This window comes from Gavia stellata, chromosome 1, assembly GCF_030936135.1.
Source record: "Gavia stellata isolate bGavSte3 chromosome 1, bGavSte3.hap2, whole genome shotgun sequence".
NCBI classification, from domain to species: Eukaryota; Metazoa; Chordata; class Aves; order Gaviiformes; family Gaviidae; genus Gavia; species Gavia stellata.
This window is the reverse complement of record NC_082594.1, coordinates 97,883,174-98,001,805: the sequence shown is the minus strand read 5'-3', so window position 1 is coordinate 98,001,805 and position 118,632 is coordinate 97,883,174. Positions and strand designations below refer to the sequence as shown.

General features: G+C 45.4%; 3 protein-coding genes across 6 annotated transcripts; 2 read left to right on the top strand and 1 right to left on the bottom strand.

Moving 5' to 3' along the window:
* The first annotated feature begins 11,851 nt into the window (after nucleotides 1-11,851).
* Nucleotides 11,852-63,680, top strand: PDE9A (phosphodiesterase 9A). 3 transcript variants are annotated; one of them, XM_059817687.1, is made up of 18 exons: nucleotides 11,852-11,920; nucleotides 23,538-23,608; nucleotides 29,434-29,511; nucleotides 29,852-29,895; nucleotides 37,208-37,262; nucleotides 37,981-38,051; nucleotides 42,752-42,836; nucleotides 46,945-47,026; nucleotides 49,382-49,456; nucleotides 52,592-52,678; nucleotides 55,797-55,901; nucleotides 57,047-57,129; nucleotides 57,979-58,135; nucleotides 59,322-59,435; nucleotides 60,061-60,165; nucleotides 61,573-61,701; nucleotides 61,891-61,986; nucleotides 63,630-63,680. In XM_059817687.1, the coding sequence occupies exons 1-18, from the start codon at nucleotides 11,852-11,854 to the stop codon at nucleotides 63,678-63,680; spliced, it is 1,557 nt and encodes a 518-aa protein (XP_059673670.1). The 3 variants fall into 3 exon arrangements, with proteins under 3 accessions (XP_059673670.1, XP_059673678.1, XP_059673687.1); XM_059817695.1 differs by lacking the exon at nucleotides 29,434-29,511; XM_059817704.1 differs by lacking the exons at nucleotides 23,538-23,608; nucleotides 29,434-29,511; nucleotides 37,208-37,262.
* A 22,155-nt stretch (nucleotides 63,681-85,835) lies between these two features.
* Nucleotides 85,836-108,089, bottom strand: WDR4 (WD repeat domain 4). The gene is made up of 11 exons (XM_059820518.1): nucleotides 107,971-108,089; nucleotides 107,240-107,302; nucleotides 106,363-106,509; nucleotides 103,950-104,106; nucleotides 103,233-103,345; nucleotides 100,044-100,104; nucleotides 98,630-98,728; nucleotides 92,809-92,873; nucleotides 91,080-91,263; nucleotides 90,106-90,175; nucleotides 85,836-86,360 (listed from the first exon to the last, which is right to left on the bottom strand). Exons 1-11 carry the CDS (start codon nucleotides 108,087-108,089, stop codon nucleotides 86,182-86,184), a joined length of 1,257 nt encoding a protein of 418 aa, XP_059676501.1. The 3' UTR covers nucleotides 85,836-86,181.
* A 531-nt stretch (nucleotides 108,090-108,620) lies between these two features.
* Nucleotides 108,621-118,138, top strand: NDUFV3 (NADH:ubiquinone oxidoreductase subunit V3). 2 transcript variants are annotated; one of them, XM_059820507.1, is made up of 4 exons: nucleotides 108,621-108,699; nucleotides 109,094-109,187; nucleotides 112,748-113,629; nucleotides 117,841-118,138. In XM_059820507.1, exons 1-4 carry the CDS (start codon nucleotides 108,652-108,654, stop codon nucleotides 118,005-118,007), a joined length of 1,191 nt encoding a protein of 396 aa, XP_059676490.1. In that variant the 5' UTR covers nucleotides 108,621-108,651; the 3' UTR covers nucleotides 118,008-118,138. The 2 variants fall into 2 exon arrangements, with proteins under 2 accessions (XP_059676490.1, XP_059676483.1); XM_059820500.1 differs by having other exon boundaries at nucleotides 112,658-113,629.
* The last annotated feature ends 494 nt before the right edge of the window (nucleotides 118,139-118,632 follow it).

The window sequence follows — 118,632 nt, the reverse complement described above, 5'->3', positions numbered from 1 at the left end:
AAACCTTGGTGAGGTGGTATTGGATAGATGAACTGTGGCAGAGTGGGGCGAGGTAAGTTGCTTAACCTTTCCCAACTGTGAGTACTTTGGCAATTGGACTCACAGGCTGCAGCAAAGATGTCATCCCTTCCAGTCTTTACTCCTAGGAACTGATTTGCCCTTTCGCTCGTGTGGCTCAGGAGCAAGCATTTATTAACTTTTTTAGTTTATCTGGTACCTAAATCATTAACAGGTGGCCTGAATCTCTTAGGTTATTCAGAAACCAGCAGCAGCTCCTTGCATTGAGGTCAGAATTCAAAGCAGCAGCCTGAGTTCCTATGCTAAATCAAGGGATACAGATGCAAGCGTGTGTGTGTGTATATATATATGTTGCAGCACGAATTCGGAATGACCTGAAAGGGCTGGATTTCACTGCCCTGTAGGTACAGGGAGTCTAGCTTAAAAGAGAAGTGACAAAATGAAAAAGAGAACAAAAAGGTCTCACCTTCTCATTTTTGTGATACAACGGGTAGTTGGTATAGGCAGCCCATCACAGCCGCGTGACGTACAGGCAAAACTTCTGGAAGGAGTGGGTTTCTTCTGAATCTTCTGCCAAACACAGTGATGTTATTTCTGCTGCAGAGGACAGAGTATTATATTTGAGTCTGAGTCACCCAATTTCGCCACAGCCCACGTGAGACTTCAGCTTAATAAGTACAGCAGGTTCTGAATCTATTATTAAATTGCTCTGATCATCTGGTAGGAAACAGCTGAATGTTGCGTCGTTTTGTGACAGAATCTGCAGGTTTGGTTTTGTACTGATAGGTATAACAACGGGATTTCATTTAGCCATCCCTGTTAGAAGTCTTTATAAAGCTTCTTCCCCCTTTTCCTCTGGCTGCAGCTTTCCAGTTACATGAAAGGAAGAAAGCACATTAACAAAGAACAAAAGAGGTCACAAAAATGTGTCAAAAGCATATTCTCTCTCCCAAATCGAAAAAGGGGCTGAAACAGCATGCAGGGTCACCTGTGTTGGGGTGACCATCACCCCATCCAAGCATGGGTGTGTTCAGCTCAGCGGGAGCTCTTTACTTTCCTCTTGGCCATGTTAGGGGTTTGAAAGTAAAGTTTGCAGCTTACTTGGCACTGAGGGAAATCCACTACCACAGCTGGTCTGCCTGTGCTTGCAATGCGGTGCAGGTGCTGAAAGTGGAGAGAAAGAAACCTTCTGATTTCCTTGCTCCGATTTTTACACTGGCATTTCTCAAAATAGGGGTCATCATCCCAGAAAGGCAGAACTGGGCTGACTGACAAATCCAGGGTGCAGGCAGAGAAGCCTGAGAATGTGCGTTTTAGGACTGATACCTGTGTTAGAGCTACATTAGACAGACTAAATTCCCATACGTTTTGCTGTCAGGCAAATCATGAGACTCTAAACTTATCCCAGATTGCAGCAAGTAATTTTTTCAGGAGGATGAAAGCCCTCTCCAGCAAAGCACCTAGAACTGGTGAATGGATTAAATCCCCTGAACATCTGCAGTATAACTAACACATCTAGTTCTCAGAACAATTTTTACATCACTGTCATTTAAAATGAGATCTCTTGCTGGAAAGGTTAACAGATGATGTAACAAAGCTCCTGTATTTGCCTGCTTGAAATCCTCTAATAAAATAATGCATCTGTTGAAGCAGCACCTGAATGTCATTACTGTGTGTCATCAGAAAGGAAATGTTATTCCTAAGTGCAGGCTGGTTCCTATACACAGTTTTTTCAGCCTTCCCACGCCCATAAAACCAGTCAAAATTAAGGATTAGCAGCTCCAGTATGTTCACCTTATGCATCCCTGTAAACATCAGGAACTGCCTTCCAAGTTGTTTTTGCAGTCTCTTGTTTTTCAAGCACAGCTGAGATTGTCCATGTAAATGTGCTCTGCTGAGAACAACAGCAAACCACCTCGTGATAAACTGCTAGACTTATTGTTTAGGCCAAGAAGTGGATCTAGCAAGCACTCGGGTGCTGCATGACTTTCCAGCAAGTTTAGTATTCTGTGGCATGAGTCTATTTTCAAGCAAGTTTGTCCAAGCAATTACTTTGTGAATTACAGTTAGATTCACCCAGAATCAAACCCTGGATCATTTCAGAGCATGCAGCCTTTGCTGGGCTCTGCCCGTACAGGCATCCGGGCTCTCTGCGGCAGCTAATGCTCCCTGGGGGATGTGCTGGCTGGGGCAGGCTGGGCCGAGATGCCACGGGCAGGATGCTTTCACAGAGTAATCCGCAGTGATGGATTTTGTGTCTCGGGAGGACTCGGCCAAGCTTAAACCTCCTCACCTTTAGAATGTGAAGCAGAGCTGGTTGCTGAAGCTGGCAGGCTCTCAGGTGATCGTGTCAAAAGAAAGACGGTGCAGATGCACCCAGAGAGCAGTAGCGGCAGCACTGGGGAGAAATTGGACTCCAAAGGCATGAGAAGAGCATGTGGCTCCTCTCAGGTAGTAGTGGGATGTCTTAATCTTGTAGGAGGTTTGGATATCCTCGTGGAGGACTCCGTGGAAATTCCTACAAATAATATTCAGCAATGCAGAAACAGCTAGTAAAGGCGATGTTTTGCATATTGCAATATGATGCTATAGCACACTAGCAGTATGGAAGTCATGGTAGCCACCACACGTCTCACGGGGTGGGTGGGTGTGTGTGTGTGTTCGGGGGGACATGTTAATAATGCATGCCATACCTTAAAGATTTATAGAGACTCACACAGACACATAAGCACACAGACACGTGCACACGAGCCAGGCACACCTCTGAACAGCAGCTATTCAGCAACAGGCACAATTCTTAAAATGAAAATCTGGTCTCAGTCACTCACTCTGGGAACATGGTGTGATTGGGTTGGAGGAGGGGAGAGGGATGTGTAGAAGACAAATAGACCAAAAGCACCACTTTATTTAAAGAGAAACAAAGTGATGTGTTGCCTTTGGCCTTCTCCCTAGCAAGCGCGAGGGTCAAGCACTCATACACTCCAAAGCAAGCAGGGATCAGCGTCTCTGCAGGAATCCTGTTTTGTTGGTGATTCTGGCTCTGTAGCTTTTCTGCTGCTCGTGGGCATCGTTCCTTGGGAAGAGGGAAGGCGGAGAGCTGGTTGCAGTGCTGGCAGGAGAGCTGTATGGCAAACAGCGGGGAGACTGTGCCCCGCAGATGAAATGGGGCAGGGGGAAAAGTGTGGAGCCCTTTCAGCTGTGGTGGGTGAAGACACTGGGGCGGGTAGTGGGGAGCAGAGCAGTGATCAGAGGAGACGATGATGGAAGAGCAGCAGGAGAAAACAAAAAAAAAAGAATAAAAGTGCAGGGAAAAGGTGTGGGCTTGGAGAAAAGAGCTGGGCACAACATTGTGCCCTTTTCAGTGGAGGGCTGCTGGGTTTTTACTTTATTTCTGTGTGGTTACTGTATTTCTATGTGTTCTTGACCTTCTCAGTTTCTCGACTGAAAACTTGTTTGCTGCCTACAGGAAGCTTTTAGACAGTGGCTAAGAGCCAACAGTGCATTTTCATCAAACACCTGGGCAGAGGGAAAGATCCAAGGAGGGGAAAACCTTCGCATCCAGTGTCCAGGTTGTATGGAAGCAGCTGAAGGTGGGAGGATAAGATTTAAAAAAAATCCAGGTGAATCCAGTGAAATCCATTCAAAGAAGAAGGAAAAAGAAGGAAGAAAGGAGGAAGAGGAGGACAAAAGACTAGGAAGGAGATACGGCTTCAGCTGTGTTGGAGTGTGACGGGAAAGGATCCAGCCACTAACAAAGCCCATCTGGAAGAAGCTTCCCACTAAAAGCCAGCATCTGTCACGCTGCGAGCCCTCGGCAATGGCCGTGAGGGTTCTCCCTGGTGAGGGTCCCTGAGCTGCTCTCCTCAGTTTTGAGGCTAAATAGATGCTGTAGAGCTAGCCTCAACGTGGTGACGTTGGGTCCTTCCCTGTGCAGGAGCTAGGAAGGGAAGCACTGGCTTGAGCTTGTTTTCTTTACCTCTTGCAGTATCTTGGACTTTAATGGTCACATCTCAAAACCAAAGTTACAGGTCTCAGGGTTCGCCTGGGGCCACCTCTAAGAAAGGGAGGGGGCAGAAGGGGAGGTATGGGCTGAGACCCAGCACCGTGGTGAAAACTTGGGCTGTGCAGGGCAGAATCAAAGGGAGGCTGGAGAAAGGGTAGTGAAAAATATTTACAAAAGAAATTTAAAATTCAGTTTTTGTGTGAGGCACTCCCTGCCCCCATAGGCTACTTCCATTTCGTTTTCTATAATACTTCAGTGCTGCCCTTTCTCCTGACCATACCATTAATTTATGATATTTACTGTTTTCCTCGGGAAAATGAATCATCTTATTGCATGAAAATCTCAGTTCAATTTTGTTCCTTAGTGAAAGTTTCTGGCTTTCAGAGTTGTAGAGGAAAGCTCACGTACCTGGCCTGGATGAACAGTCAGGTTCAGAAAATAGGAGACAAGTAAAAAGAAGAGCCACAAATATTTTCTTTGAAAGCAGATGCTAATGATTTCTCATCCAATCTTTTGAGTTTCTTTGGTCGTGACCTATGATTTTTAGAAATAGTGATAATGCTAATAGAGCGACGTGTGATGGGTGATTTTCTAGATAATGATCACGGGGAAAAACGTCACTCGACTCAACGTAGTTTTGGAAACTGCAAGACTAGTTAAAAATTTCCCCATTTCATGCAGCCTTCGGTATTCTGGTGGAACAGATCAGACACTTTCAGTGCTACCTGAAGCTTTTGTCAACCTTTTCACGCAGTGTCTGTGGCTCTGTTCTGGCCTCCCACCCTAAAAGCTGAGATTCTTTCATCTCTTTTATTAAGAAAATGTGCTTCTGCCCGTTAATGGAAACAGCACTGAATGATCTGTGCAAACAGAACAAATATGAGAAAATACATACATTACAGAAAAATGTTGTATATTTGAGATATTATCTAGCTATTTATGAAGACCAGTATTTTAAAAATCATGTTAAAATAGAAGGTCTAATTTTTTATATACTGCAAAGAACTGTGCAAAGTTCCTTTATGCTGATCCCCCAGGAATTCACATGGCTAGCTCTGATTTTTATGGGACACAGGTGTGACGCAGCTGAGGTACAATCTCCCACCCAGGGTCCAAACTTTGCCAATGCACTTAGCTTGCTGAAAAGCAACCCCAAGTAGCAAAACATTTCGCAGCCATTCCTGCTGATGTCACGGTGGCTCAGTGGCTCCGTGTCCTAAGGAGGGGGTGATCATCAGCGTGCAGACGAGGAGGCACCCAGGGGCGAGTCACGGATGCAGCAGTGATTGCCTCCTCTTCTGCCCATGTCAGGTCTTTAGCCCAGACACAAAAGTGCACAGACAGCCCGGTCCCCCAGGCCCCGCATCTCATGAACGTGTGAAATGTGTTACACCAGGCTGGCACCGGTATTAGCAACTCTTCATTAATCTTCACGTTGCCAAGACTTTAGGGTGTCTGAGGTCCGCTTGCCAGAAAGATGGAAATAGCTGATTTACAGTGAGTCACGGAGCTGCTCAGATGGCAGACTCCCAAAACAGGCATCTGAAGTAACTTCACTTTCCTGCACCACATAAAATGCCAGGAAGATTTCTTCAAGTGGAGCCATGTATTGCTTCCCTCTCGTTTGGGAGCCAGGGCTGTGGCCCCCACTCAGGCTTTCCTGCCAAGAGCATGAGCCAACCTTGTCCTGCAGAGGGAATTAACTTTTCTACCTCTTGGCTGTCATCCCTCTGAATGATCTAGCGTGTGACTCCAGACACTGTTAATTTAATTTATTTTTTTCTTATCAGCTCTTGAAGGTTCCAGTTGGGTCTGCTAATTTCTTCCATGACCTTATGAAAATACAGCTTTTACAGCTGGGCTTTCCCAGAAGCTCTATACCGGGGATGGATCCAGCATGCTGACTGCATGTGTCGTTAGCAGCTAGTTAGGGTCTGTGTTTATGTATGTATTGCATGCTTCATATCGTATACAGCAGTGCTTAGGGCAAGATTGCAAGGCACTCAGGTACTCTTGGTTCCACATCAATACTTTAAATGAAGGGCTAGGAACAGATAGCTGGATTACAGAGATGGGAAGGGAGTGAGAAATGAAGACGTGGAAAATGGAAAGCAGAGAGGGAAGGGGGCCTGTAAATCAAGCTGCAAGGCTGCAGGATTGCTGCAACAGAAAAGGGTGCAGCCAAGTCTCTCTGTGGGCAGCAGGCAGCACTCAGCACCATGGCATGGGGATGCCCGAGGTCCTGCTTGCTCCTGGCAGGGAGAAAGGAGCCAGGAGAGGGGTCTCCTGGGGAGGTGATGCAAAGCACTCTTAGCAAAATCAGGACATAAGGTTGTCTGAGCCGCAGCGTTGCAGAGCCTGTCTCAAGGACCTGATGCTAGCGCTGCAATGAAAAGAAACGCTTGTGGAGGCTTGAGCTTCATCCATACCCAGCAGGGAGCAGAGAAAGGCAATGGGTTTACACTGCTGGGAGACCTTCAGGAAATCAACCTGGGGAGCTGCCAGGTATGGCAAATGCTTTAGAAAACAGATTACTAAAAAATTGTTTACATAGACCTGGAGAAAGGTTTTTTCCTCAGTGGACAAAAGAGGAAAGTCAAGAAATGCCAGATGCTGTAATGGACACAGGCTGTCATAAAGTGGAAGGATCACCCGTGGCATGAGACTGCTCTTCTCCTTCTCCAAGCCAGTACTGCACACATGGACAAGTACTTGTGAGTTAATGGGGTTTACTATTTTTACCTTCCCAAGATTTGAGCCTATTAACTGGCATGTGTGAGTGTTGAGGCACAAGTGAGAACTACTGTTACCAGAAAGGTAACAATTGTAAACAGAATAAAGGCAGTATTATCACCGAGTTGTTGGATTAAAGAGCAAGGCTGGTTCCCAAGTGAGTAATACTACATCTCCAGCCCACGGGGCTGTATATCTGCACCCTGCTGCCCTGGACCAGCCACGTCAGGATGTGCTTCAGCTCCCTTCCAGCCCACGCTCCTGGGGGTTTGCCATGGAAACTGGGATGCGGGCAATTACAGCTGTACTGCATGGATTGGAGTGGGGCTGGGGTGAGGAACGGACCCAGAAATGGGGCTGGAGGCAAAAGCGAGGTGGAAAGCTGTGGTGAAGGGCCAAATGGGGGCTTTCAGTCATTCTGTAATTAGCATTAAATATGATCATTTCCAGGTCTGGTGCTGTGGAAGCCTGGGAGTGTATAAAAGAAATGTGCAAAGAAGCAAGCTAAAATTTCTGTATACAGCAAGCCATACACTTCCCATAGGTTTATGGAAAGGAGTGAGATGGGACTGAAAAGGTCAGTCATGCTCTGCAACAGGCATGATGGAAGAGCTTACGCTAGCATAGCCATCAGTTTAGCTGTTAAGAGCGTAACCACGATGGAAAGTTAATTCCTGTACAGACTCAACCCTGACTCACAGGTTTGTGGGGGAGAAAAATCTAGAAGAAAGAGTGGCGAAACACCAAAGATGGTGAAGGAGGGAGAGAAGACCAAGCGAAGTAGGGAGGGGAAGAGGAGCTGGGAGAGCAACGGGGAAACCTTCCCAGCTCCAGGGGCAACCAGGCATTCTGGTAGGTTTGAGGAAAACAGCGTGGAGAGGTAAAGCAGTAAGACAAGGCCCTGTGGGAACACAGAGACAGACACGTGCAAGAGGCCTACAGCTGAAGGAGGGGACCTGCAAGAGAAGGGATTAGTGGGCAGAGGAAGCAGCTGAGAGGTTTAGATACAGAGTAGGTCAGCAAAAAAGTTGATTTTTAAAAATTATTATTCTCTGCTTTTTTTTCTAGGCAAACTTTGTTGAAAATATATCACCATCCTTAAAATACTTGGCTTGAGTCATGCTCCAGCTGCCCATCACCTTCTCAGGCCAGGCTGCACCTTCGCAGTCCCAATGGCCCAGGAAGCATTTCCAAATACAACTGTAGACCCTAATCAGTCCCCTCCATAGGCACCAAAGTACTTTCTGTGCTTTGCACAAAACCCAAGGCTTTCCCTCCCCAGCCTCGACCACTGGCAGCCCTCCTTGCCCTTCAGGTGGGGCAAGCTATTTGGCAATGACTCGCGGAAATGCCTTTTTCTGAGGAAAGTGAATGAGAGATCTTCCACTGAAAGGTTTAACTTATCTGGCTTTTTTCCCCCATCTAAATACCTTTGAAGATTACTGCCCTGCACTCCGCCAGTTTGGATGTGCAGCTGCTCACAGCAGGTTGCAAGGGGCACTTAAATTTCTTGAGTCCTGCAGGAAAACTAGGTTTTAGAGAGGCTGGGGGTCATGGTCTGCAGTGGGTGCCACCGTGTGAGCACAGTGACTTCAAAACTGGTGAAGTGAGCCTAGAAACCCCGTCCCCATGGCTGTAAATGGGTGACTGTGACTGATGGGGACACTTCAGAGAAAGGACAGATTTTGGGAGACTATTGCAAAAGGATGTTGCCATCTCAAGAGGTGTCTGACAGGGACAGCTCCGCGGAGGGGCCGCACAGGCTGGCAGATGATGGGGAAGGCGAGCAGAGGCAGCGGGGGTGCTGTCCCTGCCTTGTCCTCGACGGCTCACTGCCTCGGTCCCTTCTGCGTAGTTGCAGCCATGGGCAGGGGGGACAGAGTGGACGGGGATGGTGCCATGCCACCCCATGCCAGCCCTGCGTGGAGAGTGGCTGGGGCAGCCCTCTTCATCCCTAAAGCTTTACACCCACCCTTTGAGAAGGGTTTGCAGCAGGGGGGGATCTCGACCTGTGTAAAGACAGTGTGCGTGTTTTGTGCCTTGACAGCAGTGAGTCCAAGTGCAAACCATGTGTGATCTGAATATCCTACAGTTACACCTTGGAAACCCTAATAAAGCTGCCTCCGAACCACATACGTGGAGCAGATGCCAGGACTGGGAGACAGAGGCACCTTTTTTACTCCTTGGGAGCACCCACTGGGACAAGTGACATCTGGCTGGGGCACCGCCAGATCGTCAGGCCAAAGGCTCAAGCCCCGCAGCCCTCTGAAAGCCACATCTATTTTTAAGGGCGTGTGTACAAAGCGGTGTGTGTTGGCCTCGGTAAACAACTTAGCAGAGAAGGCAAAGCAGAACTGTGCAACACCTGATGTGCCACCTGCGGTCTGGGGGATAATAGCTTTGTGCTGCCTGTAGCTGGTCAAAATGCTCCTTTATGGCAAACAATGGAGAACCATCGTCTGGCACTGTATTGCCAGGATTTGGTCCAGCTGATGAACTGCTGAAAGGTTTGATAAGATAGGATAATTCTTTCAAGTAATTTTTGCCCTGCGTGGCACAGTGTATAATGAAATAAGGAGATTTGGGGGTGTTAAACCAGCTAAAGAAAGGCAGCTATCTCATGGAGCTGCAGATCCTCTTTGATGAGCACCCTCTTTTGTTGCCTTTCAGATATGGGCCTGAGCTCTGCCTTAGATTGCATCAGGCTTTTACCATAATTTCTGAGAGCTCAGCTTTTGTAGATTCACTTCTACATGAAAAGTTCTTGAAAAGTGCAATAGTCAGCAATTTTACAGCAAAGCAATTTTTCCAACAAGTATTAATGTAATTGGGGGGGGGGGGGGGGGATGATGTGTTCTGGAGCTTAAGAAACACAATTTAAATACACATGGACAATAGATATGACAAGGAGGATGGAGAGGCGGGAACAGGATCATCACCTGGATTTCAGATCCTGTATTTTTGGTGGCTGGAGAAACTGGTTGCTTTTTTAAACAGAAATCAAAAGGTGCATGCTCACCGGTGTGAGATTCTGATCATTAGATGTCTCAATGATGTGCGATGAAATCCTGCAATGCACCAGTGACCTCGTCTGACCGCTCTTGGAGTGGGTCATCATGGGGGAGATCTCAGCCTCCTCCTCTACAAGACCAAATGCCCCAAGTGTACCTCCCAGCGTGAGTGCTCTTGCTGCCTTTTTCTAAATGGCTGCATTTTTGTTGTCATGGCCATCTTCCTTAGGTACCTGCTGCTTGTCAAGGTCAATCAAGTCATTCAGGAGTGAACCATAGTAAAACGGGGTTAAGGCAATGCTTGGCAGAGCAGAGTAAGAAATGATCGGTCACAGAAGTCCTGACTGATGTACAGAAGCAGTGGGGTTGATGTGGAAGGGCTGTTGCAGTGGGAGAGGCTGCGCCCACCTCAGAATAGCCGTGGGGATAGCCTACAGGATAGCCTATGGGATTAGCCTCCAGAATAGCTTACAGGATAGACTGTAACATAGCCTAGGGGATAGCCTAAGGGATAGCCCATGGGAGAGCCCTACAGTGGCAAGGTCTCTCTCCTGGAAGACTTCAAGTGGATGCTCCAAGCTGCCAGAGGAAGGATGTGAAACAAAGGCTTGCACCTCCCGAAATTGTCACCTTGCCACTGGCCCTGAGGGCATTAGGAGTACCACTGGCTTTCGTCTGAAAGGCCAGCCTGGCTCTGGCTCCCAGACTGGCTCCGGGACCTGCTCAGCCCCGCCGGCTCTTACGAATCCCCTTCGCAGAGCGAACGAGCCCTGCCTGCGTATTGCAGGGGGCAGCCAAGGCTGCACATTGTGCTGTGCTGTAGCCCGCAGGGCCACGTTGGCCTTTGCAGGTCAGTTGTGCCTCATTCATGTTGCAGCAAGGGCCTGGGGGTGGGCAGGGAAGGCAGCACCCACCCCACTGCCACAAGCCCAACTCTCCCAGATTGCAGCGCCAAAGAGGCCGGGAAATGTTTTTGCAGCTCCTTCATCAGAACATCGAGAACTAACGCTCGCAGGACGAGCTGTTTCCAGCCACTGTGCATGCTTGCAGCCCATCAGACAGCCTCTCCCCTGCGAGGGCGGAGGAGCCACAGTCTCCAAAGCTCTCTCCCCTCCGTGACCGAGCGTCACCCGCCGCCGCCACCACTGATTCAGCTCCCCACAGGCACAGGCACTGCAGCACAGCACAGACACGCAGCAGATGGCATTTGGCATCCGCTCAGAGAATCAACCATCGGATGCTTTGCTCCCTCCTGGTTTTTGGCTGCGCCTTCCCATGGGAGATGCCTTTGCCAGGAGGCTTCATGTTCCCTTAAATAACAAATTCCTTCCCTTTGGGGGTGGCATGGGCTTTATGCTTTCTTCCTGCTTCTGGAGCTTACAGAGAAAAAAAAGTTGCTGCTTTTTCTTTCCGTCCTTGTAATGATAACAGGAGGGATGTGGAAATTAAGCTGCCGAGTTTGGGCTGAGACGGTCCGAGCCCCCGCTGCGGTAGGTGTCTGAAAGGACACTCCCAGAGCAGGGCACAGCTGGGACCCTGTCACACCACCTGCAGGGTGCGGGCAGCTCACCAGAAGGGTCAGCACTAATTAATAATTACGGTCCTGTTTCACCACAAAAACAAATGACATCTCTCACCACCCTGATGAAGGAGGTTTCCCCCCACCCAGCCCCCCCAGGGGATAAGTGCCACTTGGTCTTGTGTGTAACAGGAGGTCAGCAGCCCCAGGGTCAGAGCTACAGTGCGGATGCCCAGCGACTCTCAGCCCTAAAGCCAAGAGGGGTTGTTGCTATGGGAATCAAGAGGGGACTTGCAGACAGCATCTGGAGCCTGTGTCTTTTCCTGTCCAAGGCAGCTGGATTTGGAGGGAAGCAAAACTAAAAGGAGGTGGCAGAGAGAGACAGAGGCACAGCAAAATGCATGCATGTTAGAGGAGGGACCTTCCCAGAATGAGAGTACAGTGGGATACAGAAGAGCGGGGACACCAAACTGACAGGCAGTGGTGGCTCGGCTTGGTAGGATAAACCTTATTTTCTGCTCTGTTTGACACTGGAAAAAGGTCCAGTGAAAGCCCAACTGTAACAAGATGGGATCTGCCTCCTCAACTTACCGGCCCAAGTGTATTTATTTGGATATTGATGGAAGAATTCAAAAGGTACTTTCGCTGTTTTTCACAAAGTAGTGTCTCCGGACGCAGCAGCGGCTGCAGGCTGTGTTTGCTGCACGACCTATTTCTGTAACGCAAGTTAGACGCGTGTTTGCATTCAGCACCGCTGTGGGCTTCAAATCTCTTTTGAGGGGGTGGGGGGAATCTTGAGTGGTTTCTGCTTTGTACACGGATGTTTATTTAAAGGGGAAGGGGAGGCTGGCAGCAGGGGAGGGCTGGACGCTGCCAGCTCTCGCTGCCTTTGTGGGGATCCTTGGTTTAGCAGCCATGCAGGCTTCCTCTCCCAGAGTAGTGTCGCGATGTGTTTACAAAGTTTTGCCTGTGGAGAGGTTTTCACCCAAGCAGTGGGAGCCGGAAAGCATGGCGTGACGAGTTATTTGGAGATTGCCTGCTGGGGGGTTTTAGCGATGGGCATTTTCCTACCACCAAGCTGAATGGCAGGCAGGTGCCTGGCTGTCATGCGATGGGGTATGCCGCTGCATCACGGGGGGGCTGCAGGGTCCCCGCCACCTTTGCCAAGTTGTTCGTAAATGATGATAAGCATTAATTAAAACTTCCACTTCCATTAGCCTGCCTTGTTTGCTTAACCACGGTTCACAGCACAGGGGAAACTGCAGGAGAAACATACTCTGGCTAAAAGGGAGAGCTCACACGCTGTCGAGCTGACAGCCCCCTGCTTTTAAACAGAAACAATGCTGCCGTGTTTTTGTAAGTCGCCTTTTTCTTCTCTTTGTCAGCAATTCTTTGTCCACAAACCAAGTGCCTTTTTTGTAATAAAGTGAAAGCAGCTGCGAGGCTCAAGAGCAAGTAAACTGACTTGCAAAATTCAAATATCTCTCTGTCATCTTCCTGCTCTAAATCTTCACTTCACCCAGCCTCACCTTTTGTTTCTCCTTTAAAAAGGAACAGCAAAGATACCCTTTCCCTTCCCTCCTCTTTGCTGTATGAGTGACCGCAGAAACGAGGTAAAGGGAGAGCTGATACTCACAGTCCCGTCCCACTGCGCACGCCTCCGTTGCCTATGGTCCCCTCTGCCACTGCCCTGGAGACCCACCACGACTGCCAGAGTCCTGTCTTCAGGCACAAGACCTCGGAGAATCCAAATCTGCGCCAGGTCCCCCACAGCAGGCTGCTCCTCTTCATGCATCTCAGGGCTTAGACATGACGGTAGTCCCTCTGCCACTGCAGACTCCTCCGTACCAGCGCGCGGGAGAGTGCTGGCTCTGCTGAGCTGAAGGAGCCACTTCTCTTCCTGGGGCTTAATGAGTTGGTCGCCTGGCAGCCCCCAGAAGCAAGGCTTGTATGGAGCTCCCTGGCACCTTTAATGTTTAGTACAAAAATGTTTCAGTGTTTTGAAAGGGTGGCGAGTGTTTCCATAGATGTTGGTAAAGCACATCATCTGTCGTCTACTCTGGTTTTAAAAAAAAATAGCATTTCTCAGAACCAGTCTCTGGAGAGTAATTTTGACACTAAAAACACAGAAGAGGCACAATTGCATGAGCAAGCAAATGTAAACTCAGGCGGCATTAAGGTTTTTTTGCTCAATAAACATTATCTGTTTCTTTTGTGAGATGTGAAATTCCATCTGTGCAATGTTTGGAAGGATTCCTGCCGTAAAAATGCTGCGTAAATGGGGTTCACCCAGGGGTAAGCAGGGCATATCTCAGATTCCCATGCCTCCTCAGTAACAACATCATTAGAAAGAAAAAAAAAAAGCAACCCTTAATCTCCCAAAGAATGCAGTATTGGAGGCTTCTAAAGGGAACTCATTAAATCAATGCTAAGCTACTCGTCAACCCAGTAATGAGGTATGAGATTCATGATAACAGTGCTTGCTGAGTTTGAAAGGGCTCAGCTCCAACTTGCAACTGGCTTGCGGGACACCACAGAGTCAGGCAATAGAACTGGGCATCCTACAATAGCGCTAACTGATGGCAATGATTCACAGGTAATTCTGTGTTTCCACGGCCTCATTCTGAATTTCCACCGGTGCAGCCACAGGGCGTGCTACTGACTTTGGGAGAAGTTGTTTTGCCTCAGCACTGGGGTAAACGAAGGGACACACCAGGCTCAGAGAGCCACATTCCGCCTCCCCCAGGAACCTGCACATTGCAGATGAGTGCTTGAAAGTGCTTTGCAACACTAGTGCTGCATCAAGCTAAGTAGGTTTGTGTGTCGGCAGGTCCAGAGGGGCACAGCGGGGAGGGCAAAGGGACGCGGTGATTGTTGGAGAGTTTGCTGGCTTTGAACCCTTCTCGGTAGTTGTTGAAATAAAGGAGGCACCATCAGCAGGGGTTTGTTGAACGCAGGATCGCACCCAAGGCCAGCACATCCCAGAGGAAGGGCTGAGGTCCATACCTGCAAGGCCAGCACCATGAACACCCGGGAGTCCAGTAGCCTCCTGTGGGAGGGCAGTGGAAGGCTGAGAGGAGAGGGGAGCCCAGCGCAGTGCTGCTGTGCATCACTCTTACATCACACTGGGGAAGCCTAGCCCTCGCCTCAATAATTTCCTTGGCTCCTGCCCTTTCCTCTCAGCCCCATCCCACCTGCACCCGCCAAGGCTCCTGGTCATTTGTCACAATTTGATAAACTGACCTTTCAGAGGCATGGGCAGGCACAAAATGGTCTTCACCAAAGCTGACCGCAGGGATGGGCTCTCCTCCAGCGGGCAGAGTTGACTGAGCATCTCTCTATGCTGGGGCAGCAAGGGCTCTACTTTGGGAGCAAAGCATGAGATGACCCACCCCGGCCCAGCAGACACCAACCGTGGAACCCCCGGCAGGCACCTGAGCTCAAGATCCCCAAAGGGGTGGCTTTTGTGTCCACCAGGGGAAGGCTTCTGGCGGCTGTAGCTGTGTCCCAGCCAAGGGGCAGGGGATGGGGGTCTCCTGTGGGGCAGCCACCCGCTGAGCTGGTGGAGGTGGAGCCGAAGACAAAGCAGGAGGTGGAGGGAACAGCTGTGCTGGGGCTGCTGGAGAGGGAAGATCAAAGGCTTTGCAGCGTTACAGCCGCACGCCGAACCAGGGCTCTGTGCAAACCGGCTTCAAAGAGGCCACTTGTTCTCAAAGCTGGTTGAAAAATGAAGTTACAGCGTAATGTGCTTCCTATCCAGTGCCTACGTAAAGGGGATGCATGCCTGGGGGAAAGAAGCGCTGCTCGGTTTATTTATTTTCAAAGGATCCTCTCACCCAGAGAGACCCAGCAGTTGGTTACCCACTTGCCTGGACACACACCTCCCTCTGTGCTTCGCACGTGTGCCCGGAGCTTAGCACACCTGTGAAACACATCCGTGTCCCACTCCTGCCACAGCCTGGTCTGCTGCCAGGCAAAGGAGATGGCGGGACGGGGGGAAGCCATGGCCATGTTTCATGTAGGATAAGGTGATCTTGCAGTACCACCGTGGATGGGGATTTCTCGTTGTTCCTGGAGTGCCACTAGATGGGGTCAAGCACCCAAACCCCCAACCTGCCAGAGGAGAAGTGAGGTTTGCTGCGCCAAACTTAGGCCAGACCCGGAGTCTTGTTTTCTTTCATAACGTTATTAACCCCTTTGGCTGCGTTTTTAAGAAAAATTCCTATTGAGTCTGTTTCGAATTAAAAATCCACCAGCAAGAAAATGTTCCCCAGCCCATGCCCAAATTTTATCCATGAAGAAACTACTAGGGAACATTTTCTTTTGACCTTTGAGATTTAAATGGTAGCAGAGCCAAAACAGCCAGTGGCCATATTCCCTGATGGGTGTCTTCACGGCTCTTGTTTTCAAATGTCACAGGTAGTGGCTTTGCTCACAGAGTTGTAAGGAGTTGCTCTGAGAAAAACGCTTAATCCAAGAGGATTTCCATTTCCAGTGTCTTAATCATCATCACATTTGTAAGAAGGATGGAAAGTCAGAGGGGTACACAGAACCTGAGCTAACTGGAAAAAAGAAAAGGACCGCCGCCTTTGTCAAGGATTCAAGGAAATCACTCAGGGTGGTATCTTTTTTCTCTTCAGAAAACAAGTAAAGAATTTTTGAGCCATTTTGCCTGTTGACTGAGTCATTGTGGATGCCAAACAGAGACATGACCTTTTTTTTTCTCAAAGAAATGTATTGAGTTCAACCTTTCTGGGTGTCTACTGTACTGACATGTGGAGCAGGACACTGATCCATCCACAGCCATTGTTCCTCTTGGCCCAAGGTCCACGATGAACAGAAGAAAGCTAAGACTGCGTTTTGGCGCTGTGATTATTGCATTGAAACGTCAGCGCATAGGAATCATTTCTGTCATGTGAGCTTTTCTTTTTAATTAGAGCAACAGCAACTGCGGTATAAATGCCTAGACTCTAGCAAACCCAACAGATTTTTCCAAAGCTCGCTGTGCTATTTTTAACACACCAAACTGGATTCAGATTAAAAAACAAAACACAGCAGAAAAATAATGGCATGATGATCAGTTCAAGGAGATTAAATATTTTTGCATCCCAGTGACTCGCTCAGCACAGCAGGGCAAGCATGCTCTGCAGTGCCCATGGACCCAATTCCCTGTCTGTCTGGACTGGGGATTTAGGGCTATACCCTTTCAGCTGCCGACCATCGGAGGGGTGCACAGACCAGGGGGTTCACGGGCAGTCGGGACATGGACACCTCTGGGGGCCACTCTGCCTGGCTGGTGTTCACAGGTTCCTCATGCACATGGACAAGCTGATGCCAAAACCCTCTTTAGCACGGTGAGGCATAAGTATGTTTTTGTGGGATCAAGGCCATTTTCTTAGTGCTGGCAGGTCTCTGTGGGCAAGGGAAGGTGCAAGGTAGCACATCCTGAGTCTGGCCAGTGGTCGTGGCTCACTTTGGCTCTCTGATTTTAGCTGGCCCCGGGGAATTCAAGGCAGCTACTAGATGTTCTTGTTGTAAAGCAGCAAGAAATGAACAGCAGGTTCCTAAAACTCCATCACATTACAGCACATAAACATTTTAAAGAGTAAAAATGGCTTAAAATCAGGCTTTTAAAAAAGTGAGAGAAAATGTCATACTTGAGGCCTCTCTCTCTCTTACTCCCCCTTCTCTTTCCTCCCCAGCGAGGGCTCCTCAGAGCATTTAGAGAGCCAAACCATAATCTTAGCGCAGCTCTGTAATTCCAGCATAGCTACATAATTCTTCTGTACCCATCACCCATAGCGCTCTTTTCAGGGATGTTATAAGGATGAGAATTGTAACTTGCCATATAGCCACGTGCCTCGGGATCCCGATATGTCAGCTCTGACTGGCAGCCCCTGTTTCTCATTTTAGGGCAATGTATATAATTAGGAAGCTAACGGGATTCACCCATACTTAACCGTTAACTGTAGCCATCTAAAAGTTAATGATGACTGCTCCAAGCTAATCACACAGGTTCCCCCATAGTCACTGGGGAGGCAGGTGGTACCTCCAGAGGATGATTCATTCCATCTTAAGCTGGTTTTTGGAGACGTGTGGGCTGATTTACCCTTTAGAAGTTGTCCTCTTTCTCTACTGGCAAGAGAGGGAGTCTAGCAGAGCAACATGCATGAGATGCCAAACTTGTAGACGTTTGAAGTTACATCAAAAAAATCCCACCCGTACATTTCACGTAGGTGTCGTGTTGAAATGAATGTTGTCAAGCCGCCCAAAGGTAAGTGTGAATCAGCAGGACTGCAGAGCTCTGCATGTTGGAAGTAAAACATCTACCACACTCCTCATCCGCTAGCAGAAGTGGTGTTTGAAGAGCTCAGGGGAACTTTCACTTTTGCTCGGACTCTCAGCTAAGGGCTCTCACGCTTTCTTCCCCACACACACATATGCACACATGCATTTACTCTCTGTTCCTCTGTTAGAGAAGCTCCTACTGCATCAAACAGATGGCAAATTTGGCATACTATTTTTAATCCTGCCTAACATTTGAAGCTCAGATAAATGGAGTGGTTTTCCAAATATCAAGTGTTAATTAGTGCGAGAAATAAAAAATAGGTATTTTGGATATAGCTGGGCTCATGCTATGCCTGTATCTGAATTCAAAGAATGAGAAACTTGGGAGATGTTTAGATGTGGAGTTTTACGTAAGGCTTCTGTTGGATATTGGGAACTATGACTGATAAGATCATTTATCACCATTTTTTGAGGAAGAGCTATTTGCTTACACGTTTAGAAATATGAATCCCTTCCAGTGATTTCTACGGAGTGGTGTCTAAAAGTTCTGGATCCTGCTTCATTTTGATATGGACAACAAAGACCGCTGAGAGACAGGGAAAATCACAATGAAGAATTTCATGTCAGCCTTCTGCCTTAGCAATTCAGAAATCCTCCATGAAAGCTGCTGTTACAGAAGCAGCAACAATTTTCACAGTCCCTGCAAGATACAGAACTGAATTTTACCAGAGTCTTTTCTGACACTCTCCTCCAATCTCATTAGTGAAAGATTATCATTTTAGATTGTTTCAACTCCGCACTTTCAGCCCCAACTCTGAACGTTGCTCACTGAGCTGAATGAAAGACATCACCAAGTACTAAAAGTCTTGAACACAGCAGGTTGAGACCAGCAAAAGGAAGTAGGACTGGAAACTGAGGATAGGCTGGCTTTGAAAATATGTCTGCATTATTCATATAGGAATTATACTAGGGTAAAAAAAAAAAAAAAACAAACATGAGTTAAATTCTTGGAAGAAAACCCAATTACCCACAACAGATCAGAACAGGATAACATTCTGAACAGGGTTTACAGTTTACAGAGAGGATTAGCTGTTCTGAGGATCAAATATAGAACAGAAATTGGATTTGTAAGCTGTGTTTTTACCCATCCTATCTGAAAGCAAAATATAATGTGATTAGTTGTAAGCTGGTAGGTTGCAGAGTATATGCACTATGGTACCTTAGTAATATCTCCATCACAATCCTTAATACTGAACTGCTCCTCTGAGTGGGAAAGCCAGCCACAGTAGCAGGGCTCTTAATCCCTAATCTTTCTGAGAGGGCTTTTAAAATTCTTGTCCTCGACCAGAGGTGGATACTACGGATTAAGAGACAATGGCCCCTCATTTCAGAGGAAGATGTTTCAAAAAATGCACAACTGTCTCCAGGAAAGAAACCAGTCCCACTGAAGCAAGCTCTGGGCCAGGAACCAGGCATCCCCATGAAGTCACAGTGTCCTACTTCACAGTCACACTGCATGCTTCTTCAAAATATTCTTTCCACTCCAAAAAGCCTCAGTTATTACTCATTCTGCTTTCCCCCCCCCTTTGCTTCACATTACTTTCCAAGGCAGGCAGACAGTGTTCCCCACTTAAATCAAATGGCTACTTCTTGGTCTTGATGGAGAATTAGTGAAATGATCAAGCTGAGTATTCAGGGAAGGATAGTTTTCCTGTCATTTTTTTCTACACATGGTAGAAGTTTTGCTAACAGTAACAAGGACAGAAATACGAAATAATGTTAACTCTCAAATGGGGGAAATGAATTGCTTGCAGATGCTGCATCATTTTTGAGGAATACATTCTTTTTTGTCCTGGCACAAGTCCAAGGGACATGCAATTAACAGGGTTTGTATGTGGCTGATTTCTTTGTGGCATTTAGTTATCAATCTGCAGGCTGAAGCCGAGGCGTCTGTTTCCCTTTCCCATGTGGTGTATTGCCTCTGTGACTCTGCTTACATCGTTTTGGCTCTGCTTTTACTTTCAGAAATGACACTGGCAAACGAGTGTCTTTTGTTGTCCAGTCTTGCAGGAGACTCTCATACCACCAAGCAATATTGGATTCCCTGTGTCCACTCTTTCTCCTAGGAGGTGCATCAGGAGCTGCATCCCTGGCTTTTTTGGGCTGTGCGGGCCTGCGTGACTATGTACTTTTTTGACGTGTATTATGGGGACACCTGTCTGTGCTCTATACATGCATGATCTTAGCCCACTACCACAGCTGTAGAAAGTGCTGTGGTCTCCTGCCTTTGGCCTCTGTTATGCTCCATAGCAAGGTCTCAGTCCTGTCCTAAGCAGTGATTTCTTCCATCGCTGGGCATTAATGCAGAGAGTGAGGTGCTGTGAGACATGTTACAGCAGTGGCTTGCCACTCAGGGATAGGAACAGGGACCTAAGCAAGTCAATGACTGTGGGTCAGAGACAGTTAGGACAGGTTTGCAGGGAGATGAAGTCCTTCACTGCTCACTGTGGGTCTGGATCAGACCCACAAACAGTGCCAGAAAAATATCATCATGGAGACGTGGGCTGAAGAGCAATGGCTTCAGGACATCTCCTCAAGTAAGGACATCTTCACAGGACTGGGTAAGATGCTCACTTCTCCACCCAGTGCCAACAGGGCTGCCTATCCTCAAAGCTGCAGGTCAACCATCTTCCCTGGTCATGGGAGAAACCATGAGTCCCATCCGGCTGAGCTATGGCTGCAAGCCAAATGTCACTGTATTGCCTTCATGTTGCTAATGTCCCTGCAATGATAATGGACTTTAGGCAAATAGGATTCCTATACTGTGCTGGAGCCATCAATAGTACGCAGCACTGTCCTCCTGTCTCTCCAAAATACATTCCAATCGTATTCCATCAGCACAACTGACATCGACTTTATTGGGAACATAAACCTGCAGGCAATAATAGGAACAATTGCTTATTGCTGGGAAACGTCTGAGACTGGCTGCTTTGTTTTAGAACAGAAGGAATTTGGTCAGAAAAGCTCAGCAGGCTGTAATAGAAGAAAACTTTAGTAGCATATGCTCTTTGATTAAAAAAAACCCAGCCAGCTGAGGACAACCATCCTGAGATGAGTATCAAAATGTGGTGGGTGATTCACAAATCCACTTTTAGCAAACTTAAGTAAAAATGCCAAGTATGGAAAGATAAAAAGCATGTATGGAGATAGCTCATAATCTAGAAAAAAGTATCTACAGTCTTTGTTTTGCTTCCCACTCTTTCACTATTACATGGAGTAAAGGAAACATTACAATCATCCTCAATGCATTGAAAGCTCCTGCTGCTTTCTGTGAGTCAAGCCAGCTTTCTTACCTTCAATGTTTTTTAATTTTTTTCTTTTTTATCTTTTCCTCTCTTATCTGTCCCAGTCAATAATAATTGATTTCCAGAATAAGAAACCTCAATACCTGAAATAGCACTCCCGGCACATCACAAGCCTTTACCTTCTGTTCAGCCGCAATTAACATCATCTCCTCAGTTACCGCGTGTACCAGTTGTTGTACCCTCCAATACTCTGTCAGCCGATTTTAGCAGCTGTCACTCCAGTACGATGCTGTGTTCTGCTAGGAGTGCGGTTTCAGCCCTATCTGAACTCAATTGGCTATGTTTTATTACCTTGATTGCTGCTGTATTTTAATAACCAACAGTCAATCCCTGGGCAAAGCAGGCTTCTAAAACACACCCGGGCATTAATCCTACCCATTGCCCTGGTAGCAGTTACTAACTACCTCAGCAATCAAGTGCCTTCATGTTTTATAAAGTAAAGATATTGCCTGGTGTAATCTCATCTGCATCGGAAAATGGGGAAGGTGGGTGTGCACACACGTATCAGTCACAGCCACCTCTTGAGGTGACCAATATCGCTCTCTTTTCTACCACAAAACCCCTGACACTTCCCACAAGAATAAGAGGGCTCCTCAACACCAGTGAAAACCGAGGTCTGAAGCCTTGCTTCAGCATCAGCTCGAGTGTCGGTGCGCCACATCCCAGGCACAACAGCCCTCAGCCAAGCTGGCCAGATCTTGCCGTTTTGTCCTGACTCTCCCAATACTTCAGGCTCGCGATGTCCCACGCTGTGAGCAGGCATTAGCAGCTACTTGCTGGCAAAGCATCCCGCAGGCTCTCCCATGGCTTCGCCATTGCCAGCGGCAGAGGTCCAGGTCAGCGCCAAACAACACCTCTGGGTGAGAGATTTCCCCTGGTGTCTGAAAGGCACCTTAGAAAAGGCACGTGGGAACCATGTTATTGCAATGCTATTACAATTTAGGAATTAAAGCACTCAGAGGCCAAGACTGCTGGAGTGAGGCTGCAGACTTAATTAACTCCTGGCACCTACTCCTTTTGAAATAGTCTTTAATTAGATGGTGACACGCTATTTTTCCAGTTTGGTCCTCACCTTGAAGAACACTTGGGGCCTGCTCAACTGACCAGATCCGGGAAGGGCAGCAGCAGCCCCTGGAGCCTGCAGTGCCCACTGCCCACAGCCCCTGCTGCCTCCTGGCAGCATGAGGCAAGGCAGCAAAACCAAACCATCAGAAGGCCATCCCGGGTGACATATTCCTCATCTTCTGGGTCACCAGCCTCGAGGCTGATCTGTGGGTGTGCACATTCCCTGTGGCCGCAATGGATGGCAATGGAAACTGTGCCTGAGAATATGGGATGCTACGGGTGGTCGTGATGGGTGGAAAATAGCATTTCCAGTGAGGCACCCACAAGGAGAGGAGACTTTTGGCCTTGATCTCCCTGTGCCTCAGACCTCATCTGTGAAATATCACTTTCTTGCTCCTCCTGAGTTTTGCCATTAGGTCTCCACAAGTCCCTTTGAGCTGCTGCATCCTGAACCCAGAGGCTCTGTGGCTATTTCTTCTTTGGGGGCGCAAGGGAGCTGAGCTCCAGCGCTGGCCAGGGAAACTGCCCCGCTCCACACCACCGCCTCCCCCTGCTCCCCACAGCAAGCTGCCCCCGTAGCCTGTGGCTGCCTTGTCAATGTCAGCAGCCCCCAGACACATCAGCCCCACTGCTCGCTGTTGTTCCTGTCTTTGAGAAGATGAGCCAGGCCCGACTGCAATGAGTCATTTTATTTCCATGATGGTTTCAAAGCTGCCACTACAGACAAAGGCAGACAGAGAGGCTTTCTGTCCCCCACCCCAGAAGAGCTTCTCAACCAGGGATCACCATCGCCCACGTGCCCTGACAGACATGGGAGTCTCAGGGAAAATCGTGGCATGGGATTGCATCATTGAAGGCCGCATCGCAACAGGGGTCAAGGGGATTTTGCACTCCCAGACCCACCCCTTGAATGGTCTTCTCCACATAGGGGCTGCCTGGCATGTGTGGAAGGGCAGGGGGATGAAGAGATGTTTGGGGGCATGGGAAAGTAACAGTGGCAAATTTTGTAATCCAAGGTCCAAGCTCTGACCTAACAGCAGGAATGATACAGCCTGATAGACTGTAGGAAATTTGGCACAACCGGTGGGGGCAAAAACCTCTGTTCTGTTTAAAACTAGCTTAAGTTGGTGTAGTCCAAAAAGCAGTGCCCTTTTATACCATCCAAGGACCTCCCCAAATCCAGGCTTCCTAAATCTGGGGTCTTACATCCTAAATTTCCAGTTGTTAACATCCTGCAGCAATACTGCATTATGAGGTACCTTTTGCTCTCAATTCACATACATTATTGCTCTACTTCCGAACAGCGCAATTAGGTCTCCAGAGTTTGCTTGCTTTATTGAAAAAAGCACAGGTATTAAACAGGAGTAGAGAAATATTCCAGCTCACAAGTCAAATCAGATAATTGAAGTGGTAGGATGAGCCTTAAAATTAGCCCAGTTCATGCCTGAATAGAGTTCATATCTCACTGGGAACTAACTGTCCTTTCTCTTCTTTGCCTTCGTTTTTTTTCCCCCTGCTGCTGTTCGGTTTGGAAGGTGATCTTCAGTAAATATTGCAACTCCAAAGATATCATGGACCTCTTCTGCATTGCAACAGGGTTACCAAGGTGGGTCTCTCTTTTCATTTGTGACATTCATTTCACTTTTGTTTCTTTACTTCTGGGGACAATTTAAAGACAGGCCCCAAATGATGCATTTAGCTGCTTTTCAGGCTTCTATCTCGTTCCAGTCTATTGGAAGAAGAAATTGGGGCAACCCAGACAGCACCAGCTGGTAAAGTGCATGAAGCTCAGGCAGGCATTGAGCCATCTCAGTGCTGGCTGCGCCTGAGGAACACAGTGGAATAGTGTAGAACAGAAGAGATATAGTTTAAAAAAATAAAAACAAGTGCAGAAGCCCAGCCCTTAGTGCACATGGGTTGCGTGCGCCTACCAGTTATCCCTTAGCACTACATTTTTGCCCATATCAAGTGAAACGCAACCGTATGTTTAGAACTTGATTTTTAGGGAAAAACTTGGGGACAATGAGAAGCATTGCCACTAGGTGATAAGGTTTCTATTCAGAATCACAAAATCATAGAATCATTTAGGCTGGAAAAGACCTTTAAGATCATCAAGTCCAACCATTAACCTAACACTGCCAAGTGCACCACTAAACTATGTCCCTAAGCACCACATCTGCATGTCTTGTAAATACCTTCAGGGATGGTGACTCAACCACTTCCTTGGGAATCCTGTTCCAATGCTTGACAACCCTTTCGGTGAAGAAATTTTTCCTAATATCCAATCTAAACCTCAATGTCTTTCTTGTAGTGAGGGGCCCAAAACTGAACACAGTATTCAAGGTGCAGCCTCACCAGTGCCAAGAACGGTCACTTTCCTACTCCTGCTGGCCACACTATTTCTGATACAGGCCAGGATGCCGTTGGCCTTCTTGTCCACCTGGGCACACTGCTGGCTTATATTCAGCCAGCTGTCAAACAATGCCCCCTGGTCCTTTTCTGCCAGACAGCTTTCCAGCCACTCATCCCCAAGCCTGTAGCATTGCATGGGGTTGTTGTGACCCAAGTGCAGGACCCAGCACTTGGCCTTGTTGAACCCCGTACAGTTGGCCTCGGCCCATCGATCCAGCCTGTCCAGATCCCTCTGCAGAGCCTTCCTACCCTCAAGCAGATCAACACACCCGCCCAACTTGGTGCCATCTGCAAACTTACTGAGGGTGCACTCGATTCGCTCATCCAGATCATTGATAAAGATATTAAATGGAACTGTCCCCAATACTGAGCCCTGGAGGACACCACCTGTGACCGACCACCAACTGGATTTAACTCCATTCACCACAACTCTCTGGGCTCGGCCGTCCAGCCAGTTTTTTACCCAGCTAATAGTGCACCTGTCTGAGTCACAATTCGCCAGCTTCTCCAGGAGAATACTGTGGGAGACAGTGTCAAAGGCTTTACTAAAGTCCAGGTAAACAACATCCACAGCCTTTCCCTCATCCACTAAAGGGGTCACCTTGTCATAGAAGGAGATCAGGTTGGTCAAGCAGGACCTGCCTTTCATGCACCCATGCTGACTGGGCCTGATCACCTGGTTGTCCCATACATGCCGCATGATGGCACTTAAGATGATCTGCTCCATAACCTTCCCTGGCACCAAGGTCAGACTGATAGGCCTGTAGTTCCCTGGATCCTCCTTCTGGCCCTTGTTGTAGATCAGCATCCCATTTGCTAACCTCCAGTCAGCTGGGACCTCCCCACTTAGCCAGGGCTGCTGGTAGATGATGGGAAGTGGCTTGGTGAGCACTTCCATCAGCTCCCTCAGTACCCTTGGGTGGGTGCCATCCAGCCCCATAGACTTGTGTGTGTCTAGTGATGTAGCAGGTCACTAACCATTTCCCTTTGGATTATGGGGGGCTTCACTCTGCTCTCCATCCCTATCTTCCAGCTCAGGGGGCTGGGTACCTAGAGAACAACTGGTCTTACTATTAAAGACTGAGGCAAAGAAGGCATTGAGTACCTCAGCCTTTCCCTCATCCTTTGTCACTATGTTTCCCCCCACATCCAGCAAAGTATGGAGATTCTCCTTAGCCCTCCTTTTGTGGCTATTGTATTTATAGAAACATTTTTTGTTGTCTTTTATGGCAGTAGCCATATTAAGTTCTAGCTGGGCTTTGGCCCTTCTGATTTTCTCCCTGCAAAACCTCACGACATCCTTGTAGTCCTTCTGAGTTGCCTGCCCCTTCTTCCAAAGGTCATAAACTCTCTTTTTACCTCAGCTCCAGCCAAAGCTCTCTGTTTAGCCAGGCCAGTCTTCTTCCCTGCTGGCTCATCTTTCAGCACATGGGGACAACCTGCTCCTGCGCCTTTAAGAATTCCTTCTTGAAGAATGTCCAGCTTTCCTGGACTCCTTTGCCTTTCAGGACTGCCTCCAAGGGACTCTGTTAACCAAGCTCCTAAACAGGCCAAAGTCTGCCCTCTGGAAGTCCAAGGTAGCAGTTCTGCTATCCCCTCTCCTTACTTCTTCGAGAATCAAAAACTCTTATTTCATGATCACTGTGCCCAAGACAGCCTCCAACCATTGCATCACCCACACACAAGTCCTTCTCTATTCACAAACAACAGGTCCAGCGGGGTGCCTTCCCTAGTTGGCTCACTCACCAGGCTGTGTCAGGAAGTTATCTATCTTCCACACACTCCAGGAACCTCCTAGACCGTTTCCTCTCTGCTGTATTGTATTTCCAGCAGACATCTGGTAACGTGAAGTCCCCCATGAGAACAAGGGCTAGTGATTGTGAGACTTCTCTCAGCTGCTTATAGAGTATTTTATCTGCCTCTTCATCCTGGTTGGGTGGTCTGTAACAGACTCTCACCATGACATCTGCCTTGTTGGCCTCCCCCCCTGATTCTTACCCACAAACACTCAACCCTATCGTCACCATCATTAAGCTCTAGACAGCCAAAACACTCCCTAACATATAGGGCTACCCCACCACTTCTCCTTCTTTGCCTATCCCTTCTGAAGAGTTTAAAGAGATCCATTGCAACACTCCAGTTGTGAGATTCATCCCACCATGTTTCCATGATGGCAACTATATCATAGTTTTCTTGCTGCACAATGGCTTCCAGCTCCTCCTGCTTGTGGACCATGCTGCGTGCATTGGTGTAGATGCACTTTAGTTGGGCTATTAATCCCGCCACCTTTTTGGGGGCACAAACCCTAATTCCCATATAACCCCTCTCAGATGCTTCTGTGGTTTCTAACACATCAGTAACCCTTGAGTCTTTGCTGCCGCATGGATCTCCCTCCTCTACCTCCACTGAGATGGCAGTCCAAAGGACCTCGCTAACACACTGTCTCTCAAACATTGATGAGGAAAACACTGTTTGTGCTCCTGATCCCTTATCCAGCTATCCCAAGGCCCTGAAGTCTTGATTGCCCTCAGACTTCTTGTTGCAACTTCATCACTGCCTACCTGAAAAATCAATAATGGATAATAATCTGAGGGCTGTACCAGAGTAGGAAGCTTTCTCCTCACGTCTTTAACCTAGGCCCCAGGGATGCAGCAGAATTTCCTAAGAAGTGGGTCTGGTCTGCATATTGGGCCTTCTGTTCCCTTCAGAAGGGAGTCTCCTATGACAATGACCCATCTTATTTTCTTTATGGAAGCAGTTTTGACACAGGGCATAGACTGACTTAACCTCGGTGACAACTCCAAGCTAGAGGAACCATCCTCATTATTGTTTGGTTCCATTTGCAGAGCCTCAGACCTATTATGCAAGGGCACCTGGGAAGATGGGGTAGTCACAGAGAAGACGCGCTTGCTGTGCCAGGCAGGAACTTGTTGCCATTGCCCCCTATCCCTTAAGTCACTGTGTTCAGCCAGGCAGAGAGAGGATAGGGAATCCTCCGTATCATGCGTCCTGTCTCCCTGTTGGGCCTGTCTCAGGGAAGGTAGGTGCAATTCCAGTAATCTGTCTCTCTCTCGCACTCCCTGATACTCCTCAACCTTGTCACCTCCTCCCAGAGCTCTGTCACTAAGCAGAGGAGTTCCTCTACCTGGGCGCACCTCCCACAGCTGTGCCCACTGCTGCCGTTGGCCACTGGCAGAAGACCAGGGCACACCCTGCAGCCTGACGCCTGGGTGGCAGCGCGTTCCCGCCAGAGCTCTGTCTGGGAAGCTGCGTCAGTCGTGGCGGGTGCAGAGCTTAGAGAGGCCACGGCTTTCTGATGGGTGGATAGATACCCTTGCTCCCTGGTCAAGCTGGCAGAGCTTCAGCGCCCTTCCTGCACGCCCTTCCGCCCAAGCTGCCGTGCCACACCTCGCCCTGTTTGCCCACCCTGGTCACTAGCACTCCCTAAGGGCTTCTTTTATACGTGTGGGGGCTTGGCTGCCCTTGCTCCTGGCCACAGCCAGGTCTCGTCAGCCGCTGCTGTGCAAGCTGTGGGCTCCCAGCAGCGCTCTCCACTCCCCATGAGGTTCCCCCAGTTCAGGAAACCCCCCTGTGCACCACACTAGAGTGGTCCACTGTGGATCGTGCTGGCAGCTGAGCTGCTCACCTCGGCAACTGAGTGCTAGACACAGCACAATCTAATCCCAGGTATGGGATATTCAAACACAAACTATCCCAGCAGAACCATTTTATAGAACATAAAAATGCCCAAATCCATTGCCCAGGCCAAGTATTTCCTAATTTATATTGTCCTGCAAAGTCCATGCATCTCTCCTGCTATAATTTCCTGTAGGGTTTGTTTTTCTTACCCTCAACCTAGAAAACAGCATCCAACTTAAATTGCCATGTTGTGAGGGATCCAGGGTTGGATGTTGGTGTGTGTGGAGGTGGGAGAGGCTGGCGCGTGGTGGAGGGTGGCATGGCATGGCACCCAGCCACTTCCACACCACCTGTCCAGGACGGTGGTGCAGGGGGAGGGAAGCCCCTTGGTCACATCTAGAAGGGGGGATCTGCTGTCTGCATACGGGCCTTGGGCAGCGCAGGCCAGATGCACAGCAGCATGCAATAAGCTATAGTCTTTGCCTTTGTACATACAGGTTTACAATACAGAAAAAGCGCAGGAAAAAATAAGCCAATCCTTTAATCATGGGTTTATTGCATGACTCCAGCTCTGGGGATTGAAAGATAATATTGTCTATATTGACTCAGAATTTGCATAAATCGCTGGACAGAATTAATGCCCTTTCTTGTTTATCCTGCCCATTTCCTCCCATTTGACATTAGAGAGGTTAATAACTCTCATTTGCCTATGTTGTCAAATACTTCCACTCCATCACCCAGTAAACTTTGTTTAGCAGTTTTAGTCATTCATGAACAGGGTGTCCACTGCGTATTTGTCATTTTATTTTCGTCAGAAGACTACCAAAGAACTGTTCATTTCAACCAGGCTCCCAGAGTCAGAGTAAACCTCCAAGGTTTACATCTGAGCCTATGAGATCACACCTAGCACAGTATAAAAAAAAAAGCCCTGTATTTAGCAAGACAGCTGTTTTGTTTGTTTTGGTAAAGGAGTAACTAGACAATTTCAAGACATTCATAGCACCGGTAGTCATTTGTACAGTGTGAGTCAATACATAGCTGCCGAGTCAATGTATCACAAAACATCGCTTTTTAATATAAATTATTAGTTGATGAGTCAACAGAATACATGAGTTAGCAGGGAGCAAAGTCTGCTCTGAGATCAAAGATGATCACACTTAATGTTTTCCCAGAAACATGTCTGGTAATTGAAATGGGTGAAGCATCAAGCCTACCCTGTCCTGTGCTTTGACCCTTTCTGCACCAAGGTAAAATGGGTCCGAGACAGTGCCAGGCCAGGAGTGCTGCAGGAGAGAAGATGGCTAAGCACCGTATGCAGCAGCACAGAATTTCAGCCAGCATTTCTAGGTCAAATAAACCTCTTTGAAAAATGCTTTTCAGGAACACAACAATCTCCCTTTTGACAGCAGACAATTGTATGGTATCCATTGATCCGACAATGCCTGCAAACTCAGAGAGGTAAGCCTTGCTGCAACCTGCTTTTCAAAAATGGGGTCAAGCCGAAGGGAAGGGGTGGTGGTTGCCTGCAGATGCATTTTGTGTGCAGTGGGAGGTTGGCAGCTCCCTGGAGGGAAGGAGATGACAGCAAGAATTGCATGCTGGCTTATAACACTAATGCCTGCAGGTTTTGAAGATTTTTGCTTGTTATTAAAGTAGGAGTAATTGTCTGAGGAAAAAATACCACTTTTAAGTGTTTAATGTAGAACATCTGTTCCCATCCCACCCTGTTTGCTGTCAAATGTGAAATACAAACTGCTTTCTGAGTATTGCTAACATCAACCCTCTCTGACTCTTCCAGGTCTCCATACAAAGTGATACCTGTTGCCACTGGGCAGCTCTCAGGTAAAGCGACCCTTTTGAACTAAATTCACTAAAGCTGAATTTGTGAGCATTTGCACGTGGAAATTACGTGGCTATGATGCAAGAAAGAAAGAGGGCAGTGTCATGGTTGTATCTACAGCAGAATAAGAAGTGTTTGATCACAGTGTTCTGGAGAAAAGCTAAAAAAAAGTCGTTTTTTCAAAGTATTTGAGGGTAAGGTGGAATGGCTGGGGTCCAGGGGACTGACTTTGACAGCGCTTAGCTCTGGTCTGACTCAGTACCACTGACATCCGGGGGGAAAATCTTGCATGGAGCAGTGTTCTTTTTCAGGCAATGCAGAGGATGTTTGAAAGCCTGTCCTGCAGTGTTTTGTTAAACTTGTTCATCTCTCAGCAAAGCTCTGCTGGAAAGCTGAGCACAACATTTGAACCCCATGTTATTTCCAAATGGCTGAGGAGAGAGCATAATTTCTGTTGTGGGCATGGTAGCTCTAAGTGTAATAAATATTTAAATACACCTGACAAGATTAAAGAAGCCCTGGATTGAAAGAACACATCTGGAACACATTCCCCAGCGCACAGCATTGTTATACTGCGCAGGCAGGACTGAAGTGGCACTTCTACCATTTCTCTTTGACTGCCAGTGTCATGCTCAAGCCGGTAGCTCTCAGACACTAGAGCAGAGCATTTGCTTGCGGCAATGCCTGTAGAGCATCTGGCTCACGGTCTCTCTCATGTGTGCAACTGCACTATCTCCTGCCACTCATGCTGAGGCAGCCTGAGCAAGAGCCCTAGCTTGTACACTGTGGTGCTATTGGGAGCGGCTGGCTGCAGAGGCAGGGGCTGCAGGAGGGTAGGATACATCAGCTGGGGACACAGTTTGGAGCAGTAAAATGAGAAGATAGGAGAGACGAGGGGCAAGAGGTTAAGATTATCTTGGAAATGTAGACTGCACAGAAAGAACAGGAGGGAGACAGAAAGTCTGGGGCTGGAAAAAGTAGTTCGCAGGAATGGGTGAGGCTCTTGGATTAGGGGCAAGGCAGTTTTGCTGGTCTGACCTCACCTTCTTGCTTAGGCTCCTGTGTTAGGCAAGAAAACAGAGTGTCTCACAGCACTGCCTTTTTTTAGATGGGGAGGCAGAGGGAACCAAAGCTACTCTCTGAGGTACCCATGTCTGCTGCGGCAGAAACATCTGCAGGAAAAGGGCACAGCAAGGCAGTGTAGGAGGATGTGCAGGGGGGGACAGAGAGGCAACAGCAGGGAGCTTGTGCATGCAGGGAGCAAAGATGAATGGAGAGCAAAAAGAACAAAGAAGCTAGGAAACAGGGAAGAACTTTATCACAGTAAGTTTTGTTACAAGCCATAAACAGGTTCATGTCAGTAATTGCCGCTGTTGGCAGAAGGAGGTAGTCAAAGCCAAGGGACCCACGTGACTGCTAAGGGAAAAGAAGCTGTCTCCTAAACTATGTCCTTATTGTAACAAACTCTGCTGGAACAGCATCACTCACTGGTCCAGGAGTACACTATTTGCATTATCAGATCAGAAAAGGTGGGGTCTTAACTGGAGCATGTGTCTCTGTGTACCAGCTGGCATGGCTAGCCAATAGCCATTTGCCCCAAGATGGAGAAAGACCGGCGAACAGGGCCGGCGGGGCTCTGCTGGGGAATGCCACTGTGTTATACCAGCTGGGAAGCTAGTCAAAGGGCTTTCTAGAAAATGTGCCTTTTTTTTTCCCCTAGCATGAAGCTAACCATATATTTTTATCAGACCATGTATGACTTTTCGCATTCTCCCAGGGCCCTCATTTTTCACCCCAGCTGACAGCACATGGCTCTGCTTTGTGCAGAGCACAGCTCACTGTGTCAGCAAGGTCTCTCTTCCTTCCCTGCATTTTATAAAACAAGGATTTCCAAAGATCTAAGCTCAAAAGGGCAAGAAAAATTCTGGCGGTAGGTTGCCAAAGCATAAGACAGAATCTGCTATAGAAAGAGGAGGAGAGTTGAACTGAGTGTGATGGAACTAATGTTCCTTGGTATCTGTTTCTTTTTCACATGGGTTGTCATTAATCTTAAGCATTCCTGACATTTTGCTGAGAGTAGGAAGAATAAACAGAGTGGGAAATTGTTCCTCTTCATTAAAAGAAAAAAACCAGCTCTGTTCTAGTCTTCACGTCTTAAACAACTCTGCCTGCGTGATTCTGCTTCCCAAAGCAACTTGTCCAAATACATGCCAAAAAAGGGGTCACCCCAATTTTCACAGCAGTGAGAGGTAATGCACCTCTTTTCAGCAGTACCCCAGGCAGCTGGAAAAGAGTGACGCACGCTTCAGCGAAACAAAGACTGTAAAAGGTGGGACTGGAAAATACGATCCTTTGGGAGGAAAATATAAGCAGTGGCTTTTATCCAGGAGGGGAGACATCCACCGGAGTCCTGCTGCGAAACCATTCTTCATTTCCTGGCCATAGTCATGGGAGAGGGTTGGAATTAAAAAAATTATTATTCCAGTGAGCGTCCATTGGATGCAGCGGCAATCGCTGTATCACCGTGGGGTCAGCTGTCTGCAAGGCAAAGGCAGAGGCCCAGCTGGCTGGCTCTGAGCCTGTGGGGCTGTTGCATCACATGCTGTTCCTCCTCCCACGGCCCCGGACCAAAAGGCGCGTGGCTATCCCAGCAGAGCATCAAACCCCCGGTGCCAAACCCTTCCTTCTCTCTAGGGTGTTTAAACTCCCAAGCCCATCGAATGGGCATCTCCTCTCTCCCGACAGTGGACAGGCTATGGTCTGCATCCTCGCAGTGGAACGGGCTAAGAATTCACAAAACGATGGCTGTGTTGTGGCTGTAATTAGTAGGGTTCAGGCACTCTGCAATATTGCTGGAGATGCCAATTAAATAAACAAATCCTACTAGCAGCACACTCTTGAGAAATAAAATTGAAGTCTGTTACATTTCTGATAGTGCAGAGAAAGGAGCTATTGTGGAGCTCAGGTGAGCCTGATCCACCACGGTCCTAAACGGGGGAGGAAACATGCACAGGGGCTTTCCTACTGCTCCAAAGTTAGGGCAGCAAAGCACACAGGCAGCTGAAGAAGCCCTTAAAGACCTCAGCAGGGATGTGACGTGAAAGAGCATGACATGTGCCGAGCTCAGCCCCAGGTCTCTCTGCACCTCAGTCTCCAGCTTGTTGTGGTGGGTCCTTCAACATAAGCACACCCTCATCCCTTGGGAAACGGGCGAGGAAAGCCAAAGAGAGCAGTCCCCAACTGGGATGGAGGCCAGCACACGGGGAGCACTTGCCACCTGCCACTCCTTGCTCAGCAGCCTCAGCGCCAGGGAACCCCGCCAATGTCCGAGCCACTTGGCCAGGCTGAGGCCGTAGGCAGCGTCTGCACCTCCCACTTCAGTTGCTGTTCAGTTATTTGCCCTTTCAACTAACAAGCTATCTAGTACTTGCACAGAGGAAAACCCATGGAATATTGGCTTACAGCAGGAGAGCTAGCTCTACCAAGACCTGTGTAGCTGCCTGCTAGAAGGCCCACATCTGAGCCCGCCGCTGAGCTCACCCATGATGTGTATTGCTGCACCAGAGGACACTGGGGACTGCTTTTTTCCGCTGAATGATTAAATACACAAGATCTTGTGCAGATTGCTATTGGTAAAATGACAGAAGCTTGTCACTGTGTCTGAATCTTCTTATTCTGGGATCTCTCTCTTCTTCTTTTGGAGACATATTCACACTTACAGCTCAGGCAAGAGTAAAAAGGCAGAAACTGTGAGAGAAAAAAACCCTCCTGCCTGCTGCTCCGTACACGCATCCCACGTGGATGCGTGCATTGGGATGGGGGCAACTGCTCAGCTGCTTCAGGATTACTCACATAAGCAGGGACTTGCATGCGGTAGCCCAAATTAACCTAAGCCATCAAGTGAATTTGGCACTCAGTATGATGTGATTCACGGACGTGGGCTTTGACTTGAAGCACACCCCTTCCTGAGGCTTTTGTCCACCTGGCTGTTTGTTTTTTAAATTCCTCTGACTACCCAGATCCAAACAAACCGCAGAAAGGGAAATACAGACAGGAGCCCGAGCCAGAGGTACAGGCACATGTGAGAAAGAGACCATGTGGCAGGAATTCACCAGCCTGACGCTGGCAGAAAAAGGCAGATGCCCACGTCCTTGCAGCCTTGCTTGGCCACAGCAGAAAAGGCAGGGGGAAACCAACTCCCCCCCAGTACCCCATGCACTCCCCGCTTGCACCTCCTGTAGTCTGGCAGGGTGGCAAGGGGAGCCGAGGATGGCAGGAGGATGGAGGTGGCTCCCCGGCCGTGATCCTGGTGTGTGAGGCGAGAGAGGAAGAGTCACTGCCAAGCAGGGCGGTGTGAAGCAGAGGGTGCATGCCAGTGGGTTATAAACCATCTGTGTCAGTGCACACGTAACCTGAGCTGACCCAGCTGACCCAGCGTGTACCTGGTCCCTGTCTGGCAGGGAAGGTATGCGCTTGCTGCCAGCCCTCCCATCCGGCCGCGGCGGGAGCCACAGGAAAAAGCGCTGCTGCCATATTCCCCCACACCTGCTTTCTGCCCAGACCTGCTGGAGATGGGGCTGCCAGGAGGGAGGGCAAAATGGCTCCTTGCTCTGTGACGCCCCAGCCAAGCTCCCTGCTGAGCTCAGCAGGGGCCAGCAGGCGAGGAGCTGAAGCCCCTGTGCCCACAGCGAGCGTGGGAATGACCCGTGGGAAGCCCAGGGAGGCCTGAGCTGGCCTGTCCCCTGGCTGGCATTATGCTATTGCAGCATCTTTTGGAGGTTTTTTTTCTAATTTTCATTTGTCAGCTCTAAAACGCCTTGCATATTGTGCAAAAATCTGACTTGCTGAACACCTGCTTTGCAAACATTGCACATTCACAGTGCAGGTGGGGAGGTGAGCTGAGAAGAGGGTTGCTGTTGGCTTTTGGGTTACTGCAGGCAGGAGCTGGCGACCCTCGGCAAGGTGCACAGATTGAATCTGCCCATGCTACGTGCAGTAGGATTTCCCTTTCCCAGAGGGAATCACAGCAAAATAAATTAATCAACTGAGGGAAAAGGTAGCTGCGTGCACCTGGAGTATCAGCCCTGCCCAGAGGTACAAAAAAAAAGAAGACAGAGTGTAATGAAGGGACACCTAGCCTCCCTGTTTTACAAAGCAGTCGGCAAGTGACGCTAAATGATGTTGGCCCGAAGTCTCATTTTCTTCAGAATCAGGGGTTAGCAGAGGTCTTCCCCTCGGAAAGGAACAGGGCAAAGAAATGGATCTTTGTCTCTTTAAGATGAGACGAACTGCCACTTAGTCATATATCTTTACTGCACCCTAGGGTTATAAAAACATACATCTTCATTTTGAAAGTCTTTTATTACATCCATAAACATCAGATTGCAGCTGACTGTTCCCTGGATGAGAATGTCCTAGTACTCCAAGTGAGTTTTGACAGGGGGAGGGAGTGAAAGTAAGATTGTGGGGGTTTTTTACTGGAACGGTGTTTATAGGGAACTTGTCAGTCTCTGGCATGCTACAGCCACTGTCAGAGAGCTGAGCGGCACCGACGTGAGAGGACACTGGTTTCTCTGCTTGTTCTCACTGTTGGACTCGGGTACCATCCCAGGTGCTGCATACGGTAAGCTTTCCTCCTGTCTTAAATAGGACACAGCATTTGCTTTATTTCAGCGCTTGGGTTTTCAAACGGGTTTTGTGAGAAAACTGAAAAATGGGTCTCTGTGAAAATAGCTAATCTCTTCATTTGCTCCGCTAGCCACTCCGTTGGGAGTTGGATCACAGAAAAAAAAAAAAAAAAAGAGGGAATTAGATCTGAGACTTTCAGAGCACAGAGTGCTTGCTCCAGTTCAGAGACACAGTGGTAACAGCCAAATTGTTTTGACCGGAAAAGTGAATGCTCTTGACAAATATTTCTGACATCTCTAATACCTGAGGAATTGCAAATTCTTTCAATAGGTACAAGAGCTATTATTTAGAAATATGTTGTAAATGCTGGGCTGTATTTCTGTCTGATGTGTTTTACCTGGGTGATTGCACTTGTGAGGCATGGTGCTCCCTCGGTCAAGTGCAAGAAGTAGCTGCAGAAATGCCGTCAGGGTATTTCTACATAGGGTATAAATGGGTGTTCTGTAATCTGCAGCGTGTATATGACAGCATGCAATGTTTCTGTTCCTTGAGCATGAGAAACCAAGAGTACATCCACATTGCAGGCATGAGAACGACTGCAGCACAGTGCAGTTTAAATTAGCTGGTGGAGGAAAGTGGGAGCAATCTTGGAACAGCAGCTCGCAGCTCAGCAAAGGTGATTTACGCTTTCCCTGTCTGTGTGAATACAGTGTGGACAGACTGAAAGATGGGAAAACATTGCTATCGTACTTTTTCTTCCTTCCTCAAGTGTACTGTCCCTTGAAATATAGGGTCTTGTTTTAAGGACTCGTTTGCCTTTCCCTGTGTTAGTGATTGCAATCCTGTGACGGTCTCAGGAAGAGGCTGGGGCTTCACCAGGCTGACTTTCTCGAGCCGGCTGAAGCGCCTGAGCACCTGAGTTGGCAGTGGGAGGTGGGGAGCTACCAGCGCGAGTGTTTCCAGTGCGGCCACTGTCGCAGCAGCTCAGGCAGCAATGGGATCCCCATGGGATCTGGGATCCCCACGGATCCCCACGGCGGCTCTGTCCAAGTTACGTTGTCAAAGGAAAAGGGGTTGGGAAGCTTGTGCCCTGCTGTGTCCATTCCACGAACCAGGAAGGGCAGACCTCATTCCGCAAGGACAGTCACTTTGGCATGTTTGCCTGAAATTTATGCATAACAGTACGATCCTTATGAATTTGCACCAAAAAATTGGTCTCCAGGATAATGTCCCAGTGTAAATCTGAAAGGCAAGCTGGGTTTTCTTGTGTTCATAAGCTGTTGTGTTGTTCGTGGGTGCTCTGGCACAGTGTGCTGATGGTGTAGAGGCAGTCCTTGTGAGCCAGACCTTTCAAAATCAGACGGTGATTCTGGGTGTCCCACCCCAGAAATGCGAAAGCGGTCTCCTTTCCAGAGAGTGCTGCCTTAAAACAAGCCACCTCTCAGAGACCCAGCACCCCCAAAAAAAAATTCTCAGAAGCCTTGACTGTAATCTGCTGGCAGAGGAAGGCAGGTGAGATGAGGAGTCATTCTCAAATGCTGTCACTGTTCAAAGGACCAGAACGACTTTTTGTCTGAATGCCTCACTGTCAGAGCTGGGAGTCTGGGGATGCCACTTTGCAGGGGGCTTGAGGGTGTCTTCTTTCCTCTGTCATTTTCTGTTATGCCTCCCTCCTATTTTTTTCAGAGAAAGAAGAATTGTTCCAGAATTTATTGGGACAGATTGCCGAGCAGTTCTCGAGGTAAGAAGCTGAACAACATCATTATTAATTTAAAATGCTATTTCTTTTATCAGCCTGAAGTGAAATTTTCAAAAGAGGCAGAGGGGATCTTCGATCTAAAAAGGGGATCAAGTATTAAATATAAATGTTCTCATTGTGCTCCTGCCCTCTTAGGAATCAAAACAAAGGCTTCTTTGCTGAACAGTCAAATCACCTGATTTGTTTCATTTTTCCCTTTATCACCCAAATACGTCTCTCTTCTGAGAGGATTTCTGAACATCTGTATAGCTGTTTAATTTATTCCAGCTGCTTGCAGTAAGACAGATCAGTCCCACCACAGCTCAGCAAATCACCAGCATAACTCAAAAGGAAGAGGGCTTCAGAGTGTGCAAACACGAAGATGCTGCTGTTAGGCAAAGCATTATCAATTTAACTTTGCTTCCCTGGGGGGGTACAATAACAAGTCACTGCAGAGAGAGGGGTGGTGAAGTGTTGCAAAGCCACAGTACATTCCCAGGGCCATAACAAAATCATTTGAGTTAATTTTTCTGAAAATTAAACTCGGGTGTATTTTCTGCACAAATTTTAGCATTTCCATGGAATATTTTATTTTCCTTATGGCAATTGCCGTTGGAGTGATCAGTCTGCTGAAAAATGTAGACATTTCTAGCAAAAGTCCTTTGCACCTGGGGTATGGCACTAAATGTATAACATTAATACATGAGGGTTTTCTTTTCAGGGTTTTTAAAATCAATGAGCTGAAAACGGAAGTAGCTAATCACTTGGCAATGCTGGAGAAAAAGGTTGAATGTGAGTGTCGCTTTATTCGTATCACAGTGGGAACTGGTGCCTCGGAACCCCCCTGCCTCGCTGCCCTCCTTGTACCCCCGCTCTGTCCTGCGGCTCACAGCCCCTCCGCGTCCTCCAATCACTCATAATTTCACCAGCCTTGAGCCCGAAAGGCTGCAGGCCAGCCCAGGGTGAGGCGTGGGGAAGGCGGGAAGCCATGGTGGCACCCACCGGTGGGACAAGGCCAGGGAGCAATGTCTGGTGTTGCAGACATCCAGAGTGCCTCCCGGCCTCCCCTTTGAGGGGCCATTGAGCCCTCCGCCGAGCTTCGGGCCCAGGGCCACGTCCTCCTGCTATCATGTCCCCGTGGCAGAGGGCCTCCACTGCCCACCTCCCCGTCCCCCACCTCCAAGCCCTGCGGCCTGCCCTCCCATGTCCCCTCACGCCCCAGCACCCCCCATCACCTCCCCTGCACCCAGCGGTGACCCCCCATGCCTCTGCCCGGGCCCTCCCTGTAAAACACCGCCCCCCCCAACACACCTGGGCCCTCGCGCTCCCCGCTGCATTTTGTAATTAATTAAAGGCGGGTACGGCAGCTGCCTGCCTTCTACTTTAAGTCAGATATTTGCACAGGTCAAACGTGTTGTCCTGCAGAGACTTTCTCCTTTCAGAAATGCATTTACTGCGTATTAAGCAGTCGGGTCAGTCCTCACTGCTGACCGAGGCCCAGCGCCCGCAACCAAGACCTGACTGCATTTCTGCTCAGTGTCATGTCGCACACCTCCCTCTGCCGGGAAAGGGCCCGAAATGGGGCGAGGCCGTTCCCCGCAGCACACATGCATGCTACACGTGCATGCTACGCGTGCAGCACAAGTACAGCCTGAACACCGAAGCGGCCATAAACGGGTAGTGTAGCATGTGCTGAAATACGGACGGAGGATAAGTCTCGTCGTCTCGCGAGGCAGTAATTTCTGGGCTGCAAACACGGGGGTTCACCCCTTGCTGGCCATATTGCCTGCCAGACTACTTACTAGGCAGCATCAATTTCCTGGCTTGTTCAGTGTGTTAACGGTAACACAACCGTATTCAGTTACTGTGCAACAACCAAGTTAAGTTCTTCTGGTCAAAGAGCTCCTTTTCTGGGTTTTTTCTGGGTATTTTTTTCCCCCGTGCAGCATCTGACTTGTTGTTTTTCAGTATATTATGCAGAACACAGACCCCAGAAAGGCAGAGAAGGGGTGTGAATAAGGCACTGTCGCACAGCACCATTTTGACACCAAAGGCCACATCCTTGCTGATACACAGCATTTTAAGTCAGGAGTGGGCAGAGTCCTTCCCGGCATCACAGCTGCAGCAAGCACTTTCTAACTAGAGCTGGCTGGAAAAAAAAAAAAGTTTCTGGTTCATGGAAGAAGTTGTTTTCTTGAAATTGCCCCTGACCAGAAGCTACCTTGACCCTGCAGCTGCTTAGTGAGACTGATGCCTTTGTCAGCAGGGAGAGGAAAAAATGTCCTTATTCAAAGAGCAGCTGCAGGAGAACCTCTCCCAGAGGCCACCCCAGCCGCAGGCTCCTGGTGCGGTGGGAGCCCTCCGGCGACATGCGCAGAGGGGGACACCCTGCGGCATGCCTACCCCCAGCACAGACCTCTGCAAGGAGCCCGGGTAGCAATCCCTCCCAGTCTGCTTGGCTGCAGTTTACCCGAGGCTCCACTGATTTATCCTTTTGTCCAAAAGAAAAAAAAGAAAGGGAAAAAAAAAAGAAAAATTAGCTCAGTCCCTCTGCGTTCTCTGAGAAACTTCTGACCAACTCCAGTCCTCAGGGCTAAGTGCCACGGACTAGAGCAAATGGGCAAGCAGTCCTGTGGGTCTTCCTATCCCCTTGGGACCCCAGGCAAGCAACTACCCCAGGCAGCTAGGGGCTGCCTTCGGCCTCTGGGTCTCCCCAATGACCCCTGGGACCCCCAACTGCACCCTGCACACATGCTGCGTTTCAGCACTGGCAGCCCTTGGCAGTGGAGTGAGGTAACAAAGATTTGCATGCTGCTGCCAGCGGGGAAGAGTTGTGCATTTGTGCTCTTCAGCACTTTATTGCTTGGTTTAGGGAAGGCAGCATACCCAGAGCTGCCATGCCATGCAGGTGAACTGAATTCACTGGTCCCCAGATGGGGCTTCTTTCTGTAAGTGGGTCTCGCTGCTGATGGAAATAGCAGCAGATGTAGCAATCTGCTGCCATTCTGCCTGAGCGCTCGCAATCCCATCTCCAGCAGCCTCAGCCTGTGGGAAGGAGCTCCCTGACTTGCCTGTCTACAAGTGCATCCATCTGCTCGAAATTGGACTTCCAGAATTTGCAACAGAGCCAAATCCGCATCATTTTGAAATAATCCCAGGCTTTCATGTTTAAAAAGCAAAACTGTGAGGGGAAGGGAGTGTCCAACCTCCCTACACGAGTTGGGCTCCCAGAGGTTGGTTTAAGAGCCGTGTTTCAGTGCTGGATTCAGCCCAAGGATTTCTTTAGACAGCACGGGGTCTTTTCAGAAGGTATTTCTTGCTGCAGAATAATATAATGGGCCCTTAATCAGTGTACATGACAAGGCCATTTATCATTTGTGAGCCAAATGTGAAAAGAATTGTGCTTTTGTTTTGTCTTTTCTCCTACCTCCTTCGGAGATCCCTTTTCTACCGCTTTCACATGTGATCTCCAGGATTTCTTCCCCAGAGGGAATGTGTGTGTGGGGATAAGTGCTCATGACAGTGCTACATCTGCACCTCACATAAAATGTTCTTAGCTTCCTTCCCGTTACTGTCTAGAGACCACATCACAGACATGTGTTTTCAAGGAGCCAAATCTTTCAACTGATTTTTAAATCCCATCTAAAGCTCTTGACTTTCCCTTGGAAAATGCATCCATGCAGGGCAAGCGCCGGGAATGCTTTGTCCTGTGACTTGACTTACTTTGCTCCAGTGTTCGCAGAGCAGCCCACATATGAATAAGGAAGCTGGCAAAAACCCTTTACAATTTGTGAGCATCTCACATTTACCTTAAGAAAATAATTATGTAAATTCTCTGGTCCCCTGGAGAGGTTTTGGAAGAAAACTAGAGATGCAATACAAAAAAATGCTCAGGGCTGCCATTTTGCACCATAATTTCTCTTCTCTCTGCAGTTGCCTGCCCCACTACCCTGTCAGTCTGATAACTCCGCTTTGCTCCCACTGTTTCAAATAGGCACCGGCCACCATTTAGACAATTTGGCAAACGGGCTACCCATGAACTTCTCCCAGATGAGTGCACCGGGGTGGTATATAGCAGCACAGGGCCTGCAGGTCAGCTGCAGCTGATCATCATCAGTTGAACGAGTACCCAAAAAAGTACAGCCAGATATCCGGAATGAAGATATTGAATAGGCAGGACAGCATCTTGCCTGTATCATCACATTGTGATCACCCAAGGAAATTGCTTGTAACAATGCTAGGAAAAAAAAAAAAATTAATCTGGAAATGGGGTTTTTAAGTGGAGGGTATCCCTGTAATCAAGCATAAATCAAAACCCTTTCCCTTTCCTCTCCTAATATGTGGCATTTTGGACTCGGTTCATATACCTCTCTGTTTTTCCTCTTTCCCAGTTGAGCAATCTTTGTTGTTACTAGCGTAAAGAAAACAAAACTGCTTATCTACAGAGTTGTGCCCTTCCAAGGCAGTTTTTTATCACTTACATGCTACCCTCCAGATAAGTGTGATTTTGACTATTATTTTCTAAGAAAGTGACTGAATACTGATTGTACAATTGCACATTCCCTCGAGTTCCCTGAACCACAGCTTGTCCGTGCAAACAATGAGTTCAGTAAACAAATGAGCTGTGAAATGATTGCATGTGAATGACATGTACTTAATAAATTGTGCTGTATTATGTCCTTCTGCACGCTGATAGTTCAACAAGAGGGAAAGAAAAGGGAGAATATTCTCATACTTGCACTGCATTAGGTTCTCACGGCTACGTGGAATGAAGTGCATTGCTGCATAAACAGGCAATCAAACTTTTTGCCTTGTGGCTCTCAGAATTACATAAAGAAGGGGAATATAGGATTTTTTGTGCCGCATGCAGAAATAACCTTTGATTACAAAATTGATTGGCAAAAAGAACTGACAGATCTTCAATACCTAAAAAAAAAATGAAATCAACCATTAGAGCAAAACTTCTCAACATCTCTCTCTCTCCTGCATTCTCACTTTGGTTTCTCTGTATCTAGCAATGCCTCGCAGTGCTCCTTAATGTTCTACGTGAACATTCAAATTAAAACCTTTTATCTTAATGGGAATTCTAATCCTATCGGGATGTGTTTGCCTAGCTGTGCTTATCATCCCATCACGGGAGGGTTTTTTTGGCTCAGGATTTCCTTTGATTCGTGTTCTACAGCAGAGAAGTGAAGGCACCAGAACAGCTGACGGCTGCTAACAATCGTGGAAAAGCTGAGACATTATAGCTGTTCTGTGAATTAAAATACTGTAGCCATTATCTAAAATTGGCAGCAGAGAATTCCTATGGGTTTTCAAGATATATGGCTTTGGCAGCACCTGCATATGTGAGAACCAGGGCAGACTGTAAGGGCTTGCTGGCTCACTGGATAACCCCATGGTTAAAGCCCTTTGAAATTTTGCACAATTGTGAAACGAGATCCTTCAACTTTCACCATGGTAACACCCCTGTTGTTTTCCTTTGTTGACAGTGGAAGGCTTGAAAGTGGTGGAGATTGAGAAATGCAAGAGCGACATTAAAAAGATGAGGGAGGAAATGGCAGCAAGAAGCAGCAGGTAAGTTCTGCTTTGGACTTAACCAAAGAAATAAGCATCTGGTTTCAAACCCTAATGCAAAGTTTCCGCAGAATTGAGTTAACTTCTGTGCTTAGAAGTAAAGGAGCAAAGAAACCAATAACCATTAAGGACAGTGGCTTTAATTTAACATTTGAAGATCTATAGCCATTCATCTGTTAAAACAGCTCGGGCTGCAGGAATAGAGAAAAAGGTCTTGCAACAGAGTTATTTTTCACCATACAGAATGGGAATTCTTCATCCAGATTTACTAGGAGAGAGGGAAAGGGAAAAGAACTTCTGCAAAGTGCGGTGTTTGGTTGGGAACCAGCTAACGCTCAAATCAGCTCCAATATATTCTGGGAAAATATCAAATAAATATGTAGCAGCTCTTCTAATTATGATCTCATGCTATTATAAAACATCCATTGCAATTTCAACAAGAAGTTGGGAATTTACTTTCTCATTCAAGGGCTCACTGTGATTGTGAGGCTTGGTTTTGCTGTAATTAAAACAACAGCAGAAAAAATCGCATTTTGTACGGTATGCAGTCTCAGATGGAAAATCTGCCCCCTGTGTCACTGAAATACCCCATTAGGACAAACAAATCATCACTGTGACATTATGAATACTTCTGGGAAGGTTGCTGAAGAGGGATATACCACGTTGCTCAAAGTGTTGGTGAAGGTGATTTTTCTCAGCAAATGTAACTATGCTATATTGACAGCCTCTCTCTTTTTCTTCATTTGGGGTCAAATTCTCTGACCTTTAATCAAAGTTACTTCCTATTGAGGGCAATGGGAGATTTGCTAAAAGAATTAGGCTTTATAATCACTCGTTTTTATAAATTTTGCTATCCACATATGTCAGGAGGCACGGTGTTAATACATTCCTACTAAATCTAAGGCCAAATTCAGCTGTCATACTAGCATAAATGCAGAGTAACATTATTAACCTCAGATCTGCTCCAGGTTTATACCAGCAGGATGGATTGCAGTTTGCCCTGGGGCTTGTGTCATTTCTTGTTCAGGTGTGTGAGGCGTTCTCATTAGAAAAATCAGAGCTCAGATTAGCAGCAAATGCAAAAACACGTATGCTGATTTGTGCCGGGTGTGATGTGAATAACGTGTGTGTCCATGCATGTGTCTTTACTTTTCCTTGACTATTGTGGGGAGCTGGGAGAGCTGCATTTATGAGCATAGTGACACACAGGCAGATAAAGAATTAAAACCAAAAAAAGAAGTTGTGGCAACTTCACGTTCACCCAGTTGCTGCCACACACATCGGGAAGTACAAGACTCTCCCAGCAGCAGCCATGACTCATTCCTGTTCCAGACCTTGTCACCTTACAATCTATATTTTGTAGTACAATCAGCAATCTGTTAACAAGAAAAACAGGAATGGGGAGTGCTGCATCTGCTCAGTGCAGCCGGCTCCAGCTGAGGTGTAATCTTTGCTGAGGGCTTCTAGTGGGATATGACACCCGCCAAAAGCCAGAGACCAGCATAGAGCGTGATGCTGGAAAGCTGTGGTAAAAATGGGTGCGGTGCTGAGCAGCAGGTAGTGCTGGGCACAGACACCCAAGCTAGCTTGCTCTGAGTTTGCACTGCATAGCTGCTTTAGCTGAAGCAGGAGCCTAACTCACTCTGCTCAGCATCACTTCGTGCTGTATCGATGTGGCAGCTACCTGTCACAGCTCTTCTTGGTTGCCTTGAGCTGGGTCTTCCTCCTCCCGGCTGCACAAAAGCTCCTCCTCCTTGCACAAAATTCTGCCCATGATTATCTGTACCCTAAGGGCTTGGATCTCAAAGCAGCAGCCAGATGTGGCCAGGTTCAGCATACAACCAGGGGTGGCTACAAGTCACCTCTTTTTGCTATAAGAGTGAGGAGAGGATGCTCCTTGGTGGCTGACCATTAAGAGGGACCCCATTGGGAGCTGCTGAGGAATGAGCTGTGGTTTCCTATTCCAGAGCAACCATGTCTCTGCAGGAGCCATGCCACCAGCCCGCGGTGACCCCAGCCTAGGGGTCCTTCACCCCAGAGTGGCTGAGCAAGCTGGTTCCAATTGGCATGAGATATGTGCATGCTGGGGGGCGGGGGGCCAGGGGAACAGAGGCATCCCAGGACAAGTGGAAATGGTTTTGTTCCTATTTAGACTTGTCATCCCTTGTGCAATGTCATTTGCTAGATAATGTGTTACAGTTGCAATTAGAGATCACACCTAAATGTAATTAATGTATATAAGTATGTGTGAGTGCGTATATGCCTTCAATAATATCACAGTGTACACAGCTGTAGTCTTGTATGTTTACATATTCTTACATTTGCTGTTACATTACCAAACGACAGAGTAAGGCTGAACAGCTAAGTTTACAAAAGTAATCACACACAGTGAACTGTGCATCTCTCCTCTTCAGAAGAGCAAAGCAGCCCCACTTGCATCCCCTCAAATTGCTTTTTTTTGCTAGTCTGCTTTCTGCACTCACCACTGGCAGATGCTAACAACATTACAGTGTCATTTAAAATCACGATCATTTGCAGATACAGTTTTACATTTGTAAAGGTTTGATGCATCCTGGCTCTGGTGTGTTCCCCAGTGTGGTGGGATGAGGGCTTCGATGTCTTACTACAGCTGGGAATTACAGATCGTTGGCTGACCCTTAGCTAACTCTGGCAGCCAGTTCCAATTAGGGCAAGGAATGCCCCAGTCTCACTATTTTTATCCTACTAATACCCCTCACAGTGGAGTTTTGAGGAAACAGCTTTAGAAACGATTAAGACAGCTTTTCACCGACTGAGAATCTCCTTAAACAGGGCAGGAAAAGGCAGCCGGTTGAAGCCAGCTGACCACCATGAACTGTAAGATGACATAACTTTCGCAGGATTCAGACAGCACCATCAGAAATTATAGCAGACATCAATGTTGAGAGCAGATGCTAAAAGAGACCCAGACCAATTCCCAACAGAGAAGAGAAGCACTAAAAAGAGGTGCAATACAGAATATGCGAAATAATTTAAAAAGGGACAAATGAAGTTAATGGAATACTTTAATTGGTTTCTTTGGGTGTTTCTTTTTGCTTCATTTTGCAGAAGGCTTTAAAAATGAGAAAGGATAATCCAAATGTTAGGACTACAGGGATAAACGCAAAATGCAAGCAGATCAACATCACATGAGAGTTATTAAAGTCCACATGACCAACTACGTGGGAAACATGTGTTGAGTTAAAGTACCACGATTGCCATGGGTGATACCACAGAGCTCTTAGTTTTATTTTGTTCCCTGTGGCTGTAAGGCAAGAAACTGCTCTCGCACTGCAGTGCAGCAACCTAGATGTTCTGCAAAGGCTGTAAGGCTAGTGTGCACCTCCTGCCATCATGGTCCTCTGCTCAGATGGGATAGCATCACAGCTTGGCTCTTCTGCCTGCAGATGAAGGAAGAGTAGGTAACTGGCAGTGGATGCTGATGTTAATAAACAGGCAAGTCTTAATTACCTGTAATTGCTGGCAATGGCTCCCTTCCTCCAGGACCGGGGAGCCAAGCAGACTGTGTCTGCCGAGCTTGTGCCTCACTGCTGTTGCCCCACCTGAAGGGCAGCAGGCAAGATGGTCATGCCATCAAAATGAATGATCTTACCCAATCTTTTACCGAGGCCTGGAGCTGGGCTGCAATAAGCCATGGGCTCAGTGGGTGCCTACACTACTAAATAAGCACAGGCGTGCCAGTGTCCATACTCAGTGTGGCCCCTGGCAGGGCTCTGCCATCTGCGGACAACTATGCCTGCCACAGACAGCAAGCTGCTTGCTGAAAGGAAAGTTACTTGGTTTAAACAGAAGTGACTGGGTATCCATGGATACTTGTCTGAAGACAGGGGCTCCCTGCTTGAATTCAAATAGATGGAGAATGGGTGACAGGGGTATTGCACAAGGTGAGAAAATCCTAAAGAGGATCACACTTCTAAAACATTTGAGCAACACCACATTAGAAAGGGAGAGGTTGGGGAGTGGGGTTATTCTCTGAGCAATGCCTACCGAGAGACTAGAGTACTTCTGGCATTTTCAAGGCACTGCGGTTCCGTTCCCACAATGTTAAGAGCGGGATATTTCATTTCAGGACTAACTGCCCCTGCAAGTACAGCTTTTTGGATGAAAACAAGAGGCCGACTCCCCGGCGGGATGTACCATCCTACCCAAAGGTACCACTCAATGCTGCTCTTCCCACAGTCTTACTATGCGCTTGCCTTCCTGACAAGTGCTGGTTTACAATGCATGATTCCCTAGCCATCTACCTCCTAGTTATTCTAAAGCCAGGGCCTGATCCAGAATCCCTGGAAGCCAATGGAAAAATTGCCTGTGGTGACTTAAAGGTGGATCCTCAGTAGTCTTTAATACTTGAAAGCTCATTAGTGTTTGAAATGTTAATGAACATTTTGCATTCGTCAACATTTAATGCTCTTTTGTCTAATTATATTTGTTTATTCTTCATGCTCATAGCAAACAATCAAAAACAGCCTATAATGTTGTACTCTAATTGAAAATAGCGCTGCTGCCTGTTTTCTCCTAATGGATTATTTTTTAATTTAAAAAGTAATTTATGGAGATGCTTCACCTAGGGAAACAAAGAGAAATGCGACTTTGGATTCTCTCCAGAATGATTCATTGTCCCTGTGAAAATGAGTTAGTGTATTTGCTAGATAAAACAGTAACGCTTGAAGAAAAATGTCTACTGGGCAAGTACCAGTACAAATCCACAGTGATGAATGAGGCTGAAATCATGAAGCACACATGATCTTTGGTCCTAGCACCGGCAGTCTTTGCCCACAGGAATTATTCAAAGCTAACAGATTATGTCTGCTCAGTGCCCGGCTCGCACCTTGACAAAACACCAGTTCACACAGGTGCAAATCATAGTTTAACAGTGGGCATTTGCCTGCACACATCAAAGCTGGCTGAGCTGCTCTCAAGTTCATGTGGTCTGGTGTGATGTAGGTGTGTAACATGGACATGCATCCTGGCATATTTGTCTTCAAGGCCTTACAGAGCAACAAATTATAAATTCTGCTGTTTATTCTGTTCTGCCTAGCAAAAGTGACCTCTTGGTCTCTGAAGCAGACATCATGAGACTTACATTTCTTTTAATTAACTTTTGTCCAAGAGGCTTGTGCTCCTGATACTAATAAATGTTTTTGCAAAACATATCAGTTCTAAAAATTATTTTTTCCCTTGATAAGTATATATGTCAGATCAACCTTTGATCTACTGCTATGGTATTAGAATCTTGAATTAACAACAAGTGCAACGAAGAGTTGTGCTGACTGACTGCAGAGTAAACTGGTAGTCTGTGTTTGTCCCTAGACCAAAGCTTTTAGGAATTTTGGTTTCAGAAGTTTGGGTTCTGTTTGACAGATTTGCAAAATTTGTTATCAGTTGTCAGGTTCTGGATTTATCCAATGTCAGTGAGGCTAGGAAGTGATGAGTACACTGAAAGAAGATGTCATTACAACACTGTTATCAAATAACAAATCTGTACTGCTAATTCACAGATTTCTTGCAGAACGTCATATTAAATGTACATTATATAGGCAAATGCAAAAATCATTGCCTTCTCAAGAAGGAAAGTTAATCTTCAGTGTTATTCTTCTTTGGATTAAGTATCAACAATTTGATGGCCCAGAAAATTTCATTCACCTGCTCAGTGCAGTAAGCCCAAACTAATTAGAGACAGCCATGGTAAATGGGCCAATTAAAACTATAAGGTTTTCGTGTCCCAGAAAGACTCTGATCAATAGAGTCTCAAAAATATGAGTCGGTAAAAAGTCCAGTTCTCCCCATGGCTTTTAACCCTCCACACTCCTTTTTTTTTCGTTTTGTATACAAATCATAACTGGCTGATGAGCTTGATTTTGTTTTAAGCCTGTGAGCTTAATGATAAAAAATCACTTGAATCTTGCAGGCTGACAACCAGTTCGAAAATGTGAGCGTTCTTGAAAAAATACTCAAAATGAGAGCATAAATCATCTGAAAGTAAATTTATCATACCCACCAGCTAATTTAACACTATGAGCATAGACACTTCACACCATCCAGCCATGACTGGCTGCACTGAATGTTGCTGATGCTCTGCGGGCACCAGGACCAGTGCAGCCGGGAATGGATCTGCACTCTGCGCCCCTTACATCCCCTTGCTGGATCTACCCACAACCCCATCCGTAACACCTCCGCTCTCCTCCCTTTCTCCCAAACCCGCCACCTCCCTGCTCCATAAGGATCTCCACCGATCAGCGGCCTGCCAGCTGGCGCTGTGGCAGGCAGTGAGCTGCCTGGGGGCTTGCTGCCCACCAAGCATGGGCATCCTGGCATGACCACAAGCAGCTGGTGGGGAGGGAAAGAAGATTTGGGCAGGCAGAGGGAGAGATCAGTTACTTGATCCTTGGGAAATACGACTAAACCCCACATGAATGGGACCCCAGGAGTCCCAGGGACATGCCGACGGCAGGTCCCATGCCGGGGCAGGGGATCCTCACTTACACCTACTGCCTTTTTGTCTGCAGTACATGCTGTCCCAGGAGACCATAGAAGCGCTTCGGAAACCAACCTTTGACGTCTGGCTGTGGGAGCCCAACGAGGTAAGTAAGGATGCCGTGCTAGCTGGGTTAGCTTTCTGAGAGCCAACAAGGCCAGAAGAGCCCTTTGAGATGGTCTGCAGGGGTTTTCCCCTTTTCTGCCCCTTAATCTCTATATTTTTTTAATTTTCATATCACATCAGAATACGGTACTTTTTCCCAACAGATGCCAGATAGATTATGCTGATTATCATAACCTGATCCCTCTGTATTTTTTCTTTAATCTCTTCCTAGTAATGTCCCACAACAACCAGTGCACTATCATTACTGCCACATGAGCTCTCTCATGCCATTTTATCTGAACAAATCGATCCCTAGCAAAGTGTATGCTTAAGCACATCATCAATAACTCTGCTCAAATCAATGAAGCTGTTTGCTGCTGTGTGAAGCCAGGCAGAGGTGCATGCATTGATTCACAGCCAGGCAAGGGTTTTTCTGCGGTGTGTTCTGAAGAGGTTGCAAAGCTGCATGCATGGCCTATTAGTATTTTCTTATTGCTTCATTTTCTTATTTTTCTTATTGCTATTAGTACTATTCTTTGTTTGTCACTTGTATTGCAGAAGGTTCTGGAAGGCCCATGTGTAAACCTCTGCAGAAACATGAAGGAGAAGGATGTTTCTGTAATGGCCAGCTTATAATATAATGTAAAACTAGATTAAGCAAATACAAGCAAATCTCACCTAGGAAAAATGTAAGGGAGGGCAGGACTAAACTACGGTTTTAGTGTTGGGTTTTTCCCAAGGGAAGGATTGAGTAGTTCTAGCAGCACCCCCAGCAGCAATCACCTTAATTACTTACTCAATCAGATGTTGTGCATACAACAGTCATTTTGGCTTAGCACCTGTAGAACAACATGACAAGGAAAAATACCCCATACCACACCCACAGGAACAGCATATTCCCTTCAGGATATTTCATCTGGCTGCTAGAATAACAGAAAGACTCTCTGGTGGCCTTAGGTCCATCTCCCATTCGCAGAGGCTGGCAGAGCTTCCCTTGTGCGATCCATGCCAAGCTGAGGCTGGTGCTCTGCAGTTACTGCTCCCTCTCCAGCCCCTTTTCTCTGTACCACAGCCATACAACTGCTCAGGAAAAATGGCTCGCCCACAGCTTTTGAATGCCCATCAGGTCTTTACAGCAAGAGAGAATTACGACCTGCCAGGTGGACCATAACACTGTTGGCTCATTGTTGTTCTGACTATTAAGAAAGAATAGGGAGAGACAAAAAACATTATCCACGGATTCTTGTGTGCTGAGACATAGTATTTTAGCACAGTAACTCATTCAGAGTACCAGGAAACACTATATGGTGGCATGAACGAGGCTAACAAGAGGGTGCAGAGATTAGACATGCCGCGCAAGGAGGAGCGCTGCTCAGAAATAAGGTACCACACAAGCTCTAGTGAGCCGAGTACCATATGGCTTTATCTCACAGTTTTAGCTCTGGTTTATGTTTGCAGAGAATATTTCAATTCTGTCAGTGCTTGTTTAGCAATGAGCATTTGCCCACATGCTCAATGTGGGGCAGGCAGGTTATAAATCATAGTCTTCTGTAAGCAAATTAATAATGTGCTCTGCAGCATCTCAGTGAACAGAGCTATGCAGCAAGTTTGCATTCTCTTTCTCAAATGCCCACTCACTTTCATGCCTTAGAAGAGTACAATATTCAAGCTTTTGCTGTTGACTAAGAAAGCTAAAAATGAAAACTGAGATTCTCATTTGTTCAGGGACAGGAGCTTTGGGACTCAGAGTCACCTTGTCACTCACCCAAAGCTCTCTTGACAACAGCTGGAGGGAGGTAGGCATTTCTGAGGGTAATTCAGCCCTTCCAGATCAAGCTTATTGTCTTGGAAAGTCTTTTCTGAAACTATTGCAAAACATATATTCTACCTTAGGGACTAGGAACAAGACAAGGTGGTCTACAGCAAAATGCTGTCCATGTGATCTGAACACAATTCAGCTCATGGCATTGTCCCTCAAGCCTTGCAGGAAAGTCTCTTTCTTCCTGTTTTGATGTCTCAAAACCAGCACCCTTGTTACTGCGTGAGCTATGTATATGCCGTGGATAAATATTAAGTTTCATTAGATGAAATAATTTTTCTTGAGAGTTTTTAAGAGCCTAAATAACAGAAACCTAACTAAAATTGTCTCCAAGGCCATATTTGTGACATTACACTCATGTTAAAACCCCTGGATCAGCCTCCAGTCTAAAGACTGCATGTGCTGATATAATAGTTGCATTTCATGCCCTGCGGATTTTGCCTTCAGAAGTGGGAATGCAGATACATAAACTCCTGAACTCCTGGAATTCTGTTCATTTCTGACTGGTGGCAGCTGTTAAGTGCGCAGACACATCAGATTATCAATACCTTTCTTTTGCAATATCTTCAAACCCAGAAGATTAACTGGGTGTGGTAGTGCTCAGCCATCTGCATCCCACTTCCAACCTCAGAGCAGATGTTATCTCAAAAGAGCAGCCTTCCTTCGCATTTCAGCTATTGGGATACATAGTTACAGTTTACAGGAGTGGCTGGTCACAAACCTGCTGCCATTTTGTAGGGTTATAATGGAAGATCTTTTGTTAAACAAGAAACCGAGTTAAGATAGTGTAGTTAGGAACTCACGAGAAGTCATAAAGAAAGACGATATTGACACATACCTAGAATAAATGTTTCTTTAAGGATCTTTAATTTTCTGCTATGATTTTCTATACAGCTAGGGCCTGATCCATTTCTGTACAGCTCCAGGCCTTTGGAGTCAGTGGAAAAACTCCCACTGATTTCATTGAGCGTTAGAACATATCCCATCGGAATTAGAAAAATGGCAATACTTTTTTGTGAGAAGGAATTGCTATGATAGGCATGAATCACAATTACTAAAGAGCGCTAGTGTAATTCAAAGCCCTGCACAAAACCTATGAAGTCAACAGCAATCTGTCTACTTCAAAAAGCTTTCAGAACCTCTCTGTCTTCCCTTTTGCACTGTCTTTAATCATGCAATCTTTGAACATCTTTCTTTCATCTTAAAAAGAGGGCTCGGCAATTGTTCGATACTTGCAAGGAGGAAATTCACTCTGCAATGTATTGTAAAGTAACGTGGTATTTACCAAGCCAATAACCTATCTGTTCCTGGCTGCAGATGCTGAGTTGTTTGGAACATATGTACCATGATCTTGGGTTGGTAAAAGACTTCAACATCAATCCTATCACATTAAAGAGGTGGCTGGTAAGTATTTCAAATTTCTGATATTTGCAATTTTTCAAATTCAAAAATCAATAAACAAAGCATTTAGTCATGGAATTAACTTGACTCACATGAGTAATCCCACTGAAAGCAGTCAAGCTATACAAATCCTTAAAATTTAAGTACTTCAGCAAATGTTTGCGTTCTTGTGGTAACAGATGATATTTTTTTAACTGTTTTACATTTGTTTGCTGAGCTTTCTATTACTGAAAGCAGTTCATTTCTGGTGAATGCTCTTGGTACCTACTGTAAATGGAGACAAGTGTCTTCAGATATGGCCAAAAAAAGCCAGTATGTGCAATAATTATTAGATGTCCTAAATCACAGGGAGTAAAAAAGCAAGGCAGGAAGTAAAAGGAATTGCTGAGAATTTCAATAACTTTCTTTGCCTTGGTCTTTAATGTTGAGTATGTTGCAGAGATGCAAAACATGGTAAAAATGAGATCATACCAAAACTAAGATGTCTAAAGAAGAAACACTGGAGTATTTAAAAATCAGTAAGTTATCAGGTCCAAGGGAAAGCATAAGAAAGAATTTGCTAAAAAGCTAAAGAATATATTGGCTTTCTCAGAAAAACCCATCATGTTCCTAGAGGACCACAGAACAGTAAATATTTTACACATTGTTTAAAAAGGATCTAGGGATACCCTGCAGAATTATAGTTAGTAAAACTTACATCTGTACCTGACAAATTGATTGAAACAATAATTAAAAACATCATGATGTGAAGTTCATTACACAGATGTTTCATATTATTCCTGTAGCAAAGAATTATCTTACTAATCTATTCTAATTACCTGAAGAGTATGGACAGAATAGAAGGAACTGTTTTACATGATTGATGTAGACTCCCAGAAAGGCCTGAACAAATTCCACAAATTCAGAAGGTGGCTAGAAAACACAAAGCAAAACACTGGATTCATCATATCACGAAGTACAGTAGGAGCAAAAAGCACCTGGGCACCAGCGTACGCAGGGCAGTGACTGTCACTGCTTGGTGTGCTGCTGCTGGTTGAAGCTAACAAGGCATTAGGCTGACCAGACACCAGAATAAGGGATAAAATGGACCAATGTTACCATGTCTCCACAGAAGGCATAAGGTTTCCCTGGAGTTTATGCCTAGAACTGGTTAAATCTTTTTAGAAAAATGGTATGACTACATTAAAGGAGATATGACAAATGACCGAGACCTAGGAAATCTCTCCCTGAAGAAGGCAGATGAAAAGCTGATCATAAAATGACCTTAGAAAGCAGCTAAACAGAAAGGGTGGGATGAAACCCAATACAATCAAGGCTAGCACAGAGTAGATAAAACAGAAAATTTCCTCCTCCTGTCTCACAGCCTGAAAACATGGGAAACAAGGTGATATGTCAACACACATCAACATGCCACCCACACGCATTACTGCCGGCAGCTTCCTGTTAGCTTGTATCTCCAAGTAATTTGTTACCACTAGCATTTAAGACAGCCTCGTTCTGAACAATGAGGGGAGTTGATTATGTATTTTCTACAACGGTAAGACAGGGTGAGATTTCCTTTCTTAAACACTAGCTTTGCAGAAAGATGATTTAAAAAAGCCCCAAAGACTCAGCTTCAAACTATGATACTTCCCCAGGCGCAGTATGGGCACCAGTTTGAACTTAAGTGGCTGACAAAAAGCCACCTCATGCATATGCTTGCTTTCTTGCTCCCACATCCACTGGCTACAGAAATGTTCCCGAAAGGGGAGGAAAGGATGACTAATACAAGTCAGTCACTCCAGCCCTTCAGTGCTCTGAGTCAGGAGTCCCCTGTGATGCTCTGGGCTCCACTGCTGGATGTATACATTACATCCATGCAGTGTTGTACAGTGCCTGGGTATAACCACAGTGTCCATGTGGAGGCTGTGAGATACTGCCCACCACCTGTGAGCCTGGCTGTCAATCATATTGTGCCATTAGTTATTCATTTTAAAATAATGCAATGTATTTCTAAAGTCCTTGCTGCAGACTTTTGCAATGAAGCCCCCAAATATTGAATAAGCATTGAAAACCCACAGCTCTCTTGACCTCATCCATAGCTTTGAGGCTTCCTAGAAGTCAGGTCCCAGGTTGAAGGGTTTGATCCTGATGGGGCTTGAGGACTCTTGAAGTAAATTCACTATTTAGCTGGAGAAGGGGACCTGAATTCCATCCATGTCATTAATTCAGGCTCAGTAATTGAAGCATGTGCATAAGGGCTCTCTAGGGACCAGGCTATGGAGGATTCAGCAGAAGGGGTCCAGCTGATGATGTGATGAAGTGCTGCTGATGCTTGGCTGTTTTGTGCAGGACAGGACACCAAAGGCTATCCAGTGCATTGGAAGAATGACTGTGGCATGTGTTAACCCAGCTGTGCCAGCTCCACTCAGCTAGCCTCGCTGACAGTAGCAAGGGCAAGCTTTAGCTTGCATTTGTAATGAGGGCACATAGCCAAGATCTGTAGAAAGTCAAAACACACAAAAATCAGTCCCATGTGCCTATATGGCTAAATCTCTCCCATGCTGCCTAGCATAGGAAACCCACCCAGGTATGCTAGTGCATGTGCATTTGCATCTTCACTTTGCCAAGCAACACATCTCAAAGTGCCACCTCTGAGCATTTGCAAATGAAATAACAACTACATTTCAGCCTTGAAGATTTCAAAGCCGCAATTTGCATTCAGCAAGAGAGAGGAACAGGGATATACTTTGAGTTCTTTACACACCCCAAAGTCACCGTTTAACCACCACACAGTTTGAAATAGAAGTTCAGGATGAGAGCACAGAGTCCTGTCTCAAGACTGAGATGCACTTGCAGCTGTGCTGCAATGTTTACCCATTGCTAGCTGGTATGAGAGAGGAGCTGCTATGAGCTTTACCTGCTGACAAATTCTCGAAAGGCAGTAATCTCTCACCCTCCCCCAGGAAGGCAGAGAGGGCCTTGTGCTGTCAGTTTGTCCTAGCAGAAGATAATACTGGGCTCCATAGGACTCCTGTAGGGATATACAGTGCTTCCAGGGAGGCTGGGAAGCATATGTAATCATGTTTTTATAAAGAAAGAGCTCTCCTGTTTCTGACTGCTTCATTCCCTCTCTCTGCAGCTGTGTATTCATGACAATTACAGAAACAACCCCTTTCATAATTTCCGGCACTGCTTCTGCGTGACCCAGATGATGTACAGCATGATCTCGCTCTGCAGCCTCCAGGTATGCTTGCCACCTGAATAGTATCACTCCATTTCTATCATGGGGCACATGTTCATCCACTGAGCACCATGACACCTGTGCCACTTTTCTTGCAAAACAGGCCACCAGCTTGCTAGCGAGTGATGAGCTTTGCAGTAGGTCCCCTTGTTCAGTTCCGGAGAGAAGATGATAGGTGTTGCATTTCCACCTCTAGCTTCCCACTCAGCCATCCCATCCCAGACCCCAAGCACCTACAGAGCTTTCTGAAGCTGCTGGGAAGTTACCTTCACTTCCTGGATATCCACAATTTGTACACTGAAGATCTTTTCACACTCTGGTAGCATGAAACATCTATGAATCAGATTCAAAAGACTACTGAATTATGGTCTGTGGATACAGTCTTCATCTGTGACACAAAATGATCCCAAAAGAGGTGTTCTCCAAATGTGTGCCTGCTTGCATTAGCTACTGGAAATAATGCCTTGCATGTACTGTATGCAAGATTCACACTCAATCTGTACGCTGTCCAAAACTATAGGCATCATTTATTTTCATTGACTGGATAACCTGGGTTTATAAATAAATTTCATTTCTGTACAAACCAGATTTTATTCAGTTAAAAAACCCCTTTCTTCTCCATAGTTAAACATCTCAGTTACTGGCCTAAGTCTATTTTCTTGCCCATAAAAGTATGAAGAAAAACTTGCTTTAATGGAAGTTTATCCTATTCAGAAGCTGTGGGAACGCAACACCTAATTTTTCTCACTCTTTTCTTAACTTTAGTTAACGTAGAATACAATGGCAACTAAGCTATCTTCCAGCCCTCCCTTAACTAATCAGAATGCTCAAATGACTTGTAAGAGACTGTTCCAATATCTCAGTGCTTTTATATGATCTCTGCAGTAACAGAAAGTTTAAAGCAAATTACCTCCTCTGAGCTGCTGTTATCTAATGCAAGAAAGGCAAATCTGAGTCATTTTTACTGGAAGGGAAGGCAGAATTCTCTTTCTTGACTGAAGTAAATTGATCTATGGAAAAATACTTCATTTTGCTCAGATTTGCATGTCTCTGAAAAGTAAATGTGGGTGGTTTTTTCACTTCTTTTCATTTATGGGCATAGGGGAAGTAGAAATCCTAATACTACATTAACGTTTTATATTTTATAGGAGAAATTTTCCCAAATTGACATCTTAATTCTCATGACTGCAGCAGTATGCCATGACTTGGACCATCCGGGCTATAACAATACGTAAGTCTGTCTCTTGCTTTCTCTTCCCTTAAAATGTATTGGGAAGGTAATACCACCTGGCATTTTTGTTAGATCAGGCTTTCCTTCTCACAGCTTGAGCTGGCCACGACCTTCCCCCAAGGCCCTGCTGTTCACTCACACATGGGCCGAGGCAGAGCTTCATGCAGAAAACTCAGGTCTGGGTTGGGGTTGCCAGCTGTCCTTGGCGCTGTAAGGAAAATGCTTTTTCAGATTTCTATTCCAACACTTTCCCCCACTCCTGAGAAAAAAATGTAAAATGTTTTACAGCTGAGAGAGAGGGCATAAATGATTACACTAAAATGCAAAGGGTGATTTAACTTACACATTATTTCATAATTATAAATCATGAAGTGCATATTACTCTATTTATTATCATATGAGGAAATTAGAATTGTTGACCCATGGACACTTTTGTGTGCATGTATGTGTGTGTGAAAAAAAGAGAGAGAGAATCTAATTTATTTGTAGCCATTCATTAAATAAGGGCAGAACCCAATTCTGATTGGATCAGTGAGAATCTCTCCATTGACATTAGTGGAGGTTGAATGAAGTCCAGACAGTTCCTTCTGTGTTTGTTCTATGTCATTTTAAGCTACAGACACTTGGTAAAATTAAAAAAAAAGACCCGACAGGGGAATAGTGCCTGAGATGATATTAAAGTAATATCAATCTATCTTCTCAAAAAAATCTGATTTAGTATTAACAATTAAAAAACAAACTGCAGCTAATTGAATAAGTATTGAAAAGAATGTAAATAAAAGTAAGCAGCATGGTTTAGAGCAGCTGGTGTGTGTCTGCAGGAGTTCTCATTGTTTTTCTTCACATCAGCTATCAGATAAATGCACGAACTGAGCTTGCGGTACGCTACAATGACATCTCCCCACTGGAGAACCACCACTGTGCTGTGGCTTTCCAGATCATTTCCCAGCCAGAATACAACATTTTCTCCAATGTCAACCAGGACCAATTCAAACAGATAAGACAGGTATGAATGCTGCTCCCATCTGTGTTGTACAAACTGTTCCTGAAGATATAAGCACTCACAGACTTCCCTGCTGTACAGTGCGAGTGAATCATTCTCCCTAGAGGGTAGGACTGAAAAAGCCCCTCACACTGGAAGGATCCAAGAGGGATTCTTGGAAAATTTCCACAGCAGCACTCCCTGGAATGTCTTGCTGAGAAATAATGAGTACATCCTGACTATTAAATCCTATGACATTTTGGGGGTAGATATTTATATTATTGAAGGAGCCAATTAGCTCTGACTGGGAGAGGATTAAGCTCTCATGGCAGAAGTTTACTCTTTAAGAGAACATTGTATTAATTTTAAGAGGGGCTTCAAAATGGGAAAAGATTTACAACAGCAGAACACTTGTATTCTTGGAAGAGGCTCTGGTGGACTGGGAGTCATCACAGTTATCTCTGAGACAGTGAACAATGCTACAATTCCCATTAGAGCACTAAGGGCCAAAATCCAGTCTTAGTTTCCACGTTACACCTTCCTTACACACCAAATGAAAAAGCAGACCAATATAAGGGCTCAGATACCGGTCTGGTTGGAGTTACTGATTCTGCCAGTGCATGGGAAGCAGGCATGGGCCCAAAATGGATAGATCTGTATGAAAACCCACAACTTCAAATTAACCACATGTTTTCCCATCATAAATTCTGCCTAGCAGGAGGATACAGAGCTCCTAACACATTGGCTGCATCTGGGTGTTTTAAAGCCCTTAATCCAAGGAGGATGAGCACAGAGGACATCCACATCTACTGATCTTTGTCTCTTCCTAGGGCCACTAAGGGTCAGCAGCAAAACCTAGTGCTTTCCAAGGAGCCAAAAGTGGGTCTTGGCAAACAGAGTGTGGCTTTTAACATCCTGTTGTACAGTTTGTTTTTCCACAATTAGCCAACCAGAAAGGAAAAACCTCAATGCCTCTGGAATATCACACCAGTGTTACAGATTGACCCAACCATGATCTTCATATACCATGAACTCTTTATAACCCTCTCCCAGTTTGCTGGGCGGTTTCAAGTTAGAAGCTTCCCCTTTCAGTGTTAACAATGTAATGCATCTCAGGCTTTTTGTGTGTAACAAAGACCCTACTTTGCTCCGCAATAGTAGACTTTGTAAAGAATGTCAAGTTAATATGTGAACATGTTTTCTTTGCTAGGGGATAATTACGTTAATCCTGGCTACAGACATGGCGAGACATGCAGAAATACTGGACTCTTTCAAGGAAAAAATGGAAAATTTCGATTACTCAAATGAAGAACACATAACCTGTGTAAGGAGGTTTTGTAGATTATTATTTTTCTGTGCATAGTGTGAAAGCTTGTAGATTAACATTCATTTGTTTAAAAACCAAGATTCAACATACATTATCAAAAACTAATCCTTCCTACATCCTCTGCCCCACCAAAAAGAATTAAAATAGATTATTCCAGCTTTAGAAATCGCAGAGTCGCATCAAGAAAAAAAATATATTTACTCTGTCAGGATACAAATTCTTATTGTCCATTACTGTGGGGCAAAAAAGTACACACTCTAGACTCCTCCACTTCCTAATCCAATCACCTTTGATGTCCAGGAAAGCCTCTCTCCAGCTGCCTCTGAATGCTCCACAAACAACTTCATGGTCATTTGTGGCTGAATCTCTTCATGCAGCAGATAAGGGCACATCCCAGTGCTACAGACAGGGAAACCGAGGCAGAGAGGGGATAAGTGATTTACAGAGGGTAACTGGGAGAGTGGAAAAGAACCCAGATCATTTAAGACCTCTGTTTTAATCCTAAAACTTTCCTTTCTGTTTGAAAACATTGCCTCCCATTGCACTATAAAGACACAGGTTTTGGATAGGGGAAAAAGAGCTGGCCATAAGACTGCAGTATTAAAGTATTATCCTCTTTCAGCTGAAGATGGTGCTGATAAAATGCTGTGATATCTCCAATGAAGTCCGCCCGATGGAAGTAGCGGAGCCCTGGGTAGATTGCTTACTAGAGGAATATTTTAGGCAGGTAAGAATGAGGGAGAGATGCAGTTGCACAAATTGCTGCTCTTCCCGAATCCCACCTCAGCTACAGGTGCTCTGCTGTCTGACAGCCCAGTCTAGCTCTAGGATGGAAAGACTTCTTTTATAGAAAGCAGGAGAAGGATGTCAACAAGAAAAACTGTTCAGAAAGCAAGTGAATGCAATTGAATGTAATTTGCAGATGAAAGACAATAGCAACTTAGAAATCCTAATGCTAGCAGACTGAAGCTTGTTCTCTGTAAAGTGGCTGCCTTGCAAGTTTATTTGACATATAAATTATTTTTGAGCCGAAAGGGCAAGAACAGTGGCAAGAGAAAGTTGTCAAGTGTATGATATCAAACATTACACAGGACTAGTTTAGATAATTTTCGCTGTGTGTGAACATTTGCCTGAAGAGAAGGCAGACAACTTGCTGAGGTGTGCAAAGTCAGACTTTAAACTCCCCAGACCATTGCTCCTCACTGGATTCCCAGCTGGACACAGTTTCTGATTGCTTAAAAAAAGATCTCTGGAAAAGCAGCCCTCAGCTGCAGTACTCTGAGGAGGAGATGCCAGAGCTTTCTTGTGTGTTTTGTCTATACCTTGAGAGGGTGCATGCTGAGAAGGTTTTCTCAAAAGAGACAGACACATCAGATGATGTGTCAGAAACACTCCTCGCTCACTGCATCTGCAGCTTTTTACTCAAAATTACAGTACCTGTGTGCCTTACTGTTTTGGCCACCCAGCAAAAGCACTATATGCCAAAAAACCCAGTAATTGAGAGATAAAGTCTCCTGCAGGATATCTTATTTGCACGCACAGTCTGTGACCTCCTTGCACATGAACCCACATCAAAACAGTAAGTTAAGTGGTCAAGTGGGTAGCTTGGTAAACTCATTGCAGTCAATGGAACTGTTCTCCATTGACCCAGCTAGCCAGAACCAGTTTTAATCATTAGTAAAGAAAAGAAGGATACGTAATTTCTGGTTGACTACCTGAAAATAATCACTCTCTGGAGAATAATGAGGAAATCAAAGACTTATTCCTCCTCTTCCAGAGCAGCAAACACCATTACCACCTTTCTGAATGCTCAGAAATATTTTACCTCACAAGTCCCATGGGTTTGCAAAGGGAATCAGGTGGCCTCATTGTCCTGTGAGCCTGAAGGTGAACGCTTTCATGCCAGTACTGTGCAGATGTAACTGAACAGAGTTCTCTTTACTCAAGTGCTTGCTCTCAACAAAGCAGGATACATTGGCCCGAGGGAAGCATATTGCTATTTTGTGCTATCTTCAGACACCACTGAGATCTGTATCTGAAGTACTGCTCTTTCGCTAGTGATCTACTTGGTACATTACTCTCCTCACAGGCTTCTAGCTGAGATTAATATTTGTTAACTCTGGATTTGTTCCAGAGCGACCGAGAAAAATCTGAGGGGCTTCCAGTGGCACCGTTCATGGACCGCGATAAAGTGACCAAGCCGACAGCACAGATCGGTTTCCTGAAGTTCGTTCTCATCCCCATGTTTGAAACAGTAACAAAAGTAAGTCTTCCAAGGCCAGAAACAGAAGTGGGGGTGTTCGGAGCTTCAGTGTTTGCTCCGACAGATGTTTAGTTAGCCAGGGAAATGGGAATATACAGTTCACATTCTGCCTTTCAGCCCATTGCTAGCATGTACAGGTTAACAAATACAAAAGGAAATGTTGATATTCTCTCTCTTGTTTTCACCTAGCTATTTCCAGAAGTGGAGGAGGTGATGCTCCAGCCCCTTTGGGAATCCAGGGACCGCTATGAGGAGTTAAAACAGATAGATGATGCTATGAAAGAGGTATGCTCTAAATTTCTTATTGATAAAGCAGACATTATGATTGAGTAAGTCAAACATTATAATTTAATAGCAGGTTAATTCCAAAACAGTAGGAATACTTATGGCATAATCATTACCATGAGAAACACATTCATTACACTGGGCTGGAGCATGTACCAAAAGCAGTATGTGCAAGAATGTGCCCTTGCAGAGTTCACCAGGCACCACACAAGCACGACCATGGGAAGGAAGCTGCTTACAAGAGAGGGACCTGGAGACAAAACCCAGAGATAACTACCCGAGGGGAGTGTGTCAGCAAACACCTCTCCCAGGAAGCAGATACATTCACCTGGGAAGGAGTAAGCCTGGGCTAGACTGCAGCAAAATGTCTTGGGGTCAGGCACTTCAAGGCACTGCACCACCAATGCATAAGTTTCTTTTCTGGGATGTCTGTCATCAAGGATGTGCCTGAAATTTTACAAGGAATTATCCTCATACATACAGCATCCAGTAGGATTAAACACACAACCAGTGCACCCATTTTATGGTCCAGGCTGCATGGGGACCTCCATTTACAGAGTGTCTCTCATTTTGACATGTAAGGCTTAGGGGAGGTAGGATATACATGTAACCACATTTGCTCTTTCTGGCCACATCTGCCTTGCCTGACAGGGCAGAGACCAAGGCCAGGCCCTGGGAGCAGGTGCCCCACACCCGCAGTGCAGCAGCCGGCATGCTGGCCCGGCTCCCACAGTGCCCTGCCGTCTGTGACACCGGGCCTGCACACCTTCCTTGCATGCCTCTTCGAGTGCTTCTTTTCCCTGCCAAGGCAGATGACAAAACCTGCCCAAATGGCATCACAGTGTAGGGGTATTCTGACATGAACAAATTTATCATGTAGACAGGATACTATCATTCACTCTGCCATTAAAATAAATTGGGAAGTGCTCTGGAGCACAAGTTGTGCTGATACTGTTTGACATGTGGGAAATGAAGGTTCATTCACTTGATCATCCCTGGCTGAATGAGGGGAATAGTAGCTTTCTGGAGTAGCTCCCACCTTCTCCCAAGTGCTTTGGAGGAAAAGACCCTCAGCAGCACAGATACTAAGACTGGTTAATCAAAGAGCACATGCTTTGAGGGCACTAAGTTATATAGGAGAAGAAAGTCTTTCAGGCATTCTTCCATTTAGAGTGGAGCATTTCTCAAAGGAGGGAAGAAGAACTCAAATATGACTGCCAGACTTTCTGAGTGCTATTCATCTTTCAAGTTGAGCTGAGATTTTACTTCTGCTTTACAGAAGCTGTCAAAACAGAAATTTTATACAAATTGATGGAGCTTTAATTATGGTGTATTGGCACAAGACGCCTTAGGAAAATAGGAGATGCCTGAATTCAGAAATATCCTGAAACAAGAGGAGTTAGTTAATAATCTGAGAGCCTAGCACGGCAGGTGATGAGAAAGACTGAGTGCTGTTTACTCAGGACATACATCCAGAGCTGTTTGGATGAAAACGTCCGTGTGATATACCAAGCTGCTGCCTGTTATTTCCCAAGAAATGTTGCATATGCCTTGTGCAGAGATGAGTGCTCAACTCACAGCAGCAGTGGAAAGCGGCACTGTGTGAGTCAGGGGTACTAATCCTGCTTTGCTCTTCATTTCAGTTGCAGAAAAAGAAAAGTGAAAGTTTGACCACCGGCAGTACCGAGAAGTGAGACAAAAAGGTCTCTGAGCAAAACATAAAACCTAAGGTTATTCTGTTTTTGAGAAATGCTGTATTTGCCAAACAGATGTGGTGGGTACATCAAAATCCAACTGGGACTATGTATGGAGAGATGTGTCAGGCACAGATGCCCCGCCTGCCTATCTGCCTGCCCGGACACCTTGTCTACAGCCTGCAGCCTGCTCACACAGGCACTGCCGCCGTTGGGCACCAGGGCTCCCCTCACTCCAGCATGCCCATCGCAGCTCCCCAGCAGGACTTCCCCTGCGGATGTTGCACAGGTTGCAGCATGGCTCAAATCTTCAGCAGATTTGCCTTTTTGGTGACCACAATGACCACAGTCTGTAGAGACAAAACAGAGTGTAGCTAAGGAACCTTTTCTGGAAAATGATCCACTGGCATCCAAAAACAAAAGAAAAAAGTTGTTTTAGTCAAGATACTCTATATATGTGTACAGCAGTATGCTAATTACAGCATAGCTTAACAGATGCTTATATTCTGGCAGGGGTCCAGGCATATATTTTTGTTTGCCTAGTAGGCCCTAACGACACATTTCTCTGTATTATTATCTGAATTTTATAGTGTTCACAGTACATTCAGAAACCCAGCATAGTGGATGTAATTTTTTTTGTTTTCTATGCTAGAAGAAATCAGAAGAAACTTTACTGAGTTTGCAGGTTCGCTTTGTGGCCTGGTACAGCCAGATGTCATGGGATCCTTCGGCATGAGCCAAGAAGGGAGCACAAAGCCGAAACCACTGTGCAAGCGTATTTTTATCCTTGTGGATGCAAAAAGCAACAAGAAGAAAAACCTTCAAAGATGTACAGGGTTTTTTTAACTTTTAAACTGATCTGCTAAATAATATATTCTTCTACAGAAATGGGTGTTGTACTTGTTTTCTTTTGGCGTATGTATTCATGTGAGAACTGTCTCTGTTCCTGAAGACAAATGCTTTCATAATGAATACAAGGTAAGGGGCTGTAAAGGAGAGGGGAGGGTCTGTTCTCCTTAAAAGGAGAAGCTTTAGGAACATTTTTTGTGGTACACTTGCATCATAAGTGCAATACCAAAAGAGCTCCACTTCCCTTGATGACTTTGTAAAGGTTGGGAGACAAGCTCTGCTCAGACATGCAGTCATGCAAATGGACAGCAGGCAATACTGTTATCGACTCCTCTGCACTGCCTCACCAAAGGGGAGGCTGGAAGAAATCGCCCTTCTTTGTGCCATGAGAGGTGAGCCACGGCCACTCTGGTCATCCACTTCTGGTTTCTCCCACTGGGGAAAGGTTGCCCTCCCTGGGACCTTCAGCAGACAGAATCACTGAGACCAGTGATTCGCGTGCACCCTGGCTTGCTGGCATCCCCCCCGCCCCCAGCAGCCAGCAGCCAGCGAAGCAGCATGCGTGTTGTTCTGGTCCTCCTTGGCTCAGTTCCCTCAGCTGCCCCATCAACTTTGCTAGGTGTGTTAGCTATAACAGTAACACTAGTGCTATGCCTCTGCAAAGTCCAAAGCCGCACGCGTTGCCTTAGCCTGTTTTTCCAAAAGACATGAGCAGGTGCGGGCCAATCTTTCCCCCCATGACCCAGGAAACACCTTAGGAAGCTCAGCCTCTCTGGCAGGTGTCTAGTAGCAAGCTCACCACTGAACAACAAACCCTGCCTCCTGCTCTGGAAACTCAGATTTATTCTTCTGTTGTTTCTGCACATCGTTAATTCTGAGCTTAACTCTTGTTCCCCCGCCCCACCCCCCCCACCCCACCCCCCCCCCCGTGCCTTTTCCTATGTTTGGTCTCTTTCTTTTGCACAAAACTGTACTACTTCAGCTACTCTCCAATCTCTCAGGGAGATCAATTACCTTGAAACATCCATCCCTCTACCCTATTCCTGCTTGCACATTTCCAGAGATACCCAGGACAGACCCACAGCTAGTTCTCTCTGCTGGTGCCTCTTTCTGCCCAAGCTGCTGTCTCCTTTAAACAGCTGTTTGTGTGTGTGGTTTTGGCCTTTCTGCTGCAAACTGGAAAAGGGTCTGATCCCTGGATTTGAACAGCCATGGGGGACCCCAAGGGAGATGGGAAGATCCAAGCACAGGGTCAGCTCCAAGCTACACAGACATCTTCATGAATGGATGAACTAAGTCCTAGTTTTGATTAACCTCAAACTTTTGATGTTTGAAATTTGGATCTGAATTATGTGGTTTGGGCCTTTTTTCTGTACTAAATCTTATAATCCAAAGTACATTGTGACCCAGATTGTTCTGCTGTGGAATTCTTCACTTCTTTTTCACAAGTAAATCAAATTCACCATCTCCATTCAAGCGGATTTCCGTCACAGATCAGCTCCCAAAGCAGATGTGCTGTGCAGGAGCTATAAACAATTGCTTAGGGTATGCCAAGTCCTGCATTGAGCTAGTTACATTAGACGAGAAAACCTGCTGTAGAAACTTGACTGCACCCTCCTCCCACTAAAACTTTTTAAGAGTTAGATCCTGATAGGAAGTTTTGTTTCAGTTGGACGGATTTTCTCTAACCATAAACCCTAATCCAACAAGTATTTATGCATGCGCTTAACTCCCACAAGCCTAGTCATGGACCCTGGCATACAGTAGCTAATTGCATAGTGCACTTCTCTAATTGAAGTGCATGGGAGTTTGAGAATTAATGGCCCTTGGTGCTTGTTTTGGCTCCATCATTTTTTAAGAACAAACTGCAAACTGTTTACTGGAGAGAGATGATGAGAAGACGTTGGTGAAATTCCGCTGACTTTATTGGAGCTGCATCAGAACTGTGGAGAAGGGAATGCAACCCATCCTCAGGGCTGCACTAGTGACTCTCGTGATGCTGTAATGCACTGTGCGGCTTATTGAAAGAACAGGCAACATCAAGGCTGCTATTTATGATGGCTGTAAAAAAGACCACATGCAATCACAACCAGCTATTGGTATAAATGGGAATACCACAGCATTTTAAATCTCATTTGCCTTTGTAATATTAGATTTCTAAGGGACAATCCTCCCAACATATGTTTAACCAAGGGGAATGCAGGGCATTCTCTCATAATTCTAGTTTCTTACACTTTTTCCATAATATTTGACGCTGTGATTCATATGCAAATTAACAGATTTGAGAATCTTGGCAATCAGCCCATTACAATGTCACACATTTTCAGGATGACATTTTAAAACTACACTTAGCATGAAAATTAAGTTTTTTGAGGCAGCCAGACAGATGTCTCAAGTGTGATTTAATCTTTTCTTTCCCTAATCCAAGGAATAAGAGTGAATATTATATTTCAGTGTTGTTGTTTCAGCTTACGGTAGGTGCCTTACAAAGAATTTTCTATGATCTGTTGCATGTATCTTTTCAGCATCATGACAGTGCCACATGCATCCCAGCCTTACATTGCTACTGCTACATTTGTGATCAAAGAAAGATGAACATGAAACATGTTTTAACTATTCCACGCCATTTAGCTCGGAAAACTAGCAATGAGCCCTGGGATTTAATTTTTTTTTTTTTTTTTTTTGAACTATGAGATCCCACAGCCTCCTACTCACTTCATATTTTAGGATGGCTTTCATAATCAGATCAAACTAAGGCTATAGTATAACTGCATGTCTTGGGAAGGAAACAGCTTTTTAAAAATGTGAATACCCCCACAGCAGCCAATTTGCAATGAAAATTTAGTGTGTGTTAAATATATGGGTTATGTAATGCCAAAGAAGTATCTGTACACGGAAATTGTTAATCTCAGTGCTGCCTCTGAGCAGCAATAATAACAGCATCTGTTCCATATGGGAGTGAAGCAGAGTGCTGGTGCGGAGTATGATCCCATCAGGAGAAGCACTGTCAAGTTGTATTCAATTTTCCTGCCAGTAAAAGCCAGTGGGCTTTTACTGCAAACTGCCCCTTCTATCTGGAAAGATCTGAAGAACACTTCTTACCTTTCCATCTGGTTTGTGATATTAAAAGCAGACAGACTTTTCTTTTTATCCTCCTGGCATATTGTTCTGTTTTGATGTGAAGCTTTCTGTGAGAGAGCAGACACAGTGGGGCAAATCACCTACCCTACTAAGGTAAAATCTCCCCATATTTACCTCTTTCCCACACTACCATCTCCTTCATTTCCCTGTGGCAAGGTGGGGTATAAAACACAGCAACATGCCTGTTAGTGACAAGGAGCACTCAGCCCCAGCCTGCAGAAAGGATGTATGTGAAAGGACAGCTCTGATGTAGGGCCATCCAGCTGCTGCTCTGACTCCCAATGTCAAAAAATTACTTTCCAAGAGGTTGCTCTGGAATCGTGCACATCCCAGCTCCAGGCTGTGGTCCAGAGGCCACCAGGCAGGTCCTGCCCTCCTGAGCCACCTCTCTGTATGCACAACCCTCTGCCAAGCAGCATCCTTGCAATTAAGGCTGTTCAGTGCCGGCAAAGTGAAGCAAAGACTTTCAAAGTGTGTTTAAAACTGCTTGGATGCTGCTTTTCTAGGCAACATGGCAGTGCAGTGGGCGATCTCTCCTTTCTCTCAGCTCTCCAGGGGAGTGCCTAGGCAGAGGTAGAGTTTGTACTCTGAAAAACTGGTGCACTGGAGTTCTGGTCTGTGTGTGGGTGCTATGATAGCACAAGAAACCAGTAAGTCTTAATACTAAACCTAGCTCTGCCACTGGCTTCAAATACCACCTGGGGCAAGTCACCAAGCCAGGGCTTCCCTCTCCTTTCAGAGACCCACATCTGTAAAGCACCTTGTGTTATTTGGATGTAAAATGCTCCTCACTGCGAGAACCAAGAGTTACTATTTTCAGAAAATATTACTTCATAGAAACTTCTAGCCAAAAAGCTAATTAGATGTCCTCATAAATGAAGAAGCTGTAACCGACAAGTCAAATCTCTCTTTCTTTGTCATCATGTTGTAGCAGATCTGCCTCTTTGCTAGTGAGAAGCCACACTTCTCACTATCTCACACAAAAAAAGCTTTCTGACTAATTTGGCATCTAATCAGGAATTACAGGTGTACTCAGGCACATGCACACACACAAAATGGCTATATCTGTAGACATTTTTGTAATACCGCTCTTGGCTCTGTTGCAAGACAAACTTAGAACCAGGAGGGTTTGGAAAGTGTAAATTAGTCTTGTCACATACGTTTGCTATAACATTTCTGAGGAAAAAAATCTCTGTTTTCCAAACTGTATGGAAGCACACTTAACTGCCTGGCTGACAGACCCGGCAGATCCTCTGCCCTAAAGGAAGCTCCGAGGTGACAGGAACTTGGAGCAGCTCTATTTCTTTCTAGACTAAAAGAGCTTGCTGTCAGCCTACTGATGGTGTTTCTGGGCTCGGGACAGCTGGGACACACTCCAGGCTGAAAAACGCAACAAGAAGATCAACACACAAAAGTATAAATCCTCCTCAAATCTGTGTGCCCAAGCCATGCCTTCTAGCATGCTGAGTTGATAGCTCCCCTGGTTAACCCTTGCAAGCCAAATGCCTCTCCAGCTCATCCCACAGCGCTCGTGCCACCGGAGAGCTGCCAGGCTCTGTAGCCACCCCATAGTACACAAGGAAGTTCTAAAGCACCCGTAACTAATGGGCTTGTGTATGGACAACTAAGCTATAAACCATTAGACACGCATGGATCTCAGTGGAAAGGCAGATCCAAACCTGTCCCTGGCCTGGCCTGAAACAGGAGAGCACGCTGAGTCGGAGAGATGAGCAGCCAGGTCACCATGTGGTATGCGGAGATAGCATCCCCTTATAATTTTTCAGCCTCCGATATTATGGGGTTTTTTTAGTTTAGTGTTTAGCTGTGCATGGCTCGCTACTGGCATGGTGTCTCCAGCTGTTCGTCTGCTGCCTGACCTCCCCTCTTCCCCACATCCGAGAGGTGAAAATGTCCCCCCACAAAGGACACATGGGGGTCTGACCACTGTGGCTCTTGGGCCCAGACACGACCGCCCTCAGCAGCCAGCACTGCAAGGGCTTCAACGTAAATGCATATTACTGGCAAAGTGAAGGCCACACGAATGGGACATTGGCTCTGAGGACATTCTGCTCCTTCCAGCTTCCTATCAGGGAAGATGGTTGAGGTTGCTTTTTGAAGAGGAGCTTCTTTTTTGGGCTGGATGGGGTTTTTTTCAAGGACTTTTCCATCTGGCCCTGCAGAGCTTGGTCTGCTTTTCAAATCAATGCGCTGGAAACATAGCGGCCATGTTTACACACCGCTGCAGTCAGTGCCTGGGGATCGGCCAGGCTTTCTGTCACACAAAAGCCGCCTTGTCAGGCCTTCACATGTGGGGCCACATAAAATGGCACCGGAGGCTGAAATCCCCTCTTGTAGTTTAATTATAAACGCAGCCTACAAGTGAGCCCGCGGTTCTGGAAAGCGCGTGGTGAGGCAGAGCCGGTGCCCAGGCCGCGCAGGGCGGCTGAGCAGCCCAGAGAGCACGGAGGCGGTGGCAGCACAGCTCTCGTGTGGGTACCGAACCCCCCAGGGAGCGCAGGGAGCAGGCCGCCGGCCCTGCCGGAGGCCCTGAGCAGCCACCAGCGTCAATGCAGCCCAGCAGCCCCCACGGGACTAAGCGGTGGGGAAAGAGGGAGCAGAGTGCCTCTAGGCTGCCATGGGAGTTTCTTGGCTGCTGTCCCCAGCCTTCCCCCTCAGCCACGTCTGCCCCTGCAGCCACCCGGGTGGGTAAGCGAAGGGAAGGAGGGGAGCGGTGGGGAAAAGCCTCTGACAGCCTCACAGCTTCAGGAATAAAAGTTACAGGAATAACAGCTGGATGAGCAGATTCCTCCCTCCCCCTCCCAAATTTCTGCGCTAACTTGAAATTTCATTTTCTTTACTGAAAATCCTCAGCTAAATGAAACGAACATTCAGAGCAATCCTTATGTGTTGCTTCTTTCTTGAGGTATTATTTCCCTTTCAAAAAATGTTATTAATTTCAGGCAAAGTTATCCTTGAAACAAACAAACCCACCACATCCCTAGAAGAAATGTTTTCCACCATGTTTCCTTGCCCTGCTTTGAAACAACCTGCCCAATTTGACTTCAACCCACAGGCGACGCCATGGTGGCTCGCGGCCGTGGCTGGGATCCCTCCTCCAGCGCCCTCGGGCCCTGCGGAGGATAGTGGGGGGCAGAGGACGGGGGGCAGGCTGGGGGAGCTGTGTGGGCAGTGGGTAAGCGCCTTGCACCTGAGAGGAGGCTGGTGCACCCCAGAAAGAGGGGAAGAGCCTGGGACGGGCACTGGCGGGCCCAAACCCCACTAGCACCGGGAGTGTGGTGCCTCCTTCCCCACTGACAGCTGTCCCCCCACTGCTTCCCAGCGCCATCCAGGGCACCCGGACTTGCACGGTGCCACCAGGGCTGGCTGGCGGGGTTCAGCTGCAGGGAGATAGCTGCTTATCTTGGGGAAGAGCTGGAGAACTATGTTCCTAAAGGTTATAGGATAACAAGTCTAAAACACCGTGTACTTCAGAAAGTTCACCGGGGCGGTGTGCATGTCATAAATGACAATTTCATTTCTTCCGGGCTGTATGATTTTTTTTCCCTCACTCAAGACTTTGATCCTCCTCGTTATGCTGGCTACTGCGTGTGCTGCCAAGGGCAGATCTCCAGCTGCAGTGACTCGTCCCAGCTCCTTTGCCTGCAGAGGACATGCCACTCACTTTAGGGAAGGTGAGCCAAAGTTGTGCCATCCAGAGCTGGCAAAGGCTGGCCACGCTCTGCTGGAGAAGGATGGTGAGTTTCGTGTCTGCCTGGAAGAAAGCCTGAGTCCAGGGATATCCTGGTTTATAGGACTTCAGTGGAAAAGCGTACAGGAATCTCCCCTTTATTTATAGCGTTTCATTTTATCCTACCAGCTGTTTCATTTATTCATCCTGTCTGGTGATTTATTCATTGACTTGTGCTTCGTGTTGCCATTTCCACCCATGCAGAAAGCATCAGCTGCTGCCTAATCACTGCACAGTGCTAAGCACCTTCATGAAAGACAGGGCTATGACAGGTCATCAAGCTTCATCCCCTGGCAAGTACATTTAAAAAGCAGCAAAAATGCATTCCTATGCCTATATCTTATTTTATTTGTGTATTTCTTTATTTTGACTAAGGAGAAAATTGTGAACACTCAGATAGTGGCACCCACAGTTTTGAACTGCACTGAATTGTAGGCATTCATATAGCTTCATATAGGTGTTCTACAGAATCAAGGCTCAACATGTGTCTTTTGCATGAAAATACATAAAATTAAATTGAAAAACTTTGATTAACTGATTAATAGCTTGACAAACTGATTAATATAAAAAGTCTGGACCAATTAGGATGTAGATCTATTCCTTTTAAACATGAACTATGCAGACTAACTCAGGAGGCTTACTTTTTCAAAACTGAGATTAAATCTATTATTTCCAGTGTAATAACCTTATAACACCTCTGGATTTATCTCCAGGACAAAGGTCTTTTCTCATCCCAGTTGTTAAAATTTAACTATGAAGACAATAATAATCTTAAAAGACACATTGCATACGGAGAGGGATTCAGTGGCGTGACTTAGAAGAGGAACTCAAAGTCTGCAGAGTAAGAATGGTGTTTGAGACTGTAAAAGAGAGTAAAAACCCCTGGGACCTTCTTTCAGAAAAGAGGAGAATCCTGCACTGTGCTCCATGGGAGGATTTGCTCTCCATACAGGGGGGTCAAAAGCAAAGCCTGTTTCCCAGATAGGGTTTGCTTGATTTTTTTAATATTTTTTTTTTCTGAACCCTGCCTTGTTTAGAGCTCAGTAAAAAGTTAAATTTCACCACCGTAAGTTACATCAGAATTTGCCCTCATTGCAGTCTTCCTGAAGCTACGGGCAGGTGCCTCCAACTAGTTGCCTGGAAAATCAGCTTCTCTGTAAACAAGCCAGATAATCGAGAGCAGACAAAAGTGCCTGGATTAGCCCTGGGTATGTGTGCATATGCTGCCCTTACTCTACTACCCCAACTGTTGCTGCATTTTTACTGCCAGCTGACTGGCAGCATAGCCACAGATGCTCTGTGCTGTGGGTCTCCCCACTCCTTCCTTGCCCAGAGGACATCACAGTAGGCATTAAAGGGTGGTCAGCAGCCAAACCCTTTTACCGTTTCCTTCAGGGCACAGCAAGAGCATTTTCATCTGCAAAAAGGGGAGCTCATGCTCCAGTCTGCGCTCCCAGCAAGGCCAGCCCCCCTAAAGCACCACAGTAGCACAGCTCACTCTTTTTTGGGTGGTAGACATGGCAATGACCAAGGCATGATACCGCTAAGGATGGCACCATGGCTGTGACCTTCCTGTCAACACTAACCTGTAAGGAAGCTGGCAGCTGCCAGGGCAGGGTTAGCCCCTGCAGCAAGGACATAGCTATAGCAAAAGGAAGAGCAAACTTGGCACCCCCAACATCCACACCCCATGGCCCCAGCTTCATCCCCAGCCTTCCTGGAGGGGGAAGGGGTCCCAGGTTTGAGGCTGCACATATCTGCTCTGCCGGTGCTGCGGAGACCCTCAGGGGGTATCAGGCTTGGGAAGGGCGGTGGAGTCCCTGCTGAGGACCTCCTGTTGCATGGGGTCCATGCAACATCCACCTCCCACGGCACTGGAGGTAAGAGTTCGCACTGCAGAGCCGGAGGGTGACAAGACATTGGCACCCCTTACCTGGGCTTTGCTTGTAAAGAGTAAAACTGAGGACTGTGCTGGCCCTAACTAAGGAACACAGTGCCGGACACTACTGCCAAGTAACCAATGCAGAAAATAAGAAGCACTGGTCACTTGGACAGAAGAGTTAAATGCTTCCGTGCTGTTGGTGTGTTTTTCAAGTTGCAATACAGCATTTAACAAAGTAGGTTTGGCAGTTAGATTTGCATACAAATTTGCATAGCAGCCTCATTAGACAAAATTCCAATTAAGCATTCAGTGCATGCAAGAATGGCAGATGCACAGGCCTAAGAGGTGTATCGTTCTATGCTACATGACGGCTGTCGTGTTTACATTAGACTTGATTATACCCTCTTCTGCCCGAATACGGATTAACTAGCTTGCATCAGCTCCATCCATTTCCCACACTGCCCAAATCTGAAACCTTTTATCTTCTCCAGTTTCTCTTTTTTTCAGAATTATATTATCTACTCTACTCCATTAAGAACCTCTTTTTAGCCCATCTAAATGTATTCTCATGTACGTAAAAGCAGCATAATAATGAAAAAAGATGTAGGAGCCTGACATTTCTTTTCATGCTGGTACTTACTGTTCAAAATGTCCTAGAAGAATATTAATGATGTCTGTCTTTTCACAGGTGAAGGGGACTAAGTATTTTAAAGGACTCACCGTCTTTGGAAGCATGCTGCACTAAGCAGGCCATTTCATTATCCTTTCGCAAAACACATTGAAATCCCTTGGATGACACCCACATCAGTCTCCTCTCTCCCAACTGCATGACCATTGTGTTAAAGATCTGCCACGGAAGGATCAAAGAAGAAAATTTTTACATTTTCTGATACTTAAGAGTTAGCAGTGTGGGAAGGATAATAGCTACTATTCTCAGTGACTACCTGACGCTGGCAAGAAACAACTTTTGTAACTATCATATATCTGTAAAAGCCCCTGCTCACTTCAGATGTCTCTGCCAGGAATACAATTCCGTAAGTAATGTGCATCAGCCACCTGTAGGCTCTAGCTTTGAGTGGCCCCACTCTGGGGCTCCCCAGCAAGACAAGCAAGCTACATGGCCACTAAAACCACAACAGTTAAAGACGGGGCCAATGTTTACCCTCTCAACACTGAGAATACCATGAATTTTTTCCAGTATTTTCTTCCTCTAGATCAAGTTGAGAGTAACCAGTTGGCAGTTTTACAGTAATCACAGATCCTAGTGGGGATCTCCGATGCGAATTGTCCCAAACGGGTTTGGCTCAGTTGCAACCCTGACCTCAAATTTTAGACTATCTACCAAATCTGAACACTGCTTCTTCAGTCTAGCTTTTATAAGGGCACTTCTACGGTGGTTAACCACATGGGTACATAAAACAGTAACATTTCACTAGAAGAATCTCAGTTTAAAATCCATTCCCCTTTCTCCAGGGACAACCATGTTCCACCAGGAAACAGACATCTATAAGGATAGAATGAAAATGGGTGTCTCCCTAGGAGAAGTTAGAGTAGATGTCATTAATTCTCTTTTCACTTCTAATCCCACATACTACTTTCCACTGGAAGAAGACTTCATACTGTGGTTAAAACTGAATTGCTGGGCAGTCTGCCAATGTTAAGAGAAGCATGGTTTCTACCTCAAGGAGTTGACCGCATACTCCAAAATGGGGCATATGTGAATTCAACTGGTCAGAGGAAGGAACAAAGCTTTTTGCAATACATGCCCTAGGATGAGTGAGCAGATGACAGCAGCGCTCTGATGGTGCTGAATGTTCTGCAGCAACAGCAGACTCCTCTTCCCACCCTCATTCCTCATGTAAGTCCTACTCATTAACCTCTGTGTGTGAACACAGCACTGGTGCCATCTTTGGTCACCAAGAGATCTGAGAGAGAAGTCAGGAAAGTCATAGGGATGCAGACCCCAATCATTAAAACACTAATTACATTTCTCCAAAATGAAGTTGCCAGTGCAAACCCATTTGCATTTTTTCATCTGAAGTTTCTTGCTTGACTTCTGGCAGTGATGGTCACAGCATATTTCTTCTGCTGTAGTTCAGGAAAGATTTGCTGATTGCACCAATCCAAGCCACGGCAGAGCCTGCAGGAGTTGATGCAGCTCCTTTGTACCTGGACAGAAGCCTGCTAGATAACTGTATAGAGGTGATCTGTTCACTTCTCAGAGGAGCTTGACTGAAAGTTCAGATCCAGAGAGACTTTCCCTTCCTCCCCTAGGTCTTTCTGGGCCTCATGTTACTCCGGCATGTTCAGCTTATCTGTTGATTTTAAAGAGGGATAATTTAGATACACTTTCCTCCTGAATTACATAATTTTATTGTAAGTGGATGAGCTGAGCTGGGAACACTGCGCTCAGCTAAGTGCAAAGAGACCATTAAACTCCCAAGTGGACAAAGTAAAGCACAATGGGGCAAAAACCAGTCTGCCTTTACCCTCCCCAGGAAAGACTCTTCCTGTAAATGGGGGTGTACTTGACTAACCACGAGCGTGTGAGCTGGGAATCAGTGACTACTACTGCCCAGGGAGCAGGGCAGAAATACCATCACAGGGTCACGCTCACACACTTTACCACCTCCTGGGTAAGTACGGGCTCCTTAAAGTACCACCCACTGCAGGGGAGGTGCAGCTGTGTCTCTTCCAAAAGGAGCAGCCTTTCCTCCTGCCAGGGCTAAAAACAAGTGGTCAGTGCTCACTGGGACTAAACTCCCTTTGGTTTGAGGCCCCGAGGGACCTCATTCAGCCAAAGCAGCCTGGGCTGAGTCTACGTGATATGTTGCAGGAAGAGAGGAGCTTGCTCTGTCCCCACAGGGAGCCCACCCAATGTAAGCTGGGTGTGGGTAGTGGCTGTGCAGCTTTAGATAGCACCGTGCTGCAAACTAGGGGGACCAGCTCAGGAGCAGCACTGCCAGTAAAGTGAACCAAGTAAGTGGACTGAGAACCTCCCAAGAATTACAGTGGTTGTTATTAATTCATGCAGGGATTTCCCCTATGTTATCTAGATAACGCTGCAGTCTGTCAGGCTTCCCAGCAAGCATAAAAAAAAAGCAGATAGGGTGAAAAAGCCTCTCGCTTTTTGATTTATCCAACCCATTTTCAGTGCCTTCCTAAATATACCCATTGCTTATTAACAGGAAGCAAAAATGCAGCAGCAGCTTTTCCATGCCGGTACCTGATGCATCCAAATGGAGCTGCTATACCCAACTGTTTGCCCAAGCTGCTGCATCTGACCAACGAGCGCTTTGAGTTTTAAGCCATCAACCTTTTATGCAGAGGACTCTATAGCTGCAAAGGTGAAACAGTCAGGAGGATTTTTCTTATTTCTTTTTACTGTAGATGGTACCTGTGCTGGGTTACAAAACCAAACCAAACCAACCAAACAAGAGATGACTGAAACATCCTCCTGGCCGTACCATGGAATGTAGAGAAGGGGCAGAGCCTGATGTGATATGACTATTTTTGACAAGCAATTTGAAATCTCATATAGCTGGTTTTGCACTGAGCAGAGGGGGATCACTGGGGTCTTTTGTCCTAATTTGGCTATGAGTTTGTGGGTTTGTTTGGGGTATTTTTCCACTTCGACTTTTTGGGTTTGGGAGGGGTTTTTAGTTTTTTTAATGAAGGCAGTGGCTAGAGTGGGAAAAGGCTGAACGCTCAGTCTTATGACATAATGACAAAAGTTCCTATGTCTTCGTATTAAAACAAGCAGGTAGAAACTGTTCTTCTCTCTAAAGAAACTCTCTTAAGAAATGTCAGGAAAACTGAGAACTACTGGTTTTTCATTGTTCTTCCTAGAAGTTGCCTGATACAAAACAATTCTGCCTTGCTTACAAAACAAATTTATTGGTAAAGTATTCTGGAAACGCAGTACATGCAGATCTTAAGACAGTGACTAATTATTACAATTATTATTTCGTTGAAGATAAGAAGCCTTTGCTTTCTAATGGCTGGTTTATTTGCTGAATACTGTTGGCCTTAGATATGATAATGAATTATTATTTGAGGTAAATCTAAATGGTACATAGATAATATGAATTCTTGCATAGACCAGGAAATAGGAAAAAAAAATATCAGACCAATGTTGTTTTTTATTTAAATAGCTGGTGTGTCTCATCCTAGCTTTCTTGAGCTTTGGAATATTAGAGAGCAAAGGAAGCATTGCAATGTGAAAAACTGCAATTATAAAGGGGAAAAGTCAATGGAGAAATCCAAGACACCCAGCATTGCAGAAAACTAACTAGAATTTATATCAGATGCTGTCATCTTGACAACATGCTGATGAGAAAATACATTAACACAGTTCTTATTAAAAAGCACAAAACCCTGGTGGGTTACAACACAGCTGTAAAGGTAGTTAATCTAGCTACACGCCTAAAAACCTTCACAGATGGAATGCTGAAATGGATGTTTTAATTGGTGTTTTTCACATTGAGTACTGTGTTTCATAACTGCCTTTCCCCAGTAGCCACTTCAGAATGGATTAACAGCAACAGCTACTTGCTTACACCATACTTTTTAACACAAGGCATAGAAAACTCAACAGTGCTAGCATATTCTGCTCCCCGGCCATCGCGCAGGATTTAGACTGTCCTCCCACCGTGACCGAGAGGCGTGAGGGCCACAAGCTGTTTAATGGGTATTGTTCTCTTCCCATGATACAAGTGAAGTTTAAGCCAAAGGGTGACAGCAAAATACAGTACAAGGTAGGGTCTCCTTACTTTGTGTTAGAAAGCACTTTGGGTCTCCTAACGATTGGGATTTTTTGTTTGTTTTATTTATATATATGTGACTAGGTCTGACAGTCCAAAATTTACATTTCCATTCCAGATGAGATTATTAAATTCTTCTTTGCATCCCTATGGACAACATGCAGAAATACTATATCCCGCTTGTAGATGTAAACCTGTTGAATCTCAGACAAGTGAACAAGGATACAAAGCTTTTCCATCGAGAGCTAGAGCCTTGCTGTTAATAAGAGCAGGGGGGCTCCATGACTATGTTAACGTCATATTTGCTTCTACCTGTATTTGCTTCATGCTGATTCTCTGGAGTTAATACATCCACCTACCCATCATGTACTGTTTGAATTGAAAGTTGAATTAAACAATCAACAGTACCTAACTTCCATATGCAATGGACACCAGTTCCACTGATTTTTATGAACTCTTACTGAAAGTCATTGAGAGTCAAGGCTGTAAGTATTGATTAGAAAATGGGGGGGTAGCTGCTCCCAGCTGTCCAAGTTATGCACCCAGGAACACCTGTCTTATGCATGCACAAACACACATCCATTATCCCTATTAACAGAAAGGGGAGGGGGGGGTGTGGAATAAAGAATTAAAAGTAGTGTATTGCTGGTGCTGTGAGCTGTCTTGAACACAAAGCATCAGGTCACACAACATATTCTTCATCTGCCTAATAGTTGCTCACAGCTGTGGTCCAGCCTCCCAGGCACCCATAGCCAGGATTACTCAATTTGGAGATGGGCTCTGATGTATTTTAGCTGCTAATCCCTGCAGGATGTGGTGGCCTTACACCACAGGCTTGCCAAGTGTCACACGCTGCGCGAGACTTGCTCAATCACCGTTGGTGGTGAGGTGCATTTGCCCACATGCTGGGCACTGCGTCCCCAGCACCGGCCACAAGCTGTTACACTGCTGCTTGGGGACCTCAGCACCAAAAGGTAGCTTGTGCGCAAAGGTGCCCAGGAGAAGACCTGCCGCTGCCGCAGCCCCTGCTGGGGGGGGGTGACGCAGCCTGAAGTGAAGGATGATGCTGGGGAGAAAAGCAAAGACAAAAACAATCATAGTGCAGAGCAAAAAGCCTGAGCATTCTTGTTTTGAGTGGCAGGTGTGGAGATCAGTGCAACCACGTGCTGCTGCCGGGCTGTGCTCTGTGCCCTGCCCTCCGCTCAAAGCAGCCACATGCCAGGTCAGTCAGCACCAACGCGTAAGAACTGGCTACCTGCACATGCATACAGGTGTGGCCTCAGCCACGGCCTTCACGTGCAGGTCCCTGCCTTCTGCAGGGACGTTTCATCTCCTTGCAGCCCTTGGTTTATCCCTCAGCTGCTCCTTTGTCTTCCAGAGTCACATCAGTTCCTGAGAGGGTTTATTCCCCACAGAATTTCTACCAGACCTTGACCTGACTGAGGGAAGGGGAATGTGCAAAGGTCACTGGGTAAAAAAGTGCTGATGTGGGATATCAAGTAATGACCCACCTTAGGAGCGGAAGAGCCTTTACTTCTAGATCTTGCAGGACTTTCCAGAACCCTGGTGTTCAGAGGTGCACAGTAACTTGTGCAAACACTTCGGAAATCGAGATCTGTTGGCCTGTAAAGCCATTCAGTTCTCCAGCCATTCTTCTTTCCAGCCTCTGCATCTACAGCTATTGACAAATCATGTCCAGCCTGTTTTTTCTCATTTGCGAACCAGCACGCTCAGCTGAGCCATCCTGGCCTCGTTCACACCACATCACCAGGACTGATGGCAGCAGCGACAACCAGTAAGAGTTAAGCTTGTAGGGCTTTTTCTTTTCAGATCAAAGCACTTCATACAAAATATTTCAGCAAAGAGCAAAGAAAGCTGAAGCAGACTTTGGAGTGTATTGAAATTGGCAGCAACTTTTTATTAGCCTGAGGGGAAAGCAACTGTATTGTATCAGGATTTTTTTTTTTTTTTTAAGAAAGGAACATTTTTGTTCACAGACATTTCTGTTTATAGAGTAAATTTGCTTTCAAAGTTTTGTTAAAAATGTAAGGATTGTTCTAAAGCATGCTACTGGGCTGAGTTTCATTAGGATTCCTTCCTGCTACGACAGATAAAAGAACACTCTGTTCAACAATGTGTTGCTGAAGGGGTTCCAGTGAAATCCCAGCAATGGAGGTAGGAAGCATATGTTTCAGTTTAAAATGCTGAGGAAAAGAAACTCAGTATTGCTTCAACTGTATCAGAAATAGTGTGGCCAGCAGGAGTAGGGAGGTGATCGTGCCCCCGTACTTGGGGCTGGTGAGGCCGCACCTCAAATACTGTGTTCAGTTTTGGGCCCCTCACTACAAGAAGGACATTGAGGTGCTGGAACGTGTCCAGAGAAGGGCGACGAAGCTGGTGAGGGGTCTGGAGCACAAGTCTTATGAGGAGCGGCTGAGGGAACTGGGGTTGTTCAGTATGGAGAAGAGGAGGCTGAGGGGAGACCTTATCGCTCTCTACAACTACCTGAAAGGGGGTTGCAGAGAGGTGAGTGTTGGTCTCTTCTCCCAAGTGACTAGTGACAGGACAAGAGGAAATGGCCTCAAGTTGCGCCAGGGGAGGTTCAGGCTGGATATTAGGAAAAATTTCTTTACTGAGAGAGTGGTGAGATACTGGAATAAGCTGCCCAGGGAGGTGGTGGAGTCACCATCCCTGGAGGTGTTCGAGGAACGTGTGGATGAGGCATTGTGGGACATGGTTTAATGGGCATGGTGGTGTTAGTTGATGGTTGGACTTGATGATCTTACAGGTCTTTTCCAACCTTAGTGATTCTGTGAACTTTTTCATTACCTACATTTTTAAAGGCTCCTTGGGTTGTCAGTGCTCAGGAGAAAAGCAGGGGAGCCGCACAATCATCACAAAAAAGTCTAGCGCAGTGTGGAGTGAACTTATGTGGCCTACAAATACCCCTCACAATGGTTTGAGCGTTCCCAGTTCTGCTATAAACCTACACCCTAGCTGACCCATCCCCTTTTTGCTAGGCACACATACATGGTTCAGTTCAAGTTCAGAAAATAAACATAAGCAAGTGACATCAGGTTTAACCACAAGAATAAATAGTTCAAATACCAGGGAGAGGAGCATTGCCTCACTCTCTGTAGCAGTGGTATTCACTCCTTTTTAATGATTTGCGCGTGTCTAACCATTTTCCATTCAAGGTGCATGCACACTACAGTGGATTTAGACCTTCCAGCAAGTTTCCATTCTTCTGATCACTTTTCATGGGCCCCTCTGAAGCAGTCCACGGACCCCTCCAAAGCAGTCCACAGACACGCACGGCCTCACAACTTAAGCTCAGGAAGTGTTGTGTGGAGAAAAGGAAACATGAAACGGAATAGGAAACGAAAACTTGCAGGAAAAAGAACAAAAAGGTCTGAATCGTCTGCCAGATATCACATCTCATGTCACTCCCACACGCTGCGATCTGTCATGAGTTTGAGTGTTGGAAGAAATTTTGGGTTTCTTCCAGGACAGCAGGCAGGGCGAGGATCACAAGAGCACCCCACAGCCAGTGAAGATCACTGCCAAGGTCTATCCTGTGCTGAGAAAACAGCTGGGAAGAAATATCCCTCAAGGATAGGAATTGCCGACATGGCAGTCTCTTATCCTTTAGAAGTGTAACAATTCTGATGTTCATGCCGAAACCCCATACAGGATCTGCACCCAAACCACCGAAAGCAGTTACCTATGTCGTCCTCTGAAGATTTTCCTCCTTGATGAGTAAATGGTTTTGTTTACGCAAATGAACTCCTAACACTCAACATCAAAGCTGCTAAAGAGAAGGTAGGGTTGGGCAGGTTGGTGAGCAGGAGTGTCACAGAGAACAGGTGACCTGCCCTGTCAGCCCTGCAGGACAGCCCCACACGCTCACAGCCTCCAGCATCCCTGCATCTCTCCCATGCTCAGGTAAGAGCATCAGAGCAGTTCTTGGGACCAGCCCTCACAATCTCAGAAGACCTGGCTAAAATAATGATGTGATGACACAAAAAAGACCTGCCTTTAGCTCACACCACCACCTCAAAAAACAGTATTACCTTGTGACATGCAGAAGTGATCCATAACAGACTCCTGCTGCAGATTCAAATTTGTTCAGAAGTGTTGCAGTTTGCTTTGTATTTGTGGACTTCATGCTGGGTAAAGAATCATTTCTTCACCAACAGCTAGCAAAAACACTAGTCGGAACTTTTTTCCTGTCTTGTCTAGTTCACAAGCAAGTTCTGGTAAGATCTTACTACTGAATCTGCACATGACCAAACTCCTCACCTCAACAGTCACAAAGCTACACCCTGGGGCTGGAGTTTCCTTAATTGCTTCCCCAACTGCTTTCCCTAGAGCCCACTCTTAAGTTAGATGACTACAAGAACTACAAAGTTTTAATAGCCACAATCATACAGCAAGTATTTCCGTCTCCAAGTCACCATTCTCACCCATAATATCAAGCACTTCAGATGGCAATTTCTCATCGTTTCTTGAGGAAGAAGAAAAACATGCATCACCAGTATTTACTGTTCCAGATACAGTCAAAAGATTTTCACCTCACACATGCAACTGTCCTTCAGAAGACCAAAATTACACCGTTTCTTAATCCTAGCTTCTCGTCAACATGGGATGTAGGCAAACTACCAGGAAGTTTGCCTACCTGTTGTTGAGCTGCATTACTGACTTTCAACATCTTCCACTGGAGAACAGGAGGCTACAAATTGTCAGCAAACCAAGCAGCTGGGCCTCATGTCTGCATTTGAGCTCTTAAGTTTAAGCCTTTTACCACATTCCCAGCCTAAATATAGGAAAGCATTTGCTCCATTTATATGACATCACGTATGTGTGCATTTACAATGATGCACTGCAAAAATAATGACTTCTAATACAGCATTGCTAAGGACAGACACCACCTTCCCAGAGCAGGGAGGGCACCGCATTGTCACGGTTTAGTCCCAGCTGGACTAATCACCACACAGCCGCTCACTCACTCCCCTTCCTCAGCTGGACAGGAGAGAGAAAATATGATGAAAGGCTTGTAGGTCGGGACAAGGACATAGGGAGATCACTCACCAATTACCATCATGGGCAAAATAGACTTGACTTGGGGAAATTAGTTTAATTTAATTTTAATTTTAATCAAAATCAGAGTAGGATAATGAGAAATAAAAACAAATCTAAAAAAAAACACCTTCCCCCCACCCCTCCCTTCTTCCCGGGCTCATCTTCACTCCCGATTTTCTCCACCTCTTCCCCCCGACCGGCACAGGGGGACGGGGAACGGGGGTTGCGGTCAGTTCATCACACGTCATTTCTGCCACTTCTTCCTCCTCACACTCTTCCCCTGCTCCAGCGTGGGGTCCCTCCCACAGGAGACAGTTCTCCATGAACTTCTCCAGTGTGGGTCCTTCCCATGGGCTGCAGTTCTTCACGAACTGCTCCAGCATGGGTCCTTTCCACGGGGTGCAGTCCTTCAGGAACGGACTGCTCCAGCATGGGTCCCCCATGGGGTCACAAGTCCTGCCAGCAAACCTGCTCCAGCATGGGCTCCTCTCTCCACGGGTCAACAGGTCCTGCCAGGAGCCTGCTCCAGCATGGGCTTCCCACAGGGTCACAGCCTCCTTCAGGCATCCACCTGCTCCGGCATGGGGTCCTCCACGGGCTGCAGGTGGATATCTGCTCCACTGTGGACTTCCATGGGCTGCAGGGACACAGCCTGCCTCACCATGGTCTTCACCATGGGCTGCAGGGGAATCTCTGCTCCGGCGCCTGGAGCCTCTCCTCCCCCTCCTTCTTCACTGACCTTGGTGTCTGCAGAGTTGTTTCTCTCACATATTCTCACTCCTCTCTTCCCCAGCTGCCATTACGCAGTTGTTTCTCCCCTTCTTAAATATGTTATCACAGAGGCGCTACCACTGTTGCTGATTAGCTCGGCCTTAGCCAGTGGCAGGTCCGTCTTTGAGCCGGCTGGCATTGGCTCTATCTCACATAGGGGAAGTTTCTAGCAGCATCTCACAGAAGCCACCCCTGTAGCCCCCCCCCCCCCCCCCAAAACGTTGCCACGCAAACCCAATACACGCATGTATGAGAAAATGATCCTCACCAGTCAACAGTATGAATCAAGAAACTACCTAAGCCAACTCCTAGGAAACAGCAAGGCCTCCACGTAGCACAAGAGCCTTCAGGCGCTCGGCTGCTCAGATTAACCCCATCCTAGGAGTGGGCCTCCATGCCAGGCCAGCCCTTTGCCATGAGAGCCAGCGAGCCACTCCACCAGGCCGGCCTGGTGGTTCAGGCACTCTGTTGTAAGGTAAGAGCACATCAGCTCAAAAGTATTTGCTCCAGATTACGTAAAGTCAGGTCCATTTGTCTCAGCAGAGTCTCTTAATAAAAAGGTTATTGTACCTGAGGGGGTAAAACTCCTCATCAAGCCCAAACATATCTGCCACCTTCTCCTTTGTCCAAGACCCAGCATAATCCAGGAACGCTCAACTGATTTGGTGATACCCAAACAAGATGCGTCAGATCCCTGGTATGTGGCTATTGGACAGAGAGGGCTGAATTGCTACAGGAGACCATAATCTTTCTGGACGTGACACTGCATTCTTACATCATGTAACTGTACATGTAGTAGAAACTACTTCACATTTCATTTGTGCCAAGGCAGCTCCTGCCAGAATTGAGACTTCTAACCAGAACAGACAACACCACTCTTGACACTTCAGAATTTTTGTCCAGAGACCTTTGCCAAGGCAGAAGGTTCTTAACTTAAAAGCAATCACCGAAAGAAATCAGACCCTGGAGGTGAAGGAGAGGCTCTGTACTAATGCACTCAATGCTCTATCCTTAAGGAAGCACTTCCAGACAGAAGGAATATGAAAATCCATGTGACATCCTACAGCACAAGAAAGACCTGTGTTCTCTGGGACACACAGTAAGAACAAGACTGCAATTTTGAGCAGACATAAGCAGCAAGTTCTGCTTCACTGCCGAACACCTGATATTCTCAGAACAAACCACATCTCAACAATGTCTTACACATTAGTGTAACTAAAATTTGAGTGCAAAAATTTTAAGTGTCCAGATTCTCCAACGAGGATGGCTATATAAAGAGACCTAGAGAACTATTCATTGTTCATAGGCTAATTCTGAATACTTTTAATGGATTGTACAGATTTCTACACCTGGTTTTATGAAATACATTATATTCTATATAGACATGATGCCATCTGGTAGATGAATGCATATCTTCTGCCCCATGACGAAGCAACAAGTGATCCTGTAAGGCTCTTACTGATAACTTTTCAAAAAGATGTATTTCTTGTCTAACTGTAACATGAAAGAGTTCTTGTTGAAAGAAGCAGAATGTACTCCAAGTTTTGCTCACAGGTCTCTCAAATCATTCTCACAGAGACACTAGGATCACATTGCAATAGAAGGGTCTTCCAATAACACAAAGTTGACTGACACATTTTACTTTTACTTTCCAATGTATAAAATCTATTTTTACACTTCTTCCTATAGAAATATGCCACAAGTAAGAAGCAATGGATTGGAAGGTAGGCAGAATTCCTAGCATATAAACTGAAGGTAAAGGGTAAAAACAGAGATGGTGAAGTCTCAGCTAAAACCTTTCATATACAGCAAGAATTTTGCTACATTCCCTTTCCCACAGCCAGGTACACTAAGATAGCTACATTAACTAACAGACCTTTTAAAAAGTTTAAAAAAAAAACCCAAAAGAAACAAACAAAAAAATCACCTCAACTTTAATCAGTGCACTTCCACCTGAAGAAGAAAGCCTGAACACAGTAGGCAAAAAGGAAATCCTGTTTTGAGGAAAATACCATCTCCAATATTCATGTATCCTGCATTAGAGATTACTAGGACTGAACCGCTAACAACTGTATGCTGCTAGAAGCTTAGGCATATTGCAAATACATTATCTGCTGCAAGCAGGATATCGTCATATCAGGCTACCTGAAAACCTGAATCTGAATAAAAGTTTAAACCAGTCTTCTTCCATAATTCATTTTACATTTAAACACAGTCCAGATCAGTTCCTTTCAGCAAGGCAAAAGATACAAGCTAACAACAGGGTCATAGCGATGATTCTTCAGTCTTCATCTTTTTTGTTTGTCCACTCGAACCACGTTGTAGATCCTGCCTTTTCTTTTTCTGCTGCTGTAACCTTTCCTCTTTCCTCTGTAGGTAGGCGGCCATGTTATCAAATGAAGCCTTGTAGAGACTGCTGTAGAGGCTTTCTGCACCAATAAAACCTGCAATTGGGCAAAGCAAGAACACAACACAAGTGTTAATTCCCTTAGAGGTCTCACCCATTACTTCCTGTACTGTAATTCTAGACAGTGCCATTTCAACTCATTTACTGTGGTCACAGAATCACAGAATCACAGAATCACTACGGTTGGAAAAGACCTGTAAGACCATCAAGTCCAACCTGGAAAAAAAGAAAAAACAAAAAACAAAAAAACAAACAAACAAAAAAAACACCACACAAAAAACCAACCAAAACCCACCACACAACAACAACAAGCCACAACCCACCCAACACCACACAGCACCATGTCCATCAAGCTACATGCCACAATGCCACATCCACACGCTCCTTGAATACCTCCAGGGAGGGTGACTCTACCACCTCCCTGGGCAGCCTATTCCAATGTTTCACTACTCTCTCAGTAAAGAACTTTTTCCTAATATCTAGCCTGAACCTCCCCTGGCGCAACTTGAGGCCACTTCATTAAATATCAGCATTTACACTGTGAAAACTGATTTGTGTTGGTAAGCATCTGTCCTGAATTCACGCAGCCAAGCATAACCTCCATCTTTAGGCTAAAAAATTCGCACAGAGGCAATCATCTGACGAGGCAAAGAGGGCACACAGCTCTCTTTACCTGTTGGACACTTGCAGACTTCAAGGCTTCTGTTTTTAAAATGACTGCTGTTGCAACTTATTGTTAGACATCCCACTGGAGCTGTTCCCCAAGACGTAAGCACTGCAAAGGGTGTATGCTACTTAACTGTGCTTAGCTGACTTGTGTCCTAGAGATTAACTTAAAAGAAGCCCAAAGAAGTAGACATCAAACAGTGATGTCCTACAGCGTATACACATTTCTAAATATTCACCCTGATAGTTCTGTTACACCTTCTGTGAATTCAGCATAATATTCATCGCAGCATCTCCAAGACTGCAAGTTTAGACGAGTTTAACAGGGAACTAACTACTAACTACTATCCAAAAAACCCCAATCAGATTGTTTCTGTAGAGAATATGGAACGAGACTAGCTGGCTAGGTCCACATTTCTAAAAATTGTTAGAGTGGTACCTGACAAAGCCAGTTACCTCTAGTTCTCTTTGTATTGCTACCTTTTCCCACTTACAAAAATTCTTGATCTTAAAGGGCAAATGCAAGGAAATCCAATATTTGCTAGGGGTTTGGTTCTGAAGCTAGTGTGCTACTCCACAGTAATGTACATACAGCATCCCCTTGTTTCTTGGTAGACAAACAAAGCAACTTTCCCTTGCTGGTACTCAGCAAAGTGCATGCCTTTACTTTCAAGGATCTTGCACTCACATAGTAACCAATTTATTGGCCTTTGGCCCTGGGAGAAATTGCGTGCTGTCAGTTTGAATATCCATGCTACTCTCTATTTGATCAGTCTGCACTAAATCTTGCTCCGTCTTTTTCTGGGATCAGTTATAATAGAATGTCAAACTGTACAACATGTACTTCCAAGACTGACCTACACATCTTAAATCCCACAGAATCAGCAATCAGGTGAAACAGGTTTATAAAAGGACAATATGCAGGCATTAAGACTGGGTTTAAACAATATAATGATCCCCTTTTAAAAAAGAGGTAACTACCTTTTCAAGCACTAATTATGCACTGAAGTAAGTGCTCATCAAGTGAGCCTCCCCTTACTAATTAACAATAATAGACCCTGTCATCTGAGCAGTCCTCCTTTCCCAGCTGCAGATGTAGCCAGCTACCGTGTATCACAGTAAGTTGCTACACTGGCTAATTATGCTTTTCTTCTGCCTGCTCTTTTTACTACTCTGTTGCTAATTTTCACTCAGACCTCATACTTCTAATTATCTGCCTGCCTCTATCAAGTCTGCAACAGTCAACAGTTCTGGTTAACAGGGGAGGTCCCGGACGACTGGAGGATTGCCAACTTGATGCCCATCTACAAGAAGGGCCGGAAGGAGGATCCGGGGAACTACAGGCCTGTCAGCCTGACCTCGGTGCTGGGGAAGATTATGGAGAGGTTCATCTTGAGGGCGCTCACAAGGCACGTGCAGGACAACCAAGGGATCAGGCCCAGCCAGCACGGGTTCATGAAAGGCAGGTCCTGCTTGACCAACCTGATCTCCTTCTATGACAAGGTGACCCCTTTAGTGGATGAGGGAAAGGCTGTCGACATTGTCTACCTGGACTTTAGTAAAGCCTTTGACACTGTCTCCCATAGTATTCTCCTGGAGAAGCTGGTGGCGCATGGCTTAGACAGGTGCGCTCTTCGCTGGGTAAAAAACTGGCTGGATGACCGAGCCCAGAGAGTTGTGGTGAATGGAGTTAAATCCAGTTGGTGGCCGGTCACAGGTGGTGTCCTCCAGGGCTCAGTATTGGGGACAGTTCCATTTAATATCTTTATCAATGATCTCGACGAGCGAATCGAGTGCACCCTCAGTAAGTTTGCAGATGACACCAAGTTGGGTGGGAGTGTTGATCTGCTCGAGGATAGGATGCCTCTGCAGAGGAATCTGGACAGGCTGGATCGATGGGCCGAGGCCAACTGTATGAGGTTCAACAAGGCCAAGTGCCGGGTCCTGCACTTTGGTCACAGCAACCCCATGCAACGCTACAGGCTTGGGGATGAGTGGCTGGAAAGCTGCCCTGCAGAAAAGGACCTGGGGGTGTTGATTGACAGCCGGCTGAATATGAGCCATCAGTGTGCCCAGGTGGCCAAGAAGGCCAACGGCATCCTGGCCTGTATCAGAAACAGTGTGGCCAGCAGGAGTAGGGAAGTGATCGTGTCCCTGTACTCGGCGCTGGTGAGGCCGCACCTCAAATACTGTGTTCAGTGTTGGGCCCCTCCCTACAAGAAGGACATTGAGGTGCTGGAATGTGTCCAGAGAAGGGTGATGAAGCTGGTGAGGGGCCTGGAACACAAGTCTTATGAGGAGCGGCTGAGGGAGCTGGGGTTGTTCAGTATGGAGAAGAGGAGGCTGAGGGGAGACCTCATCGCTCTCTACAGTTACCTGAAAGGGGGTTGCAGAGAGGTGGGTGTTGGTCTCTTCTCCCAAGTGACTAGTGACAGGACAAGAGGAAATGGCCTCAAGTTGCGCCAGGGGAGGTTCAGGCTGGATATTAGGAAAAATTTCTTTACTGAGAGAGTGGTGAGATACTGGAATAAGCTGCCCAGGAAGGTGGCGGAGTCACCATCCCTGGAGGTGTTCGAGGAACGTGTGGATGAGGCATTGTGGGACATGGTTTAATGGGCATGGTGGTGTTAGTTGATGGTTGGACTTGATGATCTTACAGGTCTTTTCCAACCTTAGTGATTCTGTGATCTTTACAGCAAAGCTGCTCCTCTCATGGCTATTCCATTCTTACTGTCTCCACTGTATTTCTGATAAAGTGTCACGCCCAGGTAAGAGATGAAAAACAACAGTATTTGATATCACAACAGTAAGACAGACTCCAGCAGCTCTGTCACAGAGCGTATAGATATATCCCTGTGCTAAGGTGTCTATGTAAAACAGTTATAATGCTGTAATTCGGATCTAAATACCTACATCATTTTGTGGTAACAGTAACCTGAACACACTTCATGATCTACACTAACTTCCATACCAGATGGAGTGATGAAACTGAGAAGCTACAAGATTAAGTGATTTCAACAGCCAGCTGAACTGACCTGAACTCTGATCTTGCACCTAAATCTTAAGCTTTAGCTGTAAAAATTGCACTTCCTGGGCCTTTAGGCCAGATTTCTCACCTTCAAACACTGTCCAGTTGTCTTGAAGATATTTTGACATCTTCTGTAATCCTTTGTCATCAGTTACAGGCTGGGAAAAGAAGGAACATTGCATGATATTCTGGGAATCATAAACAATCTCATGTTTCACAGCACACTGAAAAATGCAACAGCTCTCAGATGAGTACAGTGAAAGGAGAGCAAGTGTAAGCCCGCCATGATCTCTTTCAGGCTCCTTTTTCCAGGACTGCTACAGAAACCTGGCCTGAATTCACATGTTCTGCTGGGGAAGCTTTGTGGCTTGAAGAAAATGGATTCCCACTTACTAATCTGGGAGAAAAAGGAGTATCACAAGGAACATGTAAGAGTTGAAGAACGTACTTAGAAGTTTCATTTAAAACCACTTCATAACTATACCATAATTAGCGTGGGACTTACAAGGCTAACAAGCGAGTCTCCAGTTGTTTAATAGGCTATTACAGAGAACTTGATAGCACATCCCTCAAATTTGACTCCCTATTCTCAATGAAAAAGAATCCCCTTAATGCTCCCAGAATGCCTTGTCCCCCAAAGGATGCCTCAGAGGCAGGCACGGGGAAGGCTATGTGGAAAACATTCCTGAGCAAACCACAAAGGGCTTTTGTTGTTTTGGTTTTTTGTTTTTTTTTTTTTTTTTTAATAATTAAGTGTAGCACACAGAAAGCACAGGCAACAGTTTAAAGTAATGAGTGCAAAAACTACTCTGCTTGATCACACTATGCCAGATGTTAGCTTTACCAGAGAAGAGACTGGTATTCAGCCCAAGCCCTCAGCAGCTTTGCATTATACACAGATGAGAGAATTAGAATGAGATGTGTTATCTATGACTTTTACTCAGTCTCAAGACATAGAGAAGTGTGTTGTTTTTCTTTCATGGAACATAGTTTACTCCATTTTTCTTATGGCCTCAAGACAATACAAAACATTCAGGATGTTAGCGTAACAGAAGTATCTACCTTCCACTGTCCATCACATGGTCTGCACAATTGAAGAGGAGCTTCACTGTCTTCCTGCAAAATCCACAGATCTCCCGTTTCCTCAAATGCAATGTCCCAAACTTTGTGTTTCAGAGAGATCTGCTGTCTGTAAACTAGCTGCTGGGCAATGGCATCAAGGTGAAAGATGTAGACTGTGGGAATACTTTTGAGAGGAAAAACTTAATTACCATTATTACCAAATCCACCTACGCCATCACTTGTACAGCAAACTACAAACACCCACTCTAATTCCAAACAGAGCCAAAGCAAAGTCATTAGGAATTGGAAAAAATACCCTAGCACTTCAAGTGCAGTTTGCTTACATGATCTGAGGCAGAAGCTGTAAATATCTAAAACATCAAATGGCTTTTCAAGTGCAACATGAAAGAAAAAGCAGTCAAGGCTGCCTTTTCTTTGAAAGAAAAGGTAATAAATGGAATTTCATAAGGATTACTAAGGATTTATATAAGGAGTGTTGCATCACAGCACACTGGTCTACAGGGCTTCACTTGAAGGAATAGATAGCTGAGCACCAGTCAAAATAAAACAGGAAAGGAATTACATGCCAGGGAGGGGAGGAGGAAATGAGAGGGACAGGAAAACTTGACAGTGCTGAAGAACAGGACTCTAGCACTGCACTCATCTCCACCTGTCCCATCAGCACTCACTTGACTAACAGCCACAGCCTCTACGTGCAGAGCTTCCGAACCTCCCTTGGACAGGTCCCCAGTGTGCCAGACAGGACACATCAAGCTCCTTCCCGAGTGGCCGACCACATCCACGTGACAGCACTGTTTAGAAATGCTGGGCTGTGGAGCTGGAAATGAAAGCCTGCTCCAGAGCACGGTGCAGCCTCTGGGCTAAGCAACACGGGCACTGTCCTTGGTTGACATGGCTTCCCCTTCCAGGGCCAGTTTGGATGCCCATGCAGAAGGCATGATGGGAAGTAGCTAAGGCTCCTCGCCCTGGCAAAGAGCAAGTCCACTGAGGGGACAGACTGCCGATTTCACTGTACAGGCAGCTGTGTCAATCTCTCCCTTTCCTGTTGGCAAGCTTTTGTCAGGAAGAACAGCCTCTTTGGCAGGCTTAAGGTGCTGTGGAAAGAGAGGGGAAGAGGGCTTGTTCATCCCTGCAAGACATTCCCCTGCAGACAGACTTGTAAGGTTCCTCAGTGCTTGGGCCCTTCAGCTCTCAAGTGTCCTCTCCTTATGCAAATGTGTATGTTTGAAGCCAAAAGTCAACGTAGCCTCTTCACAGTTTTAAACTGAAGCAATGCTGTGGTTTTAAACAGAACAGCTGAACCCATTAAACAGGAGCAGAATACAGTAACCGAAGTTTGGCAGCTCCATTTCCACAGCACCCTGAGCAAAATGGGACCCAAAATACAGAGGTCGGGCACAGCGATTTAGGGAGACATCCTGAGCATCAAGCAGAGCTCTCGCATATCCTAGCCTTGTGTCTCCTCCCGTAAAGGAAAGGCATCACAAATTCTGCGAAACTTAACTAAGCCGGGTAACCCTTACACTCACCTTTGCACTCAGACCAAGTACAATAAGGACTCAGAGGCTCCCTGCAAATCTGGGACACTTGGAGATGTGCAGTATCAAGTACTTCAGGCTAGGGGAACGTTAGGACAGCCAACAGGGAAAGCTGCTCTTGCATTTGCAGGAGCTGTGAAGGTTTTAGCCATTATTCCATTTATTCTTACCAGTCACATAGAATGGCAACATAACCACCTTGACAGCAGTAGGTCATTCTTGACACAGGGTACTTCTATTAGGAAAAGAAAAAGAAACGTTCTTGTAAGTCAAGACCATTTATGGGTAGAAAATTCACATTCCATTTCATGTCTTAGCCTTTAAAATTTAGCAGATGTCTTAATTTACAGCAAGTTAAGCAACATAATTACCTTTAAACTGCAGTCAAGTATATTTTTGTACCAGTGTTTGCTGTTTTATGGAGGTTTCCACACTTCTCCCTTCACAGCCATCCAGAGATCAAATATAAGAGTAGTTCACGAAAACCTTCAATAGACAAACTAACAGATGAAGGAAAAGTACACCACTTTCAAACATTCTCTCCTGCAATGCTAATGGCAAAGCCATCAACATTAAGTCTGCTCAGCCAGGATATCACACTAGCAGCTTAGAGATTACAAACACAAGCCATTAGCTGCTGTTATGTTTGTTAGAAAAAGAAGATAGTGATGCATAGCTAATATCCTTGCTGTGTTGTCTCTGTTTTCAACCTGTGTCTGGGTGAAGCCACACAGCTTAACAGAAAACGTGTTCTGAAGAACAAGGCAAGACTCTCTGAGGCTGTTTTCCTCATTAAAAAAAAACAAACAAACCCCACACTCAGTAACAACAAAAACTCCATACCACACTCCTAATTTAGAAGATATATAGTTTTATCTGGGAGAAAATCAGAGAAATACCTTTGCTGCACAAACCACACTACTTGAAATATGTAACAACTAATTTGAGGCTCCTTGCTTGAGAAGAACGAACTTGGGAGGAGCAGAGAAACTGCAAGAAAATGCCCTAGGGTGCTTTTTCAAAAGTATCTGTTATACAATGTGAAAGATGAAACTGCAAAGGCAAAAGGCTGGTTCTCAAGTATATTTTATAAGTAGTGGTAACACCAGCACTTCTGATTAATAAAACCTTCCTACCAGAGAAGTAGTGAGTTATTCCCTTTAGGGCAGGGAAAATACATCTTCTTGACACTCCGCTGGCAGAATTCAGATGCATCCTCAACTCCTCTTTCCTTTTACCCCCTTTCCAGCCTTCACCTCTTTCCCTAACATGACACTGGTCACCAGACAGAACCTCTGGTTCACCAGGTTAAGCTGAATTTGGGAGTAACCATGGGATTTTACCCTTTGAGATACCAGCTGATGTATGGGCATTGGCAGGGTGCTTGTTTCGGAATTTTGCAATCAATGTAGGAAAGCAAAACAAGGTGTACATCTTCCACACGTTCAAGTCAGCGAGTTTAATACCAGAAGCTAACTAGTTTGTCAACAGTACATGATGCAACTACTAAAACATAAACCAACTGCAGGAAAGAAAGTTAATTAATGGTATAAATATAGCTGAAAACCAAGGATACACAGTGCATCTCCAGCATGTGAGAAAAAAAATAAAATCCATTGTGTGATACAATCTCATGGGGGCAAGCAAGAACAATGGCATGCACACTCTTTTCACTCACATACTCGATTGCCTGTTTGGACAGAAGAGGAGCACTTTATAAAAAACATTATTCGGAGCTCTTGGGAACAGATGGGACTAATCACTTGATACTCTGCAGAAATACTAAGTTGTTAGTCCATGTTTAGCATTGGGACCCAGGACCCCTGTTTAACACGGACAAAAAATGCTTACGGTTCCAAACACCGGATAGGATGAGTGGGCTGAATCAGAAAGGTTCTCTGTAGCTAATACATCTAAATGTAGTTATTGCAGTATGGAGCCATTGTGAGCACAGCTTTAGAGTAGGACTGACAGCTCCTATTGTAAACCACCAGTGGGTTCTTTAGACATTTAAGGGAACAAGCAAAGATATATATATATATTAAAAAACACCAAACCTGTGATATTTATTTCTAATAACAAAGCTCTGCCTCTCTCATGACAAACATGCAGGGCAAGTGCACCAAAGCCATGGGAAGTGCCCACCTACACAGCTGAGTGCTTTGCCAGACAGACAAAGGGTTCTGTGAACTTGAAGCATGTAGCAGCTCTCCCCCACCCTCCCTGGGGGAGGGAGGAGGCGGCTTTTTTGATTTGAACAAAGTATTATTCACAGCTGGACAGAGACAAGAAAATGCGTCTTCTTTGCAAGCTCTTTCCTTTCCATGTGTGGGTAAGTTAACAATCAGCAGACTGAATGAATACAAGCCCTGGAGTAGTATCTTGTTCAAGGACAATCCTATGAAATCAGTTAAGAGCTATAAGAGCAGTCTGTTCGCTTGGTACTCTCTAAACTTATTCAGCATTTATATGACACTGTTATCAGCCTGCCAACACCTTAAAATTAACTTTTGATGTCATCTGTGAGAAGAGGTGACCCTATGAGAAATTAATGTACTGGAGCACTGGGGTAGAGTTGTGCAATTCATGTTCTGGACTCTAAACAAGCTTCTGCAGTCAAGAGGATCAGATGAGGTGAAAGCTCCAAAGCAGGCAAAATATTTACATAGCACTACGAGATTTACTCCCATTCTAGTGGGAAAATGAACTGAGGATCTGCAACCCATCAGCTGAAATAAATGCTACAATGCTCAAAAACAGTCCTACGTTCCCAAAACAGACATATATTCATCATCCGCCAAGCAAAATAAGCCCACACGACCCACCATTACTGATGATTCCATTATCATTGTGCTTCAAGTTATGTTTCAAGCTTCAGTGCATTCACAGTGGTTATCAATGGTAAAAATGAAATGCAACACGAAAGAAAAGAAAACACACTTATATCGCCATCTGATCTTTGGTTGCAGACAGCGTGCTAGTTATAACCTACAAAGTGCTGACTCGAGGGATTGTGCCCTCAAATTCAGACTATAAATGTCACACTAGGTTGTGAAGATGATATTCGATACACCTGCACAGCACGACTACCACCACACATCACCTCTGGCATTTCTAGCACTATGATGCCAGCAAAACACAAGTCTCCATTCCTCTTTGGTCCTGCTGGCCACAGAGACAGTAATTGTTCTGAAAGAAGTACATATTGACAGCTGTGTAGCAATACAACACAAAGGTGGCAGTGCACTGCATTAAGGTTTAAATCCGTCATTTATCTGTCTGTAATCACTGGGACACTGCCTGATCACTGTTCCAAGTATGTACGAACTCTGGAAGTCAACCGAGTCTTCTGCACCCCTCAAGCATCGTGCAAATTTAGCGTCATTGGAGACAGGTTTTAAAACACCTGTAAGAGCCGGCAATAAGCAAAATTTCAGAGATTCAAGGAATAGGCCAGTCTGAGGTTTCCATGACCACCGTTAGGAGACACATATGGCAACGGACAGAAGGTGCAAAACACTGCAGTAATACAGTTTATTAACTGCTGTGTTATATTTATTAACCCACAGTTTGTGGGTTTTCCCTTTCTGTCATTGCTTACTCACACCAATGTAAAGAAGCTAAACAGAGCCTCCTCAAACAGTGAAACGGCACCCCAAATTTCTACTAAGAAACTCCATCAGCATAAAGAGTATCCTATGGAAGGGACTTTATCAGGTGTGTTAGGAGACAAGGCAAGTATTACTAAACTGCATTCAAAAGCCTTCAAAAACATTTTAAGAGAGCTGGAGATTATTTTTTAAATCAGTTCCTCCTTACAGCAACAACTTTTTTTCCCCTAACATTTGTTAGTTTATCCAATGCTACGTTCAAGGTTTATTATATAGTTTAATATTATTTTTTGATAAACTTGTTGTAAGCAATGAAGTTAGGATTCAGTGTGAGATCAAACACTGCTAATTTACATGCAAGCCATCCTACTAAATGCTAAGCCAGTCTAAGCAACAAGTAGCATTTTTAAAATTAATAATAGGATTCCCCACTTCACAGCTAGTTGCTTACTAGTCCTCAATGATCCAATAAAGCTAGAAGGCAAAGTGTTTTAAAATAAAACCATTCTTCCCTCCAAAAAAATGCCTTGCAACATTACTGCAGACATGTATTCAATGGCTATCAAACCATGTTGTTTCAACAAAGCACTCTCATTAGCTACTTTTGAAGACAAAGACAGAACCGTTTGGCTTTGAAAATCCCCAAGCCACTTATTTCCAGAAGGCTATACGTGGTAAATTAATGTTGTAGGTTTTCCTCAATCTTAATTCTCCCTTCCTCACTCAAAACCTGCTGCACCCAGACTATAAGAGGATACCAGCTAGATGGGCTTGTCACCTAATTTGGTACATCCATTTTTTTCTTGTGGGAAAAAAAAAAAACAACAAACCAAAAAAAACCAGCAATAGCTACTTCAAAGATTTCAAGCACTAGATTCAAGCTGAAATGAGCCAGAGACCTTGTGAATGTGCACAAGAGGTCTGTGGCTCAGGTGTGCTTTAAAGTATACTTTCAAGTTCAGGAGCAGGTTGAATTATCCTAGATACTACCTTGAATTCCTGCTAACAGGAACTCCAGGCCAAAACAAAGATTTCCAGTATCTAAGCTCTGAATGCTGTGATGCAAGTGGCTGCCTTCCTGGGCTTACATACAGACACAAAAATTGCACGTTATTACTCCAGCATGAAGAACAACTTGCTGATGTCTTCGGCACAGAAAAAACCTTGAGTTGTCAGGTCTGTCTCTAGGAGCTTGGTCTTTCCATGGTAGTGCTCCCAGTTCAGTAACCGGGAATCCTGCTAACAAGATCAGGCCAGACCTACATGGACAGCAAAGAATCTCTGAGAGATCCCCAGGAATGGCTCCCAACTGCTAGGAGAGGCTGAGTAAATACACTTTGACTAACCAAACTACAACAAAACACAAGGGAGGAAAAAGAACTTTTCAATTGAATTTCATCCTAGATATGAATTTCGCAGTGGATTTGCCTCAACAGCCATGCATGGCTACAGGATTCCCAGTCACCTGAGAACTGGGAGACAACTGTGGTATTCAGAGAAAGAAGTGTTTTCAGAGATTCACATGAAAAACACACCCAGCAGGATGGGTGGTAAGACACACAGCTCTTAAATGGCCCAACAGATTAGCAGCTGTCTTAATATGATGGTACACAGCAGGGACAAGAACGAGTGCCGTTTCACTGCTAATGGGTCATATGCCAATTCATGTAACAAGAAAGAACAACACTAGAAATCAAGTACTACCAGAAGCACCACTCACATCAGATCAGCATCCCAAATCACAGTAGCACCCCAAATGTGTACGCCTGACACCACTCATGTACAGGCTGCAAGCTAAGGAGAGCTCCTGGGGTATTCCGTTTTCACGCAGGACTCATACATTTTAATTTTGGACGCTGCCCAGCTTCAGAACAACTCAAAGGAACAAGCCCATTGTTTTGACTCCACAGGGCGGTACTATTGCAGGTGACTGGTTACAAATGTCACAAAGCTTCTTTTTGCTCAGATAAATTGCAACTTTAACACTTGAAATTCTAAATATTTGAAAAAATGAGTGAATTTTTAGATCTTTTCAGTGTTACAAGATATTTTCTGGCTAAGAGACTAAGGCACCTGTGGTTTTAGAAAAAATTTCAAGTGAAGGCTTTCTCCAGCATGCAGAACTTATATCTGGGAAGAATTACAAAGCTTCTTTTGGTCACTGCTTGGCACTTTTTAGAAATGCACACAAGACACAGGAATGGATTTCAGGGACCTTCTTCCTTTCCTGAAATCCCAGGCCATTATAACAGTTTCTAGGTCTCACATAACTTCCAAACCCACCAACAGAAGGGAGGCACTGCAAACAAAATGCAACAAACACGTTTGGGAGTCACAAGGATCAGGAGGATAGCAAAAGCACTAACACACATGGGCGTACCTGATCAGTTTTGGTTGTCTCAGGCCCACAGATGCTACTTAGATGACAGCAGTACAATTCTTCCCCGCTTTTGTACTCCCAAAGTCTCAGAGTCGAGTCCTGGACAGATGGAAGCGGACACAAGTCTATTACTAACAGTACCTCAGGCAAAGAGAGGCCATTTGTGGCCTTCAACTAAATCCTATTTCCCTGAAGAGCTTCCCGCAGAAGCTGCTAAATAGTCACTTAGTTAAGACCTCAAATTGCAGATAAAGAATTTTAATTAACATAATTTTTCCCCTCCATTCTAAATTATTCCATCATGCTAACTTTAATTCTCCTTTTGAAGTGGAAATTGGGTAGCTGGAGGAGTGCATTTCAAGTCTGTCTCAAATAACACAGTAATACATGTGCTCAGCATTTTAATGGCAATTCTTTCAGGTTGCCCTTCTCCACCCCTACTCTCGTTATCACCCGAATTCTCATTTGATTTAGTAACCTCCTGGAGAGAAGCTAAACACCTCTCTGGAAAAACACAGCCATCAGAGAGCATTTGCTAAGATTGAAATACAGCTGTACACAGCACTAACGCTGGAGTTGCTTAAAGAATTAGAGGAACAAGAGACAAGAGCCTTAGGGAAACAAGAGCAGCAGCTGAAACCAAACGCTAAGAATGACTATGACCTTCAGAGAAAACATTATTTGTTTCCTATGCGGTTTTGGTAGTCTGGGAAACAAAGAATATTGTTTCCCTTCTTTTAGGCCAACTCCATCTACTCACTCTGTACAGGTCTGGCATGACAGCAGGATGCCATCAATTTAAGAAAAGGGATGGGGGGAGGGAAAGGAGGGAAAGGGAAAGCACTGTGTAGCACTGCAATCTCTACAAAACATGCACTGGACATACTATGAGGACATATAGACAAGGACATAATCCAGAACAAGTCTCACAGCGGAAAGCAAGTGGGAGGGTGTACAGGGAACAATTTTCTCATCTTAAAAGCTCTAAAAAAATCTGTGATTCTAAGGGTATTCATTCTCAAGACACTCATTATCATGGCAGGCTGGCATAATACCCATCCGCTTCAAAGTTGTTTAATAGTCCAATGATTAAAGTTTGTCTGTGCTCCAAAGCAAGATTTAATGATGAAGAAATACTGAGGACTTTGTGATTTCTCCATCCCAAAGATCTTAATAAGAAGCTAGCCTTGCTATAAACACAGTAAACGGCTCTTATATGATCTAGCAATAGAATGGCTGGACACTGAACAGAAAGCCGAGAAAGGGGGGAAAGAGTGAGAAAGAGGGCATGCTGTAAACCACGAGAGATTAGTCCAAGTATCCCAAGGAATCCGGGGGAAACACAAGCAAACAATGATTTTAAAAATCTCAATTTTCAAGAAAAATACTTTTTTGAAGAAATTGCAATACATACCCCAGAAGCTGACAACAGCAGATCAGGATAGTTGGGTATTACAAGTATTTTGCTTACAAACCTAAAGGGAAAGTAGTTAAAAGTTGCATAACACTCTGGTCTTTAAACACAGACAGTAAGAGAAAACACCAATTTTAAAAGGAGAACTCTATAATAAACAAACAAACAGATTCTCCACATCAAACTAATCAGCAGGAAGAAAAAATACATCTACAGTACTTAATATAGTGTATGTACTACACGAACTACTGACTTTCTACATAATAGAAAAAAATATTTCCCCATCTGCATGCAAGGAATTCTACTGACTTCCTCCTGACTGAGAACATTGCCATTTAGACCAAAAAATGCCAAAGGAGACAGATTTACTCAGGTAGCATATTCCCCTTTCTCAATTCATCATGCACATTAAAAACATCAATCAACAGATGCTTTTAAAACACAACAGTGATAACTTAGCTTCCAGAGTACCACATCTCTCCCATCACAGTTGGGGATCATCAAAAGCAATCTTTGCAAAATTTTAAAACAAGCATGTGGCAATTTACCACCAGTGTCTGCATTCAGCCAGAAACCTTGTTTTTCAGAAGTATGTAATACTGCTGTGTCTACCATGACTCGTCTTTGCTGAGTAATGAGGACAACTTCCAGAGTTTGTTATTATTTTAGAGCTCAGCAACTTAAAACATAGTGACCTGAGCAGAACACTACCTGAGTGGGACAGTCTTACTTTTGAAAACAGGCATAATTTTAAGGCCATTAAAAAAAAGAAAGAGAAAAAAAGTAGAAGGAAGAGATTTGGCCACTGTAATACAAACTTTAATGACAAAGCAGTAATGGCAGGTGCACGCAGATAACAGATCCAGCTAGAATCACCATGCACCCCATTGAAAGAAGAAAATCCAGGAACGTGAAACAAGACAACAATTATAGCTGCTTTATGTAATCATTTGCCTATTCATTCCTAATTTAAATACTGAATTTTTAAATAGATTTCAATCAGTTTACACTAACTGCCTTTCCACTCTGCAGCCACTAATGAACTCTTTCACAGCAGCACCCATTTAAACACATCTTTCTGACCCTCAAGTTCTATTCATTAGAAAGTACAACTGTGTACACAGTAGGTGGAATCATCAGACAAGGCTCTGTAAATATGCAATAGAAACCGACCTGATCAAAGACTACCTAGATCTTTAACAGGAGTAGTCTCTTGCTTTCACACTATGCCCATTCTACACAGGTTAGACTACCAAATGATGTTATTAAAATCAGACTGACACTCCAAATTAATCTGTGCCCTAAATGCTCTATTAAAACACCTTGGTGGGCGAGTTTAGATGGGTTGTTACCCATATCTCAAGTCCCCCAGTCACACTCTCTTTCTTAAACTCTTGTTTCTGACATAGTGAGGTGACCGCACCATGTTGCATCATCTTATGGAGGAACGTGCCTGGAAGGGTGTTATTATCCCCAAGTAACTCAGAGGCCTTTGCATTCTCCACCCTATGCAGGGTCATGTCTTCTCTGCTACCTTGTCACTGTGGACTTCAAAATGTAGCAGTGGCCACACAAAAAAAAAACTTGCACAAACCCTCCACCCTACTCAAAAACCCTAACCACTGACAACAAAAAACCTTCAAAAGCCCACAAAACCATGCAGAGGTGGAAGGCAAAGTCAGGAGACTTTGAAAATACCACAACTGATAGACATTTTAAGCAGCAAAATGTAGAGGGCAAAGTCTTCTAAAAGTCTGTTTGCCATTTGAGTCTTCTTCATGGAAAAAGGACTACTGAGAAGAAAAGGGAAAGTACAGTCTCTTCTGTAGGCTGAAAAGGAAGTCCTGATAAACTGGCTAGAAGACAACCCCTATTCCTACATCAAAAGAACTACTGGTCTCCTAGCAAGTCAGAGCACAACTGAGTCACATCAGTATATGCTGCCTTCCACTCTTCAGACCACTGTAATTAGAAGGACGTTCACTTCAGCATGGAGGAGAAAGGAAAGGAAGGGAAGGGAAAGATCATCCTTCCTGTTTTTATGCAGAGTGAACCCTGCATTTTACTAGGCTTAGTAACACAGCAGCACATGATCTTTCTACAGGGATATCCCCTATGATCCACTATCCATAGGTCCTTCTACTTGCCTAAGTGTTCTTGCCCATAGCAATATGAACCAATCTCAAGAAAAACACTAAGTCCCTTTTCTCAGCTACTAGAAAGGCCAGGTAACTACATTAAAAAGTGTGATTCCCTGAATCTATTTTATGGGACCATTTTGCAGCCTCTAGCTCACTGCAGTCTAACTTCCAGGCAGAAAGAGTGCTCTATCCTTCCTGCTGATACAGCTAGGTTTTTTTGTATTACCACAGAACCTGCAAGTCTGAGCTCTGCATTGAGATGCCATTAGATTAGCATCTGTTCAAACCACAAAGACTTCCTAAGACTTCCCTTCCTAAGATTAAGGTAGGCTCCATCCTGAAATAACAATCTCCAGGCTCTGGAGTCTCTTGTGGCCAGCAGGTCAAAGGAGGCAATTCTGCCCCCCTGCTCTGCTGAGACCCCACCTGGAGTACTGCATGCAGCTCTGGGGTCCTCAGCATAGGAAAGACATGGACCTGTTGAAACAGGTCCAGAGGAGGGCCACAAAGATGATCAGAGGGATGGAACACCTCTCCTGTGAGGGAAGGCTGAGAGAGTTGGGGTTGTTCAGCCTGGCGAAGAGAAGGCTCCAGGGAGACCTTACTGCAGCCCTTCAATACTTAAAGGGGGCTTATAAGAAAGATGGGGACAAACTTCTTAATAGGGCCTGTCGCAACAGGACAAGGGGTAATGGTTTTAAACCAAAAGAGGGTAGATTCATACCAGATATAAGGAAGAAATTTTTTATGATGAGGGTGGTGAAACACTGAAACAGGTTGCCCAGAGAGGTGGTAGATGCCCCATTCCTGGAAACATTCAAGGTCAGGCTGGACGAGGCTCTGAGCAACCTGATCTAGTTGAAGATGTCCCTGCTCACTGCAGGAGGGTTGGATTAAATGACTTTTAAAGGTCCCTTCCAACCCAAACCATTCTATGATTCTAACACAGACCCAGCTGTTGTTTAATATGATTTGAGGAGACAATCATTTCATCCGCTGAGGCACAGTGAGAGCTGCACACAATAACTCTTGCACACAACAAACTTACTCTTTGTGTCCCAGACAGTAGGATACAATATTATATGGAGCCTTTGCCAAGCTGACTCTGATCTTCTCATCTCTGTCTGCAGTTAGGATATACCGGTCTTCAGGACTCAGTGCCTATTTGGTAAAGGGAGAGTTTTAGTGCCCAGTAGTTCAATGCTTGTTTTAATACAATTCTTCCTAACCAGGAGAAAAAAAAAGATAAGCAGTTAACTATCTGTTTCTCCTGACTCTGAATGGCAGTTGCAAACATTAAGTCACACTTTTCCACTGACAATGGAAGCATAAATCTTTGTGACAGTAACCTTCTCGCTCACTAAGACAAATGACACTGACTACCAGTCCAATGAAAGCCACTGAGCTCCAACAGTACAGGCGGAAGTCCCACTGCGTCTTAAAAAGAAAGAAACTTATCACATTGAAGAGCTCAACTGACATGACAGACTGGGTGAATTCCCATATACGTTTCATCACCAAGTCTTGTGTGACTGTAACATGAAGACTTTTTGAACACTCACGCTCCCAGAACAGATAACCCTTTGGTAAGCTTGCTTCCTTACCAAACTCTGCAGACACAAACTCAGTAGGAAGAAATCCAGACCACATACTTGATTCACATAAAAAAAGAACCCCCAAATCTGGGGCAAGAGCAACAATGGAAGACCAAAACACAAGCAGGAATGCAGGTTTGTACACCAACTACACAGAGGCACATACTTACAACATCCAATAGCAGAGACAAGTGACCCAGCTCAAGTTTTCCATCTGCTTGGGGTTCTGTTATTGAGTAAGAATAGACATCACCAGACTTGTCTGCAACCAGAATCTTATCCTCTGCAGCTGTAATAATCAGGGAAGTGCATCTCCTGTTCACAGACCTGAAAGAAAAATGGCACAGTTTGAACAGCTCTGGATGGCAGCTTCAGCAAGTCTGGATTCAGACCCTGTTAAACAGACCAGAAGACTGGACAAAAAGCTCTCAGGTACAACATTCTTGAAGTAGCAGCAATGAGAATAATGTTAAGAGATGGTATGGTGCCAAAATAGCACTTTCGAGATCTATTAAATGTGTAAACTATACAATAGCAAACACCTGGGGGTTGGGAGAAAAAAGGAGAGACCACTAAAGCTGCATGCCTGCATTTTGCTTAGGTACTTTCTCAACTGAGCATTTTGCTTAGGTACTTTCTCAACTGAGCATTTTGCCTAGGCAGCCTGCCAGTACTCTAAAGCAAGCTGGTAGACTTTCTTGCGCTCTCCATAATAAAAATACAAGTCAAACATGTAGAAAAGAGAAGACAAGGTAGGAGTTCTCTTAGTAGAAGTCCTTTGCAGCAGCACATCTAAAAACTGTGTTGAAACTGCTTCTCCAGTTGCCACTTTGTACTGTCAAAAGAAGCCCTTCCTTGTGAGCCTCAAGGACTCTTCCTCCTCACATCCAGAGTTAGAGAGCCACAGTCTCAGGGTACCTTGTCCACGCAAAGCCCTGAACTTGAGCTTTGACTTTCCCTTATCATCTGCCAGTATCTTATAGTTCCAGTTGCCAGTGTAGCAGGTAACAGTTTTCTTAGAACTTTTCGGATAAATGTAAGGACCATGTATGTCAGAAAACAAGTTTTAAAAAAGGTTTAATCACTTAGGTTGGAGAATGCTTCTGCAACTTAACAGCTATTGTTATTACTGTTACTCTTTTCTTTTCATAACACCTCTTTTCTAAACCTATGTCCTGTGTATTAGTATAGGACTGTGGACACTGGGGATCATAGGGAATGGACATTTCTATTCACCTACTCTGAAATTCGGTGACCATCTGGAGGCAAAAGAACAACATGCTGTACTTCAGGTAGGAAGACAGAAATTCTAATACTTTTCAGTGACTGTTTAAAGGAACACCGTATCAATGGGAAAACGTATAGGACATGAATGCCTACTAACACATTGCAGGCTCAGGCAATACAGTTTCAAAATAGGTTACCTTGCCAACAAGAAAAAGTCTTGCTCCAAGTTTATTGTACTGCCTTTGATCTTAAACACAAAGATTCAAAAGTTCCCCTTGTCTGAAATGAGCTGACTAGAAAAGCCAGCACCATGTGAAACCTTTTATACAGCTTGCCACAAAACACTGACGCAAGTTACGTAGCTCAACTTTGGCATTCTTTTTTTCATGCAGAGACCCTTTTGCCTGTGTTAGTTTCCTAATAGGAGGTAGTGACATTCCTAAATAATCCAGCTGTCATCCTAGTTGATCTTTTAGCAGAAAACTGAAACATCAAATAATTATCCAATGGCATATTGCAGACAAGACATACAGGGCAGGGCAGCAGGGAAGACAGAATGCAGAATAAACAGAATTTGCCATTTCTGGTTTTGTCCGTGATTGCTTACTCACTACAACATTGGTTAACCCACCAAAGGTCCATCATGTACCCTACACACACGGCCAAGCTGACAGAGACTCCATTTTGTTTTGCAACCAGGGCCTCCCATTTGTCAGAGACTATCAGAAGCAAAGACGTCATATGCTGAGGTACTTTTCCCGGGAAGTTCTTCATGGTGGTCTTTTTTACAGACAATTATCACAGGCAGCAGCAGAAAACTTGTAACTGGAGGACCTCTGGTGGACAGCTACAGGACAGTTTGTTTCCTCAAGAGGACTGTACTACAGAAGGGAAACAGTTGGCAGCATCTCTAAAGGTATGCTTTTAAGAGAGTTCACAAACTCCCCAAAACACCTTCTCCGCCAAATCAACAGAAATGGACAGCGCACTCACTAAACTGTTCAGTATCGCTCTTACAGGCTCAATCTTCATGTTCACTAGGAATGAGTAAAGTTTCAATTCTTAAACATGCAAATACTGTCTTTTGCAATAAGGAAAGAGATTATCCCGTCCTTGGCCAATGATATAAACATCTGCACTCCCATTCTTGGTGTGGAGCATACCACACGTCACTTCTTGACAAATACCTTTGAATTCCCATGAACATTAAATTTGTTTGAGCAAGTACAAAGAAAAAGAAAAAGAGGAAGCTTAGTGATAACAAATAGCAACATCCCAAGTACTACTATTTTGTAACTCTAAATTAATCAACCATAACTCCATGACAAAGTGACATGCAATATCCTGCTTCCTTACCTGACGCTAACACATTCCCAGGAAGGTTTCGTATGGAATAGAACCAGACGTTTGCTGTCATCTGTCAAGGCAAAATAATCTCCTGATGGGGAGAAGGCAAAGGCTAGGATGTCATCACTTCCTTTATCTGTCGGTTTTCCATCCTGCCTAACAGAGAGAAGGAGTACAACAGTTCACAACCTGAGAGTTACTGAAATCCTTAAGAAGAAAATGTTGTTCTCACACTACCAAGGAGCATGAAGAACAAACTACAATGCTAAAAGTTTTATTTGTGCTTAAAATGTTGAGCTAACTTGAACATTAATGCAAAGAAAAAAGCCAAGGAAAAGGAAACTGACATAAGGTCTAAGCCTGTATCATTATGTGCTTAAAAAAAAAAAAAAAACACACGCTAGGGTTTGTGCTAGCAGATCTTGATACAAATTTAGGGGAAAACAGTAAAATTGGCTACAGGTAAAACAATGTCCAGTGTTGAATTTAAACTAAGAAAAAGGGTTTTTTTCAGATTTTGAAATCTAATGACAGAGAACAGTCCTGAAGGAGGAACTATGTAACTGGTTTGTGTTTTTTTCTAACTGTCTTAGATGGTCTAATACAAAATGCAGCATTTTTCTGTAAGTGTCTTGACTGAGAAGACATTGATTATACTACTAGTGTTTCTCTAAAAAACAAAAAGGTGTACAGTCTCCCTCTAGGATGAAACAGAAACAAAAAACCACATACGTATCTATCCATCACAGTTAGCAAAAACAACCTAGCCATCATCTGACCAAGGAGTCATCCCGTGACTTTCTTTTATTACCTTCACTGCCACATAACCTCAGGAGGAGATGCACCCTCTAGAAAAACAGCAAGTTGCCTAAGCAGATTTTCTCACCCTGTATTGCCTAAGGTCTTCTTCTCCGCATTGATGCAATCGTACACGAAGAGAGTATCATCACTGCAAGTAAAAAACAGACTAAAACCACTGGAACTAGAACAACCACAGGCTTAACTATGAAGAGTGTCAACTCTTTTGTAACATGCTATTATTTCGCGGTTATTTGCGCAACTGACCACCCCTGTGAAATGGGCTCCTGAAGTGCTACAGAGGCAGTAGAAGTTTGAAACCTTGACCTGGACACACATGCCAAAAAATAGTAGTTGTCATCTGCTGGCAAAGCAACCGTGATATTTTAGTTTTGTCACTAGCATTCCCCCTGTTGTTCACATACCAGTGACGTGCATCTCCTGGTGCATAATCGTGCCAGAAACCCATTAAAGACTAAAAAGCTTTAAAGTGATATTAATGAAGGGAAAACGCACACAAGGAGCGCCTAAAGGCCTGCGCGCGGCCACGGAGGGCTCTCCCGAAAGGGAGGAGCAGGCAGAGCCTCCTCCACGCTCCCACCACCTCCCCCCGGCTGCCAGCTGCGCAGCCCCGGCAGGAAGGCCCCGCCACTCACTGCGGAAGCCGCGGGGGGACATGCGGCGAGCCCAGCGAGCCCCCGCGGGGCAGCCCCCGGCAGCGAGCAGCGGGGCGGCCTCTGCCGCTCGGATCCGCGGCCCCGCGAGCCCGGCCCGCCGGCGGGGCAGGCCCCACCCCGCAGCCGCCCCGCCAGCACTGACCCGGGCTCCCTGTACCGCGCCGCCAGCAGCCGGCCGCCGCCGCCGGCGGCCATCAGGGCCCCGCGGAGCGCCAGCGCCGGCCTGGGACCGGGGCTGCGCCCGCCGCCGCCGCCCTCCATGCGTCAACACAGCCACGTGCGCGCCACGGCGGGCGCAGGGTACAGGCGTCACCGCACGAGGCAATGACGTATGGGCTGTGCCCCGCCTGCGCGGTGGACGAGGCCGTGGGCGTGACCCCCGTGAGGGAGCGTCTGTCCCGGTGCAGGTCACGGCGGGTGCCCGGAAGCACCCCCCGCCTCCGCCCTGCCTGCCTGCCGCACGGAGGGCTGCCGAGGGGATGAGCGGCGGGCGGCACAGGCAGGCAGCTAGCGGGGCGCGCGTACCGGGCTGCGGGGAACCCAAGGGGCCGGGCAGCGGCGCCGGCTGCGCCGCACGCCGAGCCGCGGGCGTAGCGCGAAGCCTTCCCGTGCGCGTCAGGAGACAGAAACTTGCCTATTTCATTTCCAACCCCGCTGGCAAATAACTACCCGGCACTCCCACCGGCCCCCCCCGGCCAACGGCGTCCTCGTAGCGTGGACTGCCACCGGGCGGGGGCGGAGCCTAATCGCTTAGGCCCCGCCCACCGGGAGGACCCGGAGCCGCCCCGGGAGTTCGCGCAGCACCGTCTGGGCCCACGTCAAGATGGCCGCTTCCTCCCTGCTGGGCTGCGGCCGGGCGGCGACCCGCAAGGTAAGGGGTAGGGTGAGCGCCGAGCCGGGGGAGAGGGAGAAGGAGGAGCTCCTCGGACCGCCGCTACCCCCCCGCGGTTGCTCGGTTCCTCTCGGTGGCACGTACCGGACCGGTCACCTCCACCCCCCCCGGGCCCGCTGCGCAGGTGCCGGCCGCCTCGCCTGAGGCGAGGCGGCCGGCACCTGCGCAGCGGGCCCGGGGGAGGGGAGATGCGCATGCGCGGGGCAGAACAGTAGCCCCGCCTGCCGAGCCCCCCCAACGGCGGGGGGGGTGGCAGTGTTTCCGCGCATGTGCCGTACGCGGTGTGGGGTCGTCTGGACCGCGGGTGGGCAGCGGGAAGTAGGAGGATTGCTTTTGTCCCGCTTCGTTCACTTTTATTATACGGTCCTTGCAGGTTTTGCGGCTGGAGGCCCGCGGGCTGCCAGGGGCGGCTCCCTCCGCGGCGCTCTGTACCAGGCCGGCGGGCTCCGGGACGCCGCCGCCAACGAGTAAGGCGCTTGTTTCGTCGTGAGCGGTGGTGGGGTGTAAATAAAGGGGTGTTCAGGCAGGAGAGCCTCCTTTTCTGGTGCTAAACCAGCAAGGTAGCTAACAGCCTTCCCCTGCAGCCTGTCAGCCTCGGGAGGTTTCTGCGCCCTGTGGTGGCACCCAGAGCATAAAGTTTATCTCCCCATCGGACGGGGGAGCGCCCGCCTGAAGTTCAAATCCCTCTGGTTGTCATTAAATAGGCAAGAAGAGCTCAGAGATGTGCATAGCCACACCTCTGAACAGCTGCTACGTAAGCCAAGAAAGTGAAAAGGTCATCACCATGTAAACAAGGATTTCTGTTCAAACATACTGTGTAGTAAGAAAACTAAAAGTAAAGGTCTGGTAGGAATGGGTCTGGGTGGGATATATTTATACTCATACGCCATGCTACGAGCTTGGTGCTTCTTTCCCGTTTACCTTCACCTTAATGTGTTAGCTGCTGTGATTCTTGACCAGACTTAAGGAGAGTTATCATTATATTTGTCTTAATATAAAGAAGCCTTGCAAGTTGCCTGAAGTTTAATGGAAATGAGTGTAGTAAACTACTTTTTTTAGAGAGGTGCAAAATCTGGTTTTGAATTTCAGATGTTCCCCCTTGTCTTCTGAAATGTTTGGATTATGAGGGTCAAAAAGCATTCCATTTTACAGAAAGAGAGGAAGACTTGCAAGATCCAAATATCTGCTCCAGGCAACAGTGTCGAGAAGCTGCAGAAAACTACCATGGCCCTGTTGTGTTAAATCTAGCTTTAATGCTTCTTGCCCCATTGGTCTGTAAGCAGGGCAATACATGGACCTGGGTCCATGGGACATTTGACATTCAGAAGTATTTGAACCCCTTCTGTCCCTGACCAAAGTGAAAACATGAATACAAATTTCAAAGAGGGATATCTTGTGCAAAATGCTGTTTGTAAATGGAGGCTCACTGACTCAGTGAGTAGGATTCCCATCCCAAATTAGAGATCCAGGTGCTTAAACAGCAAAGCTCCATGGGACCATATGTAGGAATCATCAGACTTGTTGACAGCTGTTGAAGAGATCCACTGAAAGAATAGTTGAATGCAGTCTTCTGGCTTCTAATGTTAGCTTCTTAAGTGCCAAAGCAAATAAAAACTTGATTGTTTCATTAAGAAAGCCTTTGCTGCATAGATTGATACAAGTTTGATTGAATAACATTGCTTTTCATTATAATTTATTTTTTTGCATTATTTTAAGCGTATTTGAGATATGCTTTAGCATCAGTTTCTAGATTCGTTGTCCTGCAGATCTGATTTCAGAAGGTGTCAGGTGACCTCTTAGGCCACCTCTTTCAGCCAGCTGCTTGCCCTGCTAATGGTTAAGGTTAGTTAAGGTGCAGAGGACGCAGCTGTCTTTTTCAGGTTCTAGCTGGAACAGGGTGTGCAAATTTTCTTTGCTTTGCTGAAAGGGTCATGTTTACTTATGAAGTCAATGATGGGGAACAGACCTGTAATTTCTGGATGCCGTCTTTCTGAGTGCAAACATGTTTTAAACATGTTCTGATAATGATATTGATGTTACAGGCATCAGTAAGAATGCATTTGGGAATAATACTCTTGTAACTGATTTGGATGTATTGTTCTTTTGGCAAAGTGATGCAAAAACAGATTAGGTGGTAAAAAGTTTGAAGTACCATAATTAAAGTGTCTATACCAGTTGTATTAGACTTTATGATTAAAAGCTGGAACATATCTTTTTCACATATCCAAATATCACTATTTAAAGTATTTTTGCACTAAAACCTGCTGTTAATAGTTAAGTTGAATGTCACCTGCCTTCTTGGTTTCTTAGGATGTCTTAACATTAATATTTCTTCAACTTATGCTCAGCATTCACTTGTCTGTCATCCCTTTGGGTATTCTTGCATTAGTTTGACCTTCCTGTATGCTTCTTTGAAGAACTCTTGATTCCTGGGTGATGTTTTCTCACGTATTAGTTTCTACAGGCTGCTGTTCAGCTGTGTCAGTCTGTGCAGGGAGTCAGGCTTCTTTCAAAGGTGGCTGCCCATTCTTCTACTTCCCCCTGTCCTCCCTCCCCACCTTGCACCTTCCATCTGGCAGAGAGAAATACGTGTCTGAAATTATTCAGAAGTATTACCTGTAAACTGATATTTTTTCATTTGTACTTATGTTAAGAAATCTGTATTTCTTTCTTAAATACTTTGCTTTTAATTTCATGTGTTGATCTCTTCTGTGATGTTTTCATTTGGACATTGCTAAAGACTTGCTTCTATTCAGAACTAATTATACTAAGACCTTGGATCACACAAGATATTACTATAAAATACTAGTAAGGGAGAACAGTGCATCTGGTTTTTGGTCTTGTAAAGTAGATCTGGGTTTCCAAACTGTGCAGATAAATCTGCACAATAGACTGGAAATCTGTTGAATTACACTGCTGGTTGGAGGTGGTGCAACTCATAATGGAATTGACTTTGCTATAGCAAATTTCACCAGTGTTGTATCTTCTTAATGTGCTCCCAGTCCTCTTTGTTCTCCTGTTTTCTGTAACCACAACAGTATTTGCTGTTGATCAGCTTCTTGAGGATATCATTGGCATAAGCATCCAAGGGGTATTTGGTACTCTCTGGAAGGGCCTGAAAGTTGCTGCTTTCTCTTCAGCTGTTGGCTCCTTGTCTGGAGAATTTAGCTTAATGAAAGTATCCAAGAGGGAGAAGAAATAAAGGCAGGCTAAGATGAAGCATTAGGAAATCTTCTAAGACTTTTTTTACAAGACGTCTCAAACCAACAATGGGAAGTGGAGACAGTGAAGACTGGAGAGAATAAGGTCTTGGGGAAATAATGTTGAACTGTGTTAGACACAATTCAGTTGGTAGGTCACATGGACACGTGAACAAGTAATACTTTTATGTATGGCCTCAGGTATCTATTATTTCACTGCTTTGTCTCTTGGGAGTCATCCCTCCCTACTGCTTTAAAGATAACCATTACAAGAGGCTGGCTATTGCTATGTCTGTTTACTATGTCTTCTGCTTTGCTGGCTTGTTCATAGACAAATATTATCTCTGTAGCAGCATATTTGCAGAGCTCAGCTAACAAGCTATCTTAATGTTCATCTGAGATAGGAAGGTGTCTGTAAACTATTTTCAGTGATGCAGAATTGAAGCACAGAGAGAAACAGCTCTTGCGAGGAGTCTACCAAAGCAAGGAGCAAAAGGCATTATCTTATGAGTTTCAGCATCGCAGCAGCAAAAACTGTTAAGTGCTAACTAGAACTCTAGTTTCTTTAACTTAAAATGTCTTACAACCTTCTGATTCATAATGCCTGTATTTAGTATAATAACTTCAGTTTGTTTTTTGTACCAGATTATCTCAATGTTAAAATTGTATGACTAAGATCACTAATTAACACCAGTGTCGGATATAATGATGATAATCCTCTTTATGCCGTTTCCTAGATGTAGTGGCACCACAGGGAAGCACCAAGCTGCTAGCCATCAAGGCACCAGCTGAATTTCCTAAAATGTTGTCTTCTAGCTCTCTCCTAGTATCTGCAAACAAAGGTGAGAGCATATCTAGTACTAACCTCAAGGAAGCTTCAAAACCTTCTGCTGAAGACATGAGGATGTTCATGTCAAGAAAAACTGTGGTTGCATTTCCTCAGCGAGTAGTTGTTTCTTCCCTTGAGGAGGAAAACCTCACTACACCTGCAACAGAAGGAGGCTTGAGGAACAAGTTAGTTGAGGAAGAAACTTTGTCTTCATCCAGCTCAGATTCAGATTCTAGCTCAGATTCTGAGGAAGAAAATGATGATGATTCAGAAGTTGCTATTAAAACCAAAATTGAGTTTCCTAGACGAGATTCCATCTTTTCTGAGAACATAGCAGTAAAGGCATCAATGCTAGCAAAAGAGAACTTGTCCCAGAAATCCCACAAAGGATATGTAGCTAAGAAGAAGCCATGCAAAAGAGAAACTGATGTGTCTGCTATCAAGCAGGTTGCATTTTCTAAAACATCAGTCAGCCATGAAACATCAAAATCCAAAGCAAGAGACCTTAAAGTAAAATCAACTCCAAAAGAAGCAGTTCGGCAGAAGCTGGTCTTAGAACCATACATGGTTGAAAGCCAAGACCTGGCTGATGTCACTCATAAGTCTGATTATTTGGAGGAAAAGTCTATTGGAACCCAAGTAGCAGCTATTCAGCTGAAAGCTTCATCAGTGACTCAGGAAGACAAAAAGCAAAAGCTGGTATCCAGAGGAGAAGAAAAAAAGGTGAAGCAGGCACAGGAGTCAGAAGCAGAAGCAGTAACTGCTCCTAAACTAGAAGAAGAGAATTCTGAAAGCACAATGTTGGTGATGGGCACTGCAGCAAAGGAGGAGACCATTCAGGAAGCAGGAGTCCAGGCTGGAGAAAGAAGCACTATAGAGGGTACAACTTTAAATTGTTTGAACTGTATTGATTCATCTGGGCTAGGGTTTAACTTTTTTTAAAGGGTTTCCAAATCTTCTCTGTTCGTGATTCTCTGATCTTTATACTGAAGTGTAGCAGTGACTTTCTGGAAGATAAATTCTTGTTCATTGCTAACTGTTATAAGCGCTCAGTTTCCAGTTATGCTGTGAAAGGAAGCGGTCTTCATTTAACTGTATGTATAGTTTCATAAACCAGTTACTTATAAAATGAAAACAAGATTGTTTCCACCGTGAAATCATGGGTTTTATATGACAAAACTTGTTTTCACTCTTTCTCTTTTTCTCGGAAGTATTTGGTAGCTGCCTTTCTCCTGAGCCAAATTTGATGCCATCTGATTTTTGCTTAAATGCTGCTGTCTTTCTCTTTCTTTCTTTTTTTTTTTTTTTTAATCTTGCAGTGTTTCAGATTTCAGTAGACTTCAAGAATTCATAGTGTAATGTTGTAAGCGAGTCACATTGAAGTAGGACAGAGTTGACCTTATAACTCATTTTTTGTAGTGAGCTGGGGAGGAGGCAGTGATATGTTTTAGGAAAGACCATCGTGCATCATATAATCATCTCCTTAGTTATACTTCCGTATCTAACTTACCCTTCTTATTTACTACCAGTCCTGTTAACTTACTGGTCTCGTTCTGTGTATTTCAGTAACAGATGCCCCTCATCTGTGGTGGCTTACCATTCTTGCCTTTCAACTTAGGCAGCATACCATTCTTAAAACACACACCCTACACCTCACACCCCCTTTCTGGTTGCTGCTTTGAATTCAGGAATTTGCCTACTTCAAGTAAAAGCAGCATAATTGTAAAGCTGCTTGTATATCATCCTTTTGAAGTGATAATCCTTGCAGAAAAGGCCCTGGGGGTCCAGGTGGACAGCAGGTTGAACATAAGCCAGTAGTGTGCTCTTGCAGCAAAGACCACCAATGGTAATCTGGGCTGCATTAGGAGGAGTGTTGTGAGCAGGCTGAGGGAAGTGATCCTTCCCTGGTGAGATGCACCTGGAGTGCTGTGTTCAGTTCTGGGCTCCCCAGTAAAAAAGAACTGTGGAGCTACTGGAGAGAGTCCAGCAAAGTGCCACTAAGATGATGAAGGGACTGGAGTATCTCTGCTGTGAGAAAAGGCTGAGAGAGCTGGGACTGTTCAGCCCAGAGAAGAGAAGGCACAAGGGGGATCTTATCAATGCATGTAAATACCTGAAGGGAGAGTGCAAAGAAGACATAGGTAAGACTCTCTTCAGTGGTACCCAGTGACAGGACCAGAGGCGGTGGGTACAAACTGAAACACAGGGTTTTGCCTGAATGTCAAGAAACACTTTTTTTTTTTACTGTGAGAGTGATGGAGCAGTGGCACAGGTTGGCCAGAGAGGTGGTGGAGTCTCCATCCTTGGAGACATTCAAAAGCTGTCCGGACATGGTCCTGGGTGGCCTGCTCTAGCTGACCCTGCTTGAGCATTTGGGGTTGACTGGGTGGCCTCCAGAGGTCTCTTCCAACCTCAACCATTCTGTGACTCTGAAGTGTCTAACCAGGTTAAGTTACAAAAAATTGCTTTTGTACATCAGTTTCCAGGATACAGTGCTGAGTAAAAGATCTGCCTTCTGTTTTAAGGGGTTAGTCGGCTCATAATTTGATCTGTTTTAAGAGTTGGAAGCTAAGCTTACCTTCTTCCCGGACTGCAACTCAAATGGTAAAATGCAGCAGTGTTTGCAAGTGACATTTTCATTTACTTGTTCCTCCTTGCAGTCTGCAGCAGAAGCTTTCTTTAAAAAAATTGGGAAAAGCTACTTGTATTTATCTACAGATGATGCTTTTCTCCCCATTCATCCACAGTGGAGTTCTAGATGCTCAAGCACTTTTTTTTTTTCCCCACATTGAAGCTGATATGAAGACCCAAAAAATGAGTTCAGTTAACTTCAAGTATGAGAGGGAGGACTTGGGAGGGAGGACTTAAAATGTGCTAATGATTCAAGGTGAAAATTATCACACATCAAAGAGCTATGAAACAGCCTTCTCTACTCTGATGCTGTAAATCCAGAATAAGATTAGGCCCACGTGACAAACTTTTCCTGCAGATCTGTATCGATGGAGCAATAGTACCACTGTGCCTCAGACCCATCAGTATCATAACCACACCAGCAAAACCCTTTTGGGTGGGACCTGGCTTTGCTGAAAATGGCACTTTTGTTGTTGAGCTCCTCTTGCTCTGTGGAGGTGGTAGGGCTGTGACAACAGGAAAGTTTCTGTTGGGTATGTGCTAGAGGACTCTGCTGCAGTGGCTGTAGGAGAGGTGGGGGTTAGTACAGTCAAGTTCACCCCCCTTTACTGCTGGTGAAATGTCTTTGGGTGCCCAGGGTAGCAAAGACTCAAACCTAGCTACACCATGTTCAACAGCATAACTGGTATCTCTAGGCATATCTTGTTCTCTCTTCCTTTTGAGGCCTTCTTTGAGAACAGTACTGCTGTTTACAGTTAGTGATAATACCTTCTGTAATCTGTACTTCTGTCCTGTTCCTATGGGGTTTTTTTGTTCATCTGCAAACTGCAGCAGGCATACTGAAGATGTAAAAGCAATTTTTGCCATTACAAACCTGGATGTTAAGGTGATGTCATGTACTTTGTAGAGCATGCACGCTAAACAGTCAGCAAAAACTGCTGACTTTAACTGCTAAGAAAGTAGCAAAACAGTAGCATGGTAACTCAGAAACATACCGCTGATTCATTTAGGAAGAACATCCTGTGAAATGCTTGCTCTTTAAGAGAGAAAGCATAGATGAAGTCTGAAGTGTGGGGAGGATGAACTCAGGGATAAATTTTTCCTTCAAGAAGCCAAGTACACTGTATTTGGGCAGGAAAAATGAGACTCCATCTGCTTTTCTTCCTGAGCATCTGTCTCTTAATTTGGAGCAAGTGTCTCTTGCAGGTTGAATGTACACTTGCCTACGCTTGCCTGTTCTTGGGGCTATTTGCAGCAAAGACCGCATCATCTGGCTTTAATATCTCTAGTGTTGTCTCCTATGAGCTGTCTCAGTAGGAACAGAGCAATAGGCACAGGGATATTTCCTTTCATAGGTTGTGTGTCATATTTTGCTGAAACCATGGCTTACTACATTGCGTTTTAGAAGCAAGTCTTGCTAAATGTTACGGATGCTTGCTCTTAAACTGATAGCATAACCTTGCAACAATTATGTCATAATTAAAGGGGAACTCTGGTGTTCAGTTGCTTGAGTTCTTCTATTTTTATTGTAGACGGTTGTATTACAAAAAGAAGCGTAATATGATCTAACCTAAAGCAATACATAGAAATTTATATGACAAAGCTTTTTGCTAGATTATACTTACGTCTTTCCTGTTGGTGTATGGGAATAAATCAATATTGGGAGTAAAGTTTCATTTCTTGCGATTTCCTTGGTTGTAAAATCAGCCCATAACAGGAACCTTTTATGTAAATGGTACTGCCTAAATTTGCATAATATTCTAGAAGTCTAAGAATTTATGTTGGCTTTAATATGAAGTAAGGAGTTCTGAATAACTTTATTAGGTTATTCTTTTAGGAAGAAGAGCTGATACAAAGTTTAGATTATCATATTTAGAAGAGAGGAAATATACATCAAAGGCTCTTGATATATTACTGTTCGGTATAACCACATTTGAAATTAAACTGTGGAGATCTCTGTAACTCCATCACTTCTCCCTGTGGAAAAAATTCAATCTGTAAAGTAGTTCCAGTCTGTATCTCATGGTCTGACATGATGATATATCATTTGTACTGCTGCTTTGCCTCTCCGGGCTTGCTAAGAATGTCACCTACTGTTCTGGCTGGAGTGAAAACCAAGGCAACTATGAAAAAGCCAGGAAATGCAGACATAGGTCTTCAAAATATAAATTAAATGTTCTGCCCTATCCATCCCCAGCATTAGGTGGTAATTTGGATTTGAAAACCTGTGCTGTATTAGATGACTTGTACTGATTCCTGTTCCCCTACTGCATACTAATGTGCTGCTTTAGGACCAGGCAAGGTACCAGCAGAACGTAGTAAATTTTTGTTGTAGCTGACTTTTTTTTTATGTTGACTGGATGAGGGATCTGACAGTATATGAAGCCTGGCTCAGTAATTAAGAATATTGCCCTCTGGTATATCATCCTTATAGTCATCAATTACTGTTTGTTTTCACAGAGACCACAACAGCTGCTGAGCCTGCTCCAGAAGAATTCGATAATTCTACCTACAAGAACCTTCAGCATCATGAATATAACATTTATACCTTTGTTGATTCTGTTGCGGTTCTCTCAAAATTCAGGCAGCCTCAGCCATCTTCTGGAAGACCATCACCAAGGCACTGAAAGAACCACATTTAAAACAAATGCCCAGGCAGAATGATAAATTGTTCTATTTAGCACTGTTGCTTCATCTGTATTAGAAATCAGGTAATAAATAAATACATAATAACTTACGCTCATGCTTTTGAACAGTTCTTGGTTCTTGGAGTCCTTCACTTCTTGACTTTTACGAATGAGCTGCAAGTGAATCATTGCTGAATAAAAATAGCTTTTCTACCTACCAGTATATATAATTTGGTGACAGTGTAAAAACAGTGCTGACTTTTCAGTGTCTCCAAACTTTTGATACTGACCATTCTTTCAGTAGCGTGTCAAAGAACGTAATGACCCTCATGCGTATTTCTGTTCAGTATGCGCCATGATTTTAGTAGGTCTTGTTACCACCGTAATGCAGCGAGCTGTTCTTCTTGCACACAAACATGTTCCCAGCTCTGAAGAGGTTATGTTTACTCTGGATTTGAAGTTAAAATCATTGGCTGGAAACAGCATAAGAAGTACTTGTCTCCTGTGGCAAGAGTGTATGTTTTGTGTTAGCAGAGGAATGTAAGTTTATGTAATGTGATTGAAACATCTCAAAACCTCTGCTGTTGTAAAGGGAGAACATACAGCTTCATTTAATCTTCTGATG

Excerpts from the sequence above, each read along its gene's own strand:
- NDUFV3 (XM_059820500.1), top strand. The coding sequence starts at position 108,652 with ATGGCCGCTTCCTCCCTGCTGGGCTGCGGCCGGGCGGCGACCCGCAAG. Across the intron at positions 109,188-112,657 it reads CGGGACGCCGCCGCCAACGA|ATGTAGTGGCACCACAGGGA; the intron begins GTAAGGCGCTTG and ends GCCGTTTCCTAG. Across the intron at positions 113,630-117,840 it reads AGAAAGAAGCACTATAGAGG|AGACCACAACAGCTGCTGAG; the intron begins GTACAACTTTAA and ends TTGTTTTCACAG.
- WDR4 (XM_059820518.1), bottom strand. The coding sequence starts at position 108,089 with ATGGAGGGCGGCGGCGGCGGGCGCAGCCCCGGTCCCAGGCCGGCGCTG. Across the intron at positions 104,107-106,362 it reads TGGGAATGTGTTAGCGTCAG|GTCTGTGAACAGGAGATGCA; the intron begins GTAAGGAAGCAG and ends TTTTTCTTTCAG. Across the intron at positions 100,105-103,232 it reads TACTGTCTGGGACACAAAGA|GTTTGTAAGCAAAATACTTG; the intron begins GTAAGTTTGTTG and ends CTTTCCCTTTAG.
- PDE9A (XM_059817687.1), top strand. The coding sequence starts at position 11,852 with ATGGGATCTGCCTCCTCAACTTACCGGCCCAAGTGTATTTATTTGGAT. Across the intron at positions 49,457-52,591 it reads GGCTGTGGGAGCCCAACGAG|ATGCTGAGTTGTTTGGAACA; the intron begins GTAAGTAAGGAT and ends TCCTGGCTGCAG. Across the intron at positions 57,130-57,978 it reads CATCCGGGCTATAACAATAC|CTATCAGATAAATGCACGAA; the intron begins GTAAGTCTGTCT and ends TCTTCACATCAG.